At 49.1% G+C, this 143,100-nt stretch overlaps 1 protein-coding gene across 1 annotated transcript; it reads right to left on the bottom strand.

Annotated features, from left to right (window-relative positions):
• Positions 1-6,837: 6,837 nt before the first annotated feature.
• Positions 6,838-108,049, bottom strand: SPRED2 (sprouty related EVH1 domain containing 2). The gene is made up of 6 exons (XM_054383636.1): positions 108,024-108,049; positions 50,129-50,306; positions 47,717-47,885; positions 42,764-42,828; positions 10,107-10,256; positions 6,838-7,485 (listed from the first exon to the last, which is right to left on the bottom strand). The coding sequence occupies exons 1-6, from the start codon at positions 108,047-108,049 to the stop codon at positions 6,838-6,840; spliced, it is 1,236 nt and encodes a 411-aa protein (XP_054239611.1).
• Between the last annotated feature and the right edge of the window lie 35,051 nt (positions 108,050-143,100).

Here is a 143,100-nt window from a genome sequence, read left to right on the forward strand (position 1 = left end):
GGATGATCTTTAGGGTCCCTTCCAACTCAAACCATTCTATGAATCTATGAACATTTGCCTGAACCTAAGGATGTCTTCCCAGGAGAAACACCTGAGGGTCAAGCTGGTTTTGCACTGCTCCTGCTGCCAAAGAGGGGAATGCAGAGGCTGGGAGAGCCACTCTGACCTGGGCAATGAATGGTAGCAGCACATTTGGTGTCAAGTCTCTTTGCTATAAAATGCCAGACTACATCTATCAGGCTTTTGGAAAGGGGAGAGTGAAAGGACACTCTAAAATGCAGTTTGTGTTGCATTTACTAGGGAAACTGGTTTTTTTAAGGATATAAAATGTTCAGCCTTATTTTGTATTGGTTGCAAGCTTACAATATCTGCATCCTCTCCAAACTAAAATCTTCTTGTTTGCATCTTGCCAAGAGGACAGTACTCATCCCAGATGATGAGCAAGAGTGAGCCTGGGACCTCTGTATTGATCAGCAGAAGGCTGATTGCCTGTCCTGGTGCCTTGTGTCTCGGTGGTGGCATTTTCCACGGATCCAGGGTCCAAATGTAGCATTTACTGGCTCAGTTTAGAGACCTCTAGGCACAAGTAATCCCTTTGATTCACAGAGGAAAGCAAGAAGACACTGCAGGCTGCAAAAAGATAACATGGCTCAATCATGGCTCAACTCAAATGGCCAGTGACCAGTGCTGAAGTCTTCTTGCTAGCATTAATCAAGAACTGTAAGCAACAGGACCCTTTGCCCTCAGTTTAGCCATGGATGGAGCCAACACCAACACAGACCAAAGGATTTTGTGTGCAGTGAGTCCTCCTGAACACATCTGACCCCACAGCACACGTGCTTCTCCTGAAGCCTGCAAAGCCTTTCCACACAAACAATTCTAACACTTTAATGGCAAATGTAAACAGAAATCTACTTTTCTATGGGAGCATAATACTTCTAGAAGCAGATGAATGCAAGCATGAGCCAATAAAAAGCAAACATGGACTCAGGATCTCAGCAAAGCTGCGGCAAATGGAGTCATGGAGATTATTCCATCAGCGTGTGTGTCCCCATGTGCTGGGTGGGTGCAGATGACACAAAGAACTGCTCTTTGCCTCCCCCCCTTACACACTGCTTGATATAGCTTTGTTGTTCAGCAGCAAACAAGCAGCACATAACAACAAAAAACCCAACCAAACAAAAAGAGTAATGGCTTGGTTGTATTACCACCTTGGTGGTTATTACCACTTAATTGCAAAAAAATAACACAGCACATAGAATCATAGAATTAGAGGTGTTGGAAGGGACCTCCAGAGAGCATCGAGTCCAACCCCTCTGCCAGAGCAGGATCAGCCAGGACAGGCCACACAGGAATATGCTTAATCCTACACTTAGACTCACACAGCAAGGCCGGCCACACGTGTGAGACAGGTCACACAACAACACAGACAAATGGGGCTTAAAAGTCTCCAGAGAAGGAGACTCCACAACCTCTCTGGGCAGCCTGCTCCAGGGCTTCAGCACCCTCACAGTAATAATTATTTTGATGCTCATGTGGAACCTTCTCTGTTCCAGTTTGTATCCATTGCTTCTTGTCCTATCATAGGGCACCACTGAAAAGAGCCTGGACCCTTCTTTTTGACACCACTCTTCAGACATTTATAGACATTAATAAGATCCCTTTCTCAGTCTTCTTCAGGCTAAACAGCTCCAGGTCTCTCAGCCTCTCCTCAAAGACAAATGTTCCAGTTGCTTAATCATCCTCCCTTAGACTCTGTATAATTTCCCTGTTCCTCTTGAACTGGGGAGCCCAGAACCAGACATAATACTCCAGGTGTGGTCTCAGCAGGGCAGAGTAGAGGGGGAGGAGAACCTCCCTCAACCTACTGGCCACACTCTTCTTCATCCACCCCAGGATGCTTTCTTGGTCATAAAGGCATATTGCTGTCCCATTGGTAACTTACTGTCCACCAGGACTCCAAGGTCCTTCTCCATGGAGCTGCCTCCCAACATGATGTTGGCTGGGCTAGCTCCCATTGGAAACAACCACAAAAAACCCAGACATATTCACCATTTTCCTTCTGGTTTTGTCAGTCCATCAGGTGCAGCTTGGTGCCCATTTTCACTGGATTATTCCTCTTCCATCTTCCACATGAACCCTTTCCAAGCAGGGCTGGCAGTGCCCCTGCCCCAGGCCCATCTCCTGGGCAGGAGTGGCACCCGGTGAAGCCTGCACACTCCCCCCCTGGGCCCTCAAAGAGGCAGCCATGTCTGCAGGCCCTGCTCCCTGCTTTCCGCTTGGCTTTGGGGCTGCTCCAGCTTGGCTGAAATAAAACAAACCAAAAATGTCCTTGCAGCCCTTACCTTAGCCCAGCCCAAAGCACCTCCCAAGGGATGGAGGCCTGGGGAGAAGAGAAGGGAGAGGAGGAGAGGAGTCTTTACTGCTGTCATGGCCACCAGGGCCTGCTCCCCCCAAAACCACATCAAACACCTGAAAACCACCTGAAAAAACACCTGAAAAAACACCTGTCCCCTGAGGCTAGCAGCACTGGTTACAAAAAAGACAAAACAAAGCAAAAAACCCCCAAACAACAACCAACCAAAAAATAAAACCCCCCAAACCCTAAAGTAAATCCACTTTTTCCCCTCAGAAGCTGTGAGGTCTTAGAGGAGGCAGCTGTGGTGATGGCCACCTCACCATTCCCCCCTCACCATTCTCCTCTCATACATTTCCCCCTCACCATTCTCCCCTCACCATTCTCCCTTCATCATTCTCCCCTCACCATTCTCCTCTCACATATTTCCCCCTCACCATTCTCCTCTCACACATTTCCCCCTCACCATTCTCCTCTCACACATTTCCCCCTCACCATTCTCCCCTCACACATTTCCCCCTCACCATTCTCCCCACCATTCTCCCCTCACCATTCTCCCCTCACTTCTCCCCTCACCATTCTCCCCTCACCATTTCCCCCTCACCATTTCCCCCACCATTCTCCCCTACCATTCTCCCCTCACCATTCCCCCCTCACACATTTCCCCCTCACCATTCTCCCCACACCATTCTGCACTCACCATTCTCCCTCACCATTTCCCCCTCACCATTCTCCCCTCACCATTCTCCCCTCACACATTTTCCCCTCACCATTCCCCCCTCACACATTTTCCCCTCACCATTCCCCCCTCACACATTTTCCCCTCACCATTCCCCCCTCACACATTTTCCCCTCACCATTCTCCCCTCAACACATTTTCCCCTCACCATTCCCCCCTCACCATTCTCCCCACACATTTTCCCCTCACCATTCTGCCCACACATTTTCCCTCTCACCATTCCCCCCTCACACATTTTCCCCTCACCATTCTCCCCTCAACACATTTTCCCCTCACCATTCCCCCCTCACCATTCCCCCCTCACACATTTTCCCCTCACCATTCTCCCCACACATTTTCCCCTCACCATTCTGCCCACACATTTTCCCTCTCACCATTCTCCCCTCACACATTTTTCCCCCACCATTTTCTCCTCACCTTCCAGGCAAGCTGAATGACAATCAAGTGGTGTCATTTTTGATATCATGTATTTTGTATTTACATGGTACATTTGAAAGCAATAGCTACACTGATCATACATATTAGAAACAATAAAAAAAGAAGTTAAGAACTAAAATGTACATCATACACTTGTATATATATTTTTGTTTTTGTCTTTTTTTGTCATAGCTTTTTTTCTTTTTTTTTCTTTTTTTTCTTACACAGAGGTAAAAAGGCTTATAAAAATCAATACAACAGGGTTTTTAACTTTTAGTATATAGATACAATAATGATGAGGCTTCAGGCACTTTAATTTGTTAACGTGAGCAATAGCTTGGAAAAAAAATCCAAAGCAAAAAAAACCCCAACAAACAACCAATAAAATAAAATAATAAAAAAACCCTTTCCACAACAGAATAAAAAAAAAATTAAAAAAATTTGGTTAATGTTTTGTTACCACAGATACAAAAATAAAATCTGAATAATTTCTCTCAAGTGATTGATGTCAGTATTGCAAAGCTGACCAGGAGAATGCTACACACTGTTCAGCAGCAGTGTGGAAATTAAGAAGAAATATTATTTACAAAAAAAACCCCACCAAACCAAACCAAAACCAAACAAACCCCAACCAACCAACAACCCACACCCATTTCTATCATTGTGCCCTTACACCACTGCCTTCACAAACCAAGTAACACACGCAGCAAAAATCTACAAGTATTACAAAAAAACCTCATAGGAATAGGGAAGAAGGGGGAACAAAAAAGAGTAATTAAAAAAAAAAAGAGGGATTTTTTTTTTCCTTTCTATATTTTTTTATTTCCAGACATACAGAAAGTATGTCTACTTTACTTAAATAAATAGGGGCACTTTGAGACCGGACAAAAAGCTGTAAGATCTTTTTTTGTAGTGTTGTGCTTTATAGAGAGAAGATCTTACAGATATTTGTTTACACGAAACAACTCTTGAGAAACAGAAATAAAAAAAGGAAAAAAGGTTGTTCCATTAATTATTATTTTTTTTTGAGGCTGGCTTGATGGTTACTAGACACCATTGAGAGATTTGTCAATTGCTATTAGGCACAAAATATTTGTCTTTCATTCAGCAAACCCAGACACGTCACCCAGAGTGTTAACACTCTATCGCTTTTCCACTATCATTCATGTATTTAATTTTTATTTTATTTTTTTTTCACCCCCTCCCAACTGAAAAAAAAAATCGCAAGCAACTGCTACGAATTAAACCTAAAGGAACTCTATAGTGTATAAGCACATTGCATACTTAATTAATGGTTAACTAAAAAAGCTGTGATTAACTCTCAGAGGAACTGTTGGGACATTCCACCAAGAAAGAATGGCAAGCGCTCCTTTTACATTTATTTGGCAAATTAATAATAACAATAACAACAACAATAATAATAATTAACCAAAAAAAAAAATTCCTCTCTTTTTAAGACTGATGTCAATGTGCAATAGAGGGAGGGAAAGGACATGCGCCCACTGGCAATTTACTGCAGAAAGAAATTATGGCAGGAACAGCAGTGCCAGCTTTGACAAGCCAATCCCTAGCTGCCTCAAAGGATTCAGATTGTACTATGCTAGTTAGAGCTCACTGCACTAATTTATTTTTATTTTTATTTTTTTAATAAAAATTATTTGGCTATTCCTTGTAATATATTAGAAAAATACTCTTTTTCCAAGCTAATTACAAGCCTTGTACACAAGACAACATGACATTAAAAAAAAGAACAACAAAAAACCAAAACCCAAAACCAAATTAAAAAAAACACCCAACAAAACCAAACAAAAAAACCCCAATTAAAGTAATTTTTATCCTGCACCTTATGCATCCACTTGATAAATCTGGGTGGTGAACTGGGGAGGGAAAAACCAGGGAGATGCTTCGGTCCAGCTCCTGCAAAGACTCACAGAGAATCGTAACAATGGTAGGGGTTGGAAGGGACCTCCAGAGATCACCCAGTCCAACCCCTTCTGGCCAAAGCAGGATCACCCAGGGCAGGCCACACAGGAATATGCTTTATCCTATGCTCAGACTCACAGCAAGGCTGGTTGCATGCGCGAGACATTGAGACACGTGGAAGCATCGGGAGGGTTGGGACCACAGGTGATGGTTCACATCCTGGCTTTTTTGACTCTCAATACCTGTTCAGATCTCTACCGTGGACGCCTTAATGTTCTCATGCTCATGTATGATACAGAAAACAAACAAACACAGACAATTTTCCATGTAATCCACCACTTAATGCAGCATTTCCCCAGAATTGCCATAATAGTGCTTTTGACATTGCATTGTTAGTTAAGTCTTTGCATAACAACGATTTTCGCCATCTGGAACCTTAGTGTTTTATTCACAGATCATCACATGGCTGGCTAAAGAAGAAGAAGTTCCCTTTCTCTTGGGCAGAACTCTGAAAACACAGTTTTTTTCCCCCCAATGTTATTTAAGGACAAAAAAAAAAAAAAAGAAAAGGAAAGGAAAAAAAAAAAGAAAACCCTAGCATTTAAGTTTCCCTTTCAAGTAGTGGTCTGAACTGATTACAGGTAAGGAGAACTTCCCAGATTCTCAATGGTTATGTGACTATGGTAACTGAGCCTTGCTTTCTGTTCACAGAACTTGAGGAACAGAGAAATAACTTCAGGTGTTTGTTGAAGGAAATGATAACGGACTCTAGAAGAGAAACTGCAGCTTCGATGGCTGTTTTGGCTTTGGAAAACAGAACAATGACCCCATAGAAAACCAGCGACAGAAATATTGTGTTGTGGTACAGGTTTGTTACTAGCACACCTTCTATACACACACAATAACTTGAGGGCAAGTTAAAATATCTTCCAAGTGAGATTTCATCCACTACACCACCCCGGTTCTGGAAATGCCAGAGCCTGCAAACATGCTCGATGGTATCAAGCAAAGCGGAGGCAAAGACGGACACGACCTGGAGATGTTCTACAAGATCCACCACCGTTTAAAGCAGTTCCTTTTCTCAAACTCATTTTTAACTGGGGGAGGGGTAAAGGGGAATTAAAAAATAAAAATAAAATAATAAAATAATATAAACATGTACAAGACAGTCTGTTTTGATTACAGATTAATAATACAAAAGTCTATGCTGTAGGTTAGTTTAGTTAGAACACTTGATGAGCAAATCAATGCAGTGTGAGCCCCAGACAACTGGACGTAGGACTGGTGGTTCCCGGATGCTGTTGGGCACAGTGGCTGCATCAAAACGAGTGACCTCAGTGCTCCAAAACCAACGTGTTCCTCTGACTACAGAAGAAACAGAACACCTCCAATGCATCTGTAGTCATCCAGCAGCTTTGTGTTTTCCACCACAGCACCTGCACATGACCCCACAGTGGTAACAAGCCCGCAGCGGCAAGTAACAGCACATACATGGAGCAATGAAAGACAAGGCGATAAGGGCCATCCACCGGAGGCAAAACATTTCATCACTGGTGTCACACGAGCAAGGATCTGTATAGTCTCCTTCTGGGTCGGACATACAGTGATAGAGCATAGTGTCTGCACACCACATGCAGCTCACTCGATGGATGCAGGTCTTGACACGGTCCGGAGCATCCTGGCACTGCCCACGCTTGTTCTCCTCATGGTTGAACATGTCCCTGCAGTACACGCACCGCGACCTCTCACCATCCTCCTTCCTCCTGGGCTTGAATTTGACAGGTTGAGTCTTTATCACAGCACCCTTGATGTCTTCACCCAGGTCAAAGTCCGAATTGTCTACATAAGGGTAAGTGTACTCATGCTTGGAGGCCTCGCTTTTGGCGAAGCGCACGTAGGAGTCCACGTCATCGGGGTCGAAGCTCTTCCCTCGCGCCGGGGCATGGCGGTAGTCCTCGTACCCGGTCATCCAGATCTTCCGCGGATTGATGCGCACGATCTCCTCGTCATCGTCCGGGAAGTTGACGTGCCGGTAGGATCGCGGGACTGACTGTGGGAGAAGCGATGGAGAGGGAGAAAAGAGAAGTGAGCTCACAGAATCAGCCAGGCTGGAAAAGACCTTCGAGATCATCGAGTCTAAACTATCACCCAACACCTTCTAAACAACTAAATCACAGCACTAAGTGTCTCAACCAGGCTTTTCTTAAACACCTCCAGGAATAGTGACTCCACCACATCCCCAGGCAGCACATTCACTCCTTCTGTGAAGAATTTCTTATTAACATCCAGCCCAAATCTCCCCTGGCACAGCTTGAGACTGTGTCCTCTTGTTCTGGTGCTGGGTGCCTGGGAGAAGAGCCCAACCCCCACCCGGCTACAACCTCCCTTCAGGGAGTTGTAGAGAGCAGTGAGGTCTTCCCTGAGCCTCCTCTTCTCCAGGCTAAACACCCCCAGATCCCTCAGCCTCTCCTCACAGAGCTATGCTCCAGACCCCTCCCCAGCTTTGTTGCCCTTCTCTGGACACATTCCAGCATCTCAACAACTTTCTTAAACTGAGGGGCCCAGAACTGGACACAGTACTCAAAGTGTGGCATAACCAGTACTGAGTACAGGGGCCAGAATGACTTCCCTGCTCCTGCTGGCCGCACTATTCCTGATGCAGGCCAGGACGCCATTGGCCTTCTTGGCCACCTGGGCACACTGCTGGTTCATGTTTAGCCTACTATCAGCCAGTACCCCCAGGTCCCTCTCTGCCTGGCTGCTCTCCAGCCACTCTGTCCCCAGCCTGCATGGGGTTGTTGTAGTCAAAGTGTAGAACCTGGCACTCAGACTTGTTAAATCTCATGCCCTTGGACTCTGCACATCTATCCAGCCTAGCAAGGTCCCTCTGCAGAGCCCTCCTACCCTCTAACAGATCAACACTTGCTCCCAACTTGGTGTCATCTTCAAACTTAATAATGATGGACTCAATCCCCTCATCCAGATCATCAATACAGATATTAAACAGGATGGGGGCCAACACTGATCCCTGGGGGACACCACTAGTGACTGGCTGCCAACTGGATGTGGCACCATTCACCACCGCTCTCTGGGCCCAGCCCTCCAACCAGTTCTTAACCCAGCTCAGAGTGAACCTGCTGTAAGCTGCCAGCTTGGCCAGGAATTTGCTATGGGTAATGGTGTCAAAGGCCTTGCTGAAGTCCAGGTAGGCTACATCACTTTGCTATCAGCAGGCACCGTGACACCGCTCAGCCCTTCTGCTCTCCTGGACTGGGGACTGCTCCCTACCCCAGCAGGGCTGCTACAGGACAAGGTTTAAACCTGATACCCAGATGGACAACCTGGGCCCTTGTTCCACCCTGGCTATGGTGTGTGGGGCTGGAGTGGTTCAACCTGGAGAAGAGGAGGAGGAGGAGAGATCTTCTCACTCTCTACAACTCCCTGAAAGAAGGTTGGATGCAGGTGAGGGGGGTCAGTTTTCTCTCCCTCGTAACAAGTCACAGAAGGAGAGGAGACGGCCTCAAGTTGCACAAGGGGAGGTTTAGATTGGGTATTAGGTAGAGTTTCTTCACCAAAAGGGTCATCAGGCACTGGCGGAGGCCGCCTAGGGCAGTGGTGGAGTCACCATCCCTGGAGATCTTTAAAAGCTGTTTGGATGAAGAGCGCAGGGAGGTGGTCTAACAGCTGTGTACAAGGAGATGTGAGGTCACGGTTGGACTCCATGATTTTAAGATCTTTTCCAATCAGGTGATTCTATGACTCTGTCTTCTCACTTAGTTAAAAACCAGTATATAGCCACAGAATGGCTCAGGTTAGAGATCATCAACTTCCCCACCATGGGCAGCCTCTCAACCTGACTTCCAATGTCCTCCAACCTGGCCTTCAACACCCGCAGGGAGGGGTCACTTACAACCTCCCTGGGCAATCTATTCCAGAGTCTCACCACCCTTGTACAGAATTTTGTCTTCTTCCCCTTGTATGCCCCTGCAGTCTCCTTTGGCTCAGGAATGAGTACAGCTGTCACAGACCTACAACGCTCTGTGTGCATGTGGCACAGCACGTCACAGTGTAAACGACTTAATTTTAAACAATTGGAAGCCATTTAAAGCTATCTTAGAAGGAAAGAGGGAGAATCACAGAATGTTAGGGGTTGGAAGGGACTTCCAGAGATCTGGAAGATCTCCCCCCTGCCAGAGCAGGATCACCTGGGGCAGGCCACACAGGAACACATCCAGGTGAGTTTTGAAAGACTCCAGAGAAGGAGATTCCACAACTTCTCTGGGCAGCCTGCTCCAGGCCTCCAGCTTGGACCTATTGTGCCTTGTACTGTCACTGGGCACCACCAAACAGAGCCTGTCCCCTCCCTCTTGACTCCCATCCCTCAGATGCTGATAGACATTGATCAGATCCCCTCTCAGCCTTCTCCTCTCCAGACTAAACAGCCCCAGGACTCTCAGTCTTTCTCCACAGCAGAGATGTTCAGGTCTCCCAGTCATCCTCATGGCTTTCTGTTACACTCTCTCCAGCAGATCCCTGTCTCTCTTGAACTGGGAAGCCCAAAACTGGACACGTAAAGGGAAGGGGTGTCTTTTAAGGATGTGGAGGGAAAACCAACCAGCCTTAGCAATGGCAGATAGCCCTTTAGGTGGCAACACTAAGAAGAAACCTTACTTGTTCTAGATGGTAGTGGTCAGAGCTGTAATGGTCGTGAAGGTGTCCACGAGTGCAAATTCTTCGATGTTCGCAGGATGCAGGAGAAGCCAAAGTCCGCACAGGCTGTTCCCTTTTCTGAGAGGAGTTTGAGGAGCTGTCTGTAGCATTCTGGAGGGGAAGGAAAAAAACCCTTCAGGCACTCAGATGTTTTGCCACTCACCAGCTCTGTGCACACCTGCAACACTGGCAGCGTGTGGCAGTAAGGCGCCTTGAACAGTTTCACGTAAGCTACTCGAAAGAGGCAGATCTCTTTGCCAGGCCTTAAAAGCTGTTGCCACACACACAAGGAAAAAATAATATGCCATGGCCCACCTGTGATGCAGTCACCAACACCACTCAGCTTTGCTTGGCATGCTGGTTGTTATGCTGGGTGTTGAGGGATGAAGAGCATTCACACTGGAAGTTCCCTCTGCAGAGCAGAGTTAAACTCTGGCAAAAGATGCAATTGTCCAAGTACTGCAGGCAGACTCAGAGAGCATCATCTGTGTGCCCAAGCTGGATCCTACTAGTTAGCCAAGCTACAAAACCACTGGAATCACAGAAACATTCAGGTTGGAAAAGACCCTCAGGATCACCCAGTCCAACCAAGAACCCTACTCGACAAGGCTCACCCCTAAACCATATCCCCAAGCACCACATCCAAACCACCTTTAAACACATCCAGGGTTGGTGACTTGAAATTAGATGGCCCAGCAAACTGAGTTTTAAAACTGTCCAGTGTAGGGGAATCTACTACTTCCAACATCTGACTATTCTCACGGGGAACAATTTTTCTTCTGGAGTCCAGTCAGAATCTCCCCAAGAGTTAGTTGGTTCACATACCATGGGTCACCTACCACACGAGGAGATGGTTTGTGTACCATGGGTCACCTACCACACAAGGAGATGGTTTGTGTACCATGGGTCACCTACCACACGAGGAGATGGTTTGTGTACCATGGGTCACCTACCACTCAAGGAGATGGTTTATGTACCATGGGTCACCTACCACACAAGGAGATGGTTTGTGTACCATGGGTCACCTACCACACAAGGAGATGGTTTGTGTACCATGGGTCACCTACCACTCAAGGAGATGGTTTATGTACCATGGGTCACCTACCACTCAAGGAGATGGTTTATATATCATGGGTCACCTACCACTCAAGGAGATGGTTTATGTACCATGGGTCACCTACCACACAAGGAGATGTTTTATGTACCATGGGTCACCTACCACACAAGGAGATGGTTTGTGTACCATGGGTCACCTACCACTCAAGGAGATGGTTTGTGTACCATGGGTCACCTACCACACAAGGAGATGGTTTGTGTACCATGGGTCACCTACCACACAAGGAGATGGTTTGTGTACCATGGGTCACCTACCACACAAGGAGATGGTTTGTGTACCATGGGTCACCTACCACTCAAGGAGATGGTTTATGTACCATGGGTCACCTACCACACAAGGAGATGGTTTGTGTACCATGGGTCACCTACCACTCAAGGAGATGGTTTATATATCATGGGTCACCTACCACTCAAGGAGATGGTTTATGTACCATGGGTCACCTACCACACAAGGAGATGGTTTATGTACCATGGGTCACCTACCACACAAGGAGATGGTTTATGTACCATGGGTCACCTACCACACAAGGAGATTGGTCTGTGTACCATGGGTCACCTACTACACAAGGAGATGGTTTATGTATCATGGGTCACCTACCACTCAAGGAGATGGTTTGTGTACCATGGGTCACCTACCACACAAGGAGATGGTTTGTGTACCATGGGTCACCTACCACACAAGGAGATGGTTTGTGTACCATGGGTCACCTACCACACAAGGAGATGGTTTGTGTACCATGGGTCACCTACCACACAAGGAGATGGTTCACCACCACACTTCTGCCCCACCCCAGTGGGGACCACATGCTCCATCCCCCTCCACAAACAAGCTGTGCTGCAGCTACGACGAGTCCAAGGGCAAGGTTTCACTTGCCACAACAGTTAGCCTGAGACGCAACCTCAAGAGTGAAGAAAAGTTGTATGGGAAGTGGGAGCAGGCAGGTTTTACCTGAAAAACCTTCTCTCCTTGTCAAGAATGCACTCTCTAAACATTATTTTCCACTGAGTCGTACCAGACACGTCCCTGACTCCAAGCACCCTCACTGTGGGTATTTGTTTCTTCTGAAAACAATGCTTGGCAAGGCTCTGCCCAAAAGGTGAGCACACCTTCAAGCATTTACCACACAGAAAGAGAGGTTGATCCTCTTGAACCAGCAGAGCACTGAACTCCCAGCTTGCTTTGTTGAAAGCAAACACACAGATCTGTTTGTGGTGTGATGTAAAGCCAGGCCGGGTTATCGGAGAGGTCCAACAAGCAGGATGAGTGTTCAATGGCTGACCCTCCCATGAGGAGCAGACTTTTAATGCAGTCTTTGCTTTGGCTGCTTCTGTCTTTAAAAAAAAAAAACCAAAAACCAAAAAACAAACCAGTACCTAGAAGCAGGACAACTCTTAAGACAGGTAACACCACCTGTAAAATGTAGCTGCATCAATACTCAAGGCTCTTTTTAAAGTGGTTTCATCATAGAATGGTCTGGGTTGGAAGGGACCTCCAAAGGTCATCCAGTCCAACCCCCCTGCACTCAGCAGGTATACTCTCCACTAGATTAGGTTGTTCAGAGCTTTGTCCAGCCTAACCATCAATATCTCCTCCAAGGGATGGGCCCTCAACTACCTCCCTGGGCAACCTGTTGCAGTGATCCACCACCCTCATGGTGCAGAACCTGTTCCTAACATGCAGTCTTAATATGCTCTTCTCCAGTATCAACCCACTGCCCCTCATCCTATCACTGCAGGCCTTTGGAAACAGTCCCTCTGCAGCCTTCTTGTAGGCTGCCTTCAGGTACTGTGCCTGGAGCCTTCTCCAGGCTGAACAACCCCAGCTCCCTCAGCCTGTCCTCATTGGAGAGGTGCTCCTGATCATCATCAGCCCCACCTTCATAACTTTAGACAAAGACACTTCAGATCTGGAGTTCAAACTCCTCAAAGCTAATTCTTGCACTTGTAACTTTAGGTACTACAACAGAGAATCATAGGATTGTTTTGGCTGAAAAAGACCTCCAAGGTCATCCAGTCCAACCATCAACTGAAGACCACCATGGCCATTGAACCATGACCCAAAGTGCCATGGCCACAGGTTTCTTGAACACCTCCAGGCATGGTGACTCCACCACCTCCCTGGGCAGCCTGCTCCAATCCCTGACCACTCTTGCAGGAAAGAAATTCTCTCTAATCTCCAACCTAAACCTCCCCTGGCACAATTTCAGACCATTTCCTCTCAATTCTATCACCTGATACTAGGGAGAAGAGACCAAGCCCCACCTCACTCCATCCTCCTTTCAGGTAATTGTAGGGAGCAAGGAGGTCTCCCCTCAACCTCCTTTTCTCCAGACACTCCCCTGCATTCTGAGAACAGTTCAAAAGAAAAGGAGCTGCTTCTACAAGCAAGTACTTTGCAGTAACATTAAACATCTCTTTGGAAAACCTGAGGGAAGTTAGGCTTTAGTTACAAGAGCAAAGAACCTCCTTTTTGTAGTGCTGTGTGTGATGCAGACCCAGAGGGTGGTCGAGTACTGGAACAAGTTACTCAGAGAGGTGGATGGGGCCCTGTTCCTGGAGATATTCAAGGTGAGGCTCTGGGCAACCTGATCTATTTGAGGAAGTCCCTGCTGACTGCAGGGGGGTTGGACTAGATGACCTTTAGAAGTCCCTTCCATCCCAGGTGATTCTATGTCAAGCTGTACTTAAAGCTTCTCAGAACAACAACAGAAAGGCACACACCCCCCAGCCCAGGCAGCTTCAGCCTGCAGCATGCTCTCTAGGTTAAACTTTGACTGGCATAAACCAGCAAGGAGGCAGGGCCTCAACACGGGGCTGTATCAACCAGCAGGACCCTTCACCTTCACTGCAACTGTGGCTGAACCCTGCTGGGACAAGCTCCAAAACCGTTGTGGGTGCTCGTGGGCAAATCAGCGAAGCTTGGGGAAATGACCCAACTGGAGAAGGCTATACATCCCAGCCAGCGACTCCTTCAGCCTCCTGGATGAAAATGAAAATGCCAGGCTGGATAGAACTGCTGGATAATCTCTGGGAGCTAGAACCAGCCCTGCCAGCAGCCTGCTGTTTACTGCATCTCACAGGAGGCAGCACTTCAGTGACAGGCAACTAGAAAAGAGGCTGCAGTGATTTTTATCTTGCCCAATTCTTATCTGCCCTTGCTTTCCTCCACACCTTACCCTCCTTCAGACCCTGCAGGGGCAACCAAGCCTGTCCCCCACGTGTTGAGATGGCTACAAAACCTGTTTGCAGCAGACCACGGAGGCTGCGTCGCTGGCCTCCATTTTTCACCTTATTAAAAATTGCTGCATTTCCACCTTCAGTGTCCTCAGCTGAGAGGGGGCACCCTGCCAACACAAACACCAACCCTGAGTGCCCAGGAAGGGACAAAGCAAGCTCTCCAAACCTGGGCTCTGCTCACTCGTCCATAAAGAAGTTCACACTGCCTCCTGCTTGGTGACATGAAGGCAACCGTGTGACAGTGTCTGCAGGGCTACCCTGCTGAACATTGAGGTACTGGAGTGGATCCAGAGAAGGGCAACAGAGCTGGTGAAGGGTCTGGAGAACACGGCTGATGAGGAGTGGGGTTATTCAACCTAGCCTATCTGCAGACTTGGTTCTGCCTCCACCCTGTGCCAATCAGGGTATTTCATAGGATCACAGCAGTGTTTTGGCAAGAAAAGACCTCCAAGGTCACCGAGTCCAACCATCAACCCAACACCACCAGGGCCACTACACACCATGTCCCAAAGTGCCACGGCCACACATTTCTTGAACACCTCCAGGGTGACTCCATCACCTCCTAGGGCAGCCTGTTCCAGTGCCTCTTGCAGCAAAGAAATTTTTCCTAATCTCCAACCTAAACCTCCCCTGGCACAGTTTCAGGCCATTTCCTCTTACCACTGATACCAGGGAGAAGAGACCAGCCCACACTTCACTGTAACCTCCTTTCAGGGAGCTGTAGAGGGCAAAGAGGTCTCCCCTCAGCCTCCTCTTCTCCACATTAAACAACCCCAGTTCCCTCAGCTGCTCCTCATTTCCACTATGGCAAGCTCACAGAGCCATGGTCAGGACAATCAAGGACACAGGATGCTTTCTCAACAACAGCAATCTAAAGAGCCTGGGTCTCTCCATCCTGGGAAAGAGACCACAGCATCACTGAATGTTAGGGGTTGGAAGGGACCTCTAGAGATCCTACCAAAGCAGGAGCATCTAGGATAGGTGAGGGAAGGGACCATGAAGATGAGAAGAAAGTCATAGAATCATAGAATTGTTTCAGTTTGAAAAGACCTCTTAGATCAAGTCCAACCACTAACCCAACACCACCATGGCCATTACAACATGTCCACACATTTCTTGAACACCTCTACTGAAATCATGAGTCTCATAGCAGCATTAGTTGGAAGAGAATATTGTCCTGGTATCCTTCAGAAGAGAGATGTTGAGGCATTCACTGAACAGACTCAGGTGAAGTTCCAACAGAAGGAGGTACTTCTATCAGAACCCACAGGCTCAGAATAAAAGGAGAATGTGACTGAGGATCAAAGGCACTATGATCTTCAGGCCTTCAGAAGCCTACTGTTCTGTCAGCACCACTCCACTGGGCCTGCACCTGCACTTGGTGACTGGGGAAACTCTGGCATGTTCTCAAGGAAAAGCCACTCTCATCTTCTGCAAAGTGCCACCAGAAGTGAATGATGGCAAGACTCTGCCAGTGATGGAAGCAGGGAACAAGTTCTGTCTCCCCACAACAAGACTGGGCCTTGGTTGGGATTTTCTACCACCTGCCTCACTGTGAAAATTTGAGGGATGATGGCAGAGGGGAAGACATGAGAGGTTTGTTGCAAATCACCCCAAAACAACTGTGGTGGGTTGAAATTTCTGCTGCCCAACACTAAATTTGCCAGACCAGCTCAGCTGGAAGCAAATGGAAGCTGTATATTTACAAGCAAAACTACAATCTACAATGGAATGCAATGAATATGTACAAAATACACAGCATTTACAAACGTACAGGGATTTACAGTTAATAAACAGCACAAGAACCCCCCCTGGGCAAAGACTAGGGGAGCTGCAACAACTTCTCCCTCCCCTGCTCCCCTTCCTTACACCCCTGTACACAAAAAGGGACAAGAGAAAGAGCAGGCAAGTTGTTAATAGCAGCCACAACAAAACAGTGCAGTCAAGGTCAGTAAGGCCAGGAGAACCATCAGCCAGAGCCAAAGAAGTGGAAGAGAGTAATTGTTTTTGTACAACTAGTTTAAGTCCCTTATCTCTCCAATTGGATTGTTTAGAGTTATCATTACTTTCCTTTTTCCACCCCAATAGTGATTTATTTACATTTACCACTTTCTGTTCAAGATCTGTGAAAAATTTTAAAGGCATAGCCTAAGACTACCACACCACCACACTTGTCTACAGGAACATGTGTAGAAAGGACATGGTCTTGAGAGACAGGCTACTTCACCAATGGGAAAACAAGTCCTAAGCTACTGAGCTGCTGGTCTGGCACTGTCTTCACAACATCACAGAATGCATTTGGTTGGAAGACACCTCCATGGTCATCCAGTCCAACCTTCCATCCAGCACTGAAGGGTCAACACTAAACCACATCCCTAAGCACAGCTCCACAGACTGCTGGAACACTCCCAGGGATGGTGACTCCAGCACTGCCCTGGGCAGACCATTCCAATGTTTGAGAACCCTTCCAGTGAAGAAGTATTTCCTGACATCCTCTAAAGCCTGTTGAAACCAATACAGCTCCAGTTATTTGTTTTCTGGGGGAAGGAACTGAAAACATGCTCAGGTGCCACAGAAGAGAAATGAACCAAAGCTGCTGGAACAGGGAAGCTGGTAAAAAACTTCATTTCAGCATGCCCTCAAATGCTCAGTTAGAGAAGTGTGTGCTGCAGGTACTAGAGCTTTGAGATTGCTGTGATAGCTGTGCAGTCTTGTGGTTTCACTGCTCAGATAACAGAATCATTAATCATGACCACAACAGCAACTTTGCAAAAGCTGTGCAACACATTTCCTGTTGCAAGTGAGCAAGCACACCTTTGGTATTAGCCAGCAATGTGCCCTCATGGCCAAGAAGGCCAATGGCATCCTAGGGTGGCTTAGAAGGGGAGTGGTTAGTAGGTTGAGAAAGGTTCTCCTCCCTCTCTGCTCTGCCCTGGTGAGACCACATCTGGAATGCTTCATCCAGTTCTGGGCCTCTCAGCTCAAGGAGGACCTCAGAGAACTGCTTGAAAAAGTCCAGCACAGAGCCACAAAGCTGCTGCAGGCAGTGGAACATCTGCCTGTGAGGACAGGCTGAGGGAGCTCTGGGGCCCTGGAGGTTGCAGCAGAGGAGCCTGAGGGGTGCCCTCGTTGCCAGCAATAAAGACGTGCAGGGCAGTGTTGGGAGGACAGAGCCAGGCTCTGCTCAGGGATGTCCAAGGACAGCACAAGGGGTAGTGGGGGCAAGCTGGAACAGAGTAGCTTCCACATGAACATAAGGAAAAACTTTTTCCCTGCAAGGGTGACAAAGGGGTAACGAGCATAAACTTGAACACAAGAAGTTCCATCTAAACATGAGGAGGAACTTCCTTTCTTTGAGGTGCTGGAGCCCTGGAGCAGATTGTCCAAAGAGGTTGTGGAATCTCTTTCTCTGGTGACATTCAAAACCCACCTGGATGTGTTCCTGTGTGACCTGCCCTGGTAGGAGGGTTGGACTGGATGATCTTTGAAGGTCCCTTCCAAGCCCAAACATTCTGTGATTCTGTGATATGACTGCTTTGAGAAACACCACCAGGTTTCTACATGCAAATGATTGCACCCTGTTAATTAAAAACAACAACCAACCAACCAAAACCAACCAACCAAAAAACCCAAACAAGCAAACAAACCCCAAACACACAAAAACTTCAACAAACTACAAAAAAAAAGAAGTGTCCCTGTTTCTCCCTCAGACTTTCAGAAGTGACTCATTAAATTAAGAAGCTGGAGTTGTTAGTAAAGAAGATTATGTTAATCATTTACTGCAGTTTACTTCTCATGGAGATGGATTTGTTACACAAGAATGGCTGGCTAATCAGGTGCCTAGCTAATATTCTGAGATAAGCATCTATCAGAAAAAAAAATGATGAGGGGGGGAAAAAAGAAAAGCCTTCTCCTGCTCCTGAGCTGGACTGATCATCTTGCCTCTAATGGCTTAACAGAATAAGTTCAACCCATGTGAAGCAACATCTGAGGGTGAGTGGGAAAAAGCAGATTCATCTCAAAATCATAGAATCACAGAATTGTCAGGGTTGGAAGGGAGCTCAAGGCTCAGCCAGTTCCAACCCCCCTGCCATGGGCAGGGACACCTCACACTCCAGCAGGTTGCTCACAGCCACATCCAGCCTGGCTGCAAAAACCTCCAGGGATGAGGCTTCCACCACATCCCTGGGCAACCTGTGCCAGGCTCTCACCACCCAACACGAAGCAATACAATCTGCAGTAGCTTATCAGAAATGGTGTGCCATAGGGAAATTGCAGAGCTCTGTCACTTGTAACTTCCAGAAGTGCTTTCAGCCAGCTAAAGCATTCACAGATTTGCTGTCAAAAATAACGATGGGTCAAAGTAAGAGGTTGTGGGTTGGTTTTTTTTCCTCCTCTTCAGGATTTTAATGGTTACAAAAGGTGGTGAGGAGATGGGGAAACAGAAGTATCATGATGTAGTGGTCCTAAAGGAACGAAGAAGCTGTGCCAGCCGTAGAGCGCTGTGGGCTGGAAGGGACCTTAAAGATCATCTAGCTCCAATCACCCCACCCATGGAGGAGGGACATCGTCCACTAGCCCAGGCTGCTCAAGGCCCTGTCTAGCCTGGGTCTGAACACCTCCAGGGAGGGGGCACCTACAACCTCTCTGGACAACCTATTCCAGGCTCTCACCACCCTCACTGTAAAGAATTTCTTCCCAATCTCCAGTCTAAATCTCTCCTCTTCCAGCTTTACTCCATTCCCTTTTGTCCTCAAACCCACAATACACTACAAGCCCTTGTAAAAAGTGCCTCCCCAGCCTGGCCTTTGCAAAGCAGAAGCCCTCCACATTTCATCCTGCTCTCTATTGCCATGCTCAGCTTTGCTTATCTCCCACTGCTGTGCAAGCCTGCTCAGTGCAGCATCCACATCGGAGAGGGACTGTTGGCATGCAGCGTAGAAATGCAAAACTTGGTGGAGGCTCAAGGTCTCTTTGTCACCAAGGCAGCCTTCTGCAACAGCTTGGAGAAGAGGAGGATAAAAGGGGGACCTTATCAATGCTTACAAATAGCTAAGGGGTGGGTGTCAGGAAGGTGGGGCCAGACTCTTGTCAGTGGTCCCCAGTGACAGGACGAGGTAATGAGTGTAAACTTGGACACAGTAAGTTCCATCTAAACATGAGAAGGAACTTCTTTTACCTTGAAGGTGATAGAGCACTAGTACAGGCTGCCCAGAGAGGTGGTGGAGTCTCTCTGGAGACTTTCAAGGCCTGCCTAGACATGTTCCTATATGATCTGCTTTAGGTGATCCTGCTCTGGCAGAGGAGTTGGGACTTGATCTTCAGCTGTGAGGATGACTGTGCGACTTGAACATCTGTCCTATGAAGAAAGACTGAGAGACCTGGAGGTGCTTAATCTTGAGAAGAGAAGGCTGAGAGCAGATCTGATCAATGTCTATAAATATCTGAGGGCTGGGTGTCAAGGGGCCAGGCTCTGCTTGGTGGTGCCCAGTGACAGGACAAGGCACAACAGGTCCAAGCTGGAACCCAGGAGGTTCCACCTCAACATGAGGAAACTCTTCTTTATCGCGAGGGTGCTGGAGGACTGGAGCAGGCTGCCCAGAGAGGTTGTGGAGTCTCCTTCTCTGGAGACTTTCCAAACCCTCCCTGAATGTGTTCCTGTGTGCCCTGCTTTGGGTGATTCTGCTCTGGCAGGGGGGTTGGACTGGCTGATCTCTGGAGGTCCCTTCCAACACCTACCATTCTGTGATTCTGTGAACAGCAAAACCTCCTCACAGCAGCTCCTGTGTTAACTTTGCCAAGCCTGGACATGTTAAAGAGAAGCCAACTGCCATCTGAAAAGACAGGACAGGACAAGAAACCCCCAGCTCCCTCACCAATTCATGGCTTGGGGATGAGCCTGGAAAAGTAACAGGCAGCAAACTGCAGCCTCCCCACCAGCCGCAGCCTGACCACCCCTGGCTAAGGCCTGCGCCATGAGCTCCCGGCAGGCAGCTGGAGCCCTCTGCTTGCATGCTCTGCCCAGGTGTGATCCCTTGGGAGCCCCAGCACAAGCCAGCTCCGCTTTGCTTGGCCTTTTTCACTCACTGAAATCAGGGAAAACACAGCTGTGCTATCACCACGGAAAGGACAAATGATAAAGCTGGTGAAAAGCTTCAGAGAGTGTGCAGCGCTCAGCCCAGCGCCCATCTGAAGTTTATCTGCAGAGCCTCCGCTGCTGATGGACTTCACAAAAAGGAAGTGCCAGAGTTGTTTTGGATGCGTGGCAAAAAAACTTCCACCTTCCAAAGAAATTCAGATAAAATATAGTCTCCCAGAACTCCCTCAGTTTAACCTTGCCAAAAGAAGTCCTTCCTTTCAGCTTTTCTTTTTGCTTGTTTGTTTTTTAAAGCCTAAAGAGATACAGCACTTCCGACTTCATAGAGGGAGACAACAAACAGATTCATAGAATGGGTTGGGTTGGAAAGGACCTTGAAGATCATCTAGTTCCAACCCCCTGCCATGGGCAGGGACACCCTCCCCTAGACCAGGGTGCTCAAGGCCTCATCCAACCTGGCCTTGAACACTCCCAGGGAGAGGGCATCCATGACCACTCTGTGCAACCTGTTCCAGTGTCACCACTCTCATGGTGACCAACTTCTTCCTTCCCAGAAGACACCCTTCACCTTGCCCTCAGTGCCCTGTTGGGCTAGAGCACTGTTTCAATAGAAGGAAGTCTTTATATCAGATACTTGCAAGGCAAACCCAGAATATTTTAAGAGGAAAAAGCCCCAAACCACAAGTCCCAGTTGCTGGGGCAGCCCCCCAGTGGGATGCAGCCAGCCTACCCATGAGGAGCTCATGTCCTCATCAATGAGCAGGGACACCTCCAACTACATCAGGCTGCTAAGGACCATGTCAAGTCTGATCTTGAATGGCTCCACGGATGGGGCCTCAAGCACAGCCCTGGGCAGCCTGTGCCAGTGTCTCATCACTCTCCTTGTGCACAACTTCCTCCTCATGCCCAACCTAAATCTGCCCTGCTCCAGTTTCAAACCACTGCCTCTGGTCCTATCACTCCAAGCCCTTCAAAGCAGTCCCTCCCCAGCCTTCCTGTAGGGCCCCCTCAGATATTGAAATGTAGTGCATGAGGGTTGGACAACACGACCTTTGAGGGTCCTTTCCAACACAATGCAATTTGTGAATCTGGAGAGCCTCTCCTTACCATGACTCCTGTGCTTCCTTCTTCATTCCCTTACTCCTCCTTGCTGTGGCCTGATTGGGTTTCTCCATGCTGAGAAGAGCTACATTGCTTTGGTGGGACCTTATTACCTAAACCTGGGAATGGTTTAAACCAACCAAGTGCTTACAGTCATCAGGGACAGAGACATGCTTTGCCTTTTTTGCATGAAGGGTTCTGTTAATCTGTTTATGCAGTGGAAATGACACCTCAGAGCAGGCTACAGCATTGTTGGGATGATCAGCTGCCCAGTATTTGTGTTTGCACAGCTCTCAGAAGATTAGCAGAGCCTCCCTCCTCTAACAAGTAACACTAGCCACATTACCACAGCTGTCCTCTGCTGAGGCCATGAGAGACAGCCACCAAGGACCATATCATTGTGGTGGGGTGATGGAACCTGTTTCTCCTTCCCATCAGTCCCAACACCTGCTCTGTGTGCATGCTTGGGTGGAGAAACCACAGGAATCTGGCCCCAAATCATTTTTGTACCAGTTCCCTGACCTCAGCTGACCACCTGTAGAGGGCTGTGCCCTGATGGCACAGGAAGGTCTCCAGGCAAAGAAGGGGGTAGAGACAGGGGGTCTGGAGAGGTGGGTGCCAGGCTGCTCCTTTAAATCCTTTCATCTTTGACCCTCTTGTCAAGATTGCTGCAATGAATTTGGACATCAGGAGGAAGCTCTTCGCAATCAGAGTGGGAAAACACTGGAACAGGTTGCCCAGGGATGTGGTTGAGGTCTCGTCCTTGGAGACACTGAAGATCAGACTCAGTGTGGCCCTGGGCAGCCTGATCTAGTTGGAGGTGTCCCTGCTGAGTGCAGGGGGTTGGCAAAACGACCTTTGAAGGTCCCTTCCAACCCAATGCAATCTGTGAATCTGGAGATATTCAAGGTGAGGCTCAACACACCTCTGCTCAACCTGATCTAGTTGAGGATGTCTCTGCCTACTGCAGGGGGGGCTGGACTAGATGACCTTTGGAGGTCCCTTCCAAACCAGGCCATTCTGTGGTTCTGTAATCTGAACTTTTGAAAGCACTAGCTCCCAATTTTAAGGGGTTAGCAGGCAAACTCAGCACCTGTAATGCTGCTGAGAAGCTTTCCTTTTGAAAAAAAAGCTTTTCCTTTCCAGGTAGGGATGCTAGGGAATACAGGAGCAAAGCTGAGAGTGGGAGTGTTACAACACTGGGGCTGGCAAGAGCCTGCAGTGCTGCTGAGGGCAGCCAGGAACAGAAGGCTCCACATAGCTCAGCAATGAATCTCAGCTCTTTGATATGAGAACGTCCAAGGGAGGGCTGAAGAAGAAAATCACAGAATCACAGAACATTAGAGGTTGGAAGGGACCTCCAGAGATCATCGAGGTCCCTGCCAAAAGCAGGATCACCCAGGGTAGCCCACACAGGAATGTATCCAGGTGGGTTTTGAAAGTCTCCAGAAAAGGAGACTCCACAACCTCTCTGGGAAGCCTGTTCCAGGGCTCTGTCACCCTCACTGTAAAGAAGTTTCTCCTCATGTTGAGCTGAAATCTTCTATGTTCAAGTTTGCATTCATTGTTCCTTGGCTTATTACTATGCACCACCAAAAAGAGATTGGTCCTCTCCACTTGACCCCCAGCCCTCAGCTATCGATAAGACATTGATCAGATCTCTCTCAGCCTTTTCCTCTTCAGACTAAACAGCCCCAGGGCTCTCAGTCTCTCTTCACAGGGGAGATGCTGAAGTCCCCTAACCATCCTTGTGGCTCTCCATTGGACTCTCTCCAGCAGGTCTCTGTCTCTCTTGACTTGGGGAGCCCAAAACTGGACACAGTATCCCACATGTGGTCTCACTAGGGCTGAATAGAAGGGCAAGAGAAGCTCCCCAGCCCTGTTGGCCACACTTTTCTCACTGCACCCTAGGGTCCCACTGGCTCTCCTGGCCACAAGGCCACATTGCTGTCCCGTGGAGAACTTGCTGCCCACCAGCACTCCAAGGTCTTTCTCCATGGAGCTGCTTCCCAGCAGGGAAGATCTTTATAAAATGCTAATAAAGATTAGATTACTTAAACTGAAAGAATCAGTGCACCCAATCCATGCCTTTGCCATACACAGATTGAACCCTGCAGCCTCTAAGTTTAGCAGCACACTCCTCCTATGTAGCATCCCAGGTTACAAATGGAGGGGAAAGAAACCCCAGTTAAATGCAAACTTCCCATAGCAGGCTGATAGGATATTTTAAGAAGGCAGTTAGGGGTCATTTATTCACACAGTTATGAGCATCCACATTATTTTAGCTGGAATTCATCACCAAAATAGCACCCAACAGCTGATGCAGAACTTTTAAAATACCCTCTTCACAGGCACTGCAAAATCTATCAGGCTCTGCTTCGAAGTGCTGTGGTACTTATTTACTTCTGCCCTTCCTTTTCCTTCTGCAGGCAGAAGCAGACAGATGAACTGCTTCCTATCATCACTTCTGATTTCATTTTCATGAAATATTTATGAGTCAAGGGGCGAGCAGACCCTTGGCAAAACACATTAGGCAGGTGAGGGAAGGAAACAGGGCTGTTTAGATGCAGTTGTTGGTAATGAACTTCTGTACTGGGCAGAGGTTCCCTTCTGAGCTCCCTGAGAATGCTCTTTCTGTTCTGTTGTTTGTCCTCAGGCACTGGGGACAGAGGGAACACCAAACTGCAGTATTTTGCCAGTCAGAAGGTTGTTGGTAGTTTTCTTTGAAAGAACGAAAGGGTGAGCCTGTCACTATAAACAAAAAATCCTTCTTGAAGCCTCCTGGACAAGCACATTTCATTGTTTAGCATTACCAAACTCACTGCCCATAAAAAATAATCCAAACAGAAAGCAGAGGATTTTGGAGAGGATGCAACCAAGTTAGGGTTAAACTTGCAAAACTCAGGTGTGCACTCCAAGCAGCCTGAACTCTTTATGTTTTAGGGTTTCTTCCCTCTCTCTCTCCTCTTTTCTCTCCTCCTCTCCCTCTTGTATTTTCTTTCTTAATTTAGTTTTCCATTTCTTTCCTTTCTTTCTCTTTTTTTCCTATTCCATTCTTTCTCCTTTCCTTTTTCCTTTCTCCTTTGCTTTTTCCTTTCTCCTTTCCTTTTCCTTTTTCCTCTCCTTTCCTTCTCCTCCCTTCCCTCTTCATTTTCCTTTCCTTTCCTGCCTGTTACAGGAGACAACAGACTCCAAGCAGATCTGCCAGTGTTGAAACAGCACGTGGAAATTACAGGCTCCCTCACGAAGAGGAGGGCAACGCAGCCTTTTTTTTTCTGTGGTTCCGACTCAGCCCCTTTCATATCACTGCCAAGCAGATGTTCCAGCTCGGCACCAGCAGCCAAATGCTTTCCCTCCTCTAAATCAGGCATTGAGGCTGGGATGCCAGGGCCAAGCACGGCTGTGCCCGCTCGGCTCCCGACCCACATCCCTCTGGCCACACCAGCGCTGCCAGGGTGTGTGCCAGGCAGTGATTCCCTAATCCTTTCTCAAGCTCTCAGACATCGCTCTGTGCCCTGGCTGCCAAGGCTGCCTCTTCCCAGCCATGTTTACACCCTGCTCTGCCTTGTCACCTTCAGAGGCATTGCCCAGGGCCAGGCAAGACACCCCAAATCCAGTCAGCATTCCTGGCACCTCCTCCCAGGAGTGCCCTGGGACAAAGCATTTTGCTGTAACGCAGAGATTGACTACATCACAGTCACAGAGATTGTAGCCTGCAAATAGAGCTGCTTGCTGAAAGTAACCTCCTAAGGCTGCGTATCAGTGTGAGGTAGAAAAAGGTGAGCTCTTGTCTTTGGGAAATTTCCAAGTTCCCTGTGGCCAAAAGAAAGGACCAGAGGCTACAGAGGCTAACTGCATGGCCCAGATCAAAGAAGGAATCTAATGGAAAAGTACAGTAATATCAACTATGGATTTTCAAGGTAAAAACCTAACAATTGAACATAACACACCCCCAATGACACCACCTCACCTACCCTGTGCTCTCCTTGTCCCAGTCATAGAATCACTGAATCACTTCGGATGTAAAAGACCTTTAGGATCCAGCACCTAACTCTACCAAGGCTGGTGCTAAGCCACCCTCAGCACCGTATCTCTGCCTCTTTGAAACACCTGCAGGGGTGAGGATTCAGCCACCCCTGTGGGCAGCCTGTTCTCTGTTAAGGATGAATTTTTGCAGCAGCGACATGAAGTAGTAAAATAGCACAAATACCAAGCCACAAGTTAAACAACCACCTTGTACTGTGGGAGCAAGCACAGCAGAGGTCTGCAGTGAAGCTGTCCTGCAGGCTGAAGGGCAGACAACAAATTTCAGGTGGCACAGTGAGTATTATAGGGTGGTAGAGGCTTTTTGCCACCTGCTTTGCCGACTGCCCTCAGTGCTTCTGCTTCTCTGGCCCTACAGCATCCAAAGAGCTACACCACTGGAAAAGTATCTGCTTTCTTTTTTAGGGCTAGTTTTGGCTTCACTTCACTGGGCTGCCCCATGCTGCTAAACCATGCTGGTAAAGGGGACAGCAGGAACCACTCTCCACTCCCTGGCTCTCAGTGGTGCTGGGGACAACGATGCATCAGTCAAGTTGCATCATATAATCACAGACTTGGTTTGGTTGGAAAAGCCCTTCAAGATCATCCAGTTCAACCATTCTTTAACTCTGCCAAGGCTAGGGCTAAACCATTTCCCTCAGCACCACATCTCTGCCTCTTTGAAACACCTCCAGGAACAGGGATTAAACCACCTTCCTGACGAACCTGTTCCATTCTGAGGCTGTGGTTCCATGTACAGCACTAAGATGACTCCTGCAACCCCATTCCTGCTCCTTCTCACCAGCTCTCCTCTTGGCATAGCTGTGCTGCAATAATTAGGTGGGGGGAACCAAGTTGGCTGGGAAACAACTTGTTTTTCATGGGCATTTTGCCTCAGATCAGGTGCTCCTTACATAATTATAGAATGACAGGGGTTGGAAGTGACCTCTGGAGATCATCGAGTCCAACCGCCCTGACAAAGCAGAATTACCTAGGGCAGGAACACATCCAGGTGGGTTTTGAAAGTCTCCAGAAAAGGAAACTCCACAACCTCCCTGGGCAGCTTGCTCCAGTGCTCCATCACTCTCTCTGTAAGGATGTTTCTCCTCACATTGAGGTGGAACCTCCTGCATTCCATCTTTGGAACCCATTGCCCCTTGTCCTGTCACAGGAAAGCACTGAAAAGAGCCTAGCCCCCCTTCATCTTGACACCCACCCTATAGACATTCCTAAATCCCCTCTCAGCCTTCTCTTCTCCAGGTTAAACAGCTCCAGGGCTCTCAGCCTTTCTTCATAGAAGAAGAAATGCCCAAGGAAGCACAGCTGAACAAAAGGAAGGCTGAAACAAGAAGTGCACAAACCCTGCCAGTGAAGCTCTGTTGCCAAGCTGAGGCAGGCAAACCCAGCTTGCTGCAAACACCATAAAAGATGAGTTGTGCTTGCTAACAGTCCTCCTGCCTGAGGGCAAGGGCTTAGAGCCATGCAAGGGAAACAGTGGAGGTCACAGAAGCTGCTTTTGGGGAGGAACAGTAGTGTCACCTTCAGCAAGGAGTCCCAGAGATGGTTTGTTGACAGCCAGCAATTCAGGCTCCACAGCCCTCTGTATCCCCCTTTACCTGAGCTGCTGCTATGGCCTGCAAGCTGATGTGCTAAATCCCACAGAATGACATAATGGTGAGGGATGGAAGGGATCTCTGAAGACCATCTGATCCAGCACCCTGCTAGAGCAGGATCACCCAGAGTAAATCACACTGCAATTAGTCATCCAGGCAGCTGTGGAATCTTGCCAGAGATGGGGAGACCCCACAACCTCCCTGGGCAGCCTGTTCCTGTGCTCTGCCACTCTCACAGGGAAGAAGTTTTTCCTTATGTTTACAGGGAACCTCCTCTGCTCCATTTGGTGTCCATTTCCCCTCCCTGTCCTGTCACAAGAAGAGTCTGGCTCCACCCTCCTGATACTCACCTTTAGCATTAGTGGGGAGATCTCAGCATTAAGGAGATCCCCTCTCTGTTTCCTCCAGGCTAAGCAGCCCCAGCTCTCTCAGCCTTACAGGGAAAGGCTCCAGACCCCTCAGCATCTGAGTGCCTCCCTGCTGGACTCTCTCCTGTGGTTCCTCGTCCTTTTGGAACTGGGGAACCCAGAGCTAGATGCAGTATTCCAGATGAGGGGGAATAGTTTTAAGCTGAGGGAGCATAGGTTTAAACTGTATCTTAGAAAGAAGTTCCTTCAGTACAAGGGTGGTAAGACTCTGGAATAGGGTACCCAGGGAGGTTGTGGATGCCTCCTCCCTGGAGTGTTCAAGGCCAGGTTTGATGAGGTCTTGAGCAGCCAAATCTAGTTGTGAGGCACCCCTGCCCATGACAGAGAGGTTGGGAGTAAATGATCTCTGAGGAGCCTTTCATCCTAAGCCATTCTATGATTCTATTCTACGATTCTAGGAGGCCTTACCAGGGCAGAGCAGAGGAGGAGGAGAATCTCCCTTGACTGGTCATACTCTTCTAGTAAACTGATACAGGTTAAAAAAAAAAAAAAAGAATGCTTTTAAAAAGGTTAAAAAAAAAAAAAGAAGAAGAAAAGGGAGAAAATCTCTTCCCCCTCCATTCTACTGTACATCAAGAAAGGGCAATTTCATCTTGGCTGTGTTGTGTTTCTGACACATTTGTGCCTTAAGCACACAAATGCACTAAAGCATTCAGCTCTAGATGAATTAAAAGGGCACATGCTCATAAACAGCTACACACTTTAACTCATCACACAGTTTAAGTTGATTATTACACAGCCTAATTAGGTTTTCTTCAGAAGGCAAACAGGCAGCTAGCTGATTGCAGGTGTGAAATGGTGCCATGACACACTCAGCTCATGAATTCATCTGCTAGAGACTACAGCAGATTCCCTTTTGGCCAAGGGATCCTACAGCCAGGTTTGCTGGTGAACTTTCTCATCCTACAGGCAGAGCTGCTGGTGAACTTTATCATCCTGAAGCCTCAAGTGACTGAATATTGCTAGAAAAGAGGCTTTCTGGTAATCTGAAGATTACTTAAATGAATATATGCCTGGTTATGGAAAATAGTTAAATAGAATGTAACAAAATAATTAAATAGAATATCAAACAGAGAGTTGGTGCATTAAAATGTGCCACTACAGCACAAGGAAAGGGGAAAGCTGGTCTTAAAAAGAGAGAGAAAGAAAGGAAGAGAGAAAGGGAGAGAGAAAGAGAGAGAGAAAGAGAGAGAGAAAGAGAGAGAGAAAGAGAGAGAGAAAGAGAGAGAGAAAGAGAGAGGGAAAGAGAGAGGGAAAGAGAGAGGGAAAGAGGGAGGGAAAGAGGGAGGGAAAGAGGGAGGGAAAGAGGGAGGGAAAGAGGGAGGGAAAGAGGGAGGGAAAGAGGGAGGGAAAGAGGGAGGGAAAGAGGGAGGGAAAGAGGGAGGGAAAGAGGGAGGGAAAGAGGGAGGGAAAGAGGGAGGGAAAGAGGGAAAGAGGGAAAGAGGGAAAGAGGGAAAGAGGGAAAGAGGGAAAGAGGGAAAGAGGGAAAGAGGGAAAGAGGGAAAGAGGGAAAGAGGAAAGAGGGAAAGAGGGAAAGAGGGAAAGAGGGAAAGAGGAAAGAGGGAAAGAGGAAAGAGGGAAAGAAGGAAAGAAGGAAAGAAGGAAAGAAGGAAAGAAGGAAAGAAGGAAAGAAGGAAAGAAGGAAAGAAGGAAAGAAGGAAAGAAAGAAAGAAAGAAAGAAAGAAAGAAAGAAAGAAAGAAAGAAGAAAGAAAGAAAGAAAGAAAGAAAGAAAGAAAGAAAGAAAGAAAGAAAGAAAGAAAGAAAGAAAGAAAGAAAGAAAGAAAGACCTGACAAAAATCTCCTTTGAAGTGCTGGGCAAAGTGAACAGAACTCAGAACTTTAATGGTGCACAAATTAAAACACTTACCAGTTCTGGCAAGATACAGCTATAAGGAAACTTCCATCACAGCAAAAGATCAAATTTCAGCTTCCTGCAGGATATATCCCAATCCCAGCACAGGATCAACTATGTTTGCGTGTGGGAATGGTACAGAGCCAGAAAATACAGTACAAAAATGGTCTTGAGAGGAAGAATTGTGACAAGAGAAATTGCTTACCCTCAGCAAAGCAGCTCAGCACATCCAAGTCACTGCTATAATTAGCCCCGTAAGAACGACACGACAGGAAGGCTTGGAATATCTGAGAGCAACACAGATCTGTTCTGCTTCTCTTTAGCATCTTTATCAATGATCTGGATGAGCAGATCAAGGCAGCCTCAGTCAGCTTGCAGATGGCACTGAGCTGGGAGGCAGTGTGGAGCTGCTGGAGGGCAGGAAGGCTCTGCAGAGGGACCTGCACAGGCTGCAGCCATGGGATGAGGCCAATGGGATGGGAGCCAACAAGGCCAAGGGCTGGGTCCTGCACTTGGGGCACAACCACCCCAGGAAGGCTGCAGGCTTGGGGCAGAGGGGCTGGAAAGTGCCCAGCAGAGAGAGGCCTGGGGGTGTTGGTGTGCAGCTGGCTGGAGAGGAGCCAGGGGGTGCCCAGGTGGGCAAGGAGGCCACCAGCAGCCTGGCCTGGATTGCAACAGTGTGACCAGCAGGAGCAGGGAAGAGAAGGCAACCCTGGGCTCTGTGCCTTGAATACTGTGTTCAGTTTTGTGATCCTCACTACAAAAAGGACACTGAGGTGCTGGAGTGGGTCCAGAGAAGGGAAATGAGGGGCTGGTGAAGGGGTCTGGAGAACAGGTCTGGTGAGGAGCAGCTGAGGGACCTGCAGTTCCTTAGTTTGGAGAAAAGGAGGCTAAGAAGAGACCTCACTGCTCTCTACAACTCCCTGAGAGGAGGTTGGAGCAAAGTGGGTGTTAATCTCTTCTCCCTCAGTCACAGGATGAAAGGAAATGGCCTCAAGTTCAACAAGGGAAGATTTAGGTTGGACATTAGAAGAAACTTCTTGACTGAAAGGGTTCTCAATCACTCAGGGAGGTATGTGAATCCCCATCACTGGAGATGTTCCAAAGATGCAGAGATGTGGTGCTGAGGGACATGGTTTAGCACCAGACTTAGTAGAGTTAGAGAATGGTTGGACCTGATGATCTTAAAGGTCTTTGCCAACTGAAACTGTTCTATGATTTCACAAACTGTTACTGAAAAAGAGATGCTGCTTGCTTTCATTCAGACACCCCAAACACCCCAAAACTCTCAGTAGGCTGATACTTGCAGGCAAGGAAAGAGGGAAAAGAAAGGGGGAAAAGAAAGGGGGAAAAGAAAGGGGGAAAAGAAAGGGGGAAAAGAAAGGGGGAAAAGAAAGGGGGAAAAGAAAGGGGGAACAGAAAGGGGGAACAGAAAGGGGGAACAGAAAGGGGGAACAGAAAGGGGGAACAGAAAGGGGGAACAGAAAGGGGGAAAAGAAAGGGGGAACAGAAAGGGGGAACAGAAAGGGGGAACAGAAAGGGGGAACAGAAAGGGGGAACAGAAAGGGGGAACAGAAAGGGGGAACAGAAAGGGGGAACAGAAAGGGGGAAAAGAAAGGGGGAAAAGAAAGGGGGAAAAGAAAGGGGGAAAAGAAAGGGGGAAAAGAAAGGGGGAAAAGAAAGGGGGAAAAGAAAGGGGGAAAAGAAAGGGGGAAAAGAAAGGGGGAAAAGAAAAGGGGAAAAGAAAAGGGGAAAAGAAAGGGGGAAAAGAAAGAGGGGAAAAGAAAAGGGGAAAAGAAAGGGGGAAAAGAAAGAGGGGAAAAGAAAGGGGGAAAAGAAAGGGGGAAAAGAAAGAGGGGAAAAGAAAAGGGGAAAAGAAAGGGGGAAAAGAAAGAGGGGAAAAGAAAGGGGGAAAAGAAAGAGGGGAAAAGAAAGGGGAAAAAGAAAGAGGAAAAAGAAAGGAAAAAAGAGGGAAAAAGAAAGAGGAAAAAGAAAGAGGAAAAAGAAAGAGGAAAAAGAAAGAGGAAAAAGAAAGAGGAAAAAGAAAGAGGAAAAAGAAAGAGGAAAAAGAAAGAGGAAAAAGAAAGAGGAAAAAGAAAGAGGAAAAAGAAAGAGGAAAAAGAAAGAGGAAAAAGAAAGAGGAAAAAGAAAGAGGAAAAAGAAAGAGGAAAAAGAAAGAGGAAAAAGAAAGAGGAAAAAGAAAGATGAAAAAGAAAGAGGAAAAAGAAAGGGAAAAAGAAAGAGGAAAAAGAAAGAGGAAAAAGAAAGAGGAAAAAGAAAGAGGAAAAAGAAAGAGGAAAAAGAAAGAGGAAAAAGAAAGAGGAAAAAGAAAGAGGAAAAAGAAAGAGGAAAAAGAAAGAGGAAAAAGAAAGAGGAAAAAGAAAGAGGAAAAAGAAAGAGGAAAAAGAAAGAGGAAAAAGAAAGAGGAAAAAGAAAGAGGAAAAAGAAAGAGGAAAAAGAAAGAGGAAAAAGAAAGAGGAAAAAGAAAGAGGAAAAAGAAAGAGGAAAAAGAAAGAGGAAAAAGAAAGAGGAAAAAGAAAGAGGAAAAAGAAAGAGGAAAAAGAAAGAGGAAAAAGAAAGAGGAAAAAGAAAGAGGAAAAAGAAAGAGAAAAAAGAAAGGAAAAAGAAAGAGGAAAAAGAAAGAGGAAAAAGAAAGAGGAAAAAGAAAGACAAAAAAGAAAGAAGAAGAAAAAGACAGCAAAAAGAGAGGAAAAAGAAGTAAAAAAGGAAGGTTTTATTGTTTTAGAACCTTAGACTGAAATAGTGCCAAAGCAACTGAAGTTCAGGGCTTTTGGGAATTGTTGTTAAACTGCATATTCCTCATTTCAAGCAAGAGAAGCCTGCTTTCCTTACCAGAGGCTGACCCCAAAGCAAACCAAAATACAATAAAGCAAAACATGAGTTGTGCAAGACCTCTGCTTCCCCCCCTTTCCTATAAAGAAAGCAAATAAAGCTCCAAACCCACCCCACGTTTCTCTCTGCCACCAGTCCCCCCTAGCTTTTCACTCAGATCTCACCAGTCTGGTCTATACACAAGTTCCTCCTGAGCCAGCAATGTGCCCTTGTGGCCAAGAAGGCAAACGGTCTCCTGGGTTGCATTAAGAAGAGTGTGGCCAGCAGGTTGAGGGAGGTTCTTCTCATCCTCTACTTTGCCCTGGTGAGGCCACACCTGGAGTACTGTGTCCTGCTCTGGGGTCCCCAGTTCAAGAGGGACAGGGAACTACGGGGCAGAGTCCAACAGAGGGCCACAAAGATGATGAGGAGACTGGGGCATCTCTCCTATGAGGAGAGACTGAGGCACCTGGGGCTGTTTAGCCTGAAGAAGAGCAGACTGGGACGGGATCTTCTCAGTGCTGATTGATAGCTAAAGGGTGATGGTCAAGACAATCACAGAATGACTGTGGTTGGAAGGGACCTCAGAGATCATCTACTCCAACACCACCCTGCCAGCCATCTCAGCTCAACTTGGATGCTCAAGGCCTCATCCAATCTGGCCTTAAACACCCCCAGGGATGGGGCATCCACAGCCTCCCTGGGCAGCCTATTCCAGTGTCTCTCCATCTTCACACTGAAGAAGTTCTTCCTCAGCTCCAGTCTCACCCTGCTCTCCCTCAGCTTCAAATCATTCCCCCTTGGCCTGTCTCTCTGCAGCCTTCAGGAGGATCCCTTCAGGTAGTGGAAGGCAGCTCTAAGGTCCCCCATGGAGCCTTCTCCTCTCCAGGCTGCACACCCCCAGCTCCCTCAGCCTGGCCTCACAGCAGAGCTGCTCCAGCCCTTGGAGCATCTTTGTGGCCTCCTCTGGCCTCACTCCAGCAGCTCTGTGTCCTCCTTCTGCTGGGGACAGCAGAGCTGGAGGCAGGATTGGAGGTGAGGTGTGAGCAGAGCAGAGCCAAGGGGCAGAATCCCCTCCCCTGCCCTGCTGCCCACACTCCTCTGGCTGCAGCCCAGGACACAGCTGCCTGCTGGGCTGCAGGAGGGCACTGCTGGCTCCTGGGGAGTTTCTCAGCAACCAACACCCCCAAGTCTCTTTCTTCAGGGCTACTCTCAGCCCAGTCTGCACCCAGCCTGTATCTGTGCCTGGGGTTGGCCTGATTCAGATGCAGGACCTTGCACGTTGGGGATGGGGCTGTGCTCTTTCCAGTGGTCCCCAGTGACAGGACAAAGGACAGTGGATACAAAGCAGAACAGAGGAAGTTTCACTTGAACTTAAGGAAAAACTTGTTTACTTTGATGATGCTGGAGCCCTGGAGCAGGCTGCCCAGAGAGGCTGTGGAGTCTCCTTCTCTGGAGACTTTCAAAACCCATCTGGACATGTTCCTGTGCAACCTGATCTAGGCAAACCTGCTTGAGCAGCAGGTTGGACTAAATTATCTCTGAAGGTCCCTTCCAACCCCTCACCATTCTGCAATTCTGTAAATAAATAGATTTTGTGTTCTGTGTACCTCCACATCACAGTAATTTCCATATTTACTTTGGTTCAGAGGACAGGCTGCCCATGAGCAAGGACAACCTGCAGGCTGAAGTAGAGAGTCACTGCCTCTGCAATTTTGAAGAGCTTGAAGAGCAGCTGCCACCCTAGCTGACAGCAGCAATACTTTTGTCTCAGTGACAACTGTATTAAATCATCAGTGAGTTTGGCTTGCTTGTTCTAGTAGAAGGAGTAAGAAAGCAAATGAGTTAATTTCCAGCATCACTGAAAACAAAGAGGGTGCCCTGAAGGAAAGGGAGAAACACATCATTGTAAGAAAACCTGACTGGCAGAGAAAAAAAAAATACCCTTTCCACTCAGTTTTCCTTACTGAAAAAAAAATCTCTTTGAGCATCATTACCTATTCCCATTGAGTGACATGAATTTGTTGTGGGCAAAGTTAAATTGAAAAAACAAAAGGCAGGGACAAAAAGAATGAATGAAAAATAGGGACTGCTTACAAGTGATAGGATGAGGAAAGAAGGCTCCAGGGAGACATTACAGCGGCCTGCCAGTACCTGAAGGGAGCCTGTAAGAAAGACAGGAAGGGATTTTTTTACAAGGGCTTGTAGTGATAGGAGGAGAGGGAATGGATGGAAGCTTGAGGAGGGCAGATTGAGACTGGAGATCAGGAAGAAATTCTTTCCAGTGAGGCTGGTGAGACACTGGCACAGGTTGCCCAGGGAGGCTGTGGATGTCCCCTCCCTGGAGGTGTTGAAGGCCAGGCTGGATGAAGGAAAGAGACTGCGGACGAGGGACATGGAACTGCTGGAGCAGGTCCAGAGGAGGCCACAAAGATGATCAGAGAGATGGAGAATCTCCCCTATGGGGACAGGATTGGGTCTGTTCAACCTAGAGAAGAGAAGGCTCCAGTGAGACCTTAGAGCAGCCTTCCAGGACCTGAAGGGGGCTACAGGAGAGCTGGGACGGACTGTTTATAAGGGCTGGGAGTGATAGGATGAAAGAGAATGGATTGAAGCTTGAGGAGGACAGATTTAGACTGGAGATTAGGAACAAATTCTTTACAGGGAGGATAGTGAGACACTGCACAGGTTGCCCAGGGAGGCTGTGGATATCCCCTCCCTGGAGGTGTTCAAGGCCAGGCTGGATGAGGCCTTGAGGAACCTGGGGCAATGTAGGTGTCCCTGCCTATGGCAGGGGGCTTGGAACTAGATCATCTTTAAGGTCCCTGCCAAGCTAAACCATTCTATGATTCTATGAATAAATCTCAGTTCAGTTCATCAGTTCATTGCTCAAAGCCAAGAAAGGCTTTGTTTTCTCTTTTTTTTTTTTTCCTGCTTTGAAGGAGGAATTTGAGTCTGCTGCTTTCTGTGGGTGAATCTCTCTCTTCTTGGCAAGTGCTTTTTTTTTTTTTCTTTCTTTCCTGTTGTTTCTTTTACAATCTGAATTAGAATAGCTGTGGTTTGCAATGCGAGCCCGAAAGTGAGACATCAGAGGATGTGGCTAGAAGCAGTGAATCCTCTGGTCATGCATGCAGAGCACAGCTGGCCGCTAAACAGGGAGAAGAAAATAGGTAAGGTCATCTAGTCCTAGTGCTGTGCCAATCCTCTCATCACTTTGCTCAGCCTCACAGAGTAAACAAGGAGGATTTCCTTGTGGTGACAACCTAAGCACTGCACCCCACCAGCCTCAGACAGAATCACAGAATCCACCAGGCTGGAAAAGACCTCAGAGATCATCAAGTCCAACCTATTACCTAACACCTCCTAACAACTAAACCCTGGCTCCAAGGGACACATCCAAGCTTTTTTTGAACATCTCCAGGGATGGTGACTCCACCACCTCCCTGGGCAGCACATCCCATGGGCAATCTCTCTTTCTATGAAGACCTTTCTCCTCACCTCAACCCTAAACTTCCTCTGGTGCAGCTTGAGACTGTGTCCTCTTGTTCTCGTGCTGGTTGCCTGGGAGAAGAGACCAACCCCCACCTGGATACAACCTCCCTTCAGGGAGTTATAGAGAGCAATGAGGTCTCCCCTGAGCCTCCTCTTCTCCAGTCTAAACACCCCCAGCTCCCTCAGCCTCTCCTCACAGGGCTGTGCTCCAGACCTCTCACCAGCCTCGTTGTCCTCTGGGCACGTTCAACTATCTCAATGTCCTTAAACTGAGGACCCCAGAACTGGACACAGTACTTAAGGTGTGGTCTAACCAGTGCTGAGTATGGACAGAGCTCTGCTCTTCCAAAAGGCACTTTTTTTCTTTTCTCTTGCTTTACCTCAGTCTTAAGAAAAAAAAAAATGCAGACTCTTGCTGCAACTTAATGCCTGAGAAGGACTCACGCAAGAAAGGTGTCTTGCAACTCAGTGCTTCTCTCCTCTCAGCAGCGCTGTTTGCCATGGCGGGGTGGGATGAGGGAGCTCTGACATCAGCCTGAACTTGTTACAAATACATTCCAAAGGCATTGGACTGGGTTTCTACACATCTACTTTCAAGAGTGGTTCTTTAAAAGAAGCATCTGAACGTGAAAAGGCCAAGCCAGCAAGGAGGAATCAGATCTAGTGTTTATCTAACTAACATAAATCTTAGCAACTTTAATAGTGGGGCTCTAACACGCTCGAAACCCACATGGGAGATGAAAGTAGGGAAAATGTTTCATGGAAAGACAGCAGGGAGAAATCTGGGGTTTTAATTAGAAAACCAGAAGAGATGCAAGGAGGACTGCAACATTTAACATCTGCCATGATCTGCAGCGCTGTGGTGGAGAAGGGGTGATTGTGTCTGGCTCTTCAATGACTGTCAGCAGCATCCAAGCCACATGACAAACTCCCTAGCTCCAGCGTCCCCAAGCACAGGAGTACACACTCATGCTGAGAAAAAAAAAAAAAAGCAGAAGGGGCACAGGAGTGCTCCAAACATACAGCTCTATGGTAGAAATATCAGTCTGAAGACTTCTGCTGGAAGCCCACTGTGAATCCCCAGCACCAGAAGAAGTGTTGGCACCAAGATCTGAACACATCACTGCAGTGAGCAGGAGAATGTTTTTCCTGTCTTGTAGGTAAGGAATCAAGGCAAACAGGCTTTGAGCCAGGAGTCTGCAAGTGAAGTTGAGATGTCTTGAAATGCAAGCCTGTAGCTCAGCCATGCACCTCTAGACCATGCCTGCTCTACCTGCAAAGTTCTCCAGGTCTCACTTTGAACCTAGGGTTTAACAAAACTGAGTACATGAAGCAGCTCTGATGCACACACCAAACCCAGTAAGGTAAGGCTGGTGTTTGGTATTATCCCACTCACATTCCCATTAACCCAGAAGAGGACTGCAGTCATTCTTTTAGGTTCACAAAGCAGAAATGGCACAGGAACTGTTGCTCCTCCTGCCAGTTGTGGCATTTCTTAATCAGTAAAGCAGGCACAAGATTGGGAATGTAGCTGAAACCCACAAGTGGTGTTTCTGGTCACCAGGTTTCAGAAGGAGAACCTCTGCTCTTTGAGATAGGTTGCTAAAAGAAACCATTACAGGCACTCTGCAGGCTCTGGAAGACATTGACCTTTCCTTCCTTGGACTCAAGTCACATTTTGCACTTCATTGTCATGTGGGACTATTATCTACAATTGAAAGTAAAAGTGTAGATTAAAGGGGGGGGGAAATTGCACAAGAACTCCATTAGAAGGCAAATTCTGCGGTTGAGGAGCTACAGAATATATTCAAGGCCTTTCAAAATGTTCTTTCTGAAATGCATGTTAATTGAAGAAGGCTGAAGATGCAGGCTGGCTGAAGACAAGCAGAGCAATCCCAGAGCCTTGCAAAGACAATGTTTCCCCCAGTGGAGGCAGAACGGATGGGCAGTCCTGCTCCCACTGCATCTCTGGAGAGGACGATTTATAACGTAACAGACAGGAGAAATTTATTTTCTAACATATGGAAAACATTTCTGGGCTCTGCTGAGGAGCTGGAATTAAAGAAACACAACTACATATTGGTTACAGCTTCTAAAGGCAGAGCTCAGTTAAGAAGTAAGCATATTGCCCTCGAGTCAGGGACATTTCATAGAATCACACAATTATTTCAGCTGGAAAAGACCTTTCAGATGATTTGAGTCCAACCATTCTCAGCCAAGGCTGGGGTTAAAACCATGGCCCTCAGCACCACATCTCTGCCTCTTTGAAACACCTCCAGGGATGGGCATTCAACCACCTCCCTGGGCAGCCTCTGCCAGGCTTTGAGAACCTTTTCAGTCAAGAAGTTTCATAGAATCATAGAAATGTTAAGGCTGGAAGGGACCTCAAGGAGCATCCAGTTCCAACCCCCCTGCCATGGCCAGGGACACCTCACACTCCAGCAGGTTGCTCACAGCCACATCCAGCCTGGCTGCAAAAACCTCCCTGGGCAATCTCTTCCAGTGTCTCACCACCCTCATGGTGAAAAACTTCTTCCTAACATCCAATCTCAATCTACCCATTTCTAAACTCTTCTAATATCCAACCTAAACCTCCCTCAGGGCAACTTGAAGCCATTTGCTTTCCTCCTACCACTTGTTAATAGGGAGAAGAGACCAACCCCCACCTGGCTCCAACCTCCTCTCTGGGAGTTGTAGAGAGCAATGAGGTCTCCCCTCAGCCTCCTCTTCTCCACACTAAACACCCCCAGTTCCTTCAGCTGCTCCTCCCCAGCCCTGTTCTCCACACCCTTCCCCAGCTTCTTTGCCCTTCTCTGGACCTGCTGCAGCACCTCAATGCCATTCTTGTAGTGAGGGGCCCACAACACGGTGTGGCCTCACCAGTGCAGAGTCCAGGGGGACAATCACTTCCCTGGTCCTGCCACTCACTCTGTTGCCCATGGCCAGGATGCTGTTGGCTTTCTTGGCCACCTGGGCACAGGGAGTTTCATCTTCAGCAGGCTGTGGATCAACACCCCTAGGTCTTTCTCTAGTTACTTCTCTATGCTTTTGCTTTCTGCCCTGTTAGGTATGAATTCCAGAATGGAGGTTTGTATTGTTCCATTTAGCTCCTGTAGGTCTATAGTCCAGAAGGCTATTAGCTGGCAAAGTCCTGTTGTGAAACACATAAGCCACGCATCAGAACAACAGATATGGAACACATGCCATAGGGATGGGACATGGTACTGCTGCCCTACTTATTGTCCTGGCACTGTAAGTTACAGTGATGGAAGCAGATGAGGCTACCAACACCAGCAATGCTTCCCAAGAAAATGCTCACATATCCAGAGATGCAGATAATTCACCCCCTCAAAACCCAGAAAACTCCACCTTCTAGTACAAGAAAAACATCCCTTGTTAAGCCACACAAGATCGTAGCCTGAGGGAAAGCTCTGCCTCTGGGGCAAATCTTCTCTTCCCCATGTAAATAACCTGCAGGCTGCCTGGAAGGGTTGCATGCTGCCTAACAAATGAAATGGATGATGTATGAGGCCTTAGAGCAGCCTTCCAGTACCTGAAGAGGACTACAAGAAAGCTGGGGAGGGACCTTTGACAAGGGCATGTAGTGGTAAAATGAGAGGGAATGGATTGAAGCTTGAGGAGGGCAGATTTAGATTGGAGATTAGGAAGAAATTCTTTCCAGTGAGGGTGGGGAGACACTGGCACAGGGTGCCCAGGGAGGCTGTGGATGCTCTCTCCCTGGAGGTGTTCAAGGCCAGGCTGGATGAGGCCTTGAGCAAGCTGGGCTGGTGGGAGGTGACCCTGCCCATGGCAGGGGGGTTGGAACTGGATGATCTTGAAGGTCCCTTCCTGCCCAAACCATTCTATGAACCTGTGAGTTGCATGCACAGGAATATGCAGAAAGGCATCATGCCAGGGAGCAGTATGGAAGCTAACAGGAGCAGGAAGCCCTGTGTCAATCAATATCCAAGAGCATTATCAGGGGCAGTGCTTGGCTGGTTTTGAGGCTGGTACCATGACATCGGTGCCACCACCAGTGCTGACCTGCCAGATAAAGTCAGGGCTGGCTGCCTGCAAAGCAGCCTAAGAAATGTGGAGTTTTGGAGCAGTGTGGCTGCACAGATTGAAACATCTTCAAGGAAAGGCAGGACCTCAGGCCAAATATTTGAGGCAGCAGCGTAGCAGCGCCAGCTGGGATTTTCAGAGATGGGCAAATGCCTGATTAAATGACTCAATCATGCAGATGCTTTTGAAAATTCTGCTGCACGCAGTTAAGTTTATTCATGCATGTGTGGGAGAGGGGGAGGACTGCAAAGACTTTAATAACTACCTTAGGGAAGAAAAAAAAAAAAAAAAAAAAAAAGAACAAATGTACTTTCTCTTTAAAACAGAGAGAAGAAAAAAGCCCAAAACCCAAAAAACCACCACCAACAACAAAACCCAAACCAAAACCAGCCCAAGCCCGTAAAAATCCACTGCTGTGGCTGAGGAAAAGAGCTTACAGGAAAGCTGGAAAGAAGGTTTGAATCAAGGATGACCAACTAGAGTCTGACACACCAGTCAAAAAAGAAGTGCAAAGAAAGAATGAAACAGGAGGGTAAAAATAAACCATATCACAACTCTATCAATTTCTTCCAGTCTCAAACCCCCTCCAGGCTTCAGTTTGTTATTTCTGGCTTATGCAGACTTTATATTCCACCATCACCTACCAGATAAATGGGAAGTTGAGAGGCTCAGAAAACTTGAAGACTGCAAGAAAAGGAGAGACTTCAACCCAGAAAAGCAAAGAAGAAATATGGGGGGAAAAAGATGGTCCTAAAGCCTTACTTTTGGGTAACAAGACTGCACCCTCCCTTACATGACAGCTTGACCAACATCACCACATGAGCTACCACTACTGAAGTCCCTCTCACACTCTGGAGATCAAGAAACATGCAGACAGCTGTCAGGTAGGGCACAACTCCCCCTGGACCCTATCAAGGTTCCAACTACAGCTGAGATTTGCCTCCTTGCTAATGCTAGGGTGTAATTTGCTCCTCCTTCTCCACCCAGCATCCTACCCATAAATACCTGCATGGTGGGGGGCACTATCTGTCACCTCCCTGGGGTCAAGTAAGGGGGAAAATCTCTCACAGCTTTGACTTTTCACTTGGAATGCAAGGGTCTGAGTGGCTTCAATGCAGCTGAGCACCATTCATCCAACCTTCCCAGTGTAAAGCAACACCCGCTTCAAGGCAAGGACTTCTTCCCCTCTGCTAAAAAGCACCCTAGGAGTTTAAAAATCAACACTCAGCCACAAGATTGAGCTTGTGGAGAAATTCAGGAGCACTCCCAGATCCCTGAACACCAGCTGGTTGCATTTCAGCAAAAATATCCTTTCCTATTTGCACAGGCTACTTTTCACTGCCCTACCAGTGAGTATTTCCATGTCTAACCCAGCAAGAGCTGGCACACACCTGCCTGAGGCACATTTTGGCAGTCAACCCTCTCTCTGAAGAGCACAGAAGAGACACACACACACCCAGAGCATGACCACTCAGCATGGCTCACCCAGTGAATGTGAGGACAAACCAGCACAAATCAGTAAAACCACTCTGGCTCCAGCGGTGCCTCCCGGCCCCGGCTTGTCCTGTCCCAGCGCCCATAAATCACTTCTGGCAGGTAGTTGGGAAGCAGCTGCTAATGATAGTTCTGCTGCAGAGGGCAGGAAGTCACCTTTTAACCCTGCCTGCTGTTGTTTGTTTCCCTGAGCTGTGACAAAAGGCCAGATGTGGAGGACACTCCAGCCATCAGCAGGATTGGGGCAAAACGCGGCAGGGAACCTGCCCTGGTCCCCCTCAACACCACCTTTTGGCTTTGCGCCCTTCCTGGGGCTGGTTTTCCAACAGCTTGATGCTAGTCCTCAGTTCTCCCTTGCTCACCTTAAAGATGCAGGGAAGCATCTCAAAGACAACTTTACTGAACTTCCCACTTTCCACCTTCCCACCACCCAATCCCCCACCTGGGCCGTGGGACAAGGAGGGCATTGATAAGGGAACAAACGCTTGGACGCATGTGCACGAGGGGCTGAGACCAGAGCCCAGCAAATCAGTGCTAAGAGACAAAGTGCTCATTGTGGGCATCTTGTTTTCAGCCTGTGGAATAGCCAAGATCAGGTTACAACTTCTATCCCACAGAAAAGTTTTCTTCCCCCCACCCTCTCTTTTCAAGCCTTCAAGAGTAGAGGGGGACAGTAGCTGCTCCAGTTTCAGCAAAGCTCCAAAACACGTTTGAAGATGTTACCACAAATTAAATACGAGCAACTCACTCCTCCTGGAGCCACCACTGGTTAGGTGGATGGCACTGCTGCTCTGCTTTGCTCCAGCTGAAAACCACTGCTTTGAACTTGCTGTTCCATGCACAGGCGAAACACTGTTGAAGTTGTTTGTTGGTAACAACTGCAATTCAAAATCTCATTTCCTCGAGCATGCACCTGACTAGCAGCCATCTACTTGAGCTCGTCTTAAAGACAGAGGGAGAGAGGTATTGAGAGGTCTGTGCTTGGCTCAGATCAAGCCATAGGAAAACACAGAGTTGTTATTTGCCCACTTCTAGCCCTGACAACATCTGCCCTGCCATGGTTTTCATGAGGCTAACAAAAACCCAAGGCTTTACCTTCTGGAGAGGACATACTTGCATCAAACAAAACACACCCGCTAGCCAAACATGATGAGGGATGGAAGCCAACCTCAAAGTATAAAAAAAGAAAGAAAAAAAAAAATCCTTTCCAACCCAACCATGTAAACCACAGCATAAAGAAGAAGGACTTTGAGTGACGTGTACTTACAGTGAAGACATCATCATCGCCGACCTCAGCCTCGTTGTGAAGCGTTGAGGAGGAAGTTGTAGACCCTAGGGACAAAAAAGGTTCCTTTTTTAAACACATGACATTGATGGTTTGTTGGTTTGGTTTTTTTTTTTTTTTTGTTAGGCTGGTAAACATTTGGATTCTCACTGTGTGTTGTATACACATGAAAAGAGCAGCTCAAATGAAGGAAGGGAAAACCAAAGAAAAAAAATCATCTAGTGGTAGAGCCGGGTGGGAAAGGTAAAATCTGAAAGTGTTCCTTGACATGCAACTGCATGGCTGCCAATGCTAATTGACTACCTTAAAAATAGCACTTAACATTCCCAATTACAGAAGACCTTTTAATTTCTGAAGAACTGTAAAACTACATCCTAAGCAGTGCTCCAGACCAGACCCTCAGCTGTCAAGAAACCATGTAAGAGATAAGCTTCATGCATTCCCTGAATCTGGGTGGGGGGAGAGGGGAGAAAGACTTTAACAGAAAAATAAACCTGGCTTTGACAATGAAGGGTTTATTTGGGCTTTGCTGTTTTTAATCCTTCTACTTTTGGAAGTTGTTACATATCTTTATGATATGCAAGACCTTTACAGTCTTCTCTGTTATCAACTATTTCTCAAAGAACCACCTTGCCCTACATAAGTGAAGTATTTGAAAGGAACTGAAATGTGTAAAGCCACAGATAAGAGCAAAATACTGGGGTGCAGTCCTCATCATCTGGGAACCAAAGAGTCACAGAATTGTTTTGGTTGGAGGAGGCCTCCAAGATCACTGAGTCCAACCATCAACCTAAGACCACCATGGCCACTAAACCACGTCCTAAAGCGCCACGGCCATACATTTCTTGCTTGAACGTCTCCAGGGATGGTGACTCCATCACCTCCCTGGGCAGCCTGTTCCAATCCCTGACCACTCTTGCAGGAAAGAAATGTTTCCTGATGTCCAACCTAAACCTCCCCTGGTACAATTTCAGGCCATTTCCTCTTGTTCTATCACCTGATTCTAGAGAGAAGAGCCTGACCCCCACCTCACTCCAGCCTCCTTTCAGGGAGTTGCAGAGAGCAATGAGGTCTCCCCTCAGCCTCCTCTTCTCCAGACTAACCCCAGTTCCCAAAGCCACTTCTCCCCAGACCTGTTCTCCAGATCCTTCACCAGCTTTGTTGCCCTTCTTTGGGCACGTTCCAGCAACCTCAGTACCTTCCTCCAGCCTCTTTCTCTACCCTGCCGGTGTCATCCTCCAGCGTCACTCCACTGCTTGGGCAGCACCCACATGGCACAAAATCACAGACTGTTAGGGGCTGGCAGGGACTTTGAAAACTCATCCAGTCCAACCCCCCCACCAGAGCAGGATCACCTTAGAGCAGGTCACACTGGAATGCATCCAGGTGGGTTTTGAATATCTCCAGAGAGGGAGAGAGAAGGAGAGCAGGGAGAGGGTGGCACATGCCCTTGCTGGATTGGGCACTAAATTGATGCTGTGGCCAAAAGGGGATGACCTCTCTCCCTAACCCCAGCCAAGGATCCCAGACTCCCCTCCCAGCTGGTTTCAATCCCCGTGAGGCTGCCAAGGAAGGGGGGTGCAGCAGAATGCTTTGATGGGGACGAAAGAGAAACCCCCAAGTGAAAGCCATTTTTTTGGTAAAGAGAGCACACTGTTAGACTGAATTAGAGCCCACACCACATCCCTAACTAAAAAAGCTGAACAGTTTGTACCCCCTTCATTCTGGAAATCTTTTCAAAAGGATTTGCTTTATGTAATGCCATCCGCACCAGCCTTGACTGCTCTCAGTTGCATCACCATGAAGATGTGCAGAGCTAAGTGTGAAAGCCCACTTAAAACACCAAGAAATCTGAAAACATTTGTGCCTTAAAAGTAAAAAAATAAAAAAAAAAAATCCAGACACCCTAGAGAGTTGCACAGGGTGCCTGTAGCAACCCTTCTATCGGTTAAAGTTTAATAATGAAGCACTTTTCTCAAGTTACAAACGCACACAGTTGGCTGTGCTTAACATTACCTCCTAAATTGGATCTATGTGAAGAAAAAAAATTAATGAGTTGGGGCTGTTCAGCCTGAGGAAAAGAAGGCTCCAGGGAGATCTTACAGCAGCCTTCCAGTACCTGAAGGGGACTTACAAGAAAGCTGGGAAGGGACTATCTACAAGGGTTTCAAGTGATAGGACAAGGGGGAATGGATTAAAGATTGAGGAAGGCAGATTTAGACTGGAGATTAGGAAAAAATTCTTGACAGGGAGAGTAGTGAGACACTGGAACAGGTTGCCTGGGGAGGCTGTGGATGCTTCCTCCCTGGAGGTTTCAATGCCAGGCTGGATGAGGCCTTGAGCAATCTGGGCTGGTGGAAGATGTCCCTGCCCACGGCAAGGGGATGGGAAGTGGATAATCTTTAAGGTCCCTTCCAACCTAAACCATTCTGTGCATCTATGATAAATGAAATCCACTGCATGTGCACAAGGCCAGTCATTGTTTTTCATTCAGAAAGCCTTATTTGGAAGTTAAGGGGGAACACATTCATGAGGATTAGTCTGTGCCATTAATGGGATAAATACAGATTTGCTGATTTTGAAGTGTATGAGAGAGAGCAGAACTTGATTTTAAATACCTCCACTGTGAAATGGATCAGAAAGCACAGAACAGGAGTTGCCACGTGCCAGCACTTCCAAAATACTACCCAATACAGCTGAGTTATCATCTCCTTGAAACTTTGCACAATCTTGTGCCACTTACATAAAACATCACTTTTATGACTCAAAATGCTTCCCACTTTTAGCAAGCAAGAAGAAGAAAATGGAAGGCATAGCTGCAACTTCCTCGAATTAATGGCACAGGAAAAAGCAAATGACTAACTAGTTGAGAGGATCCTTCCTCTAACTGATGAGGTATTTACCAGGAAAGAGCTCTGGGGGATGAATTCTCTCCCAGTATCTACCATTTCCATGATAAAAGCAAAGACAGGGCATCCAGAACATTAAGCTGCCTCATGGAGCTTAAGTTCTCACAAAGAATACACTTCTGTACATACATTTGTGCTAACAGCCTCAAAAAAACCCCCCACCATCTAGATATGAAAATGTCCTAGTCACACCAGGTGAGGAGAGAAAGGTTTTGGACCACAAACCCCCACATTAAAAATAAAAACTTCAAAAAAAAAATCAAGCAAAAAAAACTATAGAATCTTTTTGGTTGGAAAAGACCTCTAAGATCATAGAATCACAGACTAGTTTGGGTTGGAAGGGACCTCCAAAGGTCATCCAGACCGACCCCCCTGCACTCAGCAGGAACATCCTCCACTAGATCAGGTTGCTCAGAGCCCTGTTGAGCCTGACCTTGAATATCTCAAGGGATGGGGCCTCAACTACCTCCCTGGGCAACCTTTTGCAGTGTTCCAGCACCCACATGGTAAAGAACTTGTTACAGAATCACAGAATTAACCAGGCTGGAAAAGACCTTCAAGTCCAACCTACCACCCAGCACCATCTAATCAACTAAACCATGGCACTGAGTTCCTCATCCAGTCTTATTGTAAACACTTCCATGGACAGTGACTCCATCACCTCCCTGGGCAGCCCAGTCTCAATCTACTCTGCTCTCATTTCAAACCATTGCCCCTGGTCCTGTCCCTGCAGGCCTTTGCAAACAGTCCCTCTGCAGCCTTCTTGTAGCCCCTTCAGGTACTTGAAGGCCTCTATTAGGTCTCCCTGGAGCCTTCCCTTCTTCAGGCTGAACAACCTTAGCTGCCACAACCTATCCTGATAGCAGAGGTGCTCCAGCCTCCTGATCATTTTTGTAACCCTCTTTTGGACCAGCCCCATCAGGTCCATGTCCTTCCTGTGTCGAGGGCTTGACCGTTCTCCAATTCTGCCAAGTCTGGTGCTAAATCCTGTCCCTCAGCACTACATCTCTGCTCCTTTGAAACACCTCCATGAAGAAGCAGATTCCATTAAAATCAAGCACGACGAAATTACAGCTGGTTTATGACTGCCTGATTGCAGTGAAATGTGAAAAGATTTATGACAACTTCAAAGCTCAGCAATTCAAACACATTTTTTACAGAATTGCAGGAAAACCCCCAAACACAACAAAGCCTTCAAGAACTCCCACCCAAATAAGAGGCTAAAGACAAAACTAATTAACACAAAAAACCCCACCCCCCAGAAAAACAAAACAAAACAAAAACAAACCCAAACTTTTATTCAGCTCCAGGCAGGAATTCATAGAATGGTTTAGGTTGGAAGGGCCCTTAAAGATCACCTAATTCCAACTTCCCTGCCATGGGACACCTCCCACTAGCTCAGGCTTCTCAAGGCCCCATGCAACCTGGCCTTGAGCACCCCCATACCATTACTATGATTTTAAAACCATCCCTCTTCCCAGCTCTGGACTGAACCCCCCTTCTCCCAGGGTCAAAGTGGCCACTGCCACAGAATCATAGAATTGTTAGGGTTGGAAGGGACCTCAAGGATCAGCCAGTTCCAACCCCCCTGCCATGGGCAGGGACACCTCACACTACAGCAGGTTGCTCACAGCCACATCCAGCCTGGCTGCAAAAACCTCCAGGGATGAGGCTTCCACCACCTCCCTGGGCAACCTGTTCCAGTGTCTCACCACCCTCATGGGGAAGAATTTCTTCTTAACATCCAGTCTGAAACTACCCATTTCTAGTTTTTTTCCATTCTCCCTAGTCCTATCATGGCCTGACACCCTAAAAAGTCCCTCCCCAGCTTTCTTGTAGGCTCTGTTCAGATCCTGGAAGGCCACCAGAAGGTCTCCTGGGAGCCTTCTCCTCTCCAGCCTGCACAACCCCAACTCTCTCAGGCTGTCTTCACAGCAGAGCAGCTCCTGCCCTCTGCTCATCCTCGTGGCCCTTCTCTGGACACGCTCCAGCACGTCCAGATCCTTCCTGTGATGTGCTATGGTACCTTCAATGAGGTCCTCGATGGCTTTCCTCACTCCTCTGTCAAAGGCTCGAGCGTCGGCGGGGCTTTGAAAAGTGAGCCCAAACTTTCTGTTGTCGACTTTCCAGTGGTGGAAGGTGGGGTTTGCCTTCGTGTACACCAGGTCTTTCTTCACAAAGCACTCCAGCACCACCTGGGGAGGGCCCAAAAGAGCAGCAAAGTTACTTTTCCCACTCCAAGCACACTATCAGCACTGTCCCAGGCCTGGCCCAAGAGTGAGCCAAGTCATAGCTCGTGTAGAGCAAAATCTTTCCCTAGCAAACAATGACTAATAAAACCCAGACACTGTAGCTGTTCCCCCAACCACTGCACATTCATCTTTTGCTTGTGCTTTTCAGTAGGTCACTACCCCAGGAGCCTGGTTTGGACCCAGATCCAGTGTGGCACAGGTTACAGCTAGCCGGGGTTCAGGTGGAAGAAACTTTTCCCTCTATGATGTTCCTCAACACCAATTTTATCTGCCACCAGTAGATTTAGGAGATGCTCTTAACAGTCCCCTTACCCTTTTTTCCTCCCTCATCCCCAGCCAGGCCCTCATCTCAAGATCTGCTGTGACCAGAACCTATCTGTAGGGTGATGCCTAGGGAGAACAGGAATGGCTCATCTGTCTTTCTCCATCCCCCAAAACTATAACCATGGTTCCTAAAAGGTGTCAGAAAAAGCATCCTAAGCAAAACAGTACTGCAAAAGACTAACTAAATGCTTGAAGCAGTTTTAAAAGAAGTCTTTTTGAAAGCAAGATCATTTCTGACTCAAACAATGCATTTTTCCTTGCCTAAAACCTGAGTTTGCAGGGCCTGTCAGGAGTGTTACTTTTTTAAGCCAGCCCATCTCTGCACTGAGAGCCAACTTCATAAGGATCAAATGTATCAACCAGATAAACTAGAACACCTAAAATGGACCTTGGAATAAGGGAAAAGGCTTTCTTAATCTGAGCTACATGGTGAAAGAATCATAGAATGGTTTGGGTTGGATGGGACCTTAAAGCTCATCCAATTCCAACCCCCCTGCCATGGGCAGGGACACTTCACACTACAGCAGGTTGCTCAAGGCCTCGTCCAACCTGGTCTTGAACACCTCCAGGGAGGAGGCAGCCACAGCCTCCCTGGGCAACCTGTGCCTGTGCCTCACTACCCCTCACTGTCAAGAATTTCTTCCTCATCTTCAGTCTCAACCTGCCCTCTTCCAGCTTTAATCCAGTCCCTCTCATCCTACCACTACAAGCCCTTGTCAAAAGTCCCTCCCCAGCTGCCATGTTGGCCCCTTTCAGGTACTGGCAGGCTGCTGCAATGTCTCCCAGGAGCCTTCTTTTCTCCAGGCTGAAGAGAAGAGAGCTCTTTTTTAGATAAACAACTACCAGGAGAAACTGGAGTGCGTCAGTGGCTAAGAGACAACTTGTCTTCATCTTCTCACTCTGCTCCTTCAAACCTTGAACATAAATAATTCATGGCCGTTTCCGAGGCTCGCACCGCATTACTCAGTGCAATGTGACTGCCTTCATGGCTGCTTCACTCCTTCCTTACCCTTCCTAGCTCTTAGGAAAAAAAAAAAACAAACAACAACAAACCACAAAAAAAAACCCCACCACCAAAGGGGTGGTTTCCTCCAAAAGAGGTCTTTGCACGTGGACTTCAAACTTGGCCTTCCCCTTCCAGGTGGTGGCAGGCCAAGCCAGATAGCAAGAGTTGGCAATTTGAGAAGAGAATAGGTTTGTTTTGTCCATTCTGGTGCTAGTTGCACATGCCTGGGTTTTTTTAGGCTTGAACCCCCCCTCCAGAATAGGTTTGTTTTGTCCATTCTGGTGCTAGTTGCACATGCCTGGGTTTTTTTAGGCTTGAACCCCCCCTCCAGAATAGGTTTGTTTTGTCCATTCTGGTGCTAGTTGCACATGCCTGGGTTTTTTTAGGCTTGAACCCCCCCTCCAGAATAGGTTTGTTTTGTCCATTCTGGTGCTAGTTGCACATGCCTGGGTTTTTTTAGGCTTGAACCCCCCCTCCAGAATAGGTTTGTTTTGTCCATTCTGGTGCTAGTTGCACATGCCTGGGTTTTTTTAGGCTTGAACCCCCCCTCCAGAATAGGTTTGTTTTGTCCATTCTGGTGCTAGTTACACATGCCTGGGTTTTTTTAGGCTTGAACCCCCCCTCCAGAATAGGTTTGTTTTGTCCATTCTGGTGCTAGTTGCACATGCCTGGGTTTTTTTAGGCTTGAACCCCCCCTCCAGAATAGGTTTGTTTTGTCCATTCTGGTGCTAGTTACACATGCCTGGGTTTTTTAGGCTTGAACCCCACCCCCCCAAATCACACAAGAACACAATAGCAACAGACTTGGGATAATTCTCATTCCAAGAACAGAAAAAGTTGAATTAGGGTCAATTACCAGTTTGTCTTTCTGCCTTTCACCATGGATTAGAAATCCACTTCTTCCATTGCCCTCCGGGTACGTGACCTTGCAGACACCAACTCTACTGAGACCACCTCCTTCTTGTGGCAACCAGCCCCCACTGGAGTCATCTCGGGTCATAACCACAGCTTTGACTCGCACAATATAGCTGTCACTGCAAGGGCAACAAAAAAGAGAAACAAAACCTTTCGTGAGCATCACACAGTCCCAGCAGAGCCTTCTTCTGCAGGCGGTTTAGCCAGCGCTGGGCTGGCCTCAACGCAGCTTCTGCTCAGGATGGAAGTCCACCTCTGTGACAGACAGCCAGGACCATTCAAGACACCATAGGAAAGAGACCCAACAGATGGCAAGAAGGAAGCCATCAGGGTGCCAAATGTCAACAGACAGATCAAACCCATGGTCCTGGAAACTCTTTATGCAGCTGGGGAGAGCAATCAAGAGAGCAGAGTGAGCCAGGCAGCACTTTGGGGCATCAGTCATAGAATCATAGAATCACAGAATCAGTCAGGGTTGGAAGGGACCACAAGGAGCATCCAGTTCCAACCCCCCTGCCATGGGCAGGGACACCTCACACTACATCAGGCTGGCCAGAGCCTCATCCAGCCTGGCCTTAAACACCTCCAGGGATGGAGCCTCAACCACCTCCCTGGACAACCCATTCCAGGCTCTCACCACTCTCATGGGGAAGAACTTCTTCCTCATATCCAGCCTGAATCTCCCCACTTCCAGATTTATTCCATTCCCCCTACTCCTGTCACTACCTGAGATCCTAAAAAGTCCCTCCCCAGCTTTCTTGTAGGCCCCCTTCAGATACTGGAAGGCCACAAGAAGGTCACCTCGGAGCCTTCTCTTCTCCAGACTGAACAGCCCCTGAACAGTCTCCAAAGTTCTGGAAGAGCACATGGAGCCCAAATAACTCATGAACAAAGAGGTTAAGGTTTTGGGAACAAATTTCTGAAGCTTTCTTTTTAAGACACTCAAAACTCCTCTGCAGCTGGGACAGCCTTATGGGAAAAACAAACAAAAAAACCCAAACCAAACCCAAGTGTGGCCACAGCTGGCACCTCAAACAAAAGGAAACGGGAATCATCTCAGCTTAGATGACACCATGGGACACCTCTCAGGGACATCATGTCCCTGAAACAGCTCCACCAGCATTTTCAAGGGGTTTTCAAAGGCACTATTGTCACAAAGTCACAAGAAGCTATTCCTGAAGCACTTGAGATCTGGGCATAAGCCACCATGGCATGAATACCCAGCAGCCATGCACAACCACAGCACTGTCAGCTATGGAGCCACTGAGATGCCCACTGGTGCCTGCAAAGGTGCCACAGGGCACTCAAACGTGGGCAAAGCTGGGAACATCAGCAGGGGCTGAGAAAAAAGACATGCAAAGCAAATTACTTAGGAGTTGTCCCTTGCCAGGCCACCAGGAGGAAGCTCAACCTGTAGAGGTTCAGGCTCAGATAGGTATTGTCCTTCAGGAAAAGAAATTCCTCCTTGAGGAAAGCTCTGCATGCAGATATTTCATTTCTAGATTCATACATAGAATGGTGTAGGTTGGAAAAGACCCTAAAGATCAGATCATCTAATTACAACTCCCCTGCCATAGGCAGGGACACCTTCCACCAGGCCAGGCTGCTCCAGACCTCATCCAACCTGGCCTGGAACACCTCCAGGGAGGGAGCATCCATGACCTCCCTGGGCAACCTGTAACCTGTTTCAGTATCTCCTCACCCTCACTGTCAAGAATTTCTTCCTCATCTTGAGTCTAAATCTGCCCTCCCCAGGCTTCAAGCCATTCCCTCATTTCCCAGCATCCTGCACAACAAGAGAAGGGAACAGGCCCTTTCTGTCAACATGAGAAGCAGTCATAGCTTTCTCCATCCTGCAGCAGGTGAAATGACCTCTTGCTTCAGATACCGGTTATGCATCACTGCTGTAATCTCAGTGCTCATATTTGAAGTCTGACTTCCTCTAACACAACCAGGTTTATTTCCTACTTAAGCAAGCTGCCTCACAGACCCTACTTGAAGGCAGTTTTGACGACAGAGTAAGGGAGGCAGAGAGCAGCTTCTGGGCAAGGGTGCCTGGGACCATCTCTCCCGCAGCCTGACACGACCTCACAAACCACTTGCTGCTAGTTTCCCTTTGCCAGCCTTATTTCATGGAGACACCAACTTCTGCACCGGCTCTGCACAATGAAGACAGCAGACAGGTGAATCACAGAATCATGGAAAGGCTCAGCTTGGGAGGGACCTCAGAGATCATCTACTCCAGCCCCCCCAGCAGTGTCTCTCAGCTAGTCTTGGTTGCTCAAAGCCTCACCTCATCTGCCTCTTAACGCTCCCAGGGAGGAGGCATCCACAACCCCCCAGGGCAAACTGTTCCAGTGCCTCACCCCCCTCATACTGATGAACTTCTTCCTAAGCTCCAGTCTAACCCTGCTGTCCCTCAGCTTTAAACCATTCCCCTTTGTCCTGTCTCTGGACATCCTTATCAAAGTGCCTCTCCAGCTTTCCTGTAGGATCCCTTCAGGTATTGGAAGATGCTTAAATTTCATCCCCTGTTGCTCTGAGAACCTTGCACAGGTTGCCAAAAAGCTCTCCAGCATATTCAGATACACAACCCACACACAGCTGACACACAAGGCATTCATAGAACTGAGAACAAACATTCTGAAGAGTAATTTTGCTCTTGTGTCCTTAAAGCAGCATTCTGCTACAGGGGACAGCGTGTCTCCCAGACATGCTGGGCTGAGGTGGCTGGGCTCAGGTCAGTTGTATGAGATTTAACAAGGCTAAGTGGTGGGTCCTGCACTTGGGTCACAACAAACTTCTGAACACTCCAGGCTTGGGGCAGAGTGGCTGGAAACTGCCCAGGAAAGAAAGCCCTGGGGGTGTTGGTCGACAGCTGGCTGGAGATGAGCCAGGGGGTGCCCAGGTGGCCAAGAAGGTCACCAGCAGCCTGGCTTGGAGTGAGAAGGGTGTGATCAGTAGAAGCAGAGAAGTGATTGTCCCCCTGTACTCAACACTGCTGAGGCCATAGCTTCAGTACTGCGTTCAGTTTGGGGGCCCTCACTCCAAGGAAGACATTGAAGTGCTGCAGTGGGTTCAAAGAAGCAATGAAGCTGGTGGAAGGTCCTAGAGCAGAGGCCGTGTGAGGAGCAGGTGAAGGAAATGCAGTTGCTTAGTCTGGAGAAAAGGAGGCTGAGGGGAGACCTGAATCTCTACAACTCCCTGAAAAGAGGTTGGAAGAAGGTGGGGGTTGGTCTTCTCCCTAGTGGGAAGTGATAGGACAAGAAGAAACGGCCTCAAGTTACACCAGAGGAGGTTTAGGTTGGATACGTGAAGAAAATTCTTCACTGGAAGGGTTCTCAAAGACATGAACAGGCTCCCCAGGGATGTGGTTGAATCCCCATCCCTGGAGGTATTTAAAAGATGCAGAGATGCGGTGCCGAGGGACATGTCTTAGCAGCAGACTTGGTAGGGTTAAACAATGGTTGGATTTAACGATCTGGAAGGTCTCTTCCAACCAAAATAACTCTATGATTTCCATGTTACCATCACCTCTTGGCAATTTCTCTTGCCTCATAATTACATTTGAATACTGCTGCAGGACTACACATTAAATTTAGGTCTCCTGACTACTATCTCTGTCCATTATAAATGCAACCTGGTGGGGCACAGCCATATGGTTTTCATCTTCAACTCCACACTGGTATCGTGACCTATGGCTCTCACAGCCTGTGCCACCAAGGCCACAGGTTTCACCCACGTGCCTTGAAGATCCCTTGAAGATGGGATCCTTGAATACCTCAAGGCAGAAGATCTAGTTTCCATGCCCTTTTACCACAGCAAGACCTCTGCTCCCCTATTAGAAAAGAACTTTGTCCAGCAGGAGGTTTCATCTTTGGCAAGGTAGCACAGCTCCTGCTCTGTTAATGGTAAGGAGCAGGGAGGGGATTGTCCCCTTGCACGCAGCTCTGGTGAAGCCACACCTTGAGTGTTGTGTCCAGTTTTGGGCACCTCAGTCCAAGAGAGATGAGGTGCTGGAGCCAGGGCAGAGGAGGGCAAGGAAGCTGGGAAGGGCCTGGAGAATAAATCTGATGAGGAACGACTGAGGGAGGTGGGGATGGTTAGTTTGGAGAAGAGGCTGAGGGGAGACCTCCTGGCTCTCTACAAATACCTGAAAGGATTGTGTAGAGAGGTTGGTGCTGGTCTCTTCTCACAGGTGACTAGTGATAGAACAAGAGGGAATAGCCTCAAGCTATGACTGGGTAGGTTTAGACTGGACATTAGGAAGAAATTTTTCCCAGCAAGAGTGGTCAGGCACTGGAATGTGCTGCCCAGGGAGGTGGTGGAGTCACCAAGCCTTGGTGTGTTTAAAGGAGATTTGGATATGGTGCTTGTGGATATGGTTTAGGGGTGACCCTTGCAGAGTAGGGTTCTGGGTTGCCCATTGCTGGCTCCTGTCCAGCTTCTCCCCCAGCGGCACCCCCAAGTCCTTCTCTGCAGGGCTGCTCTCAATCTCCTCATCTCCAGCCTCGATTGGTACCGAGGGTTGCCCTGACCGAGGTGCAAGACCTTGCACTTTGCCTTATTGAGCCCTCATGAGGTTCTCCTCAGCCCAGCCCCACAGCCTGTCCAGCATCTTGTCCTTCAGTCTTACCAACCACACCACTCAGCTTGGTATCATCTGCAAATGAGGACTCAGAAGCTGCAAGTTGAATTTTCAAGGCTTCCTTCACTTTCCTATGTCAAACTTTTGCCTGCTGTTTCCATCCACAAGCCTAGAACAACTTCCCTCATGCTGGGGTTGATAAATACTTGGGGAGGTACTCAAAGACTCCAGGTCCACATAAGGACCTTGCTTCCTTAGCACAGAAGTTGTTTATTTTCTTTGTTATTTAATGCCAGAGGACTCCACGGTGGCTCTGGCTGGCTGAGAGCATCCAAAACACCCAGGAGAGAAGCAGCAATTTGCAAATCCCACGTGGATGTCACTGCTGAGGCCATGGTGGGCACCAAAGTGGTGAAAAACCACACTCAAGTCATCCACCTGCACTTTTACCACAGCAACTGGGCAATTTTGACTGCTCCAGGAGAAATGGTTAATGAGGTATTGAATGGTGAATGAAAATATTTGGTCCATTCCCATTAATGAGATAGCAGCAGCTGCTGCTGCTGAGATAAGAAAAGCCTTTCAGAGAGTGAGAAATGAAACAGCTAAAGAAAACCCACTGCAGCCTTAGCTCTCCTTCTTTTATTGGATTCTTAAACTTGAAGAGTGCTCTGAATGGTGGGGCTTTGGGCCTGTGTGTTGTGCATTTCATGCAAACCATTCTTAATTACGCTCTTAAATGGAATACTTTGCTATCTTAACTCTACATATTTGTCTTCAACAGCCTTAAAAGCTTAGGAAGAAAGTATCTGCAGGGATTACCCAGCTGCATGGCAGCTGGCCAGTGCGTGTTCCAGGGCTGCTCCAGGTTGCTTGCCTGCCCCACCCTGAGTGAAAAAAAAAACAAAACAACCCAACAAAACCCAAACAAACAAAAACCAAAACACCATAATGAACTCAAGGAGTAAAGGTAATGCAGAAAACCCACTGCTGTTTTTCTTGGAAGGAAAAGAGAGCTCTTTAAAAATTATAGCTCATGGCTGTGAAGAGATACCTATAAAAAAAAAACTACATTAAAAACACCAGCCCAGAGTGTACATGTTTGTAATGGCTGCTCTGGAGGATCCAAAGACTCTTCCTGGGCTGCAGCAGCAAGAGAAGTGTGGCCAGCAGGGCCAGGGAGGGGATTCTCCCCCTCTGCTCCACTCTGTTCAGACCCCACCTGGAGCTCTGGATCCAGTTCTGGAGCCTCTGTTCCAGGAAGGCTCTGGAGGGGCTGGAAGGTGTCCAGAGAAGGGCCATGAGGATGAGCAGAGGGCTGGAGCTGCTCTGCTCTGGAGACAGCCTGAGAGAGTTGGGGTTGTGCAGGCTGGAGAGCAGAAAGCTTCCAGGAGACCTTCTTGTGGCCTTCCAGGATCTGAAGGGGGCTTCAAGAAAGCTGGGGAGGGACTTTTTAGGCTGTCAGGGAGTGATAGGACTGGGGGGATGGAGTAAAACTAGAAATGGGTAGTTTCAGACTGGATGTTGAGAAGAAATTCTTCCCCATGAGGGTGGTGAGAGCCTGGCAGAGGTTGCCCAGGGAGGTGGTGGAAGCCTCATCCCTGGAGGTTTTTGCAGCCAGGCTGGATGTGGCTGTGAGCAACCTGCTGTAGTGTGAGGTGTCCCTGCCCATGGCAGGGGGGTTGGAACTGGCTGATCCTTGAGGTCCCTTCCAACCCTGACAATTCTATGATTCCTAACCAAGAAATGGGTGAGTGATTGCCTTTGCTTCAACTGAGTCACAGTTACAGTACCCAGAGCCTAAATTCCACAAAGCATTTGTGTGTCTAAGAGGTAGGAGATATTTCTGCCACTTCGTTCTGGTGAAACCTCACCTGGAGTACTGTGTCCAGCTCTGGAGCCCTCAACACAAGAAGGACATGGACCTGATGGAGCAGGACCGGAGGAGACCATGGAGATGACTGGGGGGGCTGGAGCATCCCTGTACAAGGACAGGCTGAGGGAACTGGAGTTGTTCAGCCTGGAGAAGAAAGGGCTCCAGGGAGACCTAATAGAGGCTTTCCAGTACCTGAAGGGGGCTACAAGGAGGCTGCAGAGGGACTGTCTGCAAAGGCCTGCAGTGACAGGACTATGGGCAATGATTTGAAATGAGTTAGATTGGGTGTTAGGAAAACGTTCTGCACCATGAGGGTGCTGGAACACTGCAACAGGTTGCCCAGGGCAGTAGTTGAGGCTCCATCCCTTGAGATACTCATGGTCAGGCTCGACAAGGCTCTGAGCAACCTGATCCAGGTGGGAGGTGTCCCTGCTAAGTGCAGGGGGGTTCTACTAGAGATGACCTTTGGAAGTCCCTTCCAACCCAAGCCACTCTATCATTCCATGTTTAAAGTTGGTAAAAAAGTGCTCTCCTCCACCATGCACAAGCCACATGAAGTGCAGCCAACAACATCCAATGCTCTCTGACGTGAGCCACATCACTTAGAGCAACCCCACCACAGCAAAACCAATGGAGAGAAAAAGCCCTAAGCCACAACTACAGAGCAAAATAATTGCTTCATTAGTAAAGGCTTTAATTTTGCCTGTGTCTGTAGGGTTGAAGGACACTGCTCCCTTCCACTAGCTGCTTGTCTTTTCCACTTTGATTCGAGCATGGCAGCTGCAAATATCTGCATCTGAGATATCCAAAAATCCCAAGGGTTTGAAAAGCAAAGTAGTCCAACCAACCACATTTACTGCTTTCCTTTGAGTCACATAGAATCATTGAGTTGCTTTGCTTGGAAAAGACTTCCAAGATCACTGAGTCCCACCTTCAGCTTAAGACCACCGCAGCCACTAAACCAAGAGCCATGTCCACATTTGTTGAACACCTCCAGAGACAGGGACTCCATCACCTCCCTGGGCAGCCTGTTCCAATGCCTGACCACTCTTGCAGTAAAGAAATTGTTCTTCATCTCCAACCTAAACCTCCCCTGGCACAATTTCAGGCTATTTCTCCTTGTCCTGTCACCTTACACTAGAGAGAAGAGACCAACCCTCACCTCACTCCAATCTCCTTTCAGGTAGTTTTGCAGAGCAAGGGGGTCTTCTCTTCAGCCTCCTCCAGAATGAACAACCCCAGTTCCCTCAGCTGCTCCTCACCAGCCCTTTTCTCCAGACCTTTCACCAGTTTTGTTGTTCTCTGGACCTGCTCCAGCACTTCAATGTCCCTTTTGTAATGAGGGGCCCCAAACTGAATCCAGTATTCAAGATGCAGCTTCACCAGCACCAGGTACAGGGGCTTGATCACTTCCCTACTCCTGCTGGCCAGACTATTGCTGATCCAGGCCAGGATGCTGTTGGCCTCCTTGGCCACCTGAACACACTGCTGGCTCATGTTCAGCCAGCTGTCAACCAGACATTCAGCACCTAAACCACTTCCCAGACACCTTCCATAATTCAATAGTGTTCTTCCCTCCGGCCAGGCTAGCAGACCAAACATAAGCTTCTATGCTAATGCAGCACTTCAGCATCTTCCTCCCTTCTTGACTGCAGCCAGAAGAAATCTAGGTCTCAGACAGAAAGGGAATTGCATATAATGGATTTCAAAATGATGGACTGCACACCAACATTCCCAGGCCCCAGATTTCAGGGAAGCAGGACAGCTTCAGGAGGGCAGGAGGCTAAGAAAGCAACAGCAGCAGATGCTGGGCTGTTCAGCTGAACTGAACAGCAGATACCATGGGCCTCAACCCCAGTTCAACTGCATAAATCCATGCAAATCTAGCTGTATGATTACTGAGGCTGAGCTGGGTGTACTTCAGGGTGCTCTTACTCTGTCCCTGTTGCAGCAACTCCACCAGCTGCAGTGAAAGCCATTCTGTTCTACCCTGGTGAACACTGGGAATTACATTGCAAAGATCCTCTCTGGAGTTCATCCCACAGCCATAGAGCAGAGGCATTTTGAGGGAAGAAATGAAAAGCCTGCTATTTTTGGACTGCTTTCTTTATCTGATGCATGGGTCATGAACCTTCTAACAAGGGTGAAATATCTGCATTTTCTTCTACAAAATCCTAACTGATCACTGTGTTAGAAAGAAAACTTCTGAGTGCACAAAGCTACAGCATGAGAAGCTCCCCAGGAGCCAGCAGTTCCCTCCTACAGCCCAGCAGGCAGCTGTGTGCTGGGCTGCAGCCAGTGGAGTGTGGGCAGCAGGGCAGCAGAGGGGATTCTGCCCCTTGGCTCTGCTCTGCTCACACCTCACCTCCAATCCTGCCTCCAGCTCTGCTGTCCCCAGCAGAAGGAGGACACAGAGCTGCTGGAGTGAGGCCAGAGGAGGCCACAAAGATGCTCCAAGGGCTGGAGCAGCTCTGCTGTGAGGCCAGGCTGAGGGAGCTGGGGGTGTGCAGCCTGGAGAGGAGAAGGCTCCAGGAGGACCTCAGAGCTGCCTTGCAATAGCTGAAGGGATCCTGCAGGAAGGCTGCAGAGAGACTTTTGCTGAGGGTGTCTAGAGCCAGGCCAAGGGGGAATGGTGTGAAGCTGAGGCAGAGCAGGGTCAGACTGGAGCTCAGGAAGAGTTCATCAGTACAAGGGTGGTGAGACACTGGAATAGGTTACCCTGGGGGGTTGTGGATGCCTCCTCCTCCCCGGGGGTGTTCAAGGGCAGACTGGAGGAGGCCTTGAGCAACCAGGTCTAGTTGAGAGGTGTCCCTGCCCATGGTAGGGAGACTGGAATAGATGATCTGGGGTTCCTTTCAACCTGAGCCATTCCATGACAATGAAGTTGATATTTTGCTGTAATTTAGATTTCCAGCAGGCTTGAAGCTTTTTTATTATCTCTCAGCAAAGAAAAAAAACATCCCAAAAACATCTACACCCCTTTGGTCAAATCCAACATTAAAAGTGAGTCTTTAGAAAATCATGGAAAAACCCTCCAACAAGTTTGCCTTGCTTCTCACCTCTGCATCACAGCAGGAACACAAACCCACTGTTATCTGTAACCCAGCTCTAGTACCACAAATTTGTCTTTCAAATCCAATAGTGCCAGAATTAAAAGGCATCTGGGAAATTTTGGGTGCTACCTGGTCAGAGTAAACACAAAGCATTTCAATTTCCTTGCTCCAGAGATGTTGGTTGAGTCCTGCAAAATATGCCTGGTCCTGGGATACTGCATTTAAAAACAGAGTAAGCTTACAAACTCAATTTCAGGACACTTCTCTCTGTCTCAACAAAATGGGAAAACATTGTTGGTGTTCAGCATTTCCTCCCAGCTTGCCTCCAACTCCCCAGTTCATGCCTGGCTGCTGAACTGAGTTTGGCTTTGTGCATCCTGATCATTTCAGAGAAAAAAAAAAAAACAACAAAGAAAAACAAAACAACAACACAAAAAAACAAAACAAAACAAAAACACACAACCAACCAACAAAAATAAACAACCAAACAAATCCCCGAAAACATAGAAAACAAAAAAAGGAGAAAAAAAATCCTATTAACTCCAAGAACTCTGCTAGCTGCAGCAGCACAGAAGGTGGAAGAGGAGAATCCTGCCCCTAAGGAAGCACCTGTGCAGGATTTGGAACTCACCACCAGCGTTACAGGGCACGTAGTGTCCTACCTGCACACCCCATAAAGCATCCCAGAGTAGTTTTGCACAAAGGTTACTCAGTGCTGAGTGCTGCCCAAAATCTTGTGTGCAGCAAAAAAGCCAAACCCAGCAGGGTGACAACTCAGATGAACTTGCAGGGTCCTGGAGGCAGCAGGGATGCTGAAGTGCCTTCAAGCCTCCAAAGCTTGCCTTCCTATGGGACACACGGCCTTACACAAGGGACACAGCTCCTGGAGTCTGGAGTAAAACCCACAGGACCACCTTTTGATTTTTTCATTCCTTGATGCTTTTCTGGTCCTAGAGTACCTCCAAAGGCAGAATGAAGAAGGGTCAGGTCACTGAATCACAGAATGTTAGGGGTTGGAAGAGACCTCCAAAGATCATCCAGTCCAAACCCCCTACCAGAGCAGGATCACCCAGGGCAGGTCGCACAGGAATGCAGCCAGGTGGGTTTGGAAAGTCTCCAGAGGAGACTCCACAACCTCTCTGGGCAGCCTGCTCCAGCACCTTCACAGTGACAAAGTTTTCCCTTCTGTTCCCACGGAACCTCCTCTGCTCCAGCTTGCTCCCAGTGCCCCTTGTCCTGTCCTTGGACATCCCTGAGCAGAGCCTGGCTCTGTCCTCCCCACACTGTCCTAAAGTCATCTTTATCCCCAGCAATGAAGGCAGCCCTCAGGCTCCTCTGTTCCAAGCTAAAGAGCCCCAGCTCCCTCAGCCTGTCCTCACAGGCAGATGTTCCACTGCCTGCAGCAGCTCTGGGGCTCTGTGCTGGACTCTTTCAAGCAGCTCCCTGAGGTCCTTCTTGACCTGAGGGGCCCAGAACTGGACACAGTATTCTACAGCCAGTCCACAGGTCCTCCACAGCCAGTACCTAGCATGCCTGGGTTTGCTTCCAGTGCTGCATCCCATCCAGAAATCCCCTTTAGGAAAAAATTACTTTTAATTTTGTTTTGTTTTCAGAAGAAAAAGGACCTCTCCAAAAAGCCAAGACACCTGCAACAATCCAGCTGCCCGCCTCCACAGCTCCTTGAAACAGAGGCAACAAGGAACAAAGGAAGCCTTTCACCAAAAGGTTTGCTCCACACTTGAGGCTGATTTTACTGAGTTTACGAGAAAACAGCTCTATCCTAACTTGCTTATGAGATTTCATAATCCCATAATTATTTCAGATCCTTCCAGGAAGCACTTGGAACAGAAATATTTAAAATATGTATTTTTATATATATATATATCCCAAAAAAAAAGCAAATAGGCATAAAATCTATAATGTAGATATGTATTTTCCTATTGATTTCTTTTATACATAGAACTTTTTTTCTGGTTTATATATATTTTTCCCCCCACTGCTTTTAAATGACACACACACTAAAGCATCAGCTTCTGCCACCAGAGTAATTCTCACGCTGCATTTTCACAATGCAATGTCCCAACTAATTTGGAGGCACCAAACTGGGGGATGCTGCAGACAGGGCCCTTGGCCCTTGATTGTAGAACAGAAGCACAGAACTGTTTGGACTGGAAAAGAGCTCTAAGATCCAACCATCAACCCAACACCACCATGGAGATTAAACCATGTCCCGCAGTGCCATGTCCACAGGTTTCTTGAACACTTCCAGGGATGGTGACTCCCTGGGCAGCCTGTTCCAGTGCCTGACCACTCTTGCAGGAAGGAAATTTTTACTGATCTCCAACCTAATCCTTCCCTGGAGCAACTGACAAAAGACTTTTTAGGGGGGAAGGGGGGAAAAAAGGCAAGTGGGCAAGCAAAGATCCACTGACAGAGCTCAAAGTGCTCTGAATTTTAAGGGCTATGCCCAGAAATTAACTTCCTATGCAACCAATACTGAACTAACAGGGGAGTCTAAGTGTGCCAGAGGCAGATTTAGGACAAAAGGAAATGCCTCCAAGCCGTGCCAGGGAAAGTTTAGGTTGGATATTAGGAAAATTTTCTTTCCTGCAAGAGTGGTCAGGCATTGGAACAGGCTGCCTAGGGAGATGGTGGAGTCACTGTTCCTGGAGGTGTCCAAAAAACCTGTAGGCATGGCACTTTGGGGCATGGTGGTGTTGGGTTGATGGTTGGACTGGATGATGTTAGAGGTGTCTTCCAGACTTAATGACTCTATGATTGATTCCCCTACTCCCAGCCACGTCGATTCATCTATGCAACATCTTGTTGAAACTCTGTTGGAGCCAGGGAAAGCCACAGCAAAAGTTGTTACAGAAACACCACCAGAGGTAATCTTTTTTTTCCTAAAAGGCAGCCATACCACCACTGGGATGTATGCTAAGGACAAAACCTCCAATGAGCAACTATTCAATGCTCACAGAATTATTTCAGCTGGAAAAGATATCTAAGACCAACTGTCAACCCAACACCACCCTGCCCACCAAACCATGACCCAAAGTGCAATGTCTACATATTTTTTGGACAACTCCAAGGATGGGAATTCAACCACCTCCCTGGGAAGCCTGCTCCAATCTCTGAGAACCATTGCAGAGAAGAAGTTTCTTCTAATATCCAACCTAAACCATCTCTGGGGCAACTTGAAGCCATTTCCTCTTGCCTTATAAATAAAATGCCTTTGGGGAAAAAAAAAAAAATCACAGTGAACCTTCTCACTGGAGAACTGAATTACTTCAGGAACTCTTTGCACAGTGGCTGCTTTGTCAGTGATTGCAAATCACAGGCCTGGGGTTTGGGGTTTATTTGCAAGTTATTTATATGCAGTCTTGAGGAGAAGGCCTTGGGGGTGTCAGGTGGTGACAGAGTCCCCAGGAGCCAGCAGTGGTCCCTGGCAGCCCAGCAGGCAGCTGTGTGCTGAGCTGCATCCAGAGCAGGGAGAGCAGCAGCACAGGGAGGGGATTCTGACCTCTGCTCTGCTGAGATTCTGCCTGGAACACTGTGTCCAGTCCTAGTGCCCCCAGTGTAACAGGGACATGGAGCTGCTGGAGAGGGTCCAGAGGAGGCCATGAAGATGATCAGAGGGCTGGAGACCCTCCAGGCTGAGAGACTTGGGGCTATTCATCCTGGAGAAGGGAAGGCTCCTGGGAGACCTTAGAGCAGCCTTCCAGTACCTGAAAGGGCTCCAGGAGAGCTGGGGAGGGACTTTGGACAAGGGCTGGGAGTGCCAGGAGGGAGAGGGAATGGATTGAAGCTTGAGGAGGGCAGATTGAGACTGAAGATGAGGAAGAAATTCTTGACAGTGAAGGGTGGTGAGACACTGGCACAGGTTGCCCAGGGAGGCTGTGGCTGCCCCCTCCCTGGAGGTGTCCAAAGCCAGGTTGGATGAGGCCTTGAGGAACCTGGGCTGGTGGGAGGTGTCCCTGCCCACAGCAGCAGGGTTGGAACTGGATGATCTTCAAGGTCCCTTCCAACCTAAACCATTCCCTCAATCTACAAATTTTACATTACATCCCTCCAAAACTGCCAAAGTCTTTCTCCCAATTTATTTAATGGGTCAGTTCTGCAAGAAATCATTGCACATATCAGGATGCCTTGGAAAGTTGTGACCCACCAAAGGTGAATTTAATAAGATAATGTGTTTAAATAATTTACCCTGCAGCTCCTGAAGCTGGCCAGCATGCAGTAGAGGTGAGAGCTGCTCACTCAAGTCCTCACATATTCGTGCAAGGCTACAAAATATTAGCAGATTTCAGGGAGAGCTAATTAGTACTATCATTTGCTGTAATGAGAAAGGAAGTTGTTATTACAGGACAGATGGTATTTGTTTTGTATCACATGCAAGATAAGCAAAAAGCACATGAAGGCTTAGCCAGTCAAACAGGTAGTTGCATGAGATCTGCATCCTGGATCGAATTCACCAACCACTCCCCCACCTCTGGGAAAAAAAAAAGCCACAAGCAAGTCCTCCTCTAATTTTCTTGTAATATATACTGACCATAAACACTCCATTGCTGTCATCCTGTGTTAGCTGAGAGGTGATACTCAGCAGAAATTAAGAAATAAAAGCATGGCCAACAGTGCTGCTCCAGCTTTCCTGGTTTTGTAACATGAAGTCGGAGATTTGATACTGCTCACCAAAAACTGCAGAGGAATGGGATGGAGAAATACACCCAGTTCAGAAGATGACATCATTTCCACACCACCTTTCTCCTCCTCCTCATCCAAGGAGTTTTTGCTGTCATGTCATCACAGACCACTGTGATGCCCACAATCCAGGCTGCCCAGGGAGGTGGTAGAGTCACCAACTCTGCAGGTGTTCAAAAAACATGTAGAAATGGTACCTTGGGCCATGACTTGGTGGGAATGGCAGTGTTGGGTTGATGGTTGGACTAGATGATCTTAAGAAGTCTTTTCCAACCTTCATGACCCAATGATTCTATGCCTCCAAACGTGTTGGCCAGACCAGGTATCCCATTGCTCACATCCAACATCATGTCTGGCAGATTAAGTGCTACCTGTCCTAAAGCAGCCACATCCCAGAGGGAATGGAAATACTGCCAGGCATTGCTTAGCTTCAGCTACAGGGGCTACAAAGATGCTGAGGGGATTGGAACACCTCTCTGATGACTGAGAGAGCTTTTTAGAGAAGACTTGAGGGGGTCTCATCAATGCTTACAAACACTTCAAGGGTGGGTGTCAGGAGGATGGGACCAGGCTTTTTTCAGTGGTGCCCAGTGACAGGACAAGGGGTAAGGGGCACAAACTTCAACACAGGAAGCTCCATCTAAACATGAGGAGGAACTTCTTTTCTTTGAAGGTGCTGGAGCACTGGAGCAGGCTGCCCAGAGAGGTGGTTGGGTTTTCCTTCTCTACAGACACTCAAAACCTGCCCAAACATGTTCCTGTGTGACCTTCTCTAGGTGACCCTACTCTGGCAGGGAGGTTGGACTGGATGATCTCCAGAGGTCCCTTCCAACCCCTCCCATGCTGTGACAATGTGATCCTGTGATCTAGAATCAATGACACCCCAGATCACTGCAAAAAAAAGAAAATCCTCTGTGCCTGCATGAGCAATCTTACTGAAAAATGCAAAGTTTACACAGAAAAGAACCCTCCCTAACCCCCCAAACCCTCTTGCTCACCCAAGACAAGCTGCATTCCCCCCCTCCCAGCCTCCTCCATGCTGATGTGTAGAGTGCAGCTATATTTATCCCCCCCTGTAAACATCCTCCATGACACATAGGATACAACTACAAAGGCCTGACAGTATTTTGGAAATATAAAACAAGTTTTCTGTGACTCGATTCCAGCTGAATCTGTTTCAGAGGAGGGGGGAAGGAATAAGTGGGATAAATTGTTGTCTAAATCTAAAAGCTTTTTATCTTTTGCCAGGTAAATGATTTTTTCTTTTTCTTTTTAAATAGGATAAAAGAAGACATGCTTAACTACATCAAAACCAGTATGCATAGAATCATAGAAGGGTTGGAAGGGACCTCTAGAGATCCTCTAGTCCAAGCCTCCTGCCAAAGCAGGGTCACCTAGGGCAGGCCACACAGGAATACATCCAGGTAGGTCTTCAAAGTCTCTAGAGAAGGAGACTCCACAACCTCTCTGGGCAGCCTGCTCCAGTCCTCCAGCAACCTTACAGTAAAGAAGTTTTTCCTCATGATGAGGTGGAACTTCCATGTTTCTGTTTGCATCCACTGTCCCTGGTCCTATCACAGGACACCACTGAGAAGAGCCTGGCCCCTTCTTCTTGACACCCATCCTTCAGATACTTACAAACATTAATCAGATGCCCTCTCCAGACTATAACAGCCTCAGGTTTCTCAGCCTTTCCTCATAAGACAGATGTTCCACTCCCTTCAGCACCCTTGTTGTAGCCCTCCACTGGACACTCTCCATTACATCCCTGTCCCCCTTGAACAGGAGAGCTCAGAACTGGACTTGGTACTGCAGATGTGGACTCATCAGGTCAGCATAGAAGGGGAGGAGAACCTCCCTTGACCTGCTGGCCACACTCTTCTTATTGCACCCCAGGATGCCATTGGCCTCCTTGGCCACAAGGGTTCCCTGAGTTTGTCTTCCACCTCTCTAACTCCCCCATGCCCTAAAAAGTGTCCACAGAGAGGGACACCAAGGGAAACAGCTTGGCAGGCAGCATTTCCTTTCCTCTTGCTATTTAAGAGGGAGTGCCATGATGTCACAGAATCAGTAAGGTTGGAAAAGACCTCCAAGATCATCAAGTCCAACCTTTTACCCAATACCTATGTGACTACTAGACCATGTCCTATCTACTGATTTTTTTGAACACCTCCAGGGATGGTGACTCCACCACCTCCCTGGGCAGCCTGTTCCAACACCCCATGATCAAAAATCCATTGCTCCCACATCAAACTATTACTTGTGACCAAAACTTCTGTGTAACCAGAGAAGACAGAAGTAGTCTCACAGAAGTAGTCCCCCAGGGTCAGTGATCAATTGTATGTTCATTTGGAAAAGATTCAGGGGGGGGAGGCAGAAGGAAAAGCTTTGCAGTGATACCCAGGTGAGAGCAGACACATACCTGCTTGGGGGTGCCATTTCCTCCACATTTTACACCCTGACTGCTCCCTTTTAGCATCACTGCCACTGCCAACCTCTTGTTGTGTGTCTGCTGCCCCGTGTCCCAGCTGGCTGCCACCAAGGGAGCGATGAGGGAGCATTTCATTTCCCCCAACCCAACCCCCTGCATGATTCAGTCTCCTTGAGGGATGTGCTGCATTGTACTGGGTGAGTCATCCCAGAGGTATTCTGCATATTACAGCCCTGGCCCGACCATTACTCATCCTTAACATCCTCCCTGCTCCAAGAGCACACAGCAGACCAAAGATCCTCACTTCCCCACCCTGGTTATAGGCTGGGAAAAGAAAAAAAATGCAATACAACCATCATAAACTAATAACAGGGGTGTTCAGCAGGGGCTGACGAAGCAAATGTGCTGCTGAGAGGCTGGAGCAGAGCAGAGGGCACGTCACCACTCAGCCAGGACTGCAAACAGGTCCAAAGTTGAGAGCCTGTGTTGCCATCTCCAGTAACCCCAGCTGCCCTTTACTCCCCTCAGGCTGCTAAGGCAGCGCTGGCACCAAGGGTCCAAACAACTCAACAGACCCGGGGGGAAGCACACTCAGCCTCCCAACCTGCACCCTGTCTCCATGGCAGCTTTCAACAGGATTTGAGATGCTTTCAGTTTGCAACAGCTTGGTGTTTATAAATACCAGCTATGGGTCCTTACCTACCACACCTTCGCAGGCAGCCTACGCCACCAAAGTGCCAGCGCAGCCACAGCCCTGTGCACCAGCTTCATTTCACTTCAGAGCATGGGGTGGGGTGGAAGGGACCCCAAAGATCATCTAGTGCCACCCCACCCTTCCCCACTATGGGCAGAGACACCTTCTACTAGCCAAGGTTGCTCAAGGCTTAATCCCACTGGGCCTTGAACACCTCCAGGGAGGGGGCAGCCACGACCTCCCTGGGCAACCCATGCCAGTGTCTCACCACCCTCACTGGAGAGAATTTCTTCCTCATTTCCAGTCTCAATCTGCCCTCCTCAAGCTTCAATCCACTCCCTCTCCTATCACTACAAGCCCTTGTAAAAAAAGTCCCTTCCTGTCTTTCTTACAGGCTCCCTTCAGGTACTGGCAGGCTGCTGTAATGTCTCCCTGGAGCCTTCTTTCCTCGTCCCTCATTGTATCACTTGTAAGCAGTCCCTTTTTTTCACCACTATAAAGCTGGCCTCAAGTCCTCCTTTGCTGCTCAAAAGCTTTCATAACTGCTTGAACTCTTTGCTCAGCCACTGTTTCCCCACACACACCCTCCAAGTTCTATGATCATCCCTAAATGCCCTCTAATTTTCTTGAAGCAGAAATGTTGCTCAGGAACTGCCTCTGCACCAATGACAAGAAGAAAAATTATGGCACTGGGGCTGTGAAAGCAGCTTCTAAAAATACCTGCCCAGTTACTGAACTAATCTGCAGTGATGATGAGGCAGGAGGGGGAAAGAAACCTAACTGAAGTCTTTTCAGGCTCAGCTGCTCCTGCCTTCCTTCAACCTAAACTGCTTCAGTCTCCATTTGGGGCAAAAATCCTTTTTTTTTTTTTTTTTTTCCAGGACAGGGAAGAGTGGCCAAGGTGATGCTGTCTGACAGCATCCTCTAAGAAAGCTGTGTTCCTGTCTCACAGACAATCACTGCAATCGTTAACACTCTTCAAAACTTCAAGGGAAAGACCACGCTTGAGACCACTGGGGGCTGAATCCAGTGTCAGTGTGCAGATACCAGGCTGCACAGAGGATGCTGAGGACATCCCAAGTTCATAGGTTCATATTCATAGAATGCTTGAGCTTGGAAGGGATGTCGAAGATCTAATTTCAACCCTCCTGCCATGGGCTGGGACACATCCCACCAGCTCAGGTTCCTCAAGGCCTCATCCAGCCTGGCCTTCAACACCTCCAGGGAGGAGGCAGCCACAGCCTCCCTGGGCAACCTGTGCCAGAGTCTCCCCACCCTCACTGTCAAGAATTTCTTCCTCATCTCCAGTCTCAATCTGCCCTCCTCAAGCTTCAATCCATTCCCTCTCCTCCTGGCATTCCCAGCCCTTGTCCAAAGTCCCTCCCCAGCTCTCCTGGAGCCCCTTCAGGTCCAGGAAGGCTGCTCTAAGGTCTCCCTGGAGCCTTCTCTTCTCCAGGCTGAACAGCCCCAACTCTCCCAGCCTGTCCCCACAGGGGACCTTCCAGCACGTGCAGAGGTGTAAATGAAGGCACCTATTTGCAAACTGCTGGATTTTTGTCTTTTGAGGAGCAGCTGAGGGAACTGGGGTCGTTTAGTCAGGAGGAAAGGAGGACCAGGGAAGATTTTCTTGCTGTCTACAACTCCCTGAAAGGACTTTGGAGCCTGGTGGGGGACACTGTCTTCTCTCTAACAACAAGTGATAGGATAAGAGGAAAAGGCCTCAAGTTGCACCCAGGGGGTTGGATATCAGAAGAAACTTCTGAACTGAAAGGGTTCTCAAAGACTGGAACAGGCTGCCCAGGGGTGCTGAATGGATGAATCTCCATCCCTAAAGGTGCTTATAGGATGCAGAGATGTGGTGCTGAAGGACAGGGTTTAGCACCAGACTTGGTAGAGTCAGAGAAAGGTTGGACTTGATGATCTTAAAGGGCTTTTCCAACTGAAACAATTCTGTGATTCTATGACAATTTGGCCACAGCCAAAGCCACACTGAAGGCAACAGGGAGCATTTTAGGTTTAGGGATCAACTGCCAACAGGGTTTATCCTGTTTCAATGGGCAAAGGGGACTCTGCTTTACTTGAATCATAGAACTGTCAGGGTTGGAAGGGACCTCAAGGATCACCTAGTTCCAACGCCCCAGCCATGGGCAGGGACTCCTCACACTAGAGCAGGTTGCTCACAGCCACATCCAGCCTGGCCTTAAAAGTAGTAGAAGTGCATTTACAACTGCTGGATACCTCATCAGCTGTCATAGCATTAAGCTATGTAATTAAAAGAGAAAATACATTAAAAAAATTAATTGCACATCCCCAGCACTCAACTCATCTCACCCAGCTGCAGCAGGATTTGCTGCCTTGCTTTCCTGATGATGAAGGGACTGGAGCATGTGCCCTATGAGGAGAGGCTGAGAGCCCTGGGGCTGTTTAGTCTGGAGAGGAGAAGACTGAGAGGGGGTTTAATACATTGTTAGAAATATCTGAGGGCTGGGGCTCAAGAGGGAAGGGACAGGCTCTCCTCAGTTGCACCCTGGGATAGGACAAGGGGTAAGGGATGTAAACTACAGCACAGGAGGTTCCACCTCAATATGAGGAGGAACTTCTTCACTGTGAGGCTCGCAGAGCCCTGGAGCAGGCTGCCCAGAGAGGTTGTGGAGTCTCCTTCTCTGGAGCCTTTCAAGCCCCATCTGGATGTGTTCCTGTGTGACCTGTGCTGGATTCTATGGTCCTGCTCTGGCAGGGGGGTTGGACTTGATGATCTCCCAAGGCCCCTTCCAGCCCCTAACATCCTATGATCCTTCTCAAGCTCTGCAGCAGCACTGCTTTTACTCTCAAAGGCTTAACACTGTGCTTAGCTGCTCTGTCCTCAGCTGTCTCCAGCAGCAAGTCAGCAGACAAGTCCAAAGAAATGCCAGCCAGAGAACTCAAAGAAAGATGTCTGACCTTTTTTTCCTTTGCTGCAAGGTCAGCTTCTAAAGTTTTTCTCCTGAGCAACGGAGGGAGGTGAAATCAGCCTCCCAGTGCAAGAGAAAACTATCTTGGAATAAGCTGTGTTGTAATTGTGTTTTTGAAATGACAGCCTGAGTGGTTACATCTCAAAGCTTCCCTGATTTCCAGCTTTCCCACTGGTGCTCTTAGAAGCTGAAAGCAGAGCACCTGGCGAGGGTTCAGGACTGAGCACCAACATCAGGTGGCTTATGGAGGAGCAGCACTGACAGGCACCACTCCAGCCTTGCACATCAAAAGATGAGTTTACCAGGAAAAGCCATCATGCTGCAAAGCTAACACCACTTCACAGCTGGCTCTCAGGTCATCTTGCTGAGCCACGACTTGGGTGCCTGCTGCAAAGCCACTCATGTGCTGGTGTGCCAGGATCAGGGGCAGGTAAAGGAGAAATGCTCTGTGTGTGGAAAGGCAAGACACAGAAGCAGAGTTACAGCACAGCAAGCTCAATCCACATGGAGGTAAATAAAACTATGAGTTGTTTTGGTGCGAAAAGACCTCTAAGATCACTGACTCCAGCTGTCAACCTAAGACCACCCTGGCCATTAAACCATGTCCTGAAGTGCCACCATGTCCACAGGTTTCTTGAACACCTCCAGGGATGGTGACTCCACCACCTCCCTAGGCAAGCCTGTTCTAATCCATGACCACTCCTGCAGCAAAGAAATTTTTCCTGATCTCCAACCTAAACCTCAGAGAAGCTCTAGCCTTATGTCTATACCTAGGCTGTGGTTGCTTCAGTCAAGACCAACCACCACCTAATTCAGCTGGCTTCAAGCCCTGCTCCTGGGGGTTTTCTCCAAAGGGAAGCAGAGAGTAAATCATGGGACAGTTGTAAGCATCAACTGAATCACTGGTGAGGCTCTCACTTCTGCAAACGCTCCTTAAAACAGCTCCAGGGTTGGTGATGCTGCTGCACTTTTGAATTATTGTTTTTATCCCCTTTCCTTTTCACAGTACAACACCTTAGCAGCTCCATTCCTACCAGCTTGGTGCTACAAAGCTTTTGTGCATTTCCTAGCCTGACCCAGTGAGCGGATGCTCAAGCACACGAATGTTTCCCCCACTTTCCAGCAGCATGCACCCGGCTGCAGGCTTTTGCTGTTAGAAATCCAACAAAGCCAAAAAGGAGGTGGATCTGCTTTCTGCTGCCTGCTGGCCAACTGCAAGCAGAGTTCAAAGAGCTGAGACTGGCTGGAGTGAGAGGAGCCCATTTTCACTGCAGCAGCTGGAACGGTTGTCATTAAGAAAATGAAATTCAGTCAGCTCGTTAATCCTAGAATGGCTCAGAGGCTGGAAGGGACCTGAGAGTCATCTACTCCTGCAGAAAAGGGCTTGGGGGTGCTGATGGATGAGAAGCTGGACATGAACAGACAGTGTGAGCCTGCAGCACAGGTGGCAAATCACACCCTGGGCTGCATCCAAAGCAGCATTGCCTTCAGATCCAGAGAGGTGATTCTGCCACTTTGCTCTGCTCTGGTGAGACCTCACCGGCAGGACTGCGTCCAGCTCTGCAGTTTAGTATGGACAAGAGGAGGCTGAGGGGAGACCTCTCTGCTCTCTTTAACTCCCCCTGAAAGGAGGTCAAAGTTAGGTGGGTGTTGCACTCTTCTCCCTATTAACAAGTGACAGATGAGAGGAAATGGTCTCAAGTCACCCCACGGGAGGTTTAGGTTGGATATTAGAAGAAATTTCTTGCCTGAAAGGGTTCTCAAACACTGGAACAAGCTCTCCAGGAAGGTGGTTGAAAGATGTTTCAAAGATGCAGAGATGTGGTGCTGAGGGACATGGTTTAGCAGTAGACTTGGTAGAGTCAGAGAATGGTTGGATTTGATGCTCTTCAAGGTCCTTCCCAACTGAAATGGTTCTAAGGTTCTCCTGTGCCACATCTCTCTGCCAACACAAAATCCAGGTACTACTAGAAGTACAGCTGACTAGAGTTCAGCAGCTGAGGAGTCTGTGGAGGCCATAGGCACAAAACTACTCCACATGGCAGTAGCTCTAGTCACAACCCAGCCCTATTCTGCTCATGCTCTTCTCAATACAGAGTGCCTTCAGATGTCAAGCACTGAGCATGATGCTTTCCTAACACAAATGCACCTGAAGTACCCCAGTGAAACTCAAGGCAAGAGGAAGGCTGCAGGATTTGATCTCCTGTAGACACCAGCTGATCCCTTTTGCTTTTTGCTGTTGGCTCTGGCAGCATTTCTTGGCTGTTTTGAACCATGGCAACTCTTTATATATTGCTATCAGAAGTCCATCTCCAGGTGACTGACAGCTTGCCACAACTATTTGTCTCTTCTGTGTAGTCTAAAGCTTAAGCCTTGGACAGCCACATCGTTCTCACAGGTGAGCGGACCTTGCCTATCTAGAGGACAATCAAAGAAATGCCTCCAGCACAGACAGGTATTTCCATCCAGGATGCAGAAAGGTTCTGGGTGGTGGCCATGTGGATTTCATGTTCCTGCAGGCAGATCAAAGGGAAGCCACTGCTCCCAGTGGCCTCCAAATAAACAGCCATGACCATAAATGACATGCACCGAGCTCCTCACTGCCGGAAATGCTTTGTGTGCTGCTCTTCTAATTAAAACCCTTCCCTCCAGAGCTCCAAATTGATACCTGGACTAACAGCTGTAATAGACTTCAGGAAACCTGACTCTTTGGTGTGCTTTCCAGACACCATCATTACAGGACAGGCAGCAAATCATCATTTTCTTGGTAATGCACTGGTTACCAGCACTTCCTAAAAAGGTTTGGGTTGGAAGGGACCTCAAATAACATCCAGTTTCAACTCCCCCTGCCACGGGCAGGAGCATCTTCCACCAGCCCAGGTTGCTGAAGGTCTTATCCAACCTGGCCTTCAACACCTCCAGGCAGGAGGCAGCCACAGCCTCCCTGGGCAACCTGTGCCAGAGTCTCCCCACCCTCACTGCCAACAATTTCTTCCTCACCTCCAGCCTCAATCTGCCTTCCTCAAGCTTCAATCCATTCTCTCTCATGCTGGAACTCCTAGCCTTTGTCCAAAGTCCCTCCCCAGCTCTCCTGGAGCCCCTTCAGGTACTGGCAGGCTGCTCTAAGGTCTCTTTGGAGCCTTCTTTTCTCCAGGCTGAACAGCCCCAACTCTCCCAGCCTGTCCCATAGCAGAGTTTCTCCAGCCTGCTGATCATCTTTGTGGCCTCCTCTGGACCCTCTCCAGCAGCTCCAGGTCGTTGTGCTGTTGGCCCCAGGACTGGAGGCAGTGCTGCAGGTGGGGTCTGAGCAGAACAGAGGGGCAGAATCCCCTCCCTGTGCTGCTGCTCTCCCTGCTCTGGATGCAGCTCAGCACACAGCTGCCTGCTGGGCTGCCAGGGACCATTGCTGGCTCCTGGGGACTTTGTCACCACCTGACACCCCCAAGGCCTTCTCCTGCAGTCTGCTCTCCAGCCATTTCTCACCCAGCCTGGATCTGTGCTGGAGATTGCCCTGACCTAGCTGCAGGACCTTGCCCTTGGCCTGGCTGAACTTCAGGAGGTTGTCTTGGGCCCAGCTCTGCAGCCACTTGTTCATTTTCGATGGCAACTCATGCAGCCTCCTTTGGAGCACAGTGATGACCCAGGGCAGGTTTCACCTCCTGCATCTCTACTGCAAGCTTTTCCCATGCCTGCCTCTTTATCAGGACACCAAGCATTAACTATTATTCAGCTTTCTGATGTCATTATTTGAGTCCTGTACCAGCCAGAGAGATTTCTCACCAATGCCTCCTGCATCCTCCAGCCAACTGTGCACATCTCCCAACCTCCACTTTGCTCTCCCTGCAGCCAGCTTTCCTGTTTACATCTCTGCCTCCATGGCTTCCCTTGCAAAGCTGAAGAGCTCTGGGAAAAGCACAAACAAATGAGTATTTCCTCAAGCTGCAGGCCCTTGCATGCCTCTCTTCCTACCCTGGGCCTTCACCAGGTCACAAGAGTCAATTGCATTCAGTGGCTTCTATTTCCTGCCCTCCAGTTTTACAAGCAGCTGTTTTAAAATGGCAGAAGATGGGGTGGTGTGGAGTACCACTGAACACAGCAGAGAAGTCACTCAGAGGACATCCCCTTGGCACCACCCTGCACTCTCATCTGACAGGAGGAGTTAATCAACACACTGCATGCTCATGTTTTCATGCCAGTTCCTTCCAAAAAGGTTAAGTTTTGGCTAAGACAGCCTGACTCCTCTGGCATATCTGAAGCCTCCCCTGATCATAGAATGGGTTGGGTTGGAAGGGACCTTAAAGATCATCCAGTTCCAACCCCACTGCCATGGGCAGGGACACCTCCCACCAGCCCAGGCTGTGCAAGGCTGCATCCAAGCTGGCCTTAAACACCTCCAGGGAGGGGGCAGCCACAGCCTCCCTGGGCAGCCTGTGCCAGTGTCTCACCAGCCTCACTGTCAAGAATTTCTTCCTCATCTCCAGTCTCAATCTGTCCTCTTCAAGCTTCAATCCATTCCCTTCATCCTATCACTACAAGCCCTTGTCAAAAGTACTTCTTTTCTTCTAGCAACAAAGACAGTGGAGGATCTTCTCATCCCCTTCTCAAGGCTTTTTGGCACACTCAGTATCAGCTGGGAGCTGCAATCTCAAGTCTTCTGGCTTGGCCAAGGAACATCAATGCCATAGGCGACCAAAAATACTGCTAAGCTTAGAAAATCCCTAGTAAGAGCTTATGCAAGTATCTTAACAGGCCACAAAACTCTGTTTAAAAACATTTAAAGATGAACACTGATGAAAAGTGACCTTGCTGAAGATCTCCCAAAAGATCATCTACCTTTTTCCCTTTGGGCAAAGCCCCATCTATACTATGTGCTGCCCACCTCCAATAAATTTAGGTGGTGCCTAGAAGGGAGGAGTAAGACATACACAGATTTCATTTTTTCTCTCCCCAACTTTCCACTTGTTTTTCACTGTCACTCACTGCAAGCACTCCATGCATGTTCAGTGGATGATAATGGAACTGCAATTGTTTATCTCTGTCCAGACTGCCTTGGTTTTTTTCTGTTTAAAACCAGGGGTTTGAATTCCTGTTTACCAAGGATACAAAAATCAACAGGAGGTGCTTGCTTATCCTTCAACACCCTGCCTATGAACTGAGTTTTCTTTTTCCTTAAGGTGATTTAAACCCAACTGTAGTATGAGTCTTTGACTTCCTTGCTTAGGATTTCCTTAGAAAGGTTACAAAGAAAGGCTAAGAGAGTTGGGTTGGTCAGCATGGAGAAGTGTCTGGAGAGACCTTATTGTGGCCCTTCAGTGCTTAAAGGGGTCCTGTAAGAAGGATTTAGACAGTCTTTTTAGCAGGGCCTGTTGTGATAGGACAAGGGGTGATGGTTTGAAACTAAAAGGAGGACACAGACTAGAGAGAAGGAAAACATTTTGTACGATGAGGGTGGTGAAACACTGGCTCAGGTTGCCCAGAAAGGTAGCAGAAGCCCCATCTCTAGAAACAGTCAAGGTCAGGTTGAGCTCTGAGGAACCTGACCCAGTTGAAGATGTCTCTCTGCTTGCTGCAGGGGGGACTTGCCCTTGGCGACCTTCAGTGGCCCCTTCCCACCCACCCAATGTATTCTGCCACTCTATGATTTAGTCCACTGGTATCTTGGACCTCAGAAAGGAAAAGCCTTAGTCTAAAGCTGGGTCTCCCACTGCACTTGTGCAAAGGGAAGGCAGCTCTGCACCCAGCACCCCAGTGGGATGCTTTGGCTCCCAGGGAAGACGGTGGCAGAAGTGCAACATGCCCAGACTGCCTTGTAAGGCCTTGTTGTCCACTAGAAATTAACATCCAGAGGGAAGAGCAAGGGTGTTTTGGCATGCTAAGGGACAGAAACACAACCACACTGCCCAAAAGCAAGCTGAACACGAGCTCTGACAAACTACTTGCACCCTGAAGAGAAAAAAATCCCCCCCCCCCCCCCGTTTTCAGTTTGATCAAGTGTCATTTCCAATAATCACCTCCAAGGTGGGGCAAACTTTGTGCCTTGAAGGACATGCCAAGCTGCTGCTTCATCCAGGGACACATTTTTGTCCACGTTAGCACCATGAGGAGGCAAACAAAATGACAGAATGGTCTGGGTTGGAAGGGACCTCCAAAGGTCATCCAGTCCAACCACCTCTGCAGTCAGCAGGGACATCCTCCACTAGGTCAGGTTGCTCAGAGCCCTGTCAAGCTTCACTTTGAATATCTCCAGGGATGGGGCCCCAACCACCTCCCTGGGCAATCTGTTGCAGTGTTCCACCAGCCTCACTTGTCCCTAACATCCAATCTAAATCTGCTCTTCTCTAGTTTGAAGCCATTGCTCCTCATCCTATCACTGCAGGCCTTAGGAAACAGTCCCTTTGCAGCCACCTTGTAGCCCCCTTCAGGTAAGGGAAGTCCTCTATTAGGTCTCCCTGGAGCCTTCTTTTCTTCAGGCTGAAGAATTCCAGCTCCCTCACCCTGTCTTTGCAGCAGAGGTACTCCAGCCCCTTGACCATTTTTGTGGCCCTCCTCTAGAACCACTCCATCAGGTCCATGTCCTTCCTGTCTTGAGTGCTCCAGAGCTGGACACAGTACTTCAGGTGAGGTCTCAGCGGAGCAGAGCAAAGTGGCAGAAATCACCTCTCTGGATCTACATGCCCAACCCATGTTGCCTCCACCGTGGGGACAGCCCTGGAGGAGCCAGCAGGCCCCCAGTGTGAAGATGCTGAGGAGAAGGATGCCCTCCAGCATGTGCTTGGGAAGCCCAAAGCGGTGCCAGCACGAGGATTGAGTTACAGGGAGCCCAACAGCCCCAGCAGGCTCAGTGTCAGAGCTGGATGATGACAGCTCCATCCAAAATAGAAAGCAGAGGTGGAAAGCCAGCTACTTGTCCTGACCCAGCACCCTCCTCTGGAGACACATGCATGATGCTTCCCATGGATTTTGACGTAGAAGGGAGAAACCACATCTTCCCTTCAGCATGTCCAGATGTGCTCAGGCTGTAACAAACCCCCAGGGAGCCTGGGACTTGAGTGCCTGTCCACCACAAGCTTTAGGGCTTGTCCTGGTAGGATGAAGGGCAAGGGATTGAAGCTTGAGGAGGGCAGATTGAGACTGGAGGTTAGGAAGAGATTCTTGACAGTGAGAGTGTTGAGACAGTGGAAGAGGTTGCCCAGGGAGGTTGTAGATTCCCCCTCCCTGGAGGTGCTCAAGGCCAGGTTGGATGCAGCCTTGAGCATCCTGGACTAGGGGAAGGTGTCCTTGCCCATGGAACTAGATGATCTTTAAGATCCCCTCCAAGCCAAACCATTCTATGATTTAAATGCAGGTATTTCATGCACATGTTTAAAAACCAAGCTGAGATCACCTGAAAGTAGTAAAAGTAGCATCAGTGGCTAACAAGGTTGCCACCATCCCGTTATAAGAAGGCAAGGCAAGAGTTTTGATACAGAAAACCAGGAATTCTCTGTTGACTAACAGCCAGTGCTCCCTCACCTTGCTAATAAATTAAGTTTAAATCTGTGGCTGTCTCGAAATAAGGTTTGGACACTGCAGCATCCTCCCCCTTCCAGGAGTCCAGGTGAACACTTGGACAAATCTCCAGATGCACTTAACCAAACAGAGTTGAGCCCAAACAATGCTTGGCCAAAACCAACACCAAGACAGTGACCTCTGGAATCTGGGGCTACTTGCAGATGTCCTAAAGGATGCCATCAACTAAGTCATACAAAAGGTACTTTAACCCCTGGCAGTGACTCACCTCGCTATTTTTCCTAGCAAAAAGCCTTATTACTTAGGAAGAGTTTCCTACTATTTGCAGGAGAATTCAGAGGAGAACAAGGAGATACTCATTTGTTAGAGAGAGAGATAAACATGTACAGGAAATATTTCTCCCAAGGTCCTGGTCCTCTGAAGATTAATAACCCACGGCAACTGGAGACAAAACCATGACACCGAGGAAATAAGCAAACTACAAAAACAGGAAGAAGTGGAAGTTTTTGTTGGGTATTTTTAATGTTATTTTGAGGGAATATTTGTTTTTTCTGAAGCTTAAGATACCAGCAAAATCCTCCACCTGCAGGTCAGACTATTCTCTACACAAAGGCAGCTGCAGAGAGTTTCCTCATCCAGGTCCCCAGAGCTGTCAGCCCCGTGAGGCCATCCTGCCCATGACAAATTAGCTGCCTCCCTAGCCAACATTGTGATTTGGTTTTCACCTCATTTCAAACCATTACAATCCATTCAAAGGGCTGATCCTACATGGGCAATGTTCTGTAGGTGATACCAATACATCAAGTTATTTTGCTGTTGCATTTCCCCCCCTCCCCTTCCCCAGAGCCACGGGACAAAGGCACTGCCTCCAGACACCTCTTCCTGGATAAATTTACTCAGTATTAAGGTAGCACTTACTGGAAATGAAAGGCTTGGCCACAAAGAGAAACCAGTAAGAAAAGCTGTTTTCTGGTCTCTCCTACCTTTGTTTTTCTTCACATGAAAACCAAACTACCACCACCACCAATTACTGTTCCTCCAAGGATGCAGCAGGGATGTGCAGATGCCAACCATGAGATCTGCAGTGACTTGGTGCCACAACTACCTTTGGATCATCACAAGGTACCACTGCTTTGTCCTAGGCACTCATAGAATTGTTTCAGTTGGAAAAGACCTCTGAGATCATCCAGTCTAACCACCAACCCAACACCACCATGGCCATTAAAACATGTCCACACGTTTCTTGAACACCTCCAAGGACGGTGACTCTGCCACCTCGTTGGGCAGCCTGTTCCAAACCCTGACCACCCTTGCAGGAAAGAAATTTTTCCCCAACATCCAACCTAAACCTTCCCTGACACAGAGCCCAGCACACTGATGCCTTCTGGGCTACCAGCAGTCATTGTTGGCTCCTGTTCAGTTTGTCATCAACTGATGCCACCCAAGTCTTTGTCCTCAAGACTGCTCTTGAGCCACTCCTTGCCCAGTAACTGTCTGAAGCAACTTTTCCATCTCTTTCTTGCAAAAGCTTGTGAGAAATGTGGATGCTTCCCACTCCAGTCCATGCTGTGCACGTGCACTGATTGCCACCCTCAGAGCTGAGTTAAGCTCTCATCTGTCTACAGAATTCCCAGAGCATAGAAAAGCATCAGTACAGAAATTAAGTTTAACTTCACTTGGGAAAAAAAAAAAACAAACAACACAACCAAGTTTAAATATTTATGCTTCTAACATGCTCTTTGATCTTTAGTACCATATATAGTGGAATTATTTTTGTCCACTGGAAGTGATCCCTTTGAACTGGGGCATCTATTGCTTAGGAAAGAGAATTCAATCTCCACTTTAGTTAGCAGATGGTAGTTAAATCATTCTCCCCTCCCCGTAGTTAAGAAGCAGCAAGTGCAACACTACCAACCCAGCTCTCCACATGGGTTTGACCTCTACCACAACTGCAATGAAGACCTAGCTGCTACTTGTAGTTTTGCTGCATGGAACATCTATATAAATCTAGAAATATCTAGAGATTCTATCAAATAGCAAGCATTAGGCAAATAGCATCCTGGGCTGCATCAAAAGAAGCATGGCCAACAAGGAGGAGGGAGGTGATTCTGCCACTCTGCTCTGGAGAAACCTCACCTGGAATGCTGTGTCCAGCTCTGGGGTCTCTGAAAAAAGAGACAGGGACATGCTGGGGCAGGTCCACAGAGGAAGGCCACAAAGATGATTGAAAGGCTGCAGCACCTCTCCTATGAAAACAGGCTGAGATCTGAGGCTGTTCAGCATGGAGAAGAGAAGGCTCCAGGAGGACCTTAGAGCTGCATTTCAGTATCTGAAGGGGAGCTACAGAAAGGCAGGGGAGGGACTGTTCAGAAGGGCTTGGAGTGACAGGATGAGGGGCAGTGGTTTGAAACTGGAGCAGGGCCGATTTAGGTTGGACATCAGGAGGAAGCTCTGCACAATGAGAGTGGTGAGACACTGGAACAGGTTGCCCAGGGCTGGGGTTGAGGCCCTGTCCCTGGACACATTCAAGATCAGACTCAGTGCAAGATAACCACTGAGGGTCCCTTCTAACCCACTACAATCTGTGACTGTGAGGCAAATGACAAAACCCAAGATGAATCATCTGTGAATTTGCCAATATACCAAGCTAGAGGTTTTCTATGTATCAAGTAAGAGAGAAACCAACTGCAACAACCCATGAAACTCCAGTAAAAATCAGAGAAAGGAAGATCTGACCCTGAAACAATTTAAACCAAAACAATTCTGTCTAGAGAAACGCTGCTGGCAGAAAGCACACTGACATGGTCCTTGATAATGTGGGATAAGCAATGGCCTGTGCTCAAAAGGACAGGTCTCCTGAGGAGTGGCTGAGGGAGCTGGGCATGTTTAGCCTGGAGAAAAGGAGGCTGACGGGAGACCTCATTGCCCTGTACAACTCCCTGAAAGGAGGCTGGAGCAAGGGAGGTGCTGGACTCTTTTCCCTAGTAAGAACTGACAGAATGAGAGGAAATGGCCTCAAATTGCACCAGAGGAGGCTTAGGACAGATATGTGAAGAAAATTCTTCACTGGAAGGGTTCACTGGAATAGGCTGCCCAGGGAGGTGGTTGAATCCCCATACCTGGAAGTGTTTAAAAGACTCAGATGTGGTGCTGAGGGACATAGTTCAGCCCAGCTGAGAGACACAGTTCAGCCCAAGCCTTGGTAGAGTGAGAGAATGGTTGGACTCAATGGCCTTAAAGGTCTCTCCCAACCAAAACTAAACTACAAAAAGCCCTCTCGAGCCAGCCAGGCCAGCAGGTGGGTCCCTGCCTTATCCCAACTCACATTCCCTTTCCAAGGGAAAATCCTGCTGAGCTGCTGCATGCCCAAGCAGAGCAGCTGTTAACCCTCCCTGGTTTTCACTCTTCTCCCTAGGTGTGTGTGTACCAGGGGGTTGCATGACAAGAATGTTTTACAGCACCACCTCGCAGCCCCGCGCAGTAACCGTTGGCGTCGTTAATTAAACGACTCCCATCCACTGTAAGCAGAAATTGGAATCATAACAACCCAGGCCAAGGGAGCCCTTCAGCACCAGCTTCTAGGAAATCACTGCCAGGAGCCCCGTTAGAGCTCACGCTCTCTGGATAATTACTGGAGGCAGCAGTGAGAAGGGGCAACCCATAGGAAGCACTCACCAAGGCTCCCTGGGCTTTGCATCCTGAAATGCCACCCAGAAAATGCCATTTCAACCCTGAAATCATAGAACAGCTTAGGCTGAAAGGGACCTCAGAGATCACCTACTCCAACCTTCCTGCCACGGGCAGAGAAACCTCTCAGCTAAACTTGGTTGCCCAAGGTCACATCTGACCCAGCCTTGAACACCTCCAGGGAGGAGGCAGCCACAACCCCTCTGGGCAACCTCTTCCAGAGTCTCACTACCCTCATAATGAAAAACTTCTTCCTAAGATCCAGCCTAAACCTGCTCTCCCCTTCAGCTTCAAACCATTCCCCTCAGGCCTACTGGTAGACAACCTTAGGTGATCCTACCCTAGGTGATCCCGCTTTGGCAGGGGGGTTGGACCTGATGATCTCTGAAGGCCCCTTCCAACCTCTAATGTTTTGTGATTCTGTGAAAAGTTCCTCTCCAGCATTCCTGTAGGCTCCCTTCAGACACTGAAATGACACTCTGATACCCTTTTGGGCTCTAAATAAAGAGGAAGGAACAAGATACCAAAAAAGCCTGGATGATGCTTCCCCAAAAATGCCAAGCTTTGACTCCTGCCATTCAGGTTCATCAATGAGAGCCAATTCACAAAACACAAGAGTTTGGTTTCCTCCATCAGCTGCCAGTACCCAAGAGATGTCTGCAGAAGTCACAGATTGGCTCTCCAAGTCCCTTTCTTCAAAGCACATAAAACCAGTATGAGATGACACAAAAAGCACAACAAATGATGTTGTGTTGTCCAAAGCAGCCTTCCAAGCTTTGGCAGTGCTGGTTCCAAGCACAAGGTGCATGAGGACAGCTGTAAGCCAGCTGATGCTGAACGTGTTGGACAAATCTCATCTCCTGGGCATCTCCTGGCCTCTTGGCTTGGACAGCCCTGGCTGTACAGGGCACCTTTGCCATGTCATGGATTCATAGAACACCTTGGGATAGAAGGGACTTTAAAGATCATTTAGTTCTAACCCCCTTGCCACAGACACCTTCCACTAGACCAGCTTGCTCAAGGCCTCATCCAACCTGGCCTTGAACACCTTCAGGGAAGGGATATCCACAACCTCCCTGGGCAACCTTTTCCAGTGTCTCACTGCCTTCCCTGTCAAGAATTTCTTCCTAATCTCCAGTCTAAATCTCCCCTCTTCAAGCTCATAGCAATTGCACCTTGCCCTACCACTACAAAAGTCCCTTCCCAGCTTTCTTGTAGGCCCCTTGCAGGTACTGGAAGGCTGCTCTAAGGTCTCCCCATCCTTTATGTCCAGTAACTCAATGAACGTTTGAGGTCCATAGGTACTTCAGCAAGTCAGAGATGCATGCCAATGACATCAGAAATAAAATTTTAAATAATAATTAAAAACATTAATCAGCTTCGATTTCCATGACACAGAGCATGGACTATCTTGCCAAGGAAGCAGCAAGGAAGGCTGGGCTCTGGTGCCAAGGACCTCAGATGCCCATCATGCTTATGATGACCAGCTGTTGTCAGTATGGAGGATGGTATGGGGACTATTCCAAAAATCCTGCCCCTAGACAGTGCTCAGGACTTGCTTGTGACCCTCTGCCAAGGAAGCAGCAATGGCAAGCTCAAAGCAGCTCCACACTTGCTTTCCTGAAACGCTGCTGTGAAATGGGCATGGGTGGCTCTCATGTGCCCAGTGGTGCCTGCACCATTTCCAAGCAGAAGACTTTAGTATGTTCAACCTGGCAACAGAGTGACTCACATCCAGGGGCTGCCAATCCATCCCCATTCCGACTGGTAGGGCTACAAGTCAACATCTCCTTTGATAAGGAGCAGCTTGTACACAGTGCCCTGCTGCTTGTTGGGGCAGGCTGCAGTTCTCCTGGGGCCAATGCACCCTTTGGAGCTTAATTAGGTCACACTCCAGGTGAAGGAATTTAATAGAATCCTGGAATGCATCAGGTTGGAAGGGACCCTCAAAGGTCATCTTGTCTAAACCCCCTTGCAGTCAGCAGGGACATCTTTAACTAGATCAGGTTGCTCAGGGACACATCAAGTCTGACCCTGAATGTCTCCAGGGATGGAGCCTCAACCACCTCTCTGGGCAACCTGTTCTGGTATTTCACTACCCTCACTGTGAAGAGCTTCCTCCTCCTAATGTCCAACCTAAATCTACCCTGCTCCAGTTTCAAACCATTGCTCTGTGTCCTATCATTACAAGCCCTTTCCTGCTTTCTTGTAAATCCCCTTCAAATGTTGAAATGTCACTACAAGGTCTCCCTGAAGCCTTCTCTTCTCCAGGCTGAACAGCCCAAATTCTGTCAGCCTATCTTCACAGGAGAGGTGTTTCAACCCTCTGATCATTTCTGTGGCCTCCTCTGGACCTGCTCCATCAGGTCCATATCCTTCCTTTGCTGAGGGACTCCAGAGCTAGACACAGTACTGCAGGTGAGGTCTCACCAGAGCAGAGAGGGGCAGAATCACCTCTCTCCATCTGCTGGCCTTGCTGCTTTTGCTGCAGCCCAGGATGTGTTTGGCCTTCCGGGCTGCAAGTGCACATTGTTGGCTCATGTCATCCCAGCTCAGCCATGACTTCCTTCTCATCCTTGCCTGGTTTCTTACACCTGAGGATCAAGAACTTTTGTGCTCTGTGGAAAGCATTCTTAAAGGTCTGCCAGCTCTGTTCTGCTCCCCTGTCCCCGAGGACCGTTTTCCAGGTGCTCCTACTGCCTAACTCCTTCAAGAGCTGGAAGTTCCCTTTCCTAAAATTCAGAGTCCTGGCTATATACTCTTTGCCTGTCCCAGTACCTTTCAGGACTGTGAGCTCCAGCAGTGTGTGATCACTGCAGCCCAGGCTGCCTCCAGTGTTGACATCCTGCACTGGTGACCACCAGGCCCAGTGTTGCATCCCCTTGGGCAGAGCTGTCTGTTACTTGGCTTAAGAAGTTATCAGAGAGGCACTGCAGGAGGCTGCTCGATTGCCTACAGCTTGCTGTGTTACTGTGCCAGCAGATGCTGGGGTGGTTGGAGTCCCCCAGCAGGACAGGAGCCTGTGAGCATGATGCCTCCCCTCCTGTAGCTGGAGTAGGAAGCTTCATCAGTGGGTTCCCCTTCACCAGGCAGCCTGGAGTAGGCATCCCTGACAAGGTTCCCTTTGGTGCCTCTGCCTCTAATTCTCACCCATGAGCTTTCATTCTCTTCATGGCTCTTCTTCAAGGACATTTCCTCACACTCTATCCATTTCCTGCCACAGAGGGTAGTGCCTCTACCCCTCCTCTCTTACCTTCTTTTGGAAATCACTACCAATCTATATGTTAAGATGCATTAAAAAACACTTAGAGTATAGTTAGCACTGCAGTCTCTGTGGGAGGAAACATCCCTGTGTTTAATGGGAGCAGTGGGGAAAGAAGGGAAGGCTGGGATGGCAGAGAAATTTGATAACTTTATTGGTGTGGCTCAGCAGAAAAAGTACCTTCTGAACAGCCTGTAGCCATTTGTAGACACACTCCAGTCATGGGATTCATTCCACCAAGTTTCAATGCTGGCAACCAGGTCACAGTTTTCTAGCAGGACAGGAGCTTCCAACTCCTGCAGTTTGTTGCCCAAACTCCTGTGTTCCTGTAAAGGCTTCAGCTGGGCTGCTGGCCACATCACTTCCTTAGTGGACTGCCCTTGATACCCTTGAGGTACTTCATGGGAGTTTCATTGCTGGCTTCTACTGCCTGAAGATCCTCCAGCTCACTTCCAGTGGATTTGGACCACACTGCAGTCATGGTCTGGGCAATGGGGTGCATGCTAGCACCACTTTCCTCTAACCACTGTGAGACAACCCAGTGCTTGCCACAGGCAAGTTTGTTCCCCTTTCACACCCAGTTTAAAGCCCTATCAATGAGTCCCACAAGTTCCTGGGCAAAGACCCCCCCTTCTCCTTTGAGAACCAGTTTCCCCTTTGAGAATGGTTAATTGACACATGGAGCCAACCTACACTGTGCTCTGCATGTCTCTCATGCCTCATGTACTGGAAAGTCCAGGGGTGGGAGAACAGATTGGGGTGGGAAGGTTTCATTTTAGCCAGAAGGAAGGTGGTGTTCAGCAACACTGCCAGGCTCAAGAAATGAAACGAAAATGCACTGTGCCACAGTGCTGCTCAGTGACATGGACAGGCCAATTTACAGACTCACAGAATTGTTTTGGTTGAAAAAGACCTCCAAGATCGTTGAGTCCAACCCTCAACCCAACAGCACCATGGCCATTCCACTCTGTCCAAATGTGCCATATCCACAAGGTTCTTGAACACCACCAGGGACAGGGAATCCACTGCCTCCCTGGGCAGCCTGTTCCAATGCCTGATGAATTTAAGCAAATTTTTTTTTTTTTCCTAATATCCAACCTAAACCTTCCCTGGCACAGTTTCAGGCCATCTCCTCTTGCCCCATCACCTGATCCTAGAGAGAAGAGATCCCCACCTGGCTCCAACCTCCTTTCAGGGAGTTGCAGAGAGCAATGAGGTCTCCCCTCAGCCTCCTTTTCTCCAGACTAAACACCCCTAGTTCCCTCAGCTGCTCCTCCCCAGCCCTGTTCTCCACACCCTTCCCCAGCTTTGTTGCCCTTCTCTGGACATGCTCCAGCCCCTCAATGTCCTTCTTGCAGTGAGGAGCCCAAAACTGAACCTAGTATTCGAGGTGCAGCCTCACCAGAGCCTAGTACTGGGGCATGACTCCTCATGCATGATCTGTAACGAGCACTAAATGGCAAAAAGCATTCACAAAAACACAGCTACAGCCACAGACAAAGCAAGCCAAGAGTGCTGTGCCCCACAACATGGGGAGAAAGCCTACAATAGCCATGAAGCTACCACAGCCATGAAGCTACCATGCATGTCTGCACCAATACCCTGAAGGAGTCCAAGGTAAACCTCATCCTGGAGCCATCATGGCCAAAGGCCTGGCCCTGCAAAAGCTGCTGGTTGTGCTCAGGCAGGAGACAACATCTCCCAGCTACCTCCCCACCACCAAACACCATGGCAAATACCTTCTTATATAAACAGGTTTCTTTCAAGGTTATACACCCCCTCAGCAGGTCATTGTGTGCTTTTGCAGACAAAACCACAAAGACCAATCTCAGAGAGACTTTTGCCATGTCTGCCTGCTCACACTTGATCTGAGGTAAGACAGTAACCATCTCCTGACCTTTACAAGGCACTCTTGCCAAAACTATTACCCTGCAGAAGGAAGTTACCACATACAGCAGCAACTATCCTCCCCTGGCACAATGGAGGTTAGTGTATTTTAGCATTTTAATTAGATCATGAATGACAAAACCATATTCCTGCCAAAAAAAAAATCCTATAGTTGAGATATTCCAAAATAAAATGAATACACACAGAGAGGATCTTGGAGAGCAGCACTCACATTCCCTCCAACCAGCAGCATCTTCCCCCTCTCACCAGTCTTAAGCCATCTCTGGGTTTTAAAAATTTACCTTTATTGTCACAGAAGTTTTTAAAGCCTGTTCTTGACCACGAGGGTGGTGGAACACTGCAACACGTTGCCCAGGGAGGTGGTGGAGGCCTCATTCCTGCAGACATTCAAGGTTAGGCTGGATGGGGATCTGAGCAACTTGATCTAGTTGGGAATGTCCCTGCTTTCTGCAGGGGGGTTGGACTGGATAAACCTTTGAAGGTCCCTTCCAACCCAGTGCATTCTATTGAACCTATGACTGATGAATTATACAGCAAGAGGTGCCTGAACCAGGTGCTCAGCCAGGCACACTCCTATTGGAGCCATGCAAGGAAAACCTCGTCTGCATGTTTTGAGATCTTAGAATCATAGAACAGAATCATAGAATCAACCAGGTTGGAAGAGACCTCCAAGATCATCAAATCCAACCAATCACCCAGCCCTATCCAATCAACTAGACCATGGCACTAAGTGCCTCATCCAGTCTTTTCTTGAGCATCTCCAGGGACAGTGACTCCACCACCTCCCTGGGCAGCACATCCCAATGGGCAATCACTCTCCCTGTGGAGAGAGTGCTAACTTGCTGACCTGGGAAGCTGCAAGGGCAGCAGCTCAAGCCTTCTCTCAGTAGGACCTTCCTGGACCTTACATCATGCATCCTCTAGGAAAACAGATTTTAAACTTCTGGGAAGTTTTCTGGAAGGGGCCTTAAAGATCATCTAGTTCCAACACTGCTGCCATGGGCAGGGACACCTTACATGAGACCAGGTTGCTCAAGGCCCTGCCCAACCTGGATTTCTGGCCACAATTTGAAGCTAAACATCAAATCAGCAAAACACCACAGTAAATTACTTCCTTTCATTGATGAGACCTAATAACAACCTTCCTGTACCTGAAAGGGGCCTATCTGAAGGGTGGAGAGAGACTGTTTACAAAGTCCTGTAGTGACAGGGCAAGGGGCAGTGGCTTGAAATGCGAGAAGAGCATATTTAGATTGGATGTTAGGAACAAGTTCTGCACCATGAGGGTGGTGGAACACTGCAACAGGTTGCCCAGGGAGGTAGTTGAGGCCCCATGTCTGGAAATATGCAAGGTGAGGCTGGACAGGGCTCTGGGCAACCTGATCTCGTTGAGGATTACTGCAGAGAGGGTTGGACTGGATGACCTTCTGAGGTCCCTTCCAACCCAGACCATTCCATGATTTTCAAGCTGTCTTGAAACACATGACCTAACAGGGAAAATCTACCTCTGGATTTAGGAAAACCTTTCTGTGGGGCCTGCCCTAGGTGAACCTGCTTTGGCAGGGAGTGGTTGGACTCGATCTACAGAGGTCCCTTCCACCCCCTAAGCATTCTGTGATTTTCTGTACTTTTTTTTTTTTTTTAAAAACAAGAACTGAAGCACAGCTTTAGGCACCAGATAGTTTTCTCCTAACACAAGAGCACTCCTGTAAAACTCCCTTTATTGTTTGCTTTGCAGCGTGGACTTCCAGGCTGTGTGCCTCTCCTCAGCCACCCGTCATGCTTCAGTTGCCTCTCCCTGGCTATTTACTTAAGGCTGGGTACAGCCAGGCATTCCTTCGTGTAACAAAACGTACAAACCTGCTTTTATGCTGGAGAGGGCTCTCAAGGAGTTTCCCTTTGCTGTCCTGAGGAGCTGCTTTTACTCAGAAGCTCAGGAAGCAGCACAAGTTTCTCACTGCAAAAGTCACACGCAGAAGGAGAGGCAAGGGGCTGTGCATTTATTCCTTCCACCCAAGGCAATGACAGCTCCAAAGAGCAGCTGAGCAGCTGAGTTTTAGTTGTGGGAGCTTCTTTCCATTTAAGAACTTTCAAGTCCCAAAGCACTCCTTGTTCTCAGGCTATCTTGCAAACAGGGGCTTGGCATGACCTTGTGCTCCCAACCACTTCATGGGAGAAAGAGGAACAGAGTTTTCATCTGCAAACATCATGCTGCCAAACAAATGCATACAGCTGCTGCTGTACCTCTGGAGTCACAGAATCACAGATTGATAGGGGCTGGAAGGGACCTCTGAAGATCATCTAGTCCAATTTCTCAGCTAAAAAGCAGGATCATCCACTGTAAATCACACAGGAACAAATCCAGGTGGGTTTGGAATCTCTCCAGAGAAGCAGCCTCCACAATCTCTCTGGGCAGTCTGACCCAGTGCTCACCCACCCTCAAAGTAAAGAACTCTTTCCTTATGTTTACATGGAACCTCCCATGTAACAGTCTGTGTCCATTGTCCCCTGCCCTGCTGCTGGACACCACTGAGAAGAGTCTGGCTCCATCCTGCTGACATTCACTTTGAGCTATTCATCAGCATGAATGAAATCCCCTCCCAGTCTCCTCCAGGCTAAGCAGCCCCAGCTCTCTCAGCCTTTCCTTGTAAAGGAGATGGTTCAGACCCCTCAGCATCTCTTGAAACTGCACTGCACCTGGGTGACATGGGGCAAGCAAGACAATGAGGATGAACCTACAGCACACACAAAGTATTGGTAGGAGTTAAAGCCAGAAAAGCTCATCCTCTGCAACCCAGCCATATTTCAGGGCATCTGCATGCTGCCAGAATCCAGAAAGGCAGGCATGAGAGTTGGCTCAGTGGGCAAGAAGAAAGCCAGGTGCTCTGTACCTGCTAAGGAACACACTTCCAAACGAGAAGCCAAGGCATTCGCATGCCTTCCCAGACTGGTAAACATTGTCTTGCAGGCACCACAAAGATTCACTTCTACTGCTCTAAGAAAAACACAGCCACCACCTTCCTAAGCCCCTTGCAGCAAGGGGTGACCCAGTTGGCCCAGGTCCATGTCACGGCAGTTGATAAAAGCACAAACTCCAATGAATCCATACAAAACCCATCAGTACTTTTTCTGCTGAGCCACCACCAATAAAGTTAACAAATTTCTCTGCCATCCCAGCCTTCCCTTCTTTCCCCACTGCTCCCATTAAACACAGGGATGTTTCGTCCCACAGAGACTGCAGTGCTAACTATACTCTAAGTGGTTTTTAATGCATCTTAACATTTACACTGGTGGTGATTTCCAAAAGAACGTGAGATAGGATGTGAAGACGTCTCTCTGATGCTCAGTTCATAGCTGAAGACCAGCTAACACTACCCATCTGAAAAGACAAACTCTTCACAGTGCAGGCATGCTCCCTGCAACCACCAGCAGCAGTTTTCAGCTAGATGCCTGGAAGCTCACTGAATGAGTCCTTTGCAGCAGTAACTGCAACACACAGCACATGTTACAGATTGTCTCCAACAGCTCCACAAACAGCTTGTCAGAGACAGCAGATCCACAGGCTCCATGCAAAGCACCTGGGGTTTTCCACCCTTGATCACAGGGCAGGGGTTGCTTTACCTTTGGAAATACCTGGCACCCTGCTGCTTTAAAGGTCTACCCCATGAGACTGTAAGCTAGGGCTCACCACTGGTGACCTGAGCTGGTGATCGAGGACATGGAGCTCCTGGAGTGAGTCCAGAGGAGGGCCATGAGCATGATCAGAGGGTTGGAGAACCTTCCCTATAAGAGAGTTGGGGCTGTTCAGCCTGGAGAGGAGAAGGCTCCAGGGAGACCTTAGAGTAGCCTTCCAGTACCTGAAGGGGCATTAAACAAGGGCTTGTAGTGATAGGATGAGAGGGAATGGATTGAAGCTTGAGCAGGGCAGTTTGAGACTGGAGATCAGGAAGAAATTCTTGACAGTGAGGGTGGGGAGACACTGGCACAGGTTACCCAGGGAGGCTGTGGATGCTGCCTCCCTGGAGGTGTTTAGGGGCAGTTTGAATGAGGCCTTGAGCAACCTGGGTTGGTGGGAGGTTGCCCCCCTTGCCTATGGCAGGAGGGTTGGCAGTGGATGACGTTTAAGGTCCTTTCCAACCTAAACCATTCCATGAATAGAGAGAAGGTCCAGCTGGGGATGCTCATTTGTAGTCTCACCTGTACTGCTTGTACCCAAAGCACAGAAATCAGAGCAACATTTTCTTTCTTAAAACACATATAGGGAAGTACAACTTGCAGTGGAGTATTTTCAGCAGGGTACCAGACTTCTGTAGAGAAAGTCACAGCCTCCCATTATTCCTCCTATTCCTGCTGCAGAGCAGACTCCAAGGGGACCTTAGAGCTGCCTTCCAGGATCTGAAGGGAGCCTACAGGAAGGATAGAGAGGGACTCTTCATGAGGTTGTCTAGCAACAAGACAAGGGGGAATGGTTTGAAGCTGAGGGAGAAGAGCATTAGACTGGAATTTAGGGAGAAGTTCTTCAGTAGGAGGGTGGTGAGACTCTGGAAGAGGTTGCCCAGAGTGATTGTGGATGCTCCCTCCATGGAGGTGTTTAAGGTCAGACTGGATGAGGCCTTGGGCAACCAAGTCTAGTTGAGAGGTGTCCCTACCCAGGGCAGGGGGGTTGGAGTAGATGATCTCTGAGGTCCCTTCCAACCTAAGCCATTCTAAGATTCTATGGTGCAGAAGAGGGAAATACTTTAGCGATACAGCACTGTGATATCTTGACACAGTCTGCACAAAATGCCTGTGTTTGACTGCAATCTCTTCAGTTCAGCACTACAAGGACACACTTCCCTCTGCATCAGCTTGCCCCAAACCGACACAGAAACCTCAGACACGTTTGTAATGCAAAGCCAACTGCTTTGCAGAAGCACCCAGTGATTTGATTGCTTAAATCCCTGCAGAGCTTGGGAGTGCATTCTGTCCAGCAGAGGCAAACCCAAAGCAGCAAGTGCTCTCCTGCTCACTGCTATTTTCCTTTTGCTTTTGTTTCTCCAAGTCAAGACTTGAGAGAGCAAATTAAGCTCTCCACTCTCAACTGCTAGAGAGCTGCAGAAGTTACGTTCCACCAACACCAGAGGTTTATTTATTTTCTTTTTAAAACATGAATGGGAAAGTGTACACAAACACCCTTCTCTCCCCATCCCTTCCTTCCCATAAGGAGGAGTGTTTGTTGTTTTTATTCAACCTTATGAAAGGTTGGGGAAGCTATTCCACCAATACTCTGATAAAGGTAGCCCACACTTCCTTAGAGATATAGTAAAGGGAAGAATGAAAAAAAAAAAACCTACAAACAAAACACAACACAAAAATCCCAACATAAAACCCAAGAAACCACCCACCCAAACACCCCCCACCTGCAACAAAGCTGCTAGGAATATTTGTGATTACTTTTGTACAGAACAGGGAATTATATCAACAAATCAACCCAGTGCACAAGTCACCTACAGCCTTCCTGAAGAAGAGAGAGGTACACAAAAGTAAAGGCACTGAGCATTGCAGAATTTTGGCACCTCGTAGCCAAGCCCTTGTGTCCAAGATAAAACTGCCTCAGATGGGGCTTCTTGTGTGCCAACTTAGAGATCTTTATGGACCACCTCTTTTGTTGCTTATAGGGGGGTTGAGGTGGAGGAAGGGACTTTGCTGCACATCCTGGAAATTTATTTCAGGGATCTCATGTAAAGGATTGTAAGCAGACAGGCTGGGAGAGCTGGGGCTGTTCAGGATGGAGAAAGCTCCTGGGAGACCTTATAGAGGCATTCCAGTACCTGAAGGGGGCTTACAAGCAAGCCAGGAAGGGACTTTCTACAGGGGCTTGTAGTGATAGGACAAAGGGGAAAGGATTGAAGTTTGAGGAGGGCAGATTGAGACTGGAGATCAGGAAGAAATTCTTGGCAGGGAGGATGGTGAGACACTGGCACAGGTTGCCCAGGGAGGTCATGGATGCCCCCTCCCAGGAGCATCCAGGCCGGGTCGGATGAGGCCTTGAGCAACCTGGGCTGGTGGGAGGTGTGCCTGCCCATGGCAGGAGAGTTGGAACTAGATGGGTCCCTTCCAACCCAACCCATTCTATGAATCCAAGTGAGTGGTTGGTGGCAGACACTGCTGACCCAGAGAGTTTTGGGGTTTGGTTGGTTTTTTTTGTTGTTGTTTTTGTTTCATTTGTAGGCTTTAATTTTGACAGGCTCCTAGGCGAGGAGTGGAGCAGCTGAGGTCAACAAGCGCCACCAACCACAAACTCCACAGCCTCAAAACTGGGAGATCCCAGTTAGATCTTGGTCTCTGGGTACACAGGCATTTGTGGGACCTACCAATAAAACTGGGAGAGCAGCAAGATGCCTCTCAAGGTGCAAGCACAGCAGAGAAGCTGGGCAGACACAGCACTGTACTGAAAGCACACAGACTTTAACATCATCCAGCCATGGCAATCCCAGGACCAACAAACTCTTTTGGACTTCAGTCTGAGGCCTCAAAATCAGCCACTTTCTGCCTCCACTTTATCTGCTGTCTGTTAATCATCTCTACACAAACTACACTCCTAAAAGTACGACTTTCAGGTGGGGGAAGTCACACACACAGAGCCCACCCCACACACATCAAGCTGAACAGCTCCAAATCACCCACTCTCCTTCTGCCTCTGCCCATCTGCACCAAGCCTCAGGGCTTGGAAGGATTTTAACCAAAAATGGTCCCTTAGTCAAGAAAAGCTGACCTGGGAAGGTTTAAAACTTTTGGGTAAAGGCAAGGGAGACACAAGCATTTTAATAACTGATAAGAGCACAGGAAGACCTGATGAATAGCTAAAAACAACAAAAAAAGCTATATATCACAAAACCTATTTTAGGAACTACTGTAAAAAAGGCACATTGCAGACCTGATAAGATCTTCCCCAATCAGTGGAGTTTATGTATACATAGGCAAGGGGGAAATGGTTTATTTGGGTTTTAAGGTTCTTCCTGTAGGATGCAGTGTTTATAAAGGGTGTTTTTAGAACTTCCTGATTGCATTTGTGAGCCTCTGCTCTCTGTATACCTCCAGCTCCTCTCCACAGAGCCTGTAAATGCTTCATGAGAAGTCCCACAGCTTAGCAGGACCAAGCTCCAATTCACTAAGGAGGACAAGATACAAAAAAAAATTAGTTGTCCTTCCTGTGTTTTTTTTTTTTTTTTTTTTTTTTTTGCAAGAAAACTCTGGAAATACATAGAACAGTGGAATGGGTTGGGTTGGAAGGGACCTTAAAGATCGTCTAATTCCAAATCCCCCTCCATGGGCAGGGACACCTCCCACTAGCCCAGGTTGCTCAAGGCCTCATCCAGCCTGGCCCTAAACACCTCCTGGGAGGGGACATCCACAACCTCCCTGGGCAACCTGTGCCTGTGTCTCACCACCCTCCCTGTCAAGAACTTCTTCCTTATTCCCAGTGTAAATCTGCCCTCCTTGAGCTTCAACCCATTCCCTCTCATCCTATCACTACAAGCCCTTCTGAAAAGTCCAGTCCTGGCTTTCTTGTAGCCTCCTTCAGGTATTGGAAGGCTGCTCTAAGGACTCCCTGGAGCCTTCTCTTCTCCAGGCTGAACAGCCCCAACTCTCTCCAGCCCTCTGATTATCTTCATGGCCACCTCTGGACCCACTCCAGCAGCTCCATGTCCCTCTTATGCACCCCAGAACTGGATGCAGTGCTGCAGGTGGGGTTTCACCAGAAGAAAGTAGAGGGGCAGAATCCCCTCCCTCATCCTTGTCTGTAAAACAGATAATGCTGTTTGGGTTATCCACCTTTAAAACACATCTAGGCCCCTTTCTTCCCCTCTCCTATCACTGCCCCTTTCATTTTTTCAGTTTATTTACTGTTTCTTAACCAAGACAGCTAACTCTCTGCATTTCACTTCCTTTGGCCAACAAGCTGAAGCTCATCTCCAGCACTGCTTAAAAAACCTTTCCAGCCATTCAAAGTCTGAGCTCTCATGCAGTATTACAATACCAAAATGCTAAATACCTGAAGAAAAAACCAAACCAAACCAAAACAAAAAACAACCACTAAACCCCCAGGAATTCTCTCTCTTCAGTAGCTATAGTGGTTTGATTGTACTGCAGCCTTTCATTCTTGTTTTTAAACACAGAGAAAATAAAATTAAAAAAAAAAAAAGCTCTGCACTAATTTTTTCCTCCAGCTCAACTAAACCTCAGATGCCTTTTTGAAAACACAAAGTCAGTCCAGCAAGGCAAATATCAGAATTACAATTTTACAACACTACCATTTCCTGACCTTTCCATCTATACAGCCCCCAAAGTGCACATCCATGGATTCATAGAACAGTTTCGATTGGAAATGACCTTAAAGATTCCAACTCCCCTGCCACATGCAGGACACCTGCCACTAGCTCAGGCTGCTCAAGGCCTCATCTGACCTTGCCCTGAACACCTTCAGGGAGAGGGCATCCACAACCTCCTTGGGCAAGCTGTTCCAGAACATCCAGTTACAACAAGTAAAGCAGTGAGGGGCTGCAACCAGCTTAACACTTCCCATTCCATGTTTCAGTCAAGGATGAATTATGTTGGCAGCACTACAAATCTCCAGCAAGAAAGTTTTTGCTGTAATTCACCATCTCTGATCAAACCAAAAAGGCTCTGCTGAAGTATCAGTATTTTTTTCCCTGTAATGTTTACACACACCCAATACATGGAGTGTAACCAACCCTGAAACACAGGGATTTACAGTGTCACAGAAGCACAGTATGGTAGGGGTTGGAAGGGACTCCTGGAGATCACCAAGTCTGACACCCCTGCCAAGGTAAGTTCACCTAGAGAAGGTCACACAGGAACTCATCCAGCAAGGTTTTGAATGTCTCTGGAGATAAAGACTCCACCACCTCTCTGGGCAGCCTGTTCCAGGGCTCTGTCACCCTTAAAGAAGTTCCATCTACCTCATGCTCAGGTAGAACTGATGTTCATGTTTGTGCCTGTCACCTCCTGTTCTGCCATCAGGTTCCACTGAAGAAAGCCTGGTCCCATCCTCCTGACACCCACCCTTTGAGTGTTTGTAAGTGTTCATGAGATTCCCCCCTCAGTCTTCTCTTCTCCAGTCTAAAAAGCCCAAATTCTCAGTCTTTCCTCATCAGAGAGACCTTACAGTCCCCTCAGCATCTTTGTAGCCCTTTGCTGTACCTTCTCCAGCAAGTCCCTGTAGACCTTTTCTATGCTGTGGTCTAAAGAGGGGTACTGCTACCCTGGCTTCTCCAGCCCCACAGAGGCATGGAGGTTTTACTGAAAGTTTAAAAAAAAAAAACCAAACAACTAAAAAACCCCACCCAACAACAAAATCAGTGCTAAAAAAAGTCAGGTCCCTTTAGAATTAGGAAATATGATCAAATAATGAGCCACACTACCAAAACCATGGAGAAGATGGTAACAGGCAGGTTTAGCCTCTATTTTCAGCAAAGTCTTCTCCCATGGCCACCTGACAGCAGAGGAGGGTTTGTTCCTCAGCTTGTTGGCACTGTGAGGACTCGCTGCAGCAGGCATCTAAGACAAACCCAAGCTGGACATGAGCAGACAGTGTGCCCCTGCAGTCCAGAAGGCAAATCTGGGCTGCACCCAAAGATGGAGCTGCTGGCAGTTCAAAGAATTGATCCTGCCACTCACCTGGAGTACTGTGTGCAGGTCTGGAGCCCTCAGTACAGGAAGGACATGGACCTGATGGAGAGGGTCCAGAGGAGGGCCATGAAAAGGATCAGGGGTTGGAGCACCTCTGCTACGAGGACAGGCTGAGGGAGCTGGGGGTGTTCAAGCCTGGAGAAGAGAAGGCTCAGGGGAGACCTAATAGGAGCCTGCCAGTATCTGAAGGGGGCTACAGGAAGGATGGAGAGAGACTGTTTGCAAAGGCCTGCAGTGACAGGACAAGGGACAATGGCTTCAGACTAGAGAAGGGCAGATTGAGATTGGATGTTAGGAACAAGTTCTTTACTATGAGGGTGGTGGAACACTGGAACAGGTTGCCCAGGGAGGTGGTTGAGGCCCCATCCCTGTAGATACTCAAAATGAGGCTTGATGAGGCCCTGGGCAACCTGATCTAGTTGGGGATGTTCCTGCTGAGTGCAGGGAGGTCGAACTGGATGACCTTTGGAGGTCCCTTCCAGCCCAGGACATTCTATGATTCACTTCCCCATCATGCTGCTGGATCACTGTTCCCACTCATGCAGTATGGACAAGCGATGAAGGGATGCAAAGGTCCAAGTGCTTCAGGAATCAAGCTCTTGAACAAAAACTAAATTAAACAGTTGAAAAATAAAAACCCTCCAAGTGTGCTTTGAATTAGCCTGGGTGATACTTTCAGATCTCAATGCAGTTTTTAAGAACCAGACTGTTTGTAAATAACCTGCAACCCCAGCCCCAGAAGCCCTGCAGCAGCAGCCAAGTTTATTCCTCAGCTCTGCTGTCTTCCAGCAGCTCTTTACAGCATCCCTTTCATTTCTGGAAAAGAACAACAACAACAAAAAGCAACTCTCCAGTATTAACACCTGGGTTTGGGATTTTTTTTTTTTTGTTTTTGCCTTCTCAGCCCCCAGAGGTCTTACAAAGACCCCACAAACAACTGCCCCACTGGTACCTTCCTGGAACCAGAGGCAGGGTGACGAGCTGCCCAGGCACTGCCTTGCTACCAGGGCATGACCTCAGCTATGCACCCCCACAAATATTTGCCTCATTTGGTCCCAACTGGAAGCAAAGCAGACACTTCCCTGTGCTGCAACCCTGAAGAAGCCTCAGTAACCTTCTATCAGCTTGGGGGCATAGCTTTCCACTCGTAAAACCAGGTAAACAGCCAGCTTGCCTTCCACGTGCTTCCCAACTCAGGCAGCAGTGTTTGGACATGTCAGTGGAAGAACTGCAGTGAGTGGAGAGGAGCCAAGCTCTTGGCACATGACCAAGGGTGAGGTTAACAGCTATCTTTCTTGGGTACCTTTGTCTGCTCTCCCCCCCCTTGCTGAAAGTGCTAGGGGTGAGGAAAAATTTTGGCTGCAGAAAACTGAGTGTTGCCTGTATTTAAAGGGAGGAACCCACCCCAACACAGAAACAAGCTACAAGGGATAGCCTTCTTTGACCTCATGTTAGCCTCCTGAAAAATGCTTTTTGCTACCAGTACCAAATAAAACTCAAAGACTTGAAAAAAATAAAAAAAAAAACAACTGTTCCACAGATGTGCTTTAGCTCAGATGCTGAGCACTGCCAGGGGCATCAACTGATGTTGTGGAGTCTCAGTCTCTGGAGGTGTTCAAAACCCACCTGTCTGTGGGTCTGTGTTGCTGTGTGATTTACTCTGGGTGATCCTGCGCTAACAGGGGGGGAAGTTGGACTAGATGATTTTCAACCCCCTTCCAACCCCCACCTCTCTGTTATCCTGAGAATTCCCATAAACCCACACCATTTCAGGACTGCTGTCTTCCTGTAGGCAAGGGGAGGACAGAGAAGGAGATGGGAGGTGAGACCATGGTGCTGCAACAGGCTCTGGTGTTTAGGGAAGGAGCTCAGGTGAGACCATGGTGCTGCAACAGGCTCTGGTGCTTAAGGAAGGAGCTCAGGTGAGACCATGGTGCTACAACAGGCTCTGGTGCTTAAGGAAGGAGCTCAGGTGAGACCATGGTGCTGCAACAGGCTCTGGTGTTTAGGGAAGGAGCTCAGGTGAGACCATGGTGCTGCAACAGGCTCTGGTGTTTATGGAAGGAGCTCAGGTGAGACCATGGTGCTGCAACAGGCTCTGGTGCTTATGGAAGGAGCTCAGGTGAGACCATGGTGCTGCAACAGGCTCTGGTGTTTAGGGAAGGAGCTCAGGTGAGACCATGGTGCTGCAACAGGCTCTGGTGCTTATGGAAGGAGCTCAGGTGAGACCATGGTGCTGCAACAGGCTCTGGTGTTTAGGGAAGGAGCTCAGGTGAGACCATGGTGCTGCAACAGGCTCTGGTGCTTAGGGAAGGAGCTCAGGTGAGACCATGGTGCTGCAACAGGCTCTGGTGCTTAGGGAAGGAGCTCAGGTGAGACCATGGTGCTGCAACAGGCTCTGGTGCTTAGGGAAGGAGCTCAGGTGAGACCATGGTGCTGCAACAGGCTCTGGTGCTTAAGGAAGGAGCTCAGGTGAGACCATGGTGCTGCAACAGGCTCTGGTGCTTAGGGAAGGAGCTCAGGTGAGACCATGGTGCTGCAACAGGCTCTGGTGCTTAAGGAAGGAGCTCAGGTGAGACCATGGTGCTACAACAGGCTCTGGTGCTTAAGGAAGGAGCTCAGGTGAGACCATGGTGCTGCAACAGGCTCTGGTGTTTAGGGAAGGAGCTCAGGTGAGACCATGGTGCTGCAACAGGCTCTGGTGTTTAGGGAAGGAGCTCAGGTGAGACCATGGTGCTGCAACAGGCTCTGGTGCTTAGGGAAGGAGCTCAGGTGAGACCATGGTGCTGCAACAGGCTCTGGTGCTTAGGGAAGGAGCTCAGGTGAGACCATGGTGCTGCAACAGGCTCTGGTGCTTAGGGAAGGAGCTCAGGTGAGACCATGGTGCTGCAACAGGCTCTGGTGCTTAGGGAAGGAGCTCAGGTGAGACCATGGTGCTGCAACAGGCTCTGGTGTTTAGGGAAGGAGCTCAGGTGAGACCATGGTGCTGCAACAGGCTCTGGTGTTTAGGGAAGGAGCTCAGGTGAGACCATGGTGCTGCAACAGGCTCTGGTGTTTAGGGAAGGAGCTTTGTGGTTTCCTGCAGCGTTTTCAAACTGACTGCTGTGCACAGAATTGTTTCAGTTGGAAGAGACCTTTAAGGTAGAATCCAACCTTCAAGCCAAGACCACCATGGCCATTAAACCATGTCTCAAAGTGCCAAAACCATGTCTTGAAGTGCATTTGAGGTCTCATGAAGGAAGCTCATCTTGCTCCTCACTACTCACTAAGCAGGCAAGAAATGCTCTCAGCATTTTAAGGTGCAGTGCAGGGATGGAAGCTGCCTAGTCTTCAGACCCACTTTTAACTAGCAGAACAGAGGACTACCCAAGCAGGACAGATACATAATGCAATTTAAAAAAATAATTAAGGACTAAGCATTTCCAGACCTCCTCGGGACAGGAGCGCATGTGCAGAACATGCTCCTGTCCTTGCTTGGCAGCACAGGTCCTTACAGGCAGAGAGACATGTTTCCCACAGGCTAGATCAAAAGACACTATCAGGCTTTACAACACATCTCCCAGCACCATCAATGCAAGTCTCACAAAGAGAAACAGAGGGGTAGCAGCCATCAACTCCATTTTCCTATTCAAGAAAGGTGAGGGAAAGTGGCTGCTCTCAACAGGAGACATGCTTGAAGTTCCTAGAGATGCACACAGCTTAGCAAGTCCTAATGGTACTTTTTGATAGGCCACTTAACAGGAAAGGTAGTTCACTAAGGGCAATGGTTTTCGTTTGCATTTTGCCCACTTTCTGCAGCAACTCAGATACAAAGCACCAGCTACCAAGGAAGGAGCTCCACCACCTTGGTAGTCCTTCAAGCCATGAAATGCTGGGTTGTTGTTTTTTTTTTTTTCCTCCTTGCTAGGCATCACTGTCAAAGTCCAACAACTTTGTGGAGGTGAGGAACTCCACAATCTCACTTTTGAAAACACCACAGAGGTAAGGAAATGGAAGAAATTTTGGCAGAAGACCCTGAGACCCCTCTTCCCTGTGCCTGCCAGTAACAAGGCTCCTTCTGAGCTGGTACAGCCATCAGCTACTGAGCTTGGCTGACAGACTCAAGAACTCTCCTCTGATTACAGCACACAGGAGCTGAGAACAAAGGGGAAGAGGAAAAAACTCAAGGAAAAAAATCATAAAACCAACCCAAAACACAGTCCTTGACTTTCCTTGCTTGCAACTCACACTTCAAAGAAGAAAGTTATTCCAAGAGTCCAAGAACAAGCAGATGGGAGACAAAAATAATTGTTTGGGTTAAATCTCACTTAGACCTACTTCAACAGGTAGAACCTGCCAGCTGTTGGCAGGGAGGTCCTTAGCAGCCTTGAAAGCATATTTTGCAATGCTGCTTTTGATAAAATACAGCTTACTTCTCAGGGGAAGCATCTACTTCTGCACGAAGCAGAGTTTTGCTCCAATGGCTACATGAGGTCCATGCTACCAGAGACCACCTTTGCCTGATACTAGGGAGAAAATATTGCCAGCAGTTTGGTCTGCAGCAGAAGTTGTGGTGGTGGCAGAAGTCCTGCCTCCAGACATGAGCAGCAGGTGAAGAAATACAGTAAGGAATAGGCAAAAAAAACTAAAACCCAACAACCCACCCCAAGTGTGCAGGGGAAAGGAAATGAAAGAGCACAAAAGAAGAAGTGAAACAGAAAAAGCAGGCAGGAAAGTGCAGACAGGCAGCAGAAGGAGGGAACAGCCCCCTGTTAGCTCCACATGGAAAGCTGCTCCCAACCTCAGCTGGAGGCAAAGCCACCTCTCTCACAGCGAAGAGCTGGCCAGTGGGGCACTGAGACACACCTGCTTCCCTGGGCACGATGGGGAAGAGGAGGGAGGAACCTCCAGCAACTTTGCTAGAAGAGGGACAGCACTCAGACAGAGAAGACATCATCTTGGACTTAAAGGAGACGATCTTCCTCTGCCCACCCAACAGTTCTTTGGCATCAGGCTGGAGCAGGAAAAGAAGTGAGGAGCATCACTGTGATATCTGCAGGTACCAACACCAGTGGTCACACTGATATGGTAAAACCTCCCCAAATGACTGTACCAGCAAGCAGAAGGGTAGGACTTGGGGACTGCTTTGCTATTCTTGCAGCACTACTAGGATTCATCCTCTCATCCCATCTCCATTTCTGCCACCAGCACCCTTGACTCACTGAGGAGGGGAGGACCAGTAGTCAGCCAGCTCCACCACACCAGGAAACAAAATGTGAGAAACTACAAGGATAAATCCCACCTTTCCTTGGAAAAGCTGATGCAAAACCTGAAGGTGAGGGTTAGGCACAAAGAGAATCACAGAATGCTAGGGATTGGAAGGGATATCCAGAGATGGAGTCCAACCCCTCTGTCAAAGCAGGATCACCCAGGGCAGTCTGCACAGGAATGCATCCAGGTGGGTTTTGGCAGTCTCCAGAGAAGAAGACTCCACAGTCTCCCTGGACAGCCTGTTCCAGGGCTCTAGCAGCCTCACCATAAAGAAGGGGCTCCTCAAGTTGAGGAGCAACCTCCTGTGTTCTAGCTTGTATCTGTTGTTCCTTGTCCTACTATCACTGGGCACTACCAAAAAGAGCCTGACCTGTTCATCCTGACACCCACCCCTCAGGTATTTATAGACATTGAGAAGGTCCTCTCCAGACTAGACAGCCCCAGGTCTCTCAGTCTCTCTTCACAAGAGAGATGTCCAAGTCCCCCAATCACCCTCATAGCTCTCATTAAGAACGCAGCCAGGAGCAGCCCAGCTGCATTCCTCTGCAGCTTCAGAGAGTCAGGTTTTCAGTACTGAGCAAGCACCAGAAAAATAAATGATTAAGGGAAATTTGACAAGGAAAAGGGGGTGGATGTGGGTAGGGAAAAGGGAAGGAAGGAAAACACAAAATCTTGGCAGAGAACCAACAGATAAGAAAAGAAACAAAGCAGGAAAAAAAAAAAAGAAAGGATCATTAGAAATCATCAGCTGAGTTTAGCCATGGATCAAGGTGGCAAAGAAAGGGTCAGTGCAAGCAAGGTGCTGGAAGATGCTCTACTGCTCTGCTTGCTGACAGGCTTGGAGAAGACCTTTTACCAGTCAGAGGATTTCTGTGACAACAGCTTCTTGCTTGCCTTTGGTAGTTCACAGAAATGGGGACTGCTGTGGCTTGCATCTGCTGTCAATCAGCTCTGCAGTTTACTTGTGCCTTTTTTTAAGTCAAATGACCCTTTTTGTTTATTTTTACATTTCTGCACTGTTTCAGAAGTGCAAGTCCTCAAAAAAAAAAAAAATCAAATGCTCCACTTAGCAAACAGGGCACATATAAAAAATGCAGTCTCCAGCTTTACTGATCTCTCTACTCCTGCTCCTCTCTTGTGAGAAAATTATCTTCTACTGTAACAACAACAAAAGAAAAGGAGAGGGACAAAGGAAAAGAGTGAAGCAAACCACACTTTTTAATGTATTTTCTATGGCCAAAGCTGGTCCTACCAGTGCAAGAAAGCAAGAGGGGCACCTTTCTCAACCAGCCACAAGATCCCAACTCCTGCAGAAACAGGGCTAGGCTCACCATGCAACCCTGCTTCTGTCAGGATGCAGCCAACTGCCTGCACCCTTTCTGAAACCAAACATTCCAAGTACATCTCTCATGTCCAATACCACCAGAAGATCATTTAGTCTCAATTCTGTTGGAGGGAAGGAAATGGAAGTTAGCCCTTCCTCAAGCATGCCACAATGTGCAAGAAAGGAAGAGGAGAGATTGAAACCAATAGTTAAGCTGCCTCTCAAGAGTCCTCAGCTCCCATTTTCCAGCCTGGTCCAGAAGAAGGACAATTACCATCATCTCCCTGCAGTCCAGTAGCCAACAGGAAACAATTTTGTGGTTTCAACTCAGCGAACCGAGTCCAGGCTAAGAGCAAGCATCACCATACAGCAGAGTTTTGTTTGCAGCCTCAGGATTTATTTAAATGGGCAGATAGAGCCTCTGCCTCTGAACCCACACCCCAGGCTGTGCCCCAGCCAGAGAGAAAACAGCCTGCAAAGAACAGCTCACAGATGATCCCACTGCTGCTGTGGCATCTGTACCACACTTGAGAATCAGCCCACTGCCACTGTCCCACCCCGCTTCCTGCTGAGGGGAGCCTCACCAAAACCCCTTCACTTTCTGGCCCAAAGGTGAGTTGTTTAGGTCTCTCCTCTTCCATACAGGATGGGGGTGATCCAAGGGCTGCCCATGGCCGTGGCATGGCCCGGCACGTTGAGAAATTCAACATTACTCACTCGTGCTAATCCTCTTTGCAGGGCTCTCCCTTTCAGTTGTCTGACCAAACATCCTCTCCACACATCTCCCACTTAACAGCTCCTTTCCAAGGCATTTCCAAGACAGACGCAGAAAGGGTAAAATCCCTTTTCTTGCTGCCTCTCCTTCATCCGACAGAGCTGCTACTCCCTTATAAACAGCAACTTCTCCCAGAAATTGAACAAAGCAACTCCTTACATGTCACATTTTAAACAGGCATGTTTTCAGGCCAAGCAATAAACAGTTATATTTTGGCAATCCTTCATTTCCTGTCCTGTTTGTGAGCACTAATGTCACAACACACAGCGTGTCCCATGCCTTCCTCCTTGGCCTTAAGCTTGCAGGAAAAAAAAAACACAAACCAAAACCAACCAACCAAACAAAAAGTGAGCTGAATGAGCTGCTTATGATACCTACAGAAAGTCATGAGTGACAACAAAGGGAAAAACAAAAAAGAAAGAAGAGAAATATTTTTCCAGTGTAAAAGGCAAAGTGCAATATTGGTAGACTGGGTATTCAGAGAAAGCATCGCTCAGCAATGGAGGGAAATGGGATTTTAGGACCAGCAAGGGGCAAACAAGATTCGAGTGAAGTTTAATTTTCTTCCTCTGGAGTGGGGAAAAAAAGCAGCACCCCAAAGCACTGCTGTGATCTCTCACCACATTTTGCTGTCCCACATGACACTGCAGCAAACCCTCTACACCACCCCGAGACACGTCTCACTTAACCCAGCTCATTACAATCCTCCGGGGGACTGGTCCCACTTGCAAACGCCTGGCATGCGTGCTGCAGGCTGGCTGGAGTAAATCAAAGTGCACGCTGGCCCAGCAATGGGGACACCCCGGGGAGTGAGATAGGCACACCCCGGGGCTGCAGCCGCTGCCTGGCTCGGGCAGGGCCGTCCCGGCTCCATCCCAAGCAGTGAAAGGCTGCGGACCAACACTTCCTCGTTCTCTGACCTTTTCCATTTAATTACTTCCTGTGACTTTCTTGGAACGGTGCATCGGAACGAGCAAGAGGCAGCCTCCGGGCACAACCGAATCGCTTTAAGGGTTCAGCTCCATTCTCCTACTTGCAAAGGGAAAGATGCCAGCAGCCCAACTGGGAGCTGGCGGCTGGCAGAGAGGGTCACCGCTTGCGGCAGGCAGCTACCCCTCTCCTAGGTGCAGGGCAGTGCTGCCCCAAACTCTCCCACCACTTACACTCCATGCTGCAGCTTCGTGCCTCCGATGTATTATCGGGCATCCCCCTTTCCCCCCCTGCCCTGCAGTGTGCCGAGGAGAAGCGCAGCGGTGAGGGCGGTAGGAGGGGGAGATGGAGGGAAGCAGAAATAAAGGCTGAGATGCAGAAAGAGGCACTCACTTTGCAATGACAAATTGACCTTTAAGTATCGATCTGAAATGGTGCAGTCATGAAGGGACCAATGGGTTGCCAGCATCCGTAGCCCCGTTTCGCCCCCGCCTCCATTTCAGAAATTCCTTTAGAACAAGTTGGTAAGATTTTGATTTAAAAATTAAGAGGAAAAAAAGAAAGATTAAAGAAAAGCCCCAAACAAGGGGAAAACCCCTCATAATTCACTTGAATATGGTTATTTTAAAACTCATCCTGACAGTGGCTGAGGTTTTTGGTTGGGTATTTTTTTTGGGGGGGGGGGGAAGGTAATCTGGCAGTTAACATTTGCTCACAGTGCACTCCACTCAGTGAAATGAGAATAGCTATGCAAATTAAAGCCAGATATCTAGGGCAAATAGCACGCTATACTACCATTGTTCTGCCAGCTTGAGAAAACTGATCAGCAGAGCCTTCTTGCCTTCAATACCATATATATTAAAAAAAAAAATTAAAAAATTAAATCACTTCACCCACCACCAAAATGAAAAACAACCCATGAGTCACCGGCTTCAGCGACGCTATCAATCAATGCAAGGCTGGAAAGGGAAGAGCTTACGAAGGAAACCATGGCTTACCTAAACCACACCTCACCGTGCCCTGCAAGGCAAAGACCTGCATCAGACCACCACGAGACCCAGCCTCCAAAACAGCAGTTCAGGATGTGCACTGAGGCAAGGACTACGGTGCATCATCCACCTTGAAAGCCAACGCATTACCATCTGCCACAGAAATAGCTAACGCTGGCCTGAGAAGCAGGTTGGGTACCAGCCCCCTGAGGCCACCAACGCTCCCCATCTCATGCAGACTCAATCACAATGTTGCTGGGGTGAGTGGTGACCCCAGGAGAGGTGGCATGATCCGAGAGCTTCCCTGCCTTGCCCAGGTAGAAGGCATACAAAACCCATTAGCCAAAGCATTCCTTAGTATGGCAGCACGGTGGCACGTGGAAGAAGAATTTACTCCCAAACAAACTCCAGCCTACAATTAAGCAAAGTAACACCAACCATCAGAACCAAGTAGTCAATGTTTTACAGACACTCATCTCCACACTGAGCCTTGCAGAAAAAACTCTTCCAAAGCAACAACTTGCTAGAAGATGAAGGTTGGTGAGCACTGAACCAGGTCAGGTTTGTCCATGAGCAATCAAACCTGGAGACAGGGACCCACCTCCCTTCCTCTTGTCCAACTGGAGAAACAAACCCAAAAACTAAACGCCACAAATCAGGAACCAGCCAGCTGTTGGAACTGAGTCGGCCACATTTTCCCAGCCTGCTAAGCGACAGCAACCTGCGCAAGAGAAATTCAACTCCTTGCCTTTTTTTTTTTTTTAATATACTGGAAGAACCCTACCAAATTCCAAGCAACCATTTCAGAAGCTCCCCATAAACACACACCTCCAGCCTCTTCATCCTGAAGTGCCAAAATAATAACCCCCTCAACGCACAACCCACAGGCAGATGCCATTTACTGGAGAGCATCGAAGCAGATCACCTTCCAACGAATTCCATATCACAAAGGTGTAAAGGCAGCACATGCCGCCAATGGTGATTGTGACTTTTTTGTTGGTTCTCTTTCCTGTTTCAAACATACAGAAAAAAAAAAAAAGCCGAAAAGTTGCACAATTTCAACGCTGCTTTTATAAGCCCTGAGAGAAGTCATTTTAAAACGCAGTACATCCTATGGCGCTTGGCACCAAACCAGTCCTGCACGCAAGTGACTCATTCCTCTTGACTGTCAAAACCCAGAAAGAGATAGCCAGGAACGACGTTTTGAGCCAGCAGGGCTTATAAAAAAACCCTTCCCTGTCATTTCACTGCAGTAGCCTTTAAAGTTTTATTTTGATGAAGGGAAGGAAAAAAAAAAAAAAAGAAGAAGAAATCTATAAAAGGGAAACCAGCGCTGTCAGGCATTTTGAACGCCTCGGTGCGGCCTATCGCAGGGGTTTGTTGTGGGAATCTTGGAGGAGTGCTCCCAAGCTCAGGCTTGGTTCTAATGCGGGGGTGAGAGGGGGGGTGTAGAAGCAGTGCAGTAGACACCCGCAGCCCCCCCTCTCCCCCCACGCCGGGGATAGGTAGGTGGTTGGGGAGGGTGGGTGGCAGTGAATGGGAAGGCCGCCGGTGCCCGGGTTTATGAATGCGGCGTCATGTGACGGCGGCGGCGGCCGCCCTCCTATTCACAAAACGGCGGCGGCCGGGGCGGGGATCCGCGACGTTGTCGTGTCGTGTCCGTCCGCCCCCCCGCCGGCCAACCCCTTCGCTCCGCTTCTCCATTCCACCCCCCCCACCCCCCCATCCCTAACCCCAGCGCTGCGGGACGGGGGGAAGGGCTGTGCACCTCTGCACCGCCCCCCACTCCTCCACCGCTTCCGCCGCAGGCTGGCCCCACCGGGAGCCCCGCACCGCCTTCCCCCCCCCCCCCCAAACAAGCCCCCCAGCCGGGGCGGGGCGGAGAGAGGTGGTGGTTGCGAAGGGTGTCCGGGGGTGCCCCCGTCCCCCCTCGTCCCCAGTCCCCGCACCCCGGCGCCCCCGCGGGTCCCGGGGGTTTTTATGAATGAAAAGGCGGTATGCAAATGAGCGCGGCCCGGGGCGAGGGGGGGAGCGCGAAATGGCGGATGCGCGGGCGGGCAGCGCGCACCCGTACGCGCGTGTCCGTGTCCCTCAGTCCGCCCGCGGTCTGCATGTGTGTCTGGGGGCGGGGTGTGGGGGGGTCGTGAGGGATCCGCACTGGCTCCCGCCGGGGCAACAAAGGGTGCCCCCCGCCCTCCCGCCTGGCCCCACTTACTCGTCAGGGTAGGCTTCCTCGGTCATCTTCTCCCCGTCTAGGCTCATCCCTCGCCGCGGGCGGCCGGGCTGCGCCTCTGCATCTTCCTGCGCTTCACATGGCGGGGAGGCCGCGCCGCGGCGGGCCGGGGCTGGCGGCCGCGCCGGGCCCGACGGCGCGGGAGCGCGGGCGGCGGCGAAGGTGGGAGGAGGGAAGGGGCGGGGGGGGGGAGGGCTACGGCCAGGCTCGTCGCCGGGTGGCGGCGGCGGCCGGGGGCGAAGGAGGAGGAAAGGCGGCGGTCAGTGCGCCGCGGGGGGCGCGGCGGGGCGCGGCGGCGGCGGCGCGGGGTCCGGGCCCGGGAGAGCGACGCAGCGCCCGGGGGCAGGCGGCGGCGCCGGGCCAGCCCCATGGCCGCGCTCACGCCATGGCGGGGCGCCGCGGGGAGCGGCGGAGAGGGGAAAGGAGGCTGGGGTAAACCCCGTCAGGAAGCGGCGGCGCTGCCGAGCGGCCGCGGCCGCCGGGAGCGGGCAGTGCAGCGCCGGACCCGGGCGGGAGGGGAGCCGCGGCAGCAGCGGCGAGGAAGGAGGAGACGCGCCTGCCACTGGCACCTCCCCCGCGGCGGCACGGCCCGCCCCGGCCCGGCCCACCGAGCCCCCGCGGCGCAGCGCCCGGGGTGCGGCCGCCGCCGCCTCGCTCCCCTCCGCCCGCCGGCACCGCCCCCCGCGCCGCAGCCCCCGCGCCCCGCCCATTGCCGCTCGGCTCGGTCCGGCTCGGCTCGCCTCGGCTCGCCTCGGCCCGGCCCGGCTCGGGCCTCACCTCAGCTTGTCCCGCCTGGGTTCAGCCTCTCTCCGCCGCTCTGTTCAGCCCGGCCTAGTAAAGCCCAGTTCAGCGGGATCTAGCCCATCGGCGACTCGCCAGGCCTAGCTCACCTCAGCCTGACCTTGCCGAGCTCGGCTGGGCTCAGCCCAAGCCGAACTAGTTCGGCCCACTGCAGGCTAGCTGGATTCAGCTGCTTGCCAGGCAGACAGGGCCCACAGGAAGGCCTGACGTCCCTGTCGGTGATCACCGCAGTGCCTGTGTTTAACAGACTGTGGGGACAGGAAGAGTTCCCTGCGGAGGCCAGAGCTGTCCCCATAGAGCCATGTCTGCAGGTGATGGGGTCCCTCTGCCCGTGCAGCAGGGTTTCTCACCACCCTGGTGTTCTTCCCGCTCCATCTTGGCGTCTGCAAGAGCTCAGATCAACCTTGGGAGCCGTGCTCAGCAGCACCATGGGGTGAGCACAGCTACATGCTGGTCACAACACGAGCACTCTTGGTAGGTCACTTTAAATGTTTTTGGGGTTGTTTTTGATTTTTTTGCTGCCACAAACAGTGTAAGCACTCTCACAACGTGTCGCTACACCCTGACATCTCCTCCTGCCCTGGAAATCCACTTGGAAACGCAAGCCCTATGAGGAGAGGCTGAGGGAGCTGGGGGTGTTCAGCCTGGAGAAGACGAGGCTCAGGGCAGACCTCATTGCTCTCTACAACTACCTGAAGGGACATCATAGCCAGGTGGGGGTTGGTCTCTTCTCCCAGGCAAGCAGCACCAGAACAAGAGGACACAGTCTCAAGTTGTGCAGGGGGAAGTTTAGGCTTGATCTTAGAAAGAAGTTCTTCCCAGAAAGAGAGATTGCCCATTGGAATGGGCTGCCCAGTAAGGTGGTGGGGTCAACGTCCCTGGAGGTGTTTAAGAAGAGCCTTGATGAGGCACTTAATGCCATGGTCTAGTTGATTATCAAATAGAGTTGGGTGATAGGTTGGACTTGATGATCTTGGAGGTTTCTTCCAACCTGGTTGATTCTGTGATTCTGTCCACAGAGGAGGAGGTGACAAGAGCCAACTTTTGACAATGATCTTTGGCCCATGAAGTTGTATAACTACCAGGTTTTGCTCCATGAGGTCCTCTGCAACCAGGCAGAGAAGAAGAAATGTGGGAGAAGAAATCTGTCTGTCCCACATAGGCCTTTCTGGCATCTGCAGGCTCCTCAGCTGCAGCATCTCTTTGCCATTGCAGGTGGGGCAATGTCCTTTCTCTGCTCTCACTGCGTAAGAGTAGTCAGACCCTTTAGAGCTGCAGTTCCTAAGGAAGCCACTTAGTGATCTATCTTTCAAGTCTAGTCTATGGGATTTAGTCTTCAAGAGACCTTCAGATTTCGGGGTGGAAATTTTGTTTCTGCTCTCTTGGGCTTTGCTTTCTAAGTGCTAAAAACTGGCTTTTCAGAACACAAGTGAAAACTCGGAGGAAAAAAATCTGTGGACTGCTTGTAATGTGATGGAGGCAAAAGCTGCTGACAGCTTTGAGGTCTTCTTCATGGGAGGTTATCCCCAGGGAGATACAGTGTGTCATTTGGATGTACTACCGCAATCTGGAACTTTGGGGCATCACCGTATTATAGTAACACTTGGCGTTGCTAGAGGTTGGGCCAAACACCAGCTAAGGTGTGTGAGGAAGAGCCTGCTCCACTCCCCTTGGCAGCCTGTGGCTCCCTGGGGTGCCAGTGCTGCCTCTCTCCCACCTCCTTTCCACCCATTCATTCCTCTGCAAAGCCCAGTTTAACCCCCCCTCAGCTCTGTGTGTGTGTGTGCGTCTCCCTGTTGGGGAGCACACTGCTGGATCTGCTCAAATGGTCCCAGCTAATAATACCCCCCCCCCAATACCTCTTTATTTTGGAAAGTTATTCAAGGATCCAGCTTGCAGAGACTGGCACGATAAACATCTTGGCAAAGCTGAGCTGGCAGTGAAAGGAAGTGTCAAGGCAGGAGTAAGCAGTCCCAGCTTGGAAGGAACGTCTTCAGCTGCTGTACCATAAAAGAGCAGATGTAATGATTTGATGCACTTCCACTCATCCTATGACTCCCCCTAGCCCCCCCAAACAATGCTGCAGTTGCACAGATGTCTGACATCCTTAAAATCACAGAATCAAAGAATTGTTGGAAAAGACCTTTAAGATGAAGTCCAACCATTCTCTAGCTCTACCAAGGCTGGTGCTAAGCCATGTCCCTCAGCACCAGGTCTCTACCTCTTTGAAACACCTCCAGGAAGGGAGATTCAACCACCTTCCTGGGGAGCCTGTTCCAGCCTTTGAGAATCCTTTCTGGGTGAAGAAGTTCCTTGTAATATCCAACCTAAACCTCACCTGGTGCATCTTGAGGCCATTTCCTCTTGTCCTATCACTTCTTTCTTAAGAGACCCACCCCCACCTCACTACAGCCTCCTTTCATGGAGTTGTAGAAAGTGAGAAGGTCTCACCTCAGTCTCCTCCACACTACATTCCAGTTCCCTCAGCTTCACCAGCCCTGTTCTCCAGACCCTTCTCCAGCTTTGTTGCCCTTCTCTGGACCCGCTGCAGCACCTCAGTATCTTCCCTGTAGTGAGGGCCCCAAAATCTTTCACACTGAAAATCTGTGATCAGCAGCAGCATTGGTGCACATGAAGTGGAGAGCACAGCATCTTGCAGTTGGCTACTAGAGAACCAGAATATGGGAAGAATTATGGCCACATGGAACACCCAGGGTGCAATCATGTAATTAAAAGGCCACTTGAATGCCTATGCCGCTGAGGAGGACTGGGAGTTAGTCACTGCCTAATTAATGCTTGAGAGCTTGGCTGTGTGATCCAGGTGGACCTTGATGTACTTTGTGTTGTGGCTGTGGATATTTGCCCCAGTGGTGAGAAGAAAACGTGTCTGAAGCTTGGAAGGCTGAACTTTTATCCAAGCTAGTTTTCTTGAGTCATTTCCTGTGGATTTGGGAGGTCTCAACATTTGGGCTCTGCTTTCGTTGTCCTGCTAATTTGGAAGCTGCCAGGCTGTTTATTCTCCAGAAGCTTTCTCTCACTGCGCAACTCTCTTACTGCTGCTTTCATCCCCATCAACACTTGAATTGGATTTTTTTTCTTGATATTCAGGTCACTGTGGCGCTTCCTGCGAGCAGTGCTTTCGAGCTGACTGACTTTTCTGAATGAGCAGGCTCTCAGAGGTGTGATTGCTGTTTGTGCATCGTGCTGTTTGTACACAGAGCTTCTCCTTACACACTGAACAGCGCTTCCCCCCCTCCTCCACCCCCTCAGCCCTCACACCCCCCCCCCACCCCAATGCCATTGTGACAGTACCTAGAATTAATTAGCCATTGGTGGCAGAGCGTCAAGGCAGCAGCTTCTGCATGCTAACGACAGGCACCCTGTGACTGTGCTGCCTTTTATATTCCAAAGGAGGAGTGTTTATTTTGCAGAGTAATACTTCAGCTGTTGCAGAGAGCCTGGAATCACAGAAGAACGGCAAGAGGTGGAAAGTACCTCTGAACTTCATCTGGTCCAAGCCCCCTGCTAAAGCAGGATCACCCAGAGTAAATCACACAGGAACACGTCCAGGCAGGTTTGGAATGCCTCCAGAGAAGGAGACTCCACAGCCTTTCTGGGCACCCTGTCCCAGTGCTCACCTACCCTCAAAGTATATGTATATGTGGAACCTCCTGTGTTCCAGTTTTGTGTTTATTGTCTCTTCTGCTGCTGGATGCCACTAAGAAGAGTCTGGCTCCATCCTCCTGTCACTCACCCTTTAACTATTGCTCAACAACCCCAGCACTCTTAGCTTTTCCTCCTAAGGTGAATGCTCCAGTCCTCTCAGCATCCTAGTGGCTTTCTGCTGGACTCTCTCCAGCAGTTCCTTGTCCTTCTTGAACCAGGGAGCCCAGAACGGGGATGCAGTATTCCAGATAAGGCCTTACCAGGCAGGGCAGAGAGGAGGGAAAGGAGAACCTCCCTTTGACCTGCTGGTTGCACTTTTAATGCACCCTAGGATGCCATTGCCTTTCTTGGCCATGAGGGTACCTTGTTGGTTCATGGTCAGCCTGTCATCCACCAGGACTCCCAGGTCCTTTTTGCCACAGCTGCTCTCCAGCAGGTCAGCCCAGTCTGTACTGGTGTATATGGACCTTGTTTCTGCCTGACTGAAACTGGCCTTCCCAAGTGCTGTTACATCTTTAGCTAGCTATTTTTTTGAAGTGGGAAGCACTGGGACTTGTAGCAGCAGAGTTTAGGATGGAATTTACTACAGGCTTGCAACGCAGCCTCCTACCTCTCACCTGCTCTTGCTTTTAGAAGAGCTGAAATCTTCCACACTGTTGACTTCAGACCCTAAAGAGGAATGTCAGTACCTTGGTGACTGTGCTAGTTTCAATGACTTTTCCTCTGACTCACTGGGTGGCTTTGAGTGAGGAGTGGAAGTCAGCAGTCCTGAATCATGCCATCCTCCAGACGATTGCCCCCCTCCCCGATAATTCCTTCGGGCAGCAATCATATTTGCAAAGCAATGATTACATCCCTGTTTTCCTTCATTGTAATCACTTAGAATGTAAGAGGTACAGAAACAAGCTGCAGCATTTGCACTCAGCTGGAAAGCTTTCAGAGCTGACACCTTTTGGTTTGGAAATACCAAAGGGCTGGTGGTGGTTTGGATTTTTTTTTTTCAGCAGGACTGGGATTTCAGCAAGCAGTTTGGAGAATGGTCAGGAGGATTTCAAGCACCTGCTAGGGTGAAAAGGAAGTGGAGGGCTCCTTGCAGTCTTCCCAGGATGTCCTTTTGAAGGGTGGTAAGACCAGAGCAGACCAGTAGCAAGGGACCCTCACCACCAGATCACAGAATTGTCTGTGTTGGAAAGGACTTCAGGAGGTCATCCAGTCCAAACCCCTCTGAAGTGAGGAGCAGGGGCTTCCTCAACTAGATCAGACTGCCCAGAGCCCTGTCAAGCCACACTTTAAATAGCTCCAGAGGTGGGGCCCCAACCACCTCCCTGGGCAACCTGTTCCAGTGTTCCACCACCCTCACAGCAGATGTTCTGCTGTGCCTGAGATCTGAGTATTTTCTTCATTTCTTGGGTTTTCTATCCCTGTGTTTTAGCAGGAGAGAAACTGGCAACAGAGGTGATGTGATCTCTTCTCTCCTGTGTCCCTGTGCAACTCTGAGGGGCAGGGGCTGGCAACCAAGGTGAAGAAGGGGAAGGGAGGGATGGAGGAGGAGAGTAGAGATCTCCAAAATAACCCAGTGCTCACCAGTTCCAACAGAATAAATGGCTGGTTAGAAGAGCAGCTCGGTGCTTGCCGCTGAAGGCAGAGGTGGAGCCGGAGCTCAGCCCTTTCTGGACACCATGGAATCCACCTGGGCAGCTGCAGTGCCCCAGTGGCTGGGCAGGCATTGAGCAGTGCATCCAGTCAGCTACGAGTCCCCAGCTGGAGGGGACAGTCCTGGTTTCATTCATAGCTGTCTTCATGAAATCCTGTGCACTCCTTCACTCTCTCTGCCAAAACCAAAGCAAGAAATGAGGGGATTGTGAGGGAAAAGGGTATTGCAGAACCTTTGCTTTCCTACTGGGCACTCTGCTGTCCTTTTAATATTCAGCAGTATGTGATTTATAGCCCTCCTGACACGAGGGTTTGGTGTTTCCTTTGTGTGCATAACTTCCTTTTGATATAAAGGGATGATAACAAAGCTGAACTACAATCTCACAAGCACATGACACATTATCTTTGTGGTACAGATAGCAGGAAAATGCTCTCTGATCTCCAGTCCAGCCCCTCAACCTGCCCCCTCTCCTCCCCCCACTAAATTTCACTCTACTGACAGGGTTTAGCAAGTTTAATGAGGCAGTAACATTGGTGAGGGTGATTCCCTCAGATGTAGTGATGCAGGACAATCCTTCTTGTGGGAATCCCACTACAGCTGGCATGGGAACTGCATCCAGTTCTGGAGCCCCTATTACAAGAGAGATCTGGATGTACTGGAAGGTGTCTAGAGAAGGGCCACCAGGATGAGCAGAGGGCTGGAGCTCCTCTCCTGTGAGGACAGACTAAGAGAGTTGGGGCTGCTCAGTCTGGAGAAGAGAAGGCTCCAAGGTGACCTTCTTGTGGCCTTCCAGTATCTTAAGGGGGCTACAAGAAAGCTGGGGAGTGACTTTTAAGGGTGTCAGGGAGTGATAGGACTGGGGGAATGAAAAAAAAACTAGAAATGGGTAGATTGAGATTGGATGTTAGGAAGAAGTTGTTCCCCATGAGGGTGGTGAGAGCCTGGCAGAGGTTGCCCAGGGAGGTGGTGGAAGCCTCATCCCTGGAGGTTTTTGCAGCCAGGCTGGATGTGGCTGTGAGCAACCTGCTGTAGTGTGAGGTGTCCCTGGCCATGGCAGGGGGGTTGGAACTGGATGAGCCTTGAGGTCCTTTCCAACCCTAACAATTCTATGATTCTGTGGGCTCAACAAGAGATTGGTCACACAGCTGCTTCTTGAAGTTCCTGCATACCTTTTCTTGCTGAGTGCTTGGAAGGAAAAACTGCTCCAAAACCTTCACATATCACCCTTGGTTCCTCAGCAGTGCTTTGGTTCTGTTGAATCTTCCTGGCTCCAAGCATGCCCTGGCCCATCAAATCAAAAAACAACTGTGCATGACCTCTGCCAGGGTCACAGATATACTGGCAACCTCCAAATTAGTCCTGAAGCTGGGTTACTTTTGGCATGAGGGATGGGCTGCTCTCCTCTCAAGATGCTCTCCACCCTTGAGAGGTTTCTGCATTTTTGATACAGCTATTTCCAGGGCCTCATGGATCTGAACAAACAGATGCCAAATAGTCTGTTTGTAGTTCAGGGTGCACAGAAGTGGATGGGTCTGGAAGAAAAACAGTGGAGCTGTGCACACCTTTTCCTCTCTTCCTTGTGTATTATTTCATACATTAGAATCAGAATTGTTTTGGTTGGAAAAGACCTTCTAAGATCATCCAGTCCAACCAACATGGCCATTAAACCACGTCCCAAAGTGCCATGTCCACAGGTTTCCTGAATGCCTCCAGTCATGTTGACTCCACCACCTCCCTGGGCAGCCTGCTCCAGTGCCTGGTAACTCTTTCAGCAAAGGGACTTTTTCCTAATATCCAATCTAAATCCAATCTGTCCAATTTAGAATTAGGCTTGAATCTGTTAAGTGGGGAAGTGGGGATTGGAGCAGCTCTGCTATGAGGACAGGCTGAGGGAGCTGAGGTTGTTCAGCCTGGAGAAGAGGAGGCTCTGGGGAGACCTAATTACAACCTTGCAGTATCTGAAGGGGACTACAAGAAGGATGGAGAGAGACTGTTTACAGAGGCCTGCAGTGATGGGTTGAGAGGCAATGGCTTCAAACTAGAGAAGGGTAGATTTAGATTGGATGTTAGGTACCTTTTTGACTATGAGGGTAGTGGAACACTGGAACAGGTTGCCCAGGGAGGTGGTTTGGGCCCCATCCCTGGAGATATTCAAGGTCAGGCTCAACAGGGCTCTGGGCAACCTGATCTAGTTGAGGATGTCCCTGCTGACTGCAGAGGGGGTTGGACTGGATGACCTTTGGAGGTCCCTTCCAACCCAGACCTTCTATGATTCTAAGTGTATTTTCAGAAGGTCTCTTTCTGATACACCAGTAAGAGGTGTTCCTCCCTTTCCAGCACAGCTAATGGGAGATCCTCCTTTCTGAACATCAGTACCTCCTTTCCTGCAAAGCTCTTGGGCTGGCCTCAGCAGGTGCCAGGATGAACTCTTGACTACTTGTTTTGGCAAAACCAGGTCTTTTGTGGCTTGACCTGCTTCCCAGGACCAGGGAAATGATCATGCCCCTGTTGTCTGCCCTTGTGAGGCCACACCTCAAATACTGAGGTCAGGTTTGGGCCTCTCACTCCAAGAAGGACACTGAGATGCTGCAGCAGGTCCAGAGAAGGGCAACAAAGCTGGTGAGGGGTCTGAAGAATAGGGCTGGTGAGGAGCAGCTGCTGGAAATGTGGGTGTTTAGTCTGGACAAGGTCTGCTGAAGGCAGACCTTCTGTCTCTCCACAACTCCCTGAAAGGAGGTTGGAGTGAAGTGGGGGTTGGTCTCTTCTCCCTAGTATCAGGTGACAGAAGGAGAGGAAATGGCCTAAAGTTGTGCCAAGGGAGGTTTAGGTTGGAGATTAGGAAAAATTTCTTTCCCACAGGAGTGGTCCGGCATTGGAACAGGCTGCCCAGGAAGGTGGAGGAGTCACCATCTCTGCAGGTGTTCAAGAAACCTGTGGTCATAGCACTTTGGGATTTGGTTTAATGGCCATGGTGGTCTTAGGTTGATGGTTGGACTGGAGGATCTTGGAGGTCTTTTCCAATCCAAACAATTCCCTTATTCTGCGACACTGACCCATAGAGATGCTCAACAATACTTAATTTCAAAGGGATGTAGTCCAGCCTCTTCTCCAGGCAGATATTTTCTCATGTCCATGTCCTCACAACAACTCCAGCTGGCCACATGGCTGATGAGTGTCTTGGAAGGACTCAGAGGTGGAGAACTGGAACCAGAGCAAGTTCATGGTTAACCCCATCCACCACTGCACAGCCTGCCAACAATAAGTCACAGCACACAATGAAGGAGCTGGGAGGAGAGCTGAATGGTCCTTGCAGAGAGCAGGACCTTAGCCAGCCATGCGCCAGGACGCTTGCATCACTGTTCCTGAGGATTCCCATGGAAAATAATCCTGTACTCCTTTTATGTCCTTGTGATCACAAACATGTTGTGCTTCCCTGCCCACTTCTAAGGAGCAAAGGAATTAGTCACTCCACACACATCTTGTGGGACTGTGCTTGTACTCCAGCATGGATTCCAGCTCTGTCTAGAAGGGAATGAAGAAGCTCCTCAGCTGTGTGTGGTTATTAACAGACAGTGCTGTTTGCAGCAGCTGGGTGCAAGGCCTTCAGCAGCTTCCAGCAGCTTCTGCTGCCAGGGTCCATAGATTCATGGAATGGTTTAGGCTGGAAGGGACATTGAAGATCATCCAGTTCCAACCCCCTGCTGTGGACAGGGACACCTTCCACCAGCCCAGGTTGCTCAAGGCCTCATCCAACCTGGTCTTAAACAACTCCAAGGAGGGGGCATCTCTGGGCAACCTGTTCCAGTGTCTCCCCACTCTTTCTTCCTCATCTCTGGTCTCAATCTGCCCCCTTCAAGCTTCAAGCCATTCCCTCTCATCCTATCACCGCAAGCCTTTGTGAAAAGTCCCTTCCCACCTTTCTTGTAAGCTTCCTTCAGGTACTAGAAGGTCTCTCCCCAGAGCCTTCTTTACTCCAGGTTGAACAGCCCCAACTCTCTCAGCCTCTCCCCACAGGGGAACTTCTCCAGCCCTCTGATCATCTTTGTGGCCTCCTCTGAACCCTCCCCAGCAGCTCCAGGTTCCTCTTGTGCTCAGGACGCCAGAGCTGGAGGCAGTGCTGCAGGTGGGGTCTCACCAGAGCAGAGGTCAGAATCCCCTCCCTGTGCTGCTGCTCTCCCTGCTCTGGATGCAGCTCAGCACACAGCTGCCTGCTGGGCTGCCAGGGACCAGTGCTGGCTCCTGGGGACTCTGTCACCACCTGACACCCCCAAGGCCTTCTCCTGCAGGCTGCTCTCCAGCCACTCCTCACCCAGCCCAGCAAAGTAGGCTCAGGTTATGAGAGCTTCATGCTCGCAAAGCTAAAAGCAAGGGTTTGCCTCTCCAGAGCTCGCAGCCTGCTCACAAAACTCTCTTGTTACACAGGAGTAACTCCAGCATCTTACATAGGAGCCTCTCCAGCCTCTTAGCAGAAAAAAAAAAAAAAAAAGAAAGGGCTGGTTATTGATGGGTACATGTTCTGCCCTTAAAAGCTGGAAGTAAAACCAAGTCAAGGTATGGGGCTCTCTGGAGTGGCAGCTGCAGGGCTTTTTCTGTTCCTTCTGCAGTTAATACCATTGTGCTGAAATGGAAAGTGGGGAGGAGCAGAGGCTGAGTTAAGGTTTATTGAGACGAAGCAAGTGTTGGGGAGCAACAAGTAGAAGACTCTGTGGAAAATAAGCTTCATTTCCATGTCAGGAGTACTTGACTTGCAGGGACTGTGAAGGAAACTTCCTAGCTCCATGGCAGGTAAAAATGTATCTGATTCTGTTCTTCTCTTCACCCCAGCATTTACACTGAAATAGATCTGCTGAAAGTTGTCTTTAGGAAGAGAATTTCATCCCTTTCTGTAGGTACTTTTAAAACGTGGTTATTGTATGACTGCTGCTTTACAAAGTATGGCTGGAGGGGTGAGTTGTACAGGAGGAATTGTAGAAAAGTCCTTCAGGATCATCCAGGCCAACCATTCTCTAACTCTACCAAGTCTGGTGCTAAGCCATGGCCCTCAGCACCACAGCTCTGTGGTTTTTAAACATCCACCTCTCTTCAACCTTCTTTCAGAGAGCTGTAGTGAGTGAGATGGTTTCCCATCAGCCTCCTATTCTCCAGCTCTGACTCTCTGAAACACCTCCAGGGATGTGGATTCAAGCACCTCCCTGGGGAGATTGCTCCAGTGGTTGAGAACCCTCTCAGGGAAGAAGTTTCTTCTAATATCATCCAAGCTACACCTTCCCTGGTGCAACTGGAGGCCACTTCCTCTTGTTCTTGTTTCCTGGGAGAAGTGACCAACCCCACCAGGCTCCAACCTGAGAGTTGCAAGAGAGCAATGAGGTCTCCCCTCAGTCTCCTCCAAGACTAAACACCCCCAGTTCCCTCAGCTGCTGCTCACCAGCCCTGTTCTCCACACCCTTCCCCAGCTTTATGACCTTTCTCTGGACATGCTCCAGCACCTTGATATCCTTCTTGGAGTGAGAGGCCCGAAACTGAACCCAGGAGTCAAGGTGTGGCCTCACCAGTGCTGAGTACAGAGTGACAGAGGAGTTATGAGGCACTGAAGATAAATGCCTGATTCAGGCCTCCTGAAGGAGGTGGCAGCAGGATCAGGCCGTGCAGAAGACATGTTAGATTTTAAATCCCCATTGCACACTTTCAGTGCCACATGGCAAATTCCTGCCTCCCCATTTCACACATGGGACTTGTCCCATTGAGGGCAAGGGCAGCATATGTATGATAGGACCTCTGTTTTTTGCTTTCTGCTGCTTCTCTCCCACAAGACATGTTCTTCCCATACAATGGAGGCCAAAACATTATTGAGGGGTGACAGAATTACCCTAATGCTCATATACATTACCTTGAATATTAATTACCAACCCCAGTGACCATCTGGGAACTTACCTGTTGGAGAGCAGCAAAGGAGAAAGGGACCTGGGGGTCCTGGTGGACAGAAGGATGACCATGAGCCAGCAATGTGCCCTTGTAGCCAAGAAGGCCAATGGCATCCTGGGGTGGTTAGTGCCCTGCTGAAGCCACATCTGGAACATTGTGTTCAGTTCTGGGCCCCTCAGGTCAAGAAGGACCTCAGGGAAATGCTTGAAAGAGTCCAGCGCAGAGCCCCAGAGCTGCTGCAGGCAGTGGAACATCTCCCTGTGAGGACAGGCTGAGGGAGCTCTGGGGCTCTGTAGCTTGGAGCAGAGGAGCCTGAGGGCTGAGCTCATTGCTGGGGCTAAAGATGTGCAGGGCAGTGTCAGGACAGAGCCAGGCTCTGCTCAGGGATGTCCAAGGACAGCACAAGGGGCACTGGGGGCAAGCTGGAACAGAGGAAGTTTCACGGGAACAGAAGGAAAAACTTCTTTACTGTGAGGGTGCCAGAGCCCTGGAGCAGGCTGCCCAGAGAGATTGTGGAGTCTCCTATGAAGACATTCAAACCCCACCTGGATGTGTTCCTGTGTGATCTGCTCTAGGTGATCCTGCTCTGGCAGGGGGGTTGGATTGGATGATCTCTCAAGGTCCCTTCCAAACCTTAACATTCTGTGATACCTGCTGCTCCTCCTACCAAAGCCACTGCCTCCCTTCTAGTATTTAATTTATTACTGCATAAAATGCTCTGGACAACAATGACATTGAAAGGATGCTTACAGATCAGTTTCTGTAAAGCTTAAAAGAGATTTGGGTCTTCCTTTGATATTTTTGAGTCTAAGAAAGCAGCAAATGTGAAAGCTCTCCTACAAGACTTGATCAAAGGCTTGAGAGGTGGCAGTCTGAATTGTTGTCACAGGCAAACTGGTATGAGCCTTTGTCTTGTTGAAAGAAAGATGGATGGCTGCCTTGCTTTAAAACCCTGGCAGGGTGCAAAGCTGAGGTGATTTTCACTGTGATGTAGCAAGTCAAGGTCAACTCTGTCTCTTCTGCAAATCACAGAAACATAGACTTGTTTTGGTTGGAAGAGACCTCTAAGATCATTGAGTCAGCCACCATGGCCATTGGATCATGTCCCCAGGTGCCATGTCCACACATTTCTTGAACACCTCCAGGAGTGGTGACTCTGCCGCCTCCCTGGGCAACCTAAATGGAGTTTACTTCCACTAGTAGTAAGATGAGCAAGGCACCCTTTGAGAAAATGTACCTGCTGCCTTCTGCAGAACAGTGGAACAGACATTCATAGAATCCTGGAATGGCTCAGGTTGGAAGGGACCTCAGTGGTCATCTACTCCAGTCCCTAGATTTGGTTGCCCAAGGCCTTATCCAACGTGGCCTTAAACAGCTCCAGGGAGGGTACATCCACAGCCTTCCTGTGCGACCTGTTCCAGAGTCTCACCACCCTCCTACTAAAGAACTTCTCCCTCAGCTCCAGTCTAACCCTGCTCTCCCTCAGCTTCAAACCATTCCCCCTTGGCCTGTCTCTAGACACTCTTAGGAAAAGTCTGCAGCCTTCCTGCAGGATCCCTTCAGCTATTGCAAGGCAGCTCTGAGGTCCCCCTGGAGCCTTCTCCTCTCCAGGCTGCACACCCCCAGCTCCCTCAGCCTGGCCTCACAGCAGAGCTGCTCCAGCCCTTGGAGCATCTTTGTGGCCTCCTCTGGCCTCACTCCAGCAGCTCTGTGTCCTTCTTCTGCTGGGGACAGCATAGCTGGAGGCAGGATTGGAGGTGAGGTGTGAGCAGAGCAGAGCCAAGGGGCAGAATCCCCTCTGCTGCCCTGCTGCCCACACTCCTCTGGCTGCAGCCCAGCACACAGCTGCCTGCTGGGCTGCAGGAGGGCACTGCTGGCTCGTGGGGAGCTTCTCAGCAACCAACTCCCCTAAGTCTGATCCTTTTTGGCAGGGGTGTTGGACTCAACGACCTTCAGAGCTCCCTTCCAACCCTCACCTTTCTGTGGCTCTGTGGTTCTGTGAAATGCTGCTGAAGCTGCCCCATCAAACTGACCATGGCTGTAACTGTTTGCCCTGTGTTGCCTGAGCTGAGCTGCTCCAGTGTGCCTTTCCACACTAGGAAAATTTTTACACCCTGATTTCCAAGTTTGAAAGGAACTCTATGCAGCAGCTGAAATGTGTTTTTCACCCTCCAAAGAAGTGTTTTCACCTCCAAATCCTTTGGGGTTTTTTTTTGCTTCCTCCGCAGGAGTCCTTCCCTTTGCACTCATGCCAAACACGTAACTTGGATAAAGAATTAAACTTAGATTCTTTCTTGTGGTGCTCCCTCTGTTCTTTCTTTCTTATTACTGAGTGTAAGACACATGCTGCCTTCTCCATGTTCATCTTTCTAATGAAGGTGTTTGAGGAAGGCATGCCCTTCAGAAAATGTTTTGTGGTATGGTCTTTGTGCCTTTTAGTGTTGAGGAGCAGCTGCCTCTTCAGTTCTAAATGCACCTTTTCAGGGTCTTACATCACCCAGTCCTAAACACAAACAGGCTGAGCATAAAGGGGCACAGCATATGCATTCCTCCTAGAGACTGCACTGTGACATGAAGCATACATAAAGGATATTTGTTCAATGTCTTTATCAATGACCTGGGTGAGGGCACAGAGCGTACCCTCAGCAAGTTCCTGATGATACCAAACTGGGGGGGGGGAGTGGCTGACACCCCTCCTCAGGCTGTGCAGAATCCAATGTGACCTGGACAGGCTGAGAGCTGGGTGTAGGCAAACCACATGAAGTTAAATAAGGACGAGTGCAAGGTCCTACATCTGGGGAGAAATAACACCAGGCACCAGGACAGGTTAGAGGCTGCCCTGCTGGAGAGCAGCTCCATGGAGAAAGACCTTGGAGTGCTGGTGGACAGCAGGTTCTGCATGGGACAGCAATGTGCCCTTGTGGCCAAGAGAGCCAATGGGATCCTGGGGGTCAGCAAGAAAGGTGTCCAGCAGGGCTGGGGAGGTTCTGCTACCTCTCTGCTCTGCCCTGCTGAGACCACCCCTGGAATGCTGTGTCCAGTTCTGGGCTCCCCAGGTCAAGAGAGACAGAGACCTGCTGGAGAGAGTCCAAGGGAGAGCCAGGAGGATGATTTGGGGACTTGAGCATCTCCCCTGTGAAGAGAGACTGAGAGCCCTGGGGCTGTTTAGTGTGGAGAAGACAAGACTCAGAGGGGATCTGATCAATGTCTCTCAATAGCTGAGGGCTGGGGGTCAAGTGGAGGGGGCCAGGCTCTTTTGGGTGGTGCACAGTGATAAGACAAGGAACAATGGGTTCAAACTTGAACACAGAAGATTTCACCTCAACCTGAGGAGAAACTTCTTCACAGTGAGGGTGACAGAGCCCTGGAACAGGCTGCCCAGGTGGGTTGTGGAGTCTCCTTCTCTGAAGCCTTTCCAAACTCACCTGGATGCATTCCTGTGCAGACTACCCTGGGTGATCCTGCTCTGGCAGGGGGGTTGGACCTGATGATCTCTGGAGGTCCCTTCCAACCTCTGATATACTGTGAGATTGTGATACCCAAACACTCCATGTCATTTTGAAGATGAGCAAGGCTTGGCCTTTCAGATGTCCCACACGAGGGAAGTGCCCACATCCCGCAGAAGTGGCAAGCTTCTGAATCATGGAAGTCGGATCAGAAAGCCTCCGATTCCCCCTGGCTGGAAGACGTGTGCAACTGGGAAAACCCAGCCCAGTGCTGAGCTGGGGGCAGCCCAGCTGCCTGCAGGATGTCAGCCTGTGCAGTTTCCAGGCACCCAGCGTGACCCAGGGAGCTGCAGAGCTCTGGGAATTGGCTGGATGGTCGCACCCAGAGGGTGGTGCTCAATGGCTTGAAGTCCAGATGGAGAGCAGTGACTGTGGTGCCCCTCAGGGGTCTGTGATGGGACCTCTGCTGTTTAATAGTTTTATCAATGCTACAGACAGTGGGATTGAGTTCAGCATCAGTGGTGTGCAGATGACACCAAGCTGAGTGGTGCTGTCCATACACCAGAGGGACAGGATGGCATCCAGAGGGACCTGGACAAGCTGGAGAGGTGGTGCCCAGGTGAACCTCAGGAGGTTCAACAAGAACAAATGCAGGTCCTGCAGCTGGGCTGGAACAGTCCTCACTGTCAATACAGACTGGGGGAGGAGGTGACAAAAAGCAGCCCTGAGGAAAAGGACTTGGGGGTGCTGATGGATGAGAAGCTGGACAGGAGCAGGCAGTGTGAGCTTGCAGCAAGGAAGGCCAATGGCAGCCTGGGCTGCACCCAAAGCAGCACTGCCAGAGATCCAGAGAGATGATTCTGGCACTTTGCTCTGCTCTGGTGAGACCTCACCTGGAGCACTGCATCCATCTCTGGAGCCCTCAATGCAGGAAGGACATGGACCTGATGGAGAGGGTCCAGAGGAGGACCACAAAAATGATCAGGGGGTTGGGGTAGCTCTGCTATGGGGACAGGTGAGGGAGCTGGGGGTGTTCAGCCTGGAGAAGAGGAGGCTCTGGGGAGACCTAATAGCAGTGTGGAAAATTTTCCAGGCACAGTCCCCTGAAGAGGGCCTACATGAAGAATGGAGAGAGACCGTTTGCAAAGGCCTGCAGTGACAGCATGACAATAGCTTCAAACTAGAGAAGAGCAGATTCAGACTGGGTGTTAGGAACAAGTTCTTTACTATCAGGGTGGTGGAACATGGGAACAGGTTGCCCAGGGAGGTGGTTGAGTCCCCATCCCTGGAGATATTCAAGGTGAGGCTCAACACAACCCTTGGGCAACCTGATCTAGTTGGGGATCTAGTTGCAGTCATCCCTGCTGACTGCAGAGGGGTCGGACTAGATGACCTTTGGAGGTCCCTTCTGACCTGGACCATTCTATGATTCTATGATGGGGTAACTCTCCCTTTCTGCCTCCCAGCAGGGAGAGCCTGGTGGCTCCTAATGGTGTGAAGGTTTTGCTTAGTGGTTTGCAGGCTGAAGAGGGCTGGTGATGCCCAATGTAAGGAATTATTTGTTTAGCTCTAGGTATCTTTCTCTTAGTCAAGACTTGGAGAAAAACTTCCCTCTCCATTATGGTGGGGTACAGACCAGGAGTAATAGCTCTGGCACCTTTAGTTTGGATGCATGTACCAGGCTGAGACCAGCAGCTGGCCTTTACCATAGCTTCCTGAAGGTATGCAGCTATGTATGGGAACCTTGCCACAAGCTGTGCCCCACTTCAGAACCAGAGTCTTCCTTTCTGGGTCCATGTGGAAGCAGTGCCAAATTCATTCTCCAACTCCATCAGCTCCCAGGAGCTTCAGACAGCTTTTGGCTCCATTAGCTAAGCTCCAGACAGAGCAAGACTTCCTCTTCTGCTTCTGTTCAGCAGCAGTCCTGACTTGTAACTCACTGCTGGGTGGAAGGAGTTTGCAGACCCTTTCAAGTACCAGGTACTGGCAAGCCCTCTCCTAGAGTGTGGAGGTTGGAGAGTGTCCTGGGGTAATTTAGGAGGGGCAGTGCTCCCCTGTGTCTAGACGTTGCAGTAAATGTTGCTCAGCTGCCTGTAGGGTTAAGCAGGCTCCACACAAACGTGCTAACCAAGCTCAAAAGGAAGAGGAAACACAGCAATATTCACCCCCAGAAGACACTGCCTCCCTTGACATTTTCATCTGCAGAACAAAGGCTAACAGGGAGTTTTGAACTGCAGAGTGCTGTTGGCCTTTTCCCTTTTCCTCTTTTGACTTTTGTTTCCTGTAGGAGAGTCTTTGGAATGACTTAACATTGTCACCGAGTCCTAGAGATTCCCCTCCCTGCCCTCTTCCAGTTGTGCTACGTCTCCCAAAGTCCTCTGCAATGCAAAACTGCCGAGGGAAGATGTTTCTGTTTAACCTGGAAGCCATGAACACAGGAGCTGCTTCTCCCAAGGGCAATGTTGTTGTTCTTTCTTACTTCCATGTCCTTAAATAAATCTTAAACCTCTGCTCTGTACCCAGGCTATGCCCACTTGGGACTTCCCAGTTTCCTATAAATTCTGCTTTACTCTCTTGCTGAATCTGGGGAACCAGATCCTAAACCCATCTTATGGAAGGAAACCAACCAAAGAGAAACCCCAACAAACCAGAACTGAAATACTTTGCTGGAAAATCCCACAGCACAGTGATTTTTGAAACAAAAGCCCAAGAAATATTTGTTGCTTTTCTAAACTAAGGGAAAAAAAGCCCAACAACCCCAAACCATGCAGGTCTGTTGCTCTTTGGCTGGAGTGGAACTGCAGAAATCTGAGGTGTGAGACAGTGCCAGCTTCAGGGAAAAGAGAGCCTGGCTCTGTCTTTTGCTGTGTATTTGTGTGTCTTTGTGAGGAACGTTGTGGAGTCAGTCTTGGGGAGCTTGGTCCTGTTGTTAAGGAGAAGGTGGCTGTCTCAGGCAGTAAGGTGGTTCCTTGGGGAAGGCTGAAATCTGGTTGCCTGCCTTTGGGTGTCCCTGGGCTCCTCCATTGCCTCAGTCAACCACTGGTGGCTCTGCACTTTGCTTCTCTCTGACTCAGGGCAACCAGATGTCTGAGGTTTGGGTTTGTCTTGGCATGCTAACAAGCATCTTTGGGATATCGATTTATCCTGATATTTAGCTCTTGATTATGGAATCATAGAATGGTTTGGCTTGGAAGTGTGAGGTATCCCTGCCCAGGGCAGGGGGCTTGGAACTGATCTTGAAGATCCCTTCCAGCCCAAACCGTTCTATGAATCTATGATTCAAGCACTTGTGCAAAGACCATAACAGCACTGAGGGTTTTACATGCTCCTGAAATGAATGAGTTGGGTGGCCTGGATAACAGCAACTCAGTTCTCACACACAAATGAAGATGGAGTGAAAATGAGGCACCTGAGGGTTTGGTTTGCCTTGAAGGAGCAGAGGTTACTCACTCTGTGAGCATGGCAGGGAGGCACAAAACAGAGAATATGCCCTCTGGAAAAAGATGGGAAAATAATAGCTGCCTGAGGTCAGGGGCTGAACTGGAAAATGGAGGCAAAACCAACAGGATTGGGGCAAAGAAAAGAAATGTTTTGTGGGTGGCTTTTGTTTCCTTCATTTTGTTGGGGGGAGATGAGAAAAACCTCAACATGTTATTTTAGGTCAACTCGAATCACGTTTGGAATCTAATCTTTTGGTTTGAGGTTCTTTATCCCTCTTGCTTCTCACACTTTCTCTTATTTCAGGTCTGAAAATGCCACTTCAGACTAGCAAATCAAAGGGTTTGCCTTTAGAAGACATGGAAATGAAATGCTGTGGTATTTTCAAAATAAAACATTTCTTCCCAGAAACTTAGGGTTGTCTGCCCTTTCCCACTCTACTTTAGGAGTTTGTTTGCTGTGTTTCATTCATTTTGGAAGCTCCAAAATGACATCTGTTGGCCTTGGGTTGGGTTGTTGTTCTTTCCCCCCCCTGAAATTTTTGGGGTCTTTTTATGCCTCATTAAATTCCTCCTGAACAATGTCTTCTGCAGAGAGAAGAGGGAGGCATGGAACCTGGGGAGTGGGGTGAGCACAGCTCCCCTTGTACTCAGCACTGGGGAGGCCACACCTTGAGTACTGCACTTAGTTTGGGGCCACTCATTACAAAAAAGACATTGAGGGGCTAGAGGCGGTCCAGGGAAGGGCAACAAAGCTGGTGAGGGGTCTGGAGAACAGGGCTGGGGAGGAGCAGCTAAGGGAGCTGGAGTTGTCTAGTCTGGAGAAAAGGAGGCCGAGAGGAGACCTCATTGCTCTCTACAGCTCTCTGAAAGGAGGTTGGAGCTGGGTGGGTGTTGGTCTCTTCTCTCTAGTAACAAGTGATAGGATGAGAGGAAATGGCCTCAAGTTGCCCCAGGGGAGATTTAGTTTGGAGATTAGAAAACCCCTGAAAGGGTTCTGAACCACTGTAACAGACTGCCCAGGGAGGTGGTTTAATGCCCATTGCTGGAGGTGTTTCAAAGAGTCAAGAGATGTGGTGCTGAGGGCTTAGCCCCAGCCTTTGCAGAGTCAGAGAATGCTTGGACTCCAAGATCTTAAAGGGCTTTTCCAACTGAAATGATTCTGTAATTGTATGTTAGCAAAAGGTCCTGGGAGTGCTTGCAACTAATGGTTGTGTCTTCGGGGCACAGGATGAGGCTCACAGACTATGGCTGAAGGCAAGAGCAAATGGGGAGGGACTTTTTAGGCTATCAGGTAGTGATAGGACTATGGGGAATGGAATAAAGCTGAAAGTGGGGAGATTCAGGCTGGAATTGAGGAAGAAGTTCTTCCCCATGAGAGTGGTGAGAGCCTGGAATGGGTTGTCCAGGGAGGTGGTTGAGGCCCCATCCCTGGAGGTGTTTAAGGCCAGGCTGGATGAGGCTCTGGCCAGCCTGACCTAGTGTGAGGTGTCCCTGCCCATGGCAGGGGGGTTGGAACTGGATGATCCTTGTGGTCCCTTCCCTGATGGATTCTATGAGTCTATGATTCTAAGAGCATTCCCAGTGCCCTCTCATTTCTAAGGAAAGCTGCTGAATAAGGAGCAGCAAGGAAAGAGTTGAGGCAATGAGGGATGGATGTGTGCAGCTCTACAGCATGTGCTTTTGGATGGCTATGCTGCTGGATGGCTGCAGGATGGTTGCTGCATGGCTGCAGGATGGCTGCTGGATGGCTGCTGGATGGCTGGTTTTCTCACATCCAGTTTGGCAGCTCTAGTCTTTCAGCCCCCCAAACTCCATGTTTTCTCAGCTTGCAGTCAGGTCATACAGAGGTAGATGTGTAAGGTCACACAGTATCACAGTCCATTAGAGGTTGGAAGGGACCTCAAGAGATCATTTGGTCCAACCCCCCTGCCAAAGCAGGATCACCTAGGGTAGTCTGCACAGGAATGCATCCAGGTGGCTTTGGAAAGGCTCCAGAGAAGGAGACTCCACAACCTCTCTGGGCAGCCTGTTCCAGGCCTCCAGCACCCTCACTGTACAGCAGTTTCTCCTCATGTTGAGGTGGTCGTGCTCATTTTCTTTGTATGCACCCCATGCCCTGTGGGGCTCTGCAGGGGTTTCCCCTCTTAGGGCTACAGGTGTGGAGGTGCACTTGGAGCTACCTCCCTGCTCAAGCCCTGGGGGCTTGCTTGCTCACCAGTAGGCAATGCTAGAGATGGACAGAGAAGCAAAATGCCTTGTGCTGACTAGATAAGAGGGGTGATGCTGATAGGCATGAGAGAAACATCCCAAGCAACTGGCTGAAGCAGAAATGTGGTTTGCAGCTCAAGTATTTGCCTGACTTATTGGGGCAGGGGGGGCACAGCTGTCCCAGGATGTCCAGTGGACAGTCAAGCTCTAGAGCTCCTCTTTGCAGACAGAACATCTAATATGAAAGCTGTAGCCCTTTACAACCAGACGTATGGCAACTGGCACCTTAGGTGATGGGCATTTCCTTCCAGCCCAATGCTGTGTGCTCCAGCTAGCAGGGGACAAAAATTGTGAATTCAACCCATTTGAAGTCAGCAAACTCTTTGCCTGATTTTCCCAGAGCTGGCCAGCTGTGGCCTTCTGTGCTTGCTCCAGCATGAAATGTTTTGTAATGAAGTGCTGGGGTCTCAGCAGGCCTTATTCTGTCACTGGAACAACGGAGCAGGCACTTTCTTCATGTCCTGAAGGGCATCAAATAACAAGACCAAGAGAAGCTGTCCAGCTGGGCTTCAGCTGGATGAGTTTTCTCTTTGCCTTTTTTTCAGTTGGCCTTATCAGAAAGTGTGGCTGCCTATGTTCACTTCTCTTCCAAAGAAGATACTTAACATGTAAACAGAGACCTGGATTGAAGAAGTGGTGTGTGCCTAGCAGGAAGAGGTAAGAATTACCCCTGCTGCAATAACCTCCCTTTGGTTGGGATTCCATGAGGGAGGAATTTGCTCTGTGCACAAGCTGAATGGTGGCATCCTTGGCAGTTGCTATTAACACCTAGAAATTCATTCCTAACCTTAGTCACCTCCAGTCATTTTACCCTTGGAAAGATCCCACAGCCTGGTGAATTTGGGAAGGATAAGTAAAGGAATACCAACCCAAACTGCCTTTTCCTGGAAAGGACTAGGGTTGGAGATGGACTGTTTGCAAAGGCCTGCAGTGACAGGACCAGGGGCAATGGTTTGAAAAGAGAAAAGAGCAGATTCAGATTGGATGTTAGGAACAAGTGATGCACCATGAGGGTGCTGGAACACTGCAACAGGTTGCCCAGGGAGAGGTAGTTGAGGCCCCACGCCTGGAGATATTCAAGGCCAGACTCAACAAGGTTCTGGGCAACCTGATGTAGTTGAGGATGTCCCTGCTGACTGCGGGGAGGTTGGACTGGATGACCTTCAGAGGTCCCTTCCAAACCAAACCGTTCTATGATTCTGCCTCTGGTTTAACTCCCTGCAAAGAGTGTAGAGGTGAAGAATGGTGGGCAAAACATGACACATGTCCCCATGGCTTGCAGCAGTGCCCAGAGGTGGCTGTCATGGCTTGCTGGGGTTCAAGGTGGTGTGGAGAAGGAAGCCAAAGCATCCAGCAGCCAAAGCAGGAGATGTGCCTGTGGAGGCTCAGGCCAATGTTTGCTACTCACAGCCTGTCTCCAGTTGCTTCTCTCAGCAAGGTGAAGAGGAGCCTGGTAAGTGACTTAAAGAGCAGATTTTGAAGGGAGAAGGCTGAAGGACCTGCAGACAGAGTGGCAATGGGAGTGAGTCAGCCAGCACATCTGCAGCCAGAGGAGGGCCTGTATCTGCACCCAAGTCATAGAGTCAAGGAATCATAGAATTGTTTTGGTTGGAAAGGAGCTTTAAGATCATCCAGTCAACCATTCTCTAACTACCAAGCCATGGTGCTAAGCCATGTCCCTCAGCACTACATCTCTGATTCTTTGAAACACCTCCAGCAATGGGGATTCAACCACCAACCTGGGCAGCCTGTTCCAGGCTTTCAGAACCCTTTCAGTCAAGAATTTTCTTTTGAGATCCAACCTAAATCTCCCTTGGTGCAACTCGAGGCCATTTCTTCTTGTCCTATCACTTCTTACTAGGGAAAAGAGACCAACACCCACCTGGCTCCAACTTCCTTTCAGGGATTTGTAGAGGGCAAAAAGGTCTCCTCTCAGCCTCCTTTTCTCCAAATTAAACAGTTTGGAGAACTGTTCCCTCAGCTGCTCCTCCCCAGCCCTGTTCCCCAGGCCCTTCCCCAGCTTCCTTGCCCTTCTCTGGACGCGCTCCAGCACCTCAATGTCTTTCATGCAGAGAGGATCCTCCTGCTGACAAAGGACCACCTGGGAGGCAAAGCCCATCTCAGGAGGGACCTGAGGAAAGAGGTGGTGATGAAAGGGTTGCCCTGCACACCCTGGGCTGGGTGGGGAACAGCTGACATGTTAAGGCCATCGTCCTCACTATGGCATTTTCTGGTGCTGTAGTCGTTGAAACCACTGCAGAGCACAGCAGGTTTCCAAGAGCCTGGCTCCAGCAAGCAAACTCAAAATTCCCTGTGGCTTCCTGCTGGCTTGGGGAGGATTCATGGCTGGGGATGCTTTACCTCCACCGTGCCAAGCCGACTGGAGCCGTGTCTCAAGATGGTTCTTTGATATCCTATGCAAGGGATTTTTGCCATGAAAGAATCTGTTTCATCTGATGAAAAGGCAAAGCGTTCGGATGGGGGACTGGGCATGCACACTCTACTGCTTGTGGATCTGCTTCTTTTGTTGATAGCTAGGCCTGCCAGTCCCGCAAACACTTCAGCACATGCTGCATGTTCCCAGTTGCTAATCCCATGGAAGTCTACTCCCAGCACAGAATCAAGTACACTTGTACATTGCTGTGAGGCACGGACTGCATGGCCCTGACGCTGAGGATACAATTGTCAGGGTGGGAAGGGACCTCAAGGCTCAGCCAGTTCCAACCCCCTGCCATGGGCAGGGACACCTCACACTACAGCAGGTTGCTCACAGCCACATCCAGCCTGGCTGCAAAAACCTCCAGGGATGAGGCTTCCACCACCTCCCTGGGCAACCTCTGCCAGGCTCTCAACACCCTCATGGGGAAGAATTTCTTCCTAACATCCAATCTGAATCTCCCCACTTCTAGTTTTGCTCCATTCCCCTCAGTCCTATCGCTCCCTGACATCCTAAAAAGTCCCTCCCCAGCTTTCTTGTAGCCCCCTTGAGATCCTGGAAGGCCACAAGAAGGTCTCCTCGGAGCCTTCTCCTCTCCAGACTGCACAACCCCAACTCTCTCAGTCTGTCTCCATAGCAGAGCAGCTCCCTCTGATCACTCATGGCCCTTCTGCGGACACCTTCCAGCCCCTCCAGACCCTTCCTGTAATAGAGGCCTCAGAACTGGACACAGTGCTCCAGGTGGGGTTTCACCAGAGTAGAGCAGAGGGGCATCTGCTCTCTGGATCTGCTGCCTACACTTCTCTTGCCTTAGCCCAGGATACAAGAGGTGTATGTGCTGACTTAGGGCTGCCTGCATGTCTGGAGCATCTCCTCAGACTCAGGGATGCACAAACCCTCACTGTCTTCAGCTACAAGGTCTCAAGCAGGACTTAGGAAGTGGGAAGCTGGCAGAAAGTGGCAGGATGTTACATTTAATGACGTGAAATAATGGCAGAAGCTGGGGACGGGGTGATTGAATAGCAGCTTTGGTTGCCCATTATTTACTTCACCCTTCCTCCTGCCTCTGTGCAATGCTGACTGCTGCACTGTCTGCCTAGCAGTGGCACAGCTGACATCAATTTCTTCAGGTGGCCACTTTTGTTTAGTAGTTTTAAAGCAGGTCTAAAACGTCCACAAGTATCAGCGTTAGCCAGAGGGGGAGAAGGCTCAGAGATAAAGCAGGATGTGCTTTAAAACAGCAAGGCATGCCCCTTATCTCTCAGTGAAATTGGTGAATCACTATCAGGGCTGCAGCAGCATTCTCAATTCCTGCCCCAACTTATGACCTTTGATACAGGAGCTGCAGAATTTTGGTCTGCAATCTGATAAAAAGCCAACTGTGTCAAAGCAGCAAAGAGATTAAAAGCAAAACAAACAATTAAAGGAAATAGGGGGTGGAGGGGGAAAAAACCCAACAAAAAACAACCAACAGATGAAAAATTACAGGCTAGAATTTGAATTCTATGATGACAGACTGACAGCTCTCAGTATATGTCCCCACTATGGGGACAGGCTGGGAGAGTTGGGGCTGTTCAGCCTGGGGAAGAGAAAGCTGCAGGGAGACCTTAGAGCAGGCTGCCAGGACCTGAAGGGGGCTACAGGAGAGCTGGGGAGGGACTTTTGCCAAGGGCTGGGAGTGACAGGATGAGAGGGAATGGACTGAAGCTTGAGGAGAGCAGGTTTAGACTGAAGATTAGGAGGAAATTCTTTGCAGTTGTCCAGGGGGGTTCTTGTGTTGCCTATGAATTGCAAATACATGTAAATATTGTATATTTGGTACATATTCATTGCATTTCACATTTCTAGATTGTAGTTTTGCTTGTAAATAGAGCTTCATTTGCTTCCATCTGAGCTGGGCTGGCAATTTTATTTTAGGGGGTAATTCTCTCAAATTAGTTGGGGGATAATTTCAACCCACCACAACAGTGAGGGTGGTGAGACACTGGAACAGGGAAGTCGTGGATGCCCCCTCCCTGAAGGTGTTCAAGTCCAGGTTGGATGAGGCCTTGAGCAGCCTGGGCTGGTGGAAGGTCTCCCTGCCCATGGTTGGGGGGGTGGTTGGGATTGGATGATCTTTGAGGTCCCTTCCAACCCAAACTATTCTGTGAGTCTGTGATGTATTACAGTTCTGCCTTGAAGGCAGATCTGTTGCCCAGGTGAGGCAGGAGGGCCACACTGGTGTCCACACTGGTGGTGTGTAGGTACTGCTTTGGTACTGTGGGATCATCAGAGTGTCTGAGAATGGGAATCCTTCCTTCTTGCAAGGATCCCATCCACTTGGATACTTTGGGGACGCAGACATTCTGGGTTTGGCTTTCAGTGTCACCTGAAGAAAAAGTCAGCCTGAGGCTGCCAGATTGTGCCTGGTTTCAGATCAAACCCTCGTGAAAGCAGTGAATTGAGTATGGTTCCCACTCAAAACTATAAACTAGGCTTGATTTGCTTGAAACTTTGCCCAGGTTTCTTTCATTTTGATTTTTTGCCCCCCTTTTCTTTTTTTTAAACTTGGCCTGTTTCCTAGGTTTGTAACAAAACCTAAACCAAACATCACTGGGTTTCAGGTTTAGTTGTGAAAGTTTAACACAGAAACCATTTTCCTCTGGGGAGGAAGCCTGGAGGGGAGGTGGGTGGGGAGGGAGATGCTGGCCTGTGCTCTAAGGCTAAGCTCTCTTTTTTTTCATCCTTTTGACAAGGACAGTGACAGTTTGTAATTTCTCTCTTGAAAGCAGCTGGAGAAGAGGCTTTGGCTCAATGTCTGATCTGAAGGACAGAACAGAGGAGGGTGAGCAGCACATCCCCACTTGGATCTGCAGCCTGCTTTTCCCATCATGGGGAGCACATTGGTGCAGAGAAGCCTCGCTGTCTCATTTCACTCAGGCCAGCACAGCCCTCCAATCAGGGTCACCCCTTGATAGCATGGAGGCCAAAGATAGCAGGAGGACAGATTTCTGCCTGGCACAGGGTAAGACCAGTGACTGGGAACCACGCCACCAGAAGAAAGGGAGCTGTAAGAAGCTGCAGCTTCCAGCTCACGCTGAATTCCCCTCTCCCCAGGAGCGAGGCTCATCAGGTAAGAAAGCAAGATACCAGCCAGTTACTGCTGGCAGCACTTTGTCTTTCTGTGAGAGAGGAGCTTCCAGTTCCTCTTGTGTTTCCCTCAGCAAGCTGAGCCTCCCAGTTTGGAAAGGGAGGTCCAAGCTGGCAAGTTCCCCTTGCTCTGGTCTGCATGGCAGGGAAAGCAGTGCTCCAGCGTTTCCCCATTAGCCTCCTGCTCCGTGTGGTGCAGCTTGAAGCTGAGGTGCTTGAGTTTTGTTTAAATAAGGTTGCTACTGTGCACAAGGTCAAAGACTTCAGGAGTTACTCTCTGCCATGCTAAAACACTGCTGCTGCTGCTGCTAGCCACATCTAGGCTGTGTGGTCCTTACAGCTTTTGACCTAGAGGTGTGAATGCTAAAAGCAGAGCCCTCTTGGTGTGCCTGGCTATAATCACAGGAAGCTCATTCATTACTCAGCTCCTGAAGATATGGAAGTCTTGGTAATCAGTTTGGATGGGAGGGGTAAATTAATCATTTCCTTTTACACTTGTTGATAGAGCAATTCATTCTGTCAGGAGAAAATGGAAGGGGAGGGGGGGAGGGGGGCAGGGGGAGTTGAGTAAACTGTAAGTAAACCCCCAGATTTCAGTCAGATGATGTGGCCCAGCTTTGCTTGCTGCTTGGCTCTTTAATCACATTTCTTTTGTCTCCTCTCAGCAGGGCCTTTTTCAGGGCTAAGCCACACTTCCCAAAGTGGTCCTTTTGAGATAACTGGGGTAGTAGATAACTTGTCATCCAGGGAATGGACTGGGAACCTAGGGAAGTGCATCTACTGTCCCTGTTCAGGAGACAGGATGAGATCCTGGCAGAAAATGCCCAAGGCAGTACAGCCTCAATTACCACCAGGCACCAGCAGCATCAGCAGATTAGAGGCCTCCCCTGGGAAGTAGGAGAGGAGTGTCTGGGGCAGTTGGGACAAATTCTTTATGCCTCTGGCCTGTTGGGCACTACTGAACTCTTCCAACTTGCTGTTACAAAAGGATCTGAAATCCAGAGTTGGATTTCAGAAATGCATCTGTGTGGAATCCCCAGATTTGATGTGCCCCAGATAGGATGAAAGGGAATGGATTGAAGCTTGAGGAGGGCAGATTGAGACTGGAGATGAGGAAGAAATTCTTGACAGGGAGGGTGGTGAGACACTGGCACAGGTTGCCCAGGGAGGCTGTGGCTGCCTCCTTCCTGGAGCTGTTCAAGGCCAGGTTGGATGAGGCCTTGAGCAAGCTGGGCTGGGGGGAGGTGTCCCTGCCCATGGGTGGGGGGGACTAGATGATCTTCAAGGTCCCTTCCAACCTAAACCATTCTATGAATCTATGAAAACTCCTTTGGCTGCTGTCCTGGGCTGGCTTGTTGGGATGGGGGGAAGTAGTGCCCATCTCCAGCATTGTGTGCTTCTCCTGACTCTTACAAGGAGATTTTAACCTCTCCAGAGACAGCTGCTGAAAATAAGCAGACTTGAAGCTGGAGTTCTTTTTTTTTTGGGGGGTGGTGGGGGTTTGTTTGGGTTGGTTCTTTGCTACATCAGACTTTAAGCTGCTAATTCTAACAATAACATTTTGAATCACAGTCCAGCAATACTACCAAGTGCCTCAGGGACACTGCTGTCATGGTGGGTTTAGATGCTACCAATTTTGGTGGGGTATGTACATAAAGGGACCTTCACACTCCTTCACAGGACTGAGGTCTGAAAGCAGAGCTCATTGGCAAAATGTTCTGTGTCAAATCCATTCAAACATCCTCTGTCAGTAGCTGTCAGAAGAAATGCACAGCACCTCTGCATGGCTATTGTGTTACAGAATCAGAGAATCATTCCAGTTGGAAAAGACCCTTCAGATCTTTGAGTCCAGTCACTCTCTAACTCTCCAAGGCCAGAGCTGAACCATGTCCCTCAGCACATCATCTGTGCCTCTTTGAAACATCTCCAGGGATGGGCATTCAACCACCTCCTTTGTCAGCCTGTTCCAGTCTTTGAGAACACTTTCAGTGAAGAGATTTCTCCTAATCCCCAACCTAAACCTCCCCTGAGGCAACTCAAGGCCATTTCCTCTTGTTCTATCACTTGTTAGTAGGGAGAAGAGACCAACCAAGAGTTGTAGAGAGCTGGAATGTCTCCCCCAGCCTCCTTTTCTCAAGAAAGAAGAGCTTGCTGCTTATTGTACCTAATTGCTCCCTTATCTCCTGCCATCCCCTCTTTCCAGTAGACATAGGAAAAACTTTTCAACTGTGAGGGTGGCAGAGCCCTGGAGCAGGCTGCCCAGAGAGGTTGTGGAGTCTCCTTCTCTGGAGACATTCAAAACCCACCTGGAGATGTCCCTGTGTGGACTGCTCTGGGAGGGGGGGTTGGATTAGATGATTTTTGGAGGTCCCTTCCAACCCCTAACATTCTGTGATTGTGCTATCTGCAAAGCTTTTCAAAGCTTCTTGAAGTGGCTCTTAGGTAGGGTGAGACTGGATGTTATTTAAGTGAGAACAGGTGGGAAGAAAGAGAGTAATTAGTGTTTCCTGAGCTCACAGAATCACCTTTAGGTGCAGCAGTGGGAGATAAAGCTCAGTTAGTTAACTGGAAGGGCTGAAACCCCAGGGCACCAGATGCCATTGCATTTGGAGGCTGAAAAAGAAAACAGAACTATGCAGGGCAGGAGTTTGAAGCCTGCCAGGATTGCATGAGTGTGGCTGCACTTTCTTTTCACAAAACATAGCTATTATTTGGTTTATCAAGTTAGTAAAGCTGTGAAATGTTTTTTTCTTAGGGCTCTGCTCCTCTAAGCACAAACCTTTTCAAAGCTTCTTGAACTGGCTCTTAGGTAGGGTGAGACTGGATGTTATTTAAATGAGAAGTTAGGCTGTGGAGCTGACAAAGGGGGTTTAAGTTAATCCAGCTGATTTGGGAGTGCTCTGATACACAGCTGACCTCTGGCTGCATGGTGAGGACAGAGAGCAGAGAGTGGTCCCCTCAAAGGAACTTGGTACTGAGGTGTCTTTAAGCTGACACACAAGTGCTCCTTCTCACTCAGCCTGTGTGGGGTTGGATGCTTTGGGTATTTATAGTCAAAGCTGTCAGTGGGCAAAACACCAGCCTGGGGCTGGAGAGACCTTGCCAAGCCAGGGAGTAGAATCACAGAATCATAGAATTGTTAGGGTTGGAAGGGACCTCAAGGATCACCCAGTTCCAGCTGGGCTGAGTTTGGAGCAAAGTGATGAAATGTTGGCTTGGGTGTTGGGAACCCCACTGCTTGCCAGCACCTTTTGCTGTAAGGCAGAAGCTGCAGCTGCTCCCTTGTCACTCAAAAGCCTCTGTCAGCCAAAGGCTGTATTGACCTGCACCTTGAGTACTGGGTTTGGTTTTGGGGTCCTCACTCCAAGAAGGACGTTGAGGTGCTGCAGCAGGTCCAGAGAAGGGCAACAAGCTGGTGAAGGGTCTGGAGAACAGGGCTGGGGAGGAGCAGCTGAGGGAACTGGGAGTGTGTAGTCTGGAAAAAAGGAGGCTGAGGGGAGACTTTTGAGCTCTCTACAACCCTCAAAAGGAGGTTGGAGCCAGGTGGGGGTTGAGCTCTTCCCCCTTATGACAGGACAAATGGAAGAGGCCTCAAGTTGCACCAGGTTTAAGTTGGAGATGACTTGACTGAAAGGGTTCTCAAACCCTGGAACAGGTTCCCATGGGAGGCAGCTGAGTCCCCATCCCTGGAGGTATTCAAAAGACAGAGATGTGGTGCTGAGGGACATGGTTTAGCCCCAGACTTGGTAGAGGCAGACAATATTTGGACTCTCAAAGGTCTTTTCTAATCGAAACAATTCTGACTCTTTAGTTGTGCCAAACCATTTGGTTTCTGCCCTTGCTCTAGTTCCTTATGTCTTCAGTGTAGTTTTCTGCCCTTCAGCTCCTGCTCCCTGTCTTGTTTTCCTGCGTGCTGGTGGCTGCCAGTCCTGTCAGCAGTTCACACAGGGAGGCTGTGATATGGAAGCACTGGGGTGGGGAGATGGCCCTGCTCTGCCTGGACGGCTCATGAGGCCTGACAGTGTGCTGGGGAGCACCATGTACAAAAGAGGTTTTGAAAGCTGCCTTCCTGGGAAGTGCATGCCATAACCCCAGACCTTACTCTGGAAACACAATGCTTTTGCTTATGGGATTTTGCCCCTAAAATGCAGTGACTCTTTGCTGCTCTATTTGTACCCATGCAACATTATTACTGACTACATTCTCTGGTAGAACATTGCCTGCATCCTCATAGCACTGTGTGGGTAAAACAACTGTCTGTGTTACAGAAGAGAGCCTGAGCTGATCTAATTGCAGATTGCTGCACACCTCCCTTCTCCCTGTCTACCTCTTTTCTGCCCTTAAGCATGACTATTCTGCTTCCCTCTTTGGGCCAGGTTTTGGCCTGTTTGGAATCCTTCTGTTGAATGCACTGAAGCACAGGCTTGAATCATGGAACGGATTGGGCTGGAAAGGACCTTAAAGATCATCCAGTTCCAACCTCCTTGCCATGGGCAGGGACACCTCCCACCAGCCCAGCTTGCTCAAGGCCTCATCCAACCTGGCCTTGAACACCTCCAGGGAGGGAGCATCCACAGCCTCCCTGGGCAACCTGTGCCAGTGTCTCACCACCCTCACTGGAAAGAAATTTTTCCTAATCTCCAGTCTTAATCTGCCCTCCTCAAGCTTCAATCCATTCCCTCTCATCCTATCACAGCAAAAGTCCCTCACAAGCTCTCCTGTAGCCCCCTGTAGGTACTGGAAGGCTGCTCTAAAGTTTCTCCTCAGAGCCTTGTCTTCTCCAGGCTGAACAACTCCAACTCTCTCAGCCTGTGCCCATATCCCCTGTCCTGCCACAACAGCATCTTTCCAGTAACTCCCACCTCAAATGAGATTTGAAAAATGAAACCTATGGTGAAAAAGTGAAGTCCTCAATGCACACATACACACAAAACAACAAAGAGGAGATTTTTTTGGGACCATGCTAGTCAGCAGAGGGTGGAGTCCTTCACATGGGACTGGAATGGACAGAATGCAGAACTGCAGTGCAGATGGGAATGGGACAAAGAAAAAATGAGAAAGGAAGAAGAGAAAAGCAGTGAGCTGTTATTCAAGCCCATTCCATCTTCCACCCAAGCCCATTCCATCTTCCATTCAAGCCCATTCCATCTTCCATCCAAGCCCATTCCATCTTCCATCCAAGCCCATTCTATCTTCCATCAGGCCCATTCCATCTTCCATCCAGGCCCATTCCATCTTCCATTCAAGCTCATTCCATCTTCTATTCAGACCCATTCTATCTTCCATCCAAGCCCATTCCATCTTCCATCCAGGCCCATTCCATCTTCCATCCAAGCTCATTCCATCTTCTATTCAGACCCATTCTATCTTCCATCCAAGCCCATTCCATCTTCCATTCAAGCCCATTCCATCTTCCATCCAAGCCCATTCCATCTTCCATCCAGGCCCATTCCATCTTCCATTCAAGCTCATTCCATCTTCTATTCAGACCCATTCTATCTTCCATCCAAGCCCATTCCATCTTCCATCCAGGCCCATTCCATCTTCCATCCAAGCTCATTGCATCTTCTATTCAGACCCATTCTATCTTCCATCCAAGCCCATTCCATCTTCCATCCAAGCCCATTCCATCTTCCATCCAAGCCCATTCCATCTTCCATTCAAGCCCATTCTATCTTCCATCAGGCCCATTCCATCTTCCATCCAGGCCCATTCCATCTTCCATTCAAGCTCATTCCATCTTCTATTCAGACCCATTCTATCTTCCATCCAAGCCCATTCCATCTTCCATTCAAGCCCATTCTATCTACCTTCTTCCTGTAGCCCTAATCTCAAGTGGAGAGCCCCATCCTCTGCCTTGATCTTTGGTGGAAGCCTTCACCATTTGTGTATACATGGTCTGGCAGCAGCAAGGAGAGCCCCAGCAGCCCCCTGCCTGCAGGGACGTGGGATGCACACCACACATGCTCTGGGGACATCCACATGAAGGTGTTGGCTTCATCTTACCAAACACTGCTGCTGGACACATTCCTGCACTAAGACCTGGGAAGAAGCAGGGAGTTAAGCTCTGAGGCAGGGAGGAAATGAGCTGCAATGAATGTAAGCAGCACTGTTTTCAGGCTGCAAGCCATGTAATAAGTAACCTGAACAAAAGCTCTCTATCCCAGCAAGGTGTTAATTATATGCCTTGTCTTTCTGGATAGGTGTGAGCAGGGTCTCTTTGCCCACTGGGAACAATAGGTGTAATTATTATTTAGTTGGAAAGAGAGGAAGCCCAGCTGCCTTTAATGCAGAGGATCAAATGAAGGCCAATAAAGTGTATGTACACGTGGCCTGCACTCTGTGGCTTAGTATAACCTACAGAGCTTGCCAGGGTAATTCTAGGGTGTGGAAAGAAGTCAACTCCCCCACTGCTGGCAAGGGCAGTGGTGCAGACAGAGCTGTGCTGACAGATGAGTGTTTCTGACAGTTTAGCCTGTCTGGGTTTGTAGGTGGCACTGCCACAGGCTGCAGGCCATGTCTCTGCTGGGAGGCTGGCCCCCTGCTGCTCCACAGCTGCAGCTTTCACAGGACTGGCAAGGACAATCACACTCCTTTCCTTGTTGCTTCTTGCAAGGTACCTCCTAGCCCAAGATGTTTCTCATGCATTACACAGGCTCACAGGCTCACAGGATGTTAGGGGTTGGAAGGGACCTCTGGAGATCATCAAGTCCAACCCCCTTGCCAGAGCAGGACCATAGAATCTAGTGCAGGTCACACAGGAACACATCCAGATGGGGCTTGAAAGTCTCCAGAGAAGGCTCCACAACCTCTCTCCGTGACCCTTAGAGTAAAGATTTTCCTCCTCATGTTGAGGAGGAACTTCCTGTGCTGTAGTTTCTATCTGTTGCCCCTTGTCCTATCACAGGGTGCAACTGAGGAGAGGCTGTCCCCTCCCTCTTGACACCCAGCCCTCATATAAACATTTAGTAAATCCCCTCTCAGCCTTCTCCTCTCCAGACTAAACACCCCCAGGGCTCTCAGCCTCTCCTCACCAGGCAGTGCTCCAGGCCCTTCAGCATCCCCGTAGCCTTCTGTTGGACTATCTCCAGCAGATCCCTGTTCCTCTTGAACTGGGGAGCCCAGAACTGGATGCAAGTGAGACCAAGTGAGGTCTCAGCAGGGCAGAGTAGAAGGGGAGGAGAACCTCCCTGGCTCTGCTGGACACACTCCTCTGAATGCAGCCCAGGATCCCATTGGCCTTCCTGGCCACAGGGGCACATTGCTGTGCCATGCAGAACTTGTTGTCCATCAGGAGCCTGCTGATGTTCTAGAGGTATTGCAGGGTACAGAGCACATTTGGGACAGTTTTGCTCTGTGTTTCAGCCTCTGGCTAAGGAGGGCCATAGAGGAACAAAACCTCTGAGGTTGAAGCAGGAAAGTATTTGTGCCAGGATGTGAAGCAGAACTGCTTAGGTCTGCTGGAGGGAGGCTGCAACAGGAGGACCAGTGCCTGACCAATGCTGGCCAGGCATTGGAATAGTTTGCCCAGGGAGGTGGTGGAGTCACCGTCCCCAGAGGTGTTCAAGAAATGTGTGGCCATGGCACTTGGGGACATGGCTTAATGGCCATGGTGATCTTAGGTTGAAGGTTGGACTGGATGATCTTAAAGGTCTCTTCCAACCAAAACAATTCTGTGATTCTATGGCCTTGTAGAGACACAGGACAACCCACTCAAGCCTACGTATAGGACAGCTTCTCTCCTAACATTCCAGAGCTAAATAAATCCCCAAATCCATCATAACAGTGTCCAGGTAGTGCTCTGTCTCTAGCAATATCTGTTCAGTTCTCCCAGTGCAGGACATTCCCTATGCAAAACAATCCCATGGCACAAAGCTGCCCTGCTCTGCTCCCTGCAACAAGCCCTAGGTGTGTTCCCCACCTCCTCAGCAGGCTCTTGATAGAGTGTATTCCTCCAGCCTCCTCCTTCACTTTGGGAAGCAGAGGATTTTCCCCCTCCTGGCTGAGCACACAAAGTGTGGACCATTATGCCAACGTCCATGCTGGCTCTGATTTAAAGAGCTGACTGTCATCAAGCATCGATGTCACCAGGGAGCTAGGTATGGTCCAGCCAACTGCTTGGACCAATCTTGTTAATGACTTATGTGCAGCTGTAAAAGAACATGGAAACCTTCTTTGCCAGAATGCCAGAGGAATTTCTAGGTTTAACCCTCCATGGAGCATCTTGGACTTTGGATCATAGAATTGTAGAATGGTCGAGTTGGAAGGGACCTCCAAAGGTCATTGAGTCTAACCC

Source organism: Indicator indicator, chromosome 9 (assembly GCF_027791375.1).
Source record: "Indicator indicator isolate 239-I01 chromosome 9, UM_Iind_1.1, whole genome shotgun sequence".
NCBI lineage: Eukaryota > Metazoa > Chordata > Aves > Piciformes > Indicatoridae > Indicator > Indicator indicator.

Coding starts and splice junctions, on each gene's coding strand:
- SPRED2 (XM_054383636.1), bottom strand. CDS start 108,049: ATGACCGAGGAAGCCTACCCTGACGA. Junction 50,307..108,023: donor GAGGAAGCCTACCCTGACGA/GTAAGTGGGGCC, acceptor TTGCCCTTGCAG/TGACAGCTATATTGTGCGAG. Junction 42,829..47,716: donor CATCGAGGACCTCATTGAAG/GTACCATAGCAC, acceptor TTTTGTCCCTAG/GGTCTACAACTTCCTCCTCA.